Genomic DNA, 135,560 nt, shown 5'->3' with positions numbered 1-135,560 from the left:
AGTTTTTTTGAAAATATACGTACATATATATTTTCCTTCAGATGTAATCATGGATTTAATGAGTTAATATAATATTAAACTCATTTGATTTACGGTTGTAACGAGAATGAATAATCTCCAAAACCTTAGAGATTTTATAATTGTCGAGAAATATTTCGCTAATGAAGTTATGAATCAATACATTCGTCGTTACACTTGATTTATTATGAAATGGAGTTTATTGTGTTGAACTAACAATTGTTAAGTCATTAACGAAGGGTGTACATCATAGCATATTAGTAATATGAATTAACCAAGTAGTACTTACTAGTTAAGATTCACACGTAATAGCTTAGTACGACAAGATTTATTATTATTCCAAATCATATATATATATATATATATATATATATATATATATATATATACGTAGTAAAGTATACATATATAATTCTTCACGAAGAATGAGTCAATACATCTTAACTCATTATTGCTAATATTCCTTGGTATCTTTGGGCGTATGATGTTGATGTTTGAGGTACTGAGTGTGATGTTGAGGTGTGGGATGCGGATGTTGTTGTTGATGAAACTGATGCTGTTGGTGGTGATGTTGATGGTACTGATGGTACTGGTGGTGATACTGGTTATGCTGCTGGTGCTGCTACTGGAGTTCGTAGGTTTCGCACCATATTCTCCAGAGCCACCACTCGAGCACGAAGCTCGTTGACTTCTTCTATTATTCCGGGATGATTGGCGGTTGGAACAAGGGGATGAATAAGATCTAGAATCTTTGATATTATATAATCATGATGGGATACCCTGGAAAGAAGAGAGAAAATGGTGTTCCGAACTGGTTCGCCGGTAAGCGCTTCAGGTTCTTCGCCAAGAGGTGAATTCGATTGGTGGAACGGATCACCTTCTTCACTTCTCTATTGATTTAGTCGACTACGAACCCATCCCCAATTCATCCAAAATAGATGATGGCTGATTGGTTCGTTTGTTCCGGTTACACTGCCATTAGAGCTTGAAGAGTTCGAGGAATCCATATTATGTGTTTGGAGTAAGGTTTGATATGAAATGAGTGTTGGATGCTGAATGATATATTCGTCTCCTTGAGTACGTATATATAGTAAAAAGATTTCCGTAATTTACGGAGAAAATTTAGGAATAGTGTTTAGATAAAGTCTATTGGAATAGATATGATAAGATATGATAAGATATGACAAGATATGATGTATCTATACTCCATTTATGCAATAATGGCAGTATGACGTGTCGAGATTTAAAAATGATAAGTATGTAATCAGATAAACTTTTGATTATAGACTTTCAATTCGCAATGGCCTATTCAGGTCTCGGGGCTTGAGCTATAGGATCCTTTAAATCGGTAATCCAAACCCTTCCATTCTAGAGTTTCGTAGACGCCATCCGTCAAGAAAGTTCAGTGAAAAATAATGAAAAAGCAAAGATGTTGAAAGTAATGAATATGAATAGTAGAGATTTCAAGAATCATGGATAACATTTCATGTAATACATATGTAATACACAAAACCATGATAGATGACAGAGGAATGTCGAGAACGGTGTCGCATTTAAATGTGGTGGCGGAATTGGATAGTACTTAGGAGAGTGAACAAAATTCTTAGGTTGGCTCGGCATTCTAAGAAAGATTAAAGAATTTAATAAGCATCGTTTCTAAGGTATAGTGTAGCATTTAGCAAGTAAATGCAACAATTAAAGGCACTATGGTCAAGGAAAGTTGTAGTCCTACATTGCTAAGGTACCTAATTGTATAAGGCACACATAAAATGCAATCCTGGTTCTCTACAACAAACTGCTCTGATACCAATCTTTGACACCCCCAAATAGGGCCTGGGGTATTTGTGTCTAATTATATCAAATCACAGTTGTATAAACGAGAACGACTCTACATGAGACATTTTGTTGAGTTTTGCAGCGGAAGATAAATATGTCTTTAATTGATATGATATGTAACGAAGACTCCAAGCATAGCAAGCAATCATCATCAAAGCAGTAGATATACAGCACAAGCAATATTTAAGTACCTGAGAATAAACATGCTTAAAAAGTCAACACGAGGTTGAGTGAGTTCATAGGTTTGTCTTAAATAATGATTTCAGTAATAGTGTTAGACCACAAGATTTAGTTTGTAAAGTAGATCTCGCAAGATCCAAAAGTTGATCTCCCGCAGGATCAAAAAGTTATGCCAGTGCGTGATATTTAGACTAAACTTTGCTTGCCCCGTGACAAGTTGTTTTGTCCTTGTCGTTTAATTTCATTTTCAAGTAATACAAAGACTTAGTCAAATGTATCGAGGACGTTACTCCCGATAGGCCTATCCCCAATAATTAAGAATGCCGCAGCAATTAAAAATATCACTGTAGGGACTTAGTCGGACATAGTCGGGTATAGCATAGTTTTAACAGTTGGTGCTGATATTTAGACTAGACTTTCAAGTTTGCCCCGTAACAAGTTATCGTTTATACTTATCGGTTGGGGACTTGCTGGTCATAGCCCAACATAACACAGTTTAATAGTTGGTACTTGTATTAAGACTAGACTTTCAAGTTTGCTCCGTAACAAGTTATCGTTTATACTTGTCGGTTGGGGACTTGCTGGTCATAGCCCAACATATCATAGTTTAATAGTTGATACGTGTAAAACAGTTATAAAAGTTGCGCATGTATTCTCAGCCCAAAAATGTAAAGAGTAAAAGGGATCATATGAAACTCACATTAAATAGCAGTTGAAGTATTCCACGCAAGTAGGAAAGTAAAGCAAGTAAGTGATCTGGATATCAACCTTGAGGTATAACGTTGGATTAGTTAGTGTCTAACTTGACATAAAGTATGTTTATTAATATAGCAACTATATTGACAGTGACGGTTTTCGAGAAAAGTTCCTATTTCTCAAAAGTTTCTATTTTTGGAAACCTACTATTTATGAAAAACTTCCACTTATAGTAAGCTTCTAGTTTAAGAATGTCCGGGTTATAATTCTTAACAAAGATGTTGTACAATCTAGCCCAAACTTCATCGCTAACATGCAAGTCACTCGAATGATCTATTGTTACCGAGCGGCCCAGGATCTCTTGACCAGAATCTAAGTCTTGGCATTCAAGATCCACAAGCGTCCCATAATGTAACAAGGATCACCCTAGGCCACAAGTAGCGGCGATGTTTGTAGTCTTTGTACGCTATCTTTAATTATAACCTTCACGTTAGGTGCGTATATACATATATATTCATTAATTCGATTTTAATTATAACTCCTATATATTAATTCATAAAAATACTTTTATAATTTTTAGTAACATATATTACTAATTATAACATGTTATTTATTTTAATTTTAATTGCATATAATTTATAACATTATTTATATGTTTCGGTAAAAAAATAATAAACCGAAGTAAAAAGTAAAAAGTAAAAAAGTAAAAAGTAAAAAAGTAAAAAGTAAAAAGTAAGAAAAGAATACTTACTAGTAGTAATTCTTCAAAGAGAGAATGAGAGAAATTTTTTGTGTGAGTTTGAATGAGAAATGAGGGGTATTTATACTTGAAAAAAATTAGGTAAAAAGAATAAAATAATTAAAAGAAAAAGAAATATTTTAATTTTTAATGGGATTTTAAAATTCAAAAGTATTAAATGTTAGGTCATGGGATAATGCACAAAATAAAATAATAAAAGTAGTTTTCCATTACAATTTTTAATTAAAAAGTAATTTATTTCTTTTATTAAAAAATCATTTATTTTAAGGATTTTTTTTATATATATTTTTTTAAAATAAACAAATTGATTTACTACTTTTCCAAGAATATTTGTCAATATTTTTTTATTCATAATAATAATACTGATAATAAAGATATTAATTATTGATATCTTGTTTAAAAAGGATATTAATAATAATATTAATATATCAAATTAATACGTAATTATTTACAAATAATTGTTCGTGAATCGTCGGAATTAGTCGAGGTTAAATGAAATCATATAAATATTTTTGTTTAAATTTTGCCGGTAATTTACGGGTTGTCACAAATAATGAGACTAAAGAATCTTAAACAATTACATCCTTATGTTGACTAAAAATATAAAATAAAATATATATATATATATATATATATATATATATATATATATATATATATATATATATATATATATATATATATATATATTATATAAACTAGTACCACCTATTGTTGACTAAAAATTATAAAATAAAATAAAATCATTAATTAGAACATCCTTATGTTGACTAACACTCTAATACTTGCACTATATAAACACCCCTAGACTCCTAGTTTCTCATTCACAAATCACACCAAAATTCTCTCTAAAAAACAATCTCTCCCTCTCCCTCTCTTGTGGTATTCGGATCTTCAAGCTTGTTCTTCGTGTTCATCAAGATTTTCAAGCGTGTTCTTCATTATTTGGGTTATTTGATCTTCATCACCAAGTTTTCTTCTTGTTTCTTGTTAATCTTCATCATCATTAACAAGGTATGATCCAAAATCTTAAAACTTTTAAATCTTTCTTTCAATTCATGTTTATATTCATAATCATATTCGTGCATGATCTTAACATTCATATTATTTAGATCCTCAAAACGCTAAACCCTAATCATTTAAAATACTACTTTAATTAACTAACCCTAATTAATGAAACCCTAATACTACTTATATAATTAATTAACATGTATACACTATTACTATTACTAACACCTATAACCTACTACTTATATTATAACACATAAAAATATTTTGGGATATGTATTAGAGATGTATAGATCTTCGAACTTTCTTGACGAATGGTTTCTACGAAACTCTAGGCGGAAGGGTTTGGATTTCCGATTTAAAGGATCCTATAGCTCAAGCCCCTAGACCTGAAATGGCTATTCGAAGGGAAAGGGGTGATTGGAAGCTTATCTAATACGGCAAGTACCCTAAAATGGAAAACACTCTTAAAGTAGAAACTTTCTAGTTATAGAAACTTACTAAGATAAGAAATCTACTAAAAGTGGAAACTTTCTAAAAATAGAAACTTACTAGGAAAGGAAACTTAGTAAAACGAACTATACTTACAACACTATCATACTTAAACATCTACTTAGACTTGGGCAAAAACACTTACTACTCTTAAATGTCAATAGGTTGACTTTTCTGCTCACTCATCCAACTTTCTATTCCGAGGAATAACTCTCTCTCTCTCTCTACTTACTAAGGTGAATTCTTAGCCCCACTCTTTATTGCTAGCAAACTTATTTACTTTTATTGGGGTGACACATGCTACTTTTACTATTTACAATTTAGACACCAGTGCCAACTGTTAAAACTATGCTATACCCGGCTATGTCCGACTAAGTCCCTACAGTGATATTTTTAATTGGAACGTTTAGTCTAAATATCACGCACTAGCATAACTCTTTGATCTGCGAGATCAACTTTATAAACTAAATCTTGTGGTCTAAAACAACGGTCAAACTTATTTGTTAAACCTGTGATTTCACTCAACCTTTTTTGGTTGACACTTTAGCATGTTTTGTCTCATGTACTGTTTGATTCAAGCTTTCTTTCTTACTGCTTATGTGATGCTACTTGGACATAGGATCAAGAGATATCGCATTATTTACTTTTGCATTTGAACACTTACATTATTGTTACTTCCATCATTGTAACGACATTTCATTTTCCGTTGCGTACTCTCAATAAAGATAATTTTATCATTTAGTATTGTTCTCGTTTATTATAATATGTTCGTTTGTTTGATATTAAGTCACATTTCGCCCAGGCCCTAACTGGGAGTGTGATAGATTGGTATCAGAGCATAACCAGGCTGTTATAGAGAACCAGGATTGCATCTTTATGTGTGCCTTACTTGCTAGCTAGGGTGCCTTAGTAATCTAGGAAACTATAACATTTCCTACCTTAGACTTAAAGCACTTAGGATTACCTTATAATCTTAACACCTATGCTTTACTAAACTTGACTTAAAGATTCTGATCAAAGTCTCTTTCATAATGTTAGGATGTCAAGCTCAAGCGTTAATAAGCCAAATAAAGCAACTCTGAACCCTACCACCGAAGTAGGTGTTGGACACTCTTCAACTTCAAGACCAGTCCGAAGCCCTCTCTACAGTCCTACCTCACCACCGCTGAATTTCAGCCCAAATACTAATCTTGATTCACATGGGTCTCCTCAATACTACCCAACTCTAAGAACCCAAGATAAAGGAAAACGTCATGAAGAAGTTGGTCCATCAAGGAAGAGAGCCCGATCTCCTTTTTATGATGGTGCTAAGTATGAAATCATGAGCCTGCGAAATGATACCGAGAGGAACATTGGAGGTTTACTTCACCACGTGGCGAGAGTGGAACTTCGAATGGAGAAACTTATGGAAGAGAACGTCAAGCTAAGAAAGGATTTAATGATGCTAAGGTGCGAGGAAGAACGCAACACCCGTTGGGGGAAGCAGTCCCTTGCTTATCTCAAAGAGGATGTTGACTTCCGAATGAAAATGGAGAGAAGTAGAGTCAACAAACAGCTTGTTCTATGTCGTACCCCGTCCAAATTTTCTTGAACGAATACAATAACATCTGGCATCATTGCGATGAACGGACCTCTATATGCCATGAACGACTCCATGTAATATGAGCAAATGCACAGCGGAAGGTTTCTTTCATACCTGAGAATAAACATGCTATCAAGTGTCAACCAAAAGGTTGGTGAGTTCATTAGTTTAACATAAACAATCATTTCATAATTTTTAATAGACCACAAGATTTCATATTTCCATTTCTCATAAACATACGTCCCATGCATAGAGACAAAAATATCATTCATATGGATTGAACACCTGGTAACCGACATTCACAATATGTATATAAGAATATCCCCATCATTCCGGGATCCTCCTTCGGACATAATATAAATTTCGAAGTACTAAAGCATCCGGTACTTTGGATGGGGCTTGTTGGGCCCGATAGATCTATCTTTAGAGTTCGCGTCAATTAGGGTGTCTGTTCCCTAATTCTTAGATTACCAGACTTAATAAAAAGGGGCATATTCGATTTTGATCATTCAACCATATAATGTAGTTTCGATTACTTGTGTCTATTTCATAAAACTTTTATAAAAGTAGCGCATGTATTCTCAGCCCAAAAATATAAAGGGTAAAAAGGTAAATGAAACTCACGATACAATATTTTGTAGTAAAAATATTCATACGACGAAACTGAACAATGCAAGGTTGGCATCGGATTCATGAACCTATATCATTTATATATATGTTAACACATATAATGGAAATCGAACAACTTTATATGTATTTAGTTATGTATTAAGATTATTATTTATATATAATTTTATTAATACTTATAATATTTTATAATGCTTATTTGATATATGATTTAATTAACGTTATATCAATATAAATAATATTATATTAGTTAAAACATAATATTATGTAATATTTGTATACATAAATATATTTTAATATAAATATCTTCTGTTTTCAAATATTAATAATTGTAATAATACTAAGTTAAGGATAATAATAATAATGATAGTAATAATAGTAATAATAATACTAAAAATAATGATAGTTTTAATAAAAAAAATGATAGTTTTTAATGATAAAAAAATAATAATTTTAATAGGAATGATACCTTTAATAACAATAGTAGTTTTAAATAAAAAGATAAGTTTAATAATAATGATAATGAAAATGATAATTTTTATAATAATACTTAATAATAATAATAATAATAATAATAATAATAATAATAATAATAATAATAATAATTTAACTATAATCTTAATAATAATAATAATACATAATAATTAATAAATATATTAGTAATAAAAATATAATAATTGTAATAATTGTAATAATTGTAAAATGATAATAGCGATAATAATAATAATAATAATAACAATAACAATAATAATAATAATGGAAATAGTAATACTACCTCAAAGAAGTATCCCTTAAAAAAAATGCCCAAGTCCGGGTTTGAACCCGCAACCTCCCGCTAACCCAATAACACCCTTAACCAATACTCTGTCTGTTCCACTTCTGATTTTCAACACCGACTAAAATATATAGCCCGAAATATTCTTTTTTCCATTTTCCTAATTTCTATTATTATCAATACCGTATACACCTTTCTTCAACTCATCATCATTATATGCTTATTATCATCATAATCATAACATATGATCATCATAATCATAATCGTATCATCTTATCATAATCATGACCATAGTCATAATCATAACATAATCACGATCATATCATATTCATATCATAATTTTATCATAATCATATCATAACCGTGACCATCATCTTTATCATCCACTACACGTGATCTATTATCATATCATCAAATCATACATCATTAAATCCTAATCTAATTATCGTCAATCCATCACCAATATCATTATCTTAAACGTTGTTATTACTATCATAAATCATCAGGTTCCTTCGTTATTTTAGCCCAACAAAAAAGAAAGATGGATCACGGCCCAATAATAGAACATGGTGGCCTATCTTAATAGCCCAAGTCTAATAACAGTCCTCGGCCTAACTATAAAACTAAGTTTACAGCCCCAATTCGATTAATAGGAAGAATAATGGGTGGGGTTAATTGTTTGGTGTGTGTCTGCCATAAAGAAAAAGAAGAAAACACGCAAAAGCAAATGACTAGTAACAGCGTATAGCAACAACAAAAGGTTTTAATGGTGATGATGATCGAGCAGTTTAAGATGATAAAACAAAATCTTACTACAGCAGTAGCTATCGAACCTCAACGATTCAGTTTCTTGTTTAAGTGAGTTTACGAATAACAAAAGAGAGATGGCAAAAAAAATGGTGGTTTGGCGGTTGAAGGTGACCGATGGTTATTGCAGAAGGTGAACAGAAACGCTGTTTAGCAGCCGTCGGTTTAATAGATGTGTTTAAGAGAAAGGAATTCAGTATCTCATAAAGAAACAACACCAATAAGTGTCTGTTCAATAGAAAAAGGAACGAGGTGGCCCATCAATAGGTATTGTCAGTACCAATTTCTTTTTCTTGATTAATATGTTTTCTAAAAGCAAACAGTTCATGGTCTTCCATCATCATTACCGTAATCATTAATCACTTTGAATATGAACAGAATAAAAGAGAACCGCAGTAGTAACAAGCTGTAACCGAATAGGAAAGTAATTAATCGGATTAGCAGCAGTTTGACAGAAGCCAGGAGTATAAATACAAGACAGAAGTGGCTGTAGGATAGAGGAATATAAACAGGTTGAGTTGTATTCAGTTTGTAACAGAAATAAGAGGAGAATGGTAATTGATGGTGATTCAACGAAAGAGAGAGAGAAAGGAGAGAGAAGGGGAGAAAGAAGAATTGTGGTCGCGGTTGTGATCATGCATGTGTGTGTGTTTTGCTATTTTTAATTATGGGTCTTAGTCTCATAGTAACAGAAATGAATCAGTAGTTTACGATGGTGTTCTCGGACAGAAGTAGCAAAATAGGAGTGATCTACTAGTATTTGTTGAAGACTATTTTGGGTGATCTTGTGCTGGGTTTTCTCGCACAGGAACAATTAGTAACAACGAAACTAATAGCTAGAAGTAGGTTTGTGCTTCGATTTGTAACAAAAAGCGAAAGCAAACAATAAATAATGATGATGGTGATCGAACAATATTTGATGAAGATGGTGAGTTGATTGGTTTTCGTTGGTAACAGAAGACATAGCTACAACCCTGGTTTGCTCGAACATGAACAAGAACAAAGAATACAATAATTTGTTTGTGTGTTGTTTTAGTGTGGTGATGGGTTTTGTTTTTGTCCGTGTCTTGAATATGCACAAGCAAATTGTATCTTTATATAATATTACATAGTGTAAGTTTATGAATCCCAAAACTTTAAAACGTGTTTTACAGCTCAACATGAATAACATATAATATAATATAATATTAGTTCTTAAAATCATGAATTGAAATGAAAACAACAATAGTAAAGCCATCGCTTACTATTTGGTCGACATAAGATTTAGGGTATTATTTCGTAGTCCGTTGTTAACTTAGGGGCGAAATAAAGTCTTCGAAAAATTCTCATATTGTTAAATTAAATGTCTTTATTTATTTTGGTCATTATGGTATAAAATTCGATACTTAATTTGTTAAATAAAAATTACATCAACTGTCCCTCTCGATTATGGGTAAAATATCAAAAGTACTAAAATTAAATAACTAGATCCTAAATACATTTTTAGTAAGCCTAAAATTTATAGAACTCGTTTTCGGATCACCGTTTATCACATAAGTTCGAATTAAACTTCTCTAGATAATAATCGAAACGTCCAACGAGTATTACAATCATTTAATATTTATTATTTTTTATTTATTTATTTTATTTATATATAGTTAAGTTTTAAATAATAATTATAATAATATCATATTGTATTTTATTAAATTCTAATAATTGAATCATATAACATTTCAAATTAATATATGTATATATTTAAATATGTACATATCCATTCACAAATAGATGTTCGTGAATCGTCGGAATTGGTCGAAGGTCAAATGATTTCATAAACTAGTTCAAAAATTTTGAAATTCAATTTAATAATCTTTGCTTATCATGTCGAAACTATATAAAGATTAAGTTTAAATTTGGTCGGAAATTTCCGGGTCGTCACAGTACCTACCCGTTAAAGAAATTTCATCCCTAAATTTGAGAGAGGTGGTCATGGCTAACAATAAAAATGTTTTCATGACAAATATGAGTTGATAAATAGAGTTTTATCATTATTGAATAATAGGGATAAAACAATTCGATTATTCGAAGAGTACGAATGAAGCTATCACAAAAGAATGAAATGAATAAATGCAGGTTTGTCCTACCTGGTGACGTAGTCACAGCTGATTTCATGAATTTAAGGGATTTAGAGAAAATCTTTGAAATCTGAATAAGATCTGATTTTCTCGGAGTTAAGGAAATCAGGATCTCTCTAATTAAAGGCAGAAATCTGCCTTAATTTCTTAATCAGTTATTTCACTATAAATTAACTTCTTCCGTTCCATTATTTTTACCACTCCTATACTCAATTCCCAAATTCAAAAGATTGTAAAAAATGCTTAATCCAGTTCTGATTCTTGTCCTTATCCTTACTATCGCAATAATCATTCTCCTTTTCCAAATTCCACCAGAGGAATCTGTTTTCTTCTACATCGCCCTTGGGGTGATACTATTCTTAATTATACCGTGTCTTATATTGCTATTCGTATTAATATCCACGGTTTGTAACTTCCGTGTTGTTATTGGGCTTTATATTTTCTCTTATATATTGGAGCTCTTTGCCTTTTTATTATCTTCTCGACCTCAATTAAAGCGAGTAAAGGTCCAGAATTCGTAAGTATGGAGTTTCGAATGAACTTAATGTTCTAAACAAGAAAGAACGTAATAGCACGATTTGATTTGTGAAGTTACCAGAATATCCAGAAAAGACCGAATCATCAAGAAATATTTTCTTGATATTGTCGAGGTTAAATAGAATACAAGAGTCGTGTAACATGGCACATGATGACGTTAGGATCCGTGAACCATCACGTTTCATTAGAAACTTTGCATGACTTACTGTAATATAATCACGTTGATCAAGTGTCATTATATTATACTAACTCATGCATCAATTTCCAACACTACTTCAAAATCATTCATAATTTAAACTCAAATTTTAAAGGAATTTAGAAACTATGGTAGTTTCCTTTATGATGTAATATAGATAGCACGAAGAGATAAATAATTTCGGACGAGAATATTTATGAAAATATCTTCAGAATTATCGAAGATATTTATGATGATATTTTAGAATTTCTAAGTTCGATGGTTGATGAAGAAAGATTTTCCGCAAGATTTTAACATGAGTACGGAGCAAGATATTCGTTGAAGGTTTCATCGGATTCAGAATTACCTAGATTCTTTGAATATAGGGTTTGGTCCTTGTATTTGTCCTTGGTCTCCTTCATGGGTAGCTCAATCTGTTTTTCAATACCCAATTTTCTATCGAGCGTTCCTAACACTCCTTTCTTTATCATCAAACTTTTGGCCGTTTAGACCATCTACCATTTTTCTGTTTCCTCTGCATTTAATGCTATGATATCTGAATCATCGGTTATTAATCCGAGGTGGTTTCAGAAGAATTATGTTTTTAGATGATTAAACGCTGATGGTAATATGGTGGAATATGAAAGGTTCCCTGGTAATAATAAAAGAGCACACGTATATATCAACGTTATAATAAGGTTGTTTCGTACAAAAAGTCGAAGTTGTCTTGCTGGAGCTGTGACAAAATTGGCTATTTTGAAAGGAATTGTAAAGTTATTTTCGGTAGTAATAACGTCAAAGGAGCTAGCACAGATATGTGTTAAATGTTTGCTCAGGTTTCGAGTGTTTTCAGTGCATAACTATATGTATCAATCTTTTCTTCCGTAGATTCAGTGCGGTTGGTTCATCCTCTCAATTGAGGTGTTTTCAAGAATCATGAAAGGTTTGAACGCAGATTGTAATTGTTACGATACAAATGAGGTTTAAGATGAAAATTAAGTGGCAAACTTGAAGATTTGTTTAGTTTCATATGTTATAATCAATATTTTAATTCATTTTAATTGTCCACTGTTGGTAGTCCTCAGTTGATTAGTCAACAGTTAGCTAGGATTTTGTTAGCGTAGATTCTTATCAAAATTTCTCATAGTTAATTTGTTTGTTTCTAACAATTTTATTTCCGTCAAATGTTTTCTTCATTATGCCACTTGTTGGATTCTGATAGGTCAAAATCCAATTATGAAAGTTGAATGGAAATGGTTATTCTGTGGTGATCGAATTCATATATTTGTGGATGTAAGTAGGATAGGAAATGACTGTTGAAACAGATTCGAAGAATGTACAATGTAACTTATTAATGTGAAATTTAAATATTCCTCGGTTATTACCTACCCGTTAAAATATTTTCACCATTAACAGTTTGTACAAGAGAATTTTAATTACAATCTTTATGAAAACATATATACATATATATTTTCTTCAGATGTATTCATGGATTTAATGAGTTAATATGATATTAAACTCATTTGCTTTTCGGTTGGAACTAGAATAAATAATCTCTAAAACTTTAGAGATTACATATTCGCCATGTCGAACGAAGCTAAATGAGGTAGGACGATACGTAGAACGAAGATCATACTCAAAGTACAGATGATGATATTGAAGCATGGATTGTGGGTGGTACTGGTGCTGTTATTGATGGTACTGTTGGTGTCGGTGATGTTGTTGAAGATGGTACATTTTGCACCATATTCTCCGAATTGATTATTCGAGCGCGAAGTTCGTTGACTTATTACTCCAGGATGATTGTCGGTCGGAACGAGCGGATGAATAAGGATCAGAATTGTGGATAGAATATAATCTCGTCGAGTTACCCTGGAATGAGACTGAAAATGGTGTCTCGAACAGGTTCGCCGGTAAACGCTTCAGGTTCATTGTCAAGAGGTGAATTCAGTTAGTTGAAGGGAATGCCTTCTGTGCGTTTCCATTAATTAAGTCGACTACGAACCCATCAAATGAATTGATAACGGCTGATTGGTTGATTCATGCTAATAACGCTGTTTTCGGAGCTTAGGTGAACATCTATGTCGGAATAGCTGTCGGAATAACTATCGAAATAGCTATCGGAATCTGAGGGACTCGAACTGGTTGCAGGATTCATCTCAAACGATCAGATGAAGGATTTTCGATAAGAAATAGATTATAGGATGTAGATTAGTACCCTGCAATACATAATTTACATATGCATATATAATACTAAAATCCCAGAAGTTACGGAGGAATCTACAGAAGTTGTCAGGCAAAGTTACAGTAACAGATACGCTAAGATATGAAGTAGCAGATACGCTAAGATATGAATTTTGTCTATACACTATTCATGCAGTCAATGCAGTAAAACGTGTCTAGACTAAGAATGATAAACAAGTGATTCTCTAAGAATGATAAGCAGGTAATTTTTGACACAAAATGATAAGCAAAACTTTTGACATGCAGACACGGTCGAAGTCCAGACTCACTAATGCATCCTAACGACTATCAGTTAGGCACGCTAATGCAAGACCTGATTCGCTAAGACCACCGCTCTGATACCAACTGTCGTACCCCGTCCAAATTTTCTTGAACGAATACAATAACATCTGGCATCATTGTGATGAACGGACCTCTATATGCCATGAACGACTCCATGTAATATGAGCAAATGCACAGTGGAAGGTTTCTTTCATACCTGAGAATAAACATGCTGTCAAGAGTCAACCAAAAGGTTGGTGAGTTCATTAGTTTAACATAAACAATCATTTCATAATTTTTAATAGACCACAAGATTTCATATTTCCATTTCTCATAAACATACGTCCCATGCATAGAGACAAAAATATCATTCATATGGATTGAACACCTGGTAACCGACATTCACAATATGTATATAAGAATATCCCCATCATTCCGGGATCCTCCTTCGGACATGATATAAATTTCGAAGTACTAAAGCATTCGGTACTTTGGATGGGGCTTGTTGGGCCCGATAGATCTATCTTTAGAGTTCGCGTCAATTAGGGTGTCTGTTCCCTAATTCTTAGATTACCAGACTTAATAAAAAGGGGCATATTCAATTTCGATCATTCAACCATATAATGTAGTTTCGATTACTTGTGTCTATTTCGTAAAACTTTTATAAAAGTAGCGCATGTATTCTCAGCCCAAAAATATAAAGGGTAAAAAGGTAAATGAAACTCACGATACAATATTTTGTAGTAAAAATATTCATACGACGAAACTGAACAATGCAAGGTTGGCCTCGGATTCATGAACCTATATCATTTATATATATGTTAACACATATAATGGAAATCGAACAACTTTATATGTATTTAGTTATGTATTAAGATTATTATTTATATATAATTTTATTAATACTTTTAATATTTTATAATGCTTATTTGATATATGATTTAATTAACGTTATATCAATATAAATAATATTATATTAGTTAAAACATAATATTATGTAATATTTGTATACATAAATATATTTTAATATAAATATCTTCTGTTTTCAAATATTAATAATTGTAATAATACTAAGTTAAGGATAATAATAATAATGATAGTAATAATAGTAATAATAATACTAAAAATGTTACTTTTTAATAATGATAGTTTTAATAAAAAATGATAGTTTTTAATGATAAAAAAATAATAATTTTAATAGGAATGATACCTTTAATAACAATAGTAGTTTTAAATAAAAAGATAAGTTTAATAATAATGATAATGAAAATGATAATTTTTATAATAATACTTAATAATAATAATAATAATAATAATAATAATAATAATAATAATAATAATAATAATAATAATAATAATAATAATAATAATAATAATTTAACTATAATCTTAATAATAATAATAATAATACATAATAATTAATAAATATATTAGTAATAAAAATATAATAATTGTAATAATTGTAATAATTGTAAAATGATAATAGCGATAATAATAATAATAATAATAATAATAATAATAACAATAACAATAATAATAATAATGGTAATAGTAATACTACCTCAAAGAAGTATCCCTTAAAAACAATGCCCAAGTCCGGGTTTGAACCCGCGACCTCCCGCTAACCCAATAACACCCTTAACCAATACTCTGTCTGTTCCATTTCTGATTTTCAACACCGACTAAAATATATAGCCCGAAATATTCTATTTTCCATTTTCCTAATTTCTATTATTATCAATACCGTATACACCTTTCTTCAACTCATCATCATTATATGCTTATTATCATCATAATCATAACATATGATCATCATAATCATAATCGTATCATCTTATCATAATCATGACCATAGTCATAATCATAACATAATCACGATCATATCATATTCATATCATAATTTTATCATAATCATATCATAACCGTGACCATCATCTTTATCATCCACTACACGTGATCTATTATCATATCATCAAATCATACATCATCAAATCCTAATCTAATTATCGTCAATCCATCACCAATATCATTATCTTAAACGTTGTTATTACTATCATAAATCATCAGGTTCCTTCGTTATTTTAGCCCAACAGAAAAGAAAGATGGATCACGGCCCAATAATAGAACATGGTGGCCTATCTTAATAGCCCAAGTCTAATAACAGTCCTCGGCCTAACTATAAAACTAAGTTTACAGCCTCAATTCGATTAATAGGAAGAATAATGGGCGGGGTTAATTGTTTGGTGTGTGTCTGCCATAAAGAAAAAGAAGAAAACACGCAAAAGCAAATGACTAGTAACAGCGTATAGCAACAACAAAAGGTTTTAATGGTGATGATGATCGAGCAGTTTAAGATGATAAAACAAAATCTTACTATAGCAGTAGCTATCGAACCTCAACGATTCAGTTTCTTGTTTAAGTGAGTTTACGAATAACAAAAGAGAGATGGCAAAAAAATGGTGGTTTGGCGGTTGAAGGTGACCGATGGTTATTACAGAAGGTGAACAGAAACGCTGTTTAGCAGCCGTCGGTTTAATAGATGTGTTTAAGAGAAAGGAATTCGGTATCTCATAAAGAAACAACACCAATAAGTGTCTGTTCAATAGAAAAAGGAACGAGGTGGCCCATCAATAGGTATTGTCAGTACCAATTTCTTTTTCTTGATTAATATGTTTTCTAAAAGCAAACAGTTCATGGTCTTCCATCATCATTACCGTAATCATTAATCACTTTGAATATGAACAGAATAAAAGAGAACTGCAGTAGTAACAAGCTGTAACTGAATAGGAAAGTAATTAATCGGATTAGCAGCAGTTTGACAGAAGCCAGGAGTATAAATACAAGATAGAAGTGGCTGTAGGATAGAGGAATATAAACAGGTCGAGTTGTATTCAGTTTGTAACAGAAACAAGAGGAGAATGGTAATTGATGGTGATTCAACGAAAGAGAGAGAGAAAGGAGAGAGAAGGGGAGAAAGAAGAATTGTGGTCGCGGTTGTGATCATGTATGTGTGTGTGTTTTGCTGTTTTTAATTATGGGTCTTAGTCTCATAGTAACAGAAATGAATCAGTAGTTTACGATGGTGTTCTCGGACAGAAGTAGCAAAATAGGAGTGATCTACTAGTATTTGTTGAAGACTGTTTTGGGTGATCTTGTGCTGGGTTTTCTCGCACAGGAACAATTAGTAACAACGAAACTAATAGCTAGAAGTAGGTTTGTGCTTCGATTTGTAACAAAAAGCGAAAGCAAACAATAAATAATGATGATGGTGATCGAACAATATTTGATGAAGATGGTGAGTTGATTGGTTTTCGTTGGTAACAGAAGACATAGCTACAACCCTGGTTTGCTCGAACATGAACAAGAACAAAGAATACAATAATTTGTTTGTGTGTTGTTTTAGTGTGGTGATGGGTTTTGTTTTTGTCCGTGTCTTGAATATGCACAAGCAAATTGTATCTTTATATAATATTACATAGTGTAAGTTTATGAATCCCAAAACTTTAAAACGTGTTTTACAGCTCAACATGAATAACATATAATACAATATAATATTAGTTCTTAAAATCATGAATTGAAATGAAAACAACAATAGTAAAGCCATCGCTTACTATTTGGTCGACATGAGATTTAGGGTATTATTTCGTAGTCCGTTGTTAACTTAGGGGCGAAATAAAGTCTTCGAAAAATTCTCATATTTTTAAATTAAATGTCTTTATTTATTTTGGTCATTATGGTATAAAATTCGATACTTAATTTGTTAAATAAAAATTACATCAACTGTCCCTCTCGATTATGAGTAAAATATCAAAAGTACTAAAATTAAATAACTAGATCCTAAATACATTTTTAGTAAGCCTAAAATTTATAGAACTCGTTTTCGGATCATCGTTTATCACATAAGTTCGAATTAAACTTCTCTAGATAATAATCGAAACGTCCAACGAGTATTACAATCATTTAATATTTATTATTTTTTATTTATTTATTTTATTTATATATAGTTAAGTTTTAAATAATAATTATAATAATATCATATTGTATTTTATTAAATTCTAATAATTGAATCATATAACATTTCAAATTAATATATATGTATATATTTAAATATGTACATATCTATTCACAAATAGATGTTCGTGAATCGTCGGAATTGGTCGAAGGTCAAATGATTTCATAAACTAGTTCAAAAATTTTGAAATTCAATTTAATAATCTTTGCTTATCATGTCGAAACTATATAAAGATTAAGTTTAAATTTGGTCGGAAATTTCCGGGTCGTCACATTCTAAGGGAATACGACACCAATACCATCGACAGCCATGTCACTAATCTCTACGACAACCTCGAGTATCTCTACGAAAAGCAAAAAGAAAAGAACGAGAGATATGAGAAGTTTATGAAGGAGGCGGAGAAAAAGAAATAAACCGCCATTTATTCTTTTTTTGTTTTGATTCTTTAATTTCCTAAATATGTAAAGGCTATGCCTTAAACTATTTCTATTTCCGAATCGTGTATTAAAAGGCTTATTTAACGCCTCGTTCCTTAATAATATAAAGTGTTTTATTTATATCATGTGATATCAATACTTTATCTTATTCATACTTGTAATTGCTCAAACCTATAACTTGTTAACTTATCCAACTTATGTTCACTTCTATGTAGCGACATCATGGTTCGTCCAGCTGCACCTACTGTTAACAACATCGTGTTGACCACCGAGCAATTCCAACAGTTACTCACTGCCGCACAAGGCAACATTCAAGCTAATAATGTTAATCCTCAACCGAAACCTTGTTCATACAAGGACTTCACAAACTGCAATCCTCCCGCATTCAAGGGAAATGAAGAAGCTGTCGAACTAATTCACTGGTTCGAGAAGATGGAGTCCATATTCTGCATTTGCAACTGTGGGGATAACGATCGAGTCAAATATGCCACTAGCTCATTAGGTGGCAATGCTTTGACTTGGTGGACTGCTCATGCCAAGTTCATGGGGATTGACAATGCTAATGCAATTCCATGGGACAAACTCAAAAGCATGATAGTTAATAAATTCTGTCCGAGAAGTCAAGTTCAGAAACTTAAAGCCGAGTTCTGGGAGCTCAAGGTGAAGGGTACTGATATTGAAAACTACACCAACCATTTTCTTGAGCTTACTACTTTGTGTCTCGAGATGTTTCCTACCGAAGCTAGAAGGATTGAAAGATATATTGAAGGTCTCCCCGAGGATGTTCAGGGGAATGTTATTGCTGCCGAGAAGGTTACTCTTGATGCTGTGATTCTCATGGCATAAAATCTGATGTTGGCCAAGAGAAGAAGAGCGTCGGCTAGTAAGCAGATTGATACTAAGAGTAATGAAGGTAAAAGGAAGTTTGAGCCATCTCAAGGTTCAACTCAGAATGTTAGTAACAAGCTTATGGATAGTACAAGGACGAATTATAAGGGCACTTATCCATTTTGTGTTCGTTGTGAAAGGCATCACCCGGGGCAGTGCACTGCCACTTGTTCGTTGTGTAAGAAAGTAGGATACGTAGCTAAGACGTGTAAGACTCCTCCAAAGAATAAAGCTATTGTTCCTGCCAAATCTCCTCCTACTTGTTATACTTGTGGGGAAAAGGGACACATTAGTCCAAATTGCCCTAAGAAGAAGGATAATCCCGCCCCTGGAACTAATACTACTGCTGCAAAGGGTCGCGCATTTGTTATCACTGCTGCTGAAGCTCGAGACGAGGATGAGGTCATCACGGATACGTATCTTGACAATAATTATTACGTAACTATTTTATTCGATACTACTACCGACCGAAGTTACGTGTCTAATGAATTTTGTACCCTATTTACTGAAAAGCCTCAACCCTTAGAAACTAAATGATTAGTAGAAGTAGCCAATGGAAAGATCATGAAAGTCGATAAAATCTATAAAAACTGCAACCTAATCTTAGCCAACAAAGAAATTAAGATCGACCTTTTGCCGGTCGAGCTAGGAAGTTTCGATGTCGTAGTTGGAATGGATTGGTTACGTCCATTAAGAGCTGCAATCATGTGTTACGATAAAACCGTTCATGTTCCATTGGGAAATGGAGAGACTCTTATTATCCAAGGTGAAAAGAGTGGTTCAAATCTCAACATTATCTCCTGTATTAAGACCCGCAAATACCTTATGAAAGGTTATCCAGCTATTCTAGCCCACGTTAAGATGATTGAATCGAAAGAGAAGTGTATTGAAGATGTACCAGTGGTTAAAGATTTTCCCGATGTGTTTCCCAAAGATCTTCCTGGTCTTCCACCTCCTCGACAAGTTGAATTCCAAATTGATTTAGCTCCCGGTGTTGCTCTTGTTGCTAAAGCATCATACCGTTTAGCACCTTCCGAAATGAAGGAACTTTCCAATCAGCTCCAAGAACTATTGGATATAGGTTTCATTCGTCCAAGCTCGTCCCCATGGAGAGCTCCTATTTTGTTTGTTAAAAAGAAGGATGGTACGTTAAGAATGTGCATGGATTACCGCGAACTTAACAAGCTTACTATCAAGAACCGTTATCCGTTGCCACATATTGATGATCTATTTGACCAACTTCAAGGGTCAAGTGTTTATTCAAAGATTGATTTAAGGTCCGGTTATCACCAACTTACAGTCAAGGAATCCGATATTCCTAAGACTGCTTTTCGCACTCGTTATGGGCACTATGAATTCTGTGTCATACCTTTTGGTTTAACTAATTCTCTTGCCGTGTTCATGGATCTCATGAATCGTGTTTGTAAACCGTATCTTGACAAATTTGTCATCGTGTTCATTGACGACATCTTTATCTATTCGAATAGTGAGAAATAGCATGAGCAACATTTGCGCATGATTCTTGAACTCTTACGAAAGGAACAACTTTATGCTAAATTTTCTAAGTGCGAGTTTTGGCTCAAAACCGTACAATTTCTTGGACATGTTGTTGATAGAAACGGAATACATGTCAATCCAGCTAAGATTTCTGCTATTCAGAATTGGGAGATACCAAAGACTGCGAAGCATATTCGTCAATTTTTGGGACTTGCTGGTTACTATCGAAGGTTCATAAAAGATTTTTCTCTCATTGCTAAACCTCTTATAAAGCTGACTCAAAAAGGGAAGAAATTTGAGTGGTCCGAAGAACAGGAATCTGCTTTCAAAATTCTGAAGGAGAAGTTGACCACAGCCCCGATTCTATCTTTACCTGAAGGTATTGACGACTTCGTTGTTTACTGCGATGCCTCAAAGCAAGGCTTTGGTTGTGTTTTAATGCAACGTGAAAAGGTTATTGCCTACGCATCTAAACAGTTGAAGAAACATGAAGAGAACTATACCACACATGACCTTGAGTTAGGTGCCGTGGTATTTGCATTGAAGATATGGAGACATTATCTATATGGTACTCACTTTACGGTGTACACTGACCATAAAAGTCTTCGACACATCTTTGATCAAAAACAACTGAATATGAGGCAAAGCTGATGGCTCGAGTTACTGAACGATTATCACTGTGAGCTAAAATATCATCCCGGCAAGGCAAATGTAGTTGTCGATGCTCTTAGTCGAAAAGATGATGTTAAACACGTTTGTGCTCTAAATCTGAAAATCAAATCGAATCTTATATCACGAATCTGTGAAGCTCAATTGAAAGCTATTAAACCGACACTTATCGAAGGTGAAGGACCTATAGGTTTTGAGAACCAACTTCTAGTGAAAGCTAATGGTACACGGTACTTTGGCAGCAGAACGCGGAGATTTAGTCTTGGATGAAGCACATTAGACTAGGTACTCTATTCATCCCGGTTCCAGTAAGATGTATCACGATGTGAAGCAATTCTACTGATGGCCTAATATGAAAGCCGACATTGCTACCTATGTTAGCAAGTGTCTCACTTGTTTGAAAGTCAAGGCTAAACATCAAAAGCCTTCTGGTCTATTGACACAACCTGGTATTCCGCAGTGGAAGTGGGAGTGCATCACTATGGACTTCGTTACTAAGTTACCTAAGACTTCGAACGGTAACGATACTATTTGGGTCGTAGTTGATCGTCTTACTAAATCTGCACATTTCATACCAATCAAGGGAACCGACAAGATGGAGAAATTATCACAGCTTTATATTAAAGAAATTGTCTCACGTCATGGAGTTCCTATCTCGATTATTTCTGATCGCGACAGTCGATTCGTTTCAAGATTCTGGAAAAACTTTACAATCTACTCTTGGAACTCAACTCGACATGAGTACAGCCTATCATCCGCAAACTGATGGTCAGAGTGAATGAACTATCCAAACCATGGAGGATATGCTACGTGCTTGTGCAATCGATTTCGACAAAGGTTGGGATAGACATCTACCTTTGGTCGAATTTTCTTACAACAACAGTTATCACTCCAGCATTAAAGCTGCACCTTTTGAAGCTTTATATGGATGGAAATATAGATCCCCTTTGTGTTGGGACGAACTCGAGGATAGACATTTAACTGGTCCCGAAATCATTCATGAAACTACCGAAAAGATCGCTCAGATTAAGCAACGATTAGAAACTGCCCGTAGCCGACAAAAGAGCTATGCCGATAAGAAACTAAAGGATATAGAATACCAAGTTGGAGATAAAGTCATGTTGAAAGTATCCCCTTGGAAAGGTGTTATCCGTTTCGGTAAACGAAGCAAACTCAGTCCACGATATGTTGGACCTTTCATGATTACTCAAAGAGTCGATTCCGTGGCGTACCGATTAGAACTACCAACTGAACTTAGCCAAGTACATGATGTGTTTCATGTCTCGAATATTAAAAGGTATCTTGCTGATGACACACTTGTTATTCCTTTGGATGATATCCGCATTGATGAACAAATGCACTTCGTTGAAGAACCTATAGAAATCATGGAAGGAGAGGTCAAACAAACGCGTAAAAGCAACATACCTATCATTAAAGTTCGTTGGAATTCGCGTAGAGGCCCCGAATATACCTGGGAACGCAAAGACCAAATGATACGGAAATATCCTCATATCTTCTCAACTGCTGATGCAAACGATAAATCTACTTAAAACTTCGGGATGAACTTTCTAATAACAGGGAGGTACTATAACGACCCTCATTTTTCCATTCTATATTTTTCCAATATTAAATGCCCAAACAATATAATTAAAACTTAATGATTAAACTTTAATCAATAATTGTTAAGTGTTAAGAGTTATAAAACATATTAATTAACTTTGTGCAATAATTGACAAGTTAATAAAAGATGAAAATAATAAACTGTTAGTCGACACTCACTGCTAATTAAAATTTATGCATTTATGTAATATTATAACTAATAACCTATAAGTAATAAATAAAAAGTGACATTTATATAAATAATAAAACAATTGGGAATTAATAAAAAAAATATATACAAGTCATGAATTATTAAAAAGAAAATAATACTTATCATGTAGTAAATGTAAAAATAATAATAATAATAATAATAATAATAATAATAATAATAATAATAATAATAATAATAATAATGAGACTAAAGAATCGTAAACAATTACATCCTTATGTTGACTAAAAAATAAAATAAAATAAATTATATATATATAAAATATATATATATATATATATATATATATATATATATATATATATATATATATATATATATATATAAACTAGTACCACCTATTGTTGACTAAAAATTATAAAATAAAATAAAATCATTAATTAAAACATCTTTATGTTGACTAACACTCAAATACTTGCACTATATAAACACCCCTAGACTCCTAGTTTCTCATTCACAAATCACACCAAAATCCTCTCTCAAAAACAATCTCTCCCTCTCCCTCTCTTGTGGTATTCGGATCTTCAAGCTTGTTCTTCGTGTTCATCAAGATTTTCAAGCGTGTTCTTCATTATTTGGGTTATTTGATCTTCATCACCAAGTTTTCTTCTTGTTTCTTGTTAATCTTCATCATCATTAATAAGGTATGATCCAAAATCTTAAAACTTTTAAATCTTTCTTTCAATTCATGTTTATATTCATAATCATATTCGTGCATGATCTTAACATTCATATTATTTAGATCCTTAAAACCCTAAACCCTAATCATTTAAAATACTACTTTAATTAACTAACCCTAATTAATGAAACCCTAATACTACTTATACTATTAATTAACATGTATACACTATTACTATTACTAACACCTATAACCTGCTACTTATATTATAACACATAAAAATATTTTGGGATATGTATTAGAGATGTATAGATCTTCGAACTTTCTTGACGAATGGTTTCTACGAAACTCTAGGCGGAAGGGTTTAGACTTCTGATGTGTCAAGACGTAACCTTTAAAATGTAAACTGTGATGACCCGGAAAATTTCGACTAATTTAAACCAATTCTCTATACGATTTATTATTTTGGCACGTTAAACAAAGTCTGTTAGATTGAGTCTCAAAATTTTAGAACTGTTTCATATATACAATTACCTTTGACTACTCTCGATGATTCATGAACAATTATATGTATGTACATATATATATGTACAAGTAAAAACGACTTTCCTACAGTAAAACCCTATGAGCTACAGTAAATCGAAAAGTAATATAAATATGCCAGTTTTCTCGACGAACAACACACATCTTTTTTTCTTCTTCTTCTGTAACATATTTATATTTATATTATAAATATAATTTTAATTTTAAATTTAAGTTTAATAATAATAAGGTATATACGAGGGTGTTTTTAATTTGGGTTTCAAACCGCTTTAAGCTAAGGAAATATTGGGTAATTATTCGGGGTATTGTTCTTGAATCCAAGGCCAACCATACAGTCGTCTACCATCATTACGTCTACGCAATTTGCCAACAATATTGAGTCTCAATATTGAACTGTGAGTTTATAGTCTCCCTTTTTAAATACTTTAAATATTTTTGGGCTGAGAATACATGCAATTTATTTTAAACGCGAAAAGACACAAGTACATACTAAATTCTACACTGAGTTAAACTGAAAATCCCTTAGCTTTGGTAACTAGTAGCTACCAGTACATAAGATATGGACTGGTGGGCGCGAATAATTGTATATAGATCCATAGGGCTTGACATCCCCGTCCGAGCTAGAGGGCTAGCCTTTTAACGGACGTATGTTATTTGAGTTTAAGACACGTTGGTTTGCGTGTATTAAAACGAATGGGGTAATTATCACTATAGCGTTAAGTTTAGTTACCAGGGTGCTCTGTTACGTAGAATCTATTGATAAACTTTTGATGAAATCTTGTGGTCTATCTTTATATATGTTTATGACTCGAGCAATTAAACGTATAACTCACCAATATTCGTGTTGACTTTTTAGCATGTTTTATTCTCAGGTCCTTAGAATGCTTCCGCTGTGATGTGTTTGTTACCTGCATGGAGTCTCTCATGCTTTGTACAAAGTTTATTGCATTCAAAATAAAACTGCGTTGTGTAATAAATAATTGGACTGTGATGTCAACCTGTAAATTAAAAACTTATGTATTTTAGGGTTTTGCTTATACCTAAGCACTCGCCCATATGTTTATAACTTTCTATATTTAGAAATTCACTTATTTTAATGAATGCAATATTTTATCAAAACGTATCATATAGAGGTCAAAACCTCACTGTGGAATCAATGATTAACGTGCCGCGTCAATAGCAATTTTGACGGGTCGTTACAGTTGGTATCCGAGCTTGAGGTCATAGGGAACTAGAAATTACATTAGTGTGTTTAACTGGTAATTGTTAGGATGCATTAGTGAGTCTGGACTATGACCATATTTGTTTTTACTGATTTTTGCTTATCATTTGGTCAAAAACATTATATGTGATATATTTATATGCTAACGTAATTGTTGTTTCAATTATGTGATAGATGACTTCTTCTAATCCTATCATTTTGTACGACTCAGAATCGGACACTGAATCTATTCTATCCACAACTGAAAAGGGCGTTCCAATACCTATTAAAGAAGAAATTGTGTTAGCCGGGGAATCTCAACTCCCGGTAAACCCAGAGGAGGTTCCAGCTCCACCCAACTCTAGTTTTTCGGAGCCACAGTATCGTTGGCATGGACCCATGATCCCTGGAGTAAACGAGGATCGTCCATTTCTAAACATATATGGACATTGGTCCAGATATACCGCCGACGGGCGGGTTGTGCTGATTACGCCTGGCAGATTTCGGTTCATGACCACCAGTACATATTCTCGCAGTTCGTCATCATATTCTCCTACACATGACTCAGACAGTTCGTCATCAGACGAAATCAGTAAGGAGGAGGATTTCGCTAATGAAATAAAAGAGGTCACTAAGGAGAAATTCCAACTTGCTATAGATAATAAAAACAACCACAATAATAAAAAGTCCTTAATTATTAAAAAGGAACATGACCATTCGATCCATAACCACCCTTATTGTATTAAACCCACTGAGGCAACGGGTACCTCAAAACCCCAACCAAAAATAAAATACACTGCCAGAATGTCTGTCGGACCATGTGCACACAAACAATTGGCAGAGAGAACCAAATGGGAAGAAGTTTCTGATAGTTCTGAATAAACGACCTCGCAACCATAAATCTTTCATGCGCTATTCTATTGCTTATGTGTGCTACTCTATCTTGTTATGTAGAATAATCATATGTAAAATATCGGTATTGTATGGTATTGTATTATTTTGGTTTATTAATAATAAATGCATGGAATGATTATTTGTATTATTACTACTTCTTATTATTATTATTACATAATAGCGTAGTAACTCGCTATAATTTTTCATAGTGGAATATTATTAGGATTTTAGTAGTTAATTCCTTGTACTAGCTATTATGTATGAACTTAACGGGTAGGTAATACCCTAGAAATAATTATAAAATGCTAATAAGAAGAAAAGGCTTTTATAATAATCGGTTCATATTATTAATATGCTACGATTAACTATTGACAACTCATTTTACCTATAATATTCTATATGATTAAATTATATCTGTTATGTTTATTGAAGAAACATGTCTCAAATGTCGGATGCTGAGTTTGAGCAGCTAGTCGAGAAACGTGTGAATGAAAGAATTGCTGCAGCCGAGGCAGCAAAAGCAACAGCCGAAGCAGCAGCCAAAGCAGTAGCCGTAAACACAAACTCACGAAACGGATGCTCATACAAAACTTTTCAAGGATGCAAACCACAGACGTTTAGTGGAACCGAGGGACCAGTCGGTCTAACCCGATGGTTTGAAAAGATGGAGTCCGTTTTCAAAATCAGTAATTGTGCAAACGGAGACAAGTCAAAGTATGCTTCATGCACGTTGCAAGATGGTGCACTTACTTGGTGGAACAATTATGCTAAAGCAGAAGGAATAGATACGGCATATGATATCTCTTAGGAAGAACTGAAAAAGATGCTAATCGAGGAGTACTATCCTCGAAACGAGATTAGAAAAATGGAATCTGAGTTACGTAATCTGAAGATTATCGGCGCGAATCTCAATAACTATGAAAAGCGTTTCATGGAACTAGCCTTGTTGTGTCCCGAATTGGTGCCAAACGAGAAACGAAAGATAGAAATGTATATTGACGGTTTATCGATCAATATCAAAGGAAATGTTACATCGTCCAAACCAAATACGATGCAGGAAGCCATGACAATGGCACACCAACTCATGGACCAGATCACAGAGAGTTCGATTAAGGCACCAATTACCGAAGTCAAGACAACTGAAGGAAAGAGGAAATGGGAAGACTATAAGGGCAAAAGTACTCACCTGAAGAAACAAGAAACTTTTAATGGTAAACAAGATGGGGCAACTGCAAGTCCAAACTATAAGGGACCCCATCCGTTCTGCAAAAGATGTTACACACATCATGCAGGTTATTGCCAAGTGGTCTGTGATAAGTGCAACAAGAAAGGACATGTGGCGAAAGATTGTTATGCCACCGTTTTTGAAGTAAAGACAAAATCGACCGATGTCAAGAAATGTTTTGGATGCGGGAAGTCTGGTCACTTTATAAATCAATGCCCTGATAAGGAGAAGAACAAAGAACCCGCACGTGGGAGGGCATTTAATGTTAGTACCAGTGAAGCACGTGAGGATCCTAATCTTGTCACGGGTACGTTTACCGTTAATAATCAACTAGCTTCTATTATGTTTGATACGGGTGCTGATAGAAGTTATATGTGTAAAGACTTTAGTTCTAAACTAAAATGTGCATCATTACCTCTAGACGATAAATATACTATTGAATTAGCTAATGGTAAACTGATAAAAGCCGATAAAATTTGCCATGGTTGCGAAATAAATCTCGCTGGTGAAACCTTCAAAATCGATTTGATACCTGTAGAATTAGGAAGTTTTGACATAATCGTTGGCATGGACTGGATGTCCAAAACAAGAGCGGAAATTGTTTGCACTGAGAAAGCAATCCGCATCCCTCGTAAGGATGAAATGTCATTAATGATTTATGGGGAGAAGAGCAACTCAAAGCTGAACTTTATCAGCTGTATGAAGGCCCAGAAACTTATAAGAAAAGGTTGTTATGCTATTCTGGCACACATAAAGAAGATCAATACTGAAGAAAGAAGCATTAATGACATGCCGATTGTAAGAGAATATCCCGGAGTATTTCCAGAAGAATTACCGGGGCTACCTCCACACAGATGTGTAGAATTCCAGATTGATCTCATACCAGGAGCCGCACCTGTAGCCCGATCCCCATATAGACTTGCACCTTCAGAAATGCAAGAATTACAAGACCAGTTGCAAGAATTATCGGACCGTGGATTTATTCGTCCCAGTTTTTCACCTTGGGGTGCTCCTATTCTGTTCGTCAAGAAGAAGGATGGATCTATGAGAATGTGCATAGATTACCGAGAATTAAACAAATTAACGATCAAGAATCTGTACCCATTACCGAGGATTGATGATTTGTTTGATCAATTGCAAGGATCAAGTGTTTATTCCAAGATTGATCTACGCTCCGAATATCATCAGCTGAGAGTGAAGGAAGAAGATGTTCCTAAAACCGCGTTCAGAACCCGTTACGATCACTATGAGTTTCTAGTCATGCCTTTTAGATTAACTAATGCTCCAGCAGTATTCATGGATCTAATGAATCGCATCTGTAGACCGTATTTAGACAAATTTGTCATTGTTTTTATCGATGACATATTGATTTACTCGAAGAACAAGGAAGAACATGCGCAACACTTAAGACTGGTACTAGAGATACTCAAGAAAGAAGAATTGTACGCAAAATTTTCGAAGTGTGATTTCTGGTTACAAGAAGTACAATTTTTGGGCCATGTTGTCAGTAAACATGGAATTAAAGTTGACCCTGCCAAGATCGAAGCCATTAGTAAATGGGAAACACCGAAGACTCCAACATAAATCCGTCAATTCTTAGGTCTTGCTGGTTACTACCGAAGATTCATTCAAGATTTCTCTAGAATCGCCAAACCCTTAACTGCATTGACTCAAAAGGGAAAGAAGTATGATTGGTCCACGGAACAGGAATCCTCATTCCAGTTATTAAAGAAGAAGTTAACGTCTGCACCCATTTTGTCATTACCAGAAGGAAATGATGATTTCGTGATCTATTGTGACGCTTCGCGCCAAGGTTTAGGATGTGTATTAATGCAACGCACAAAAGTTATCGCATATGCCTCACGACAACTAAAAATTCATGAAAAGAACTATACGACGCACGATTTGGAATTTGGAGCAGTAGTTTTTGCACTCAAAATATGGAGACACTATCTATATGGCACCAAGTGTACAGTGTACACCGACCATAAGAGTCTTCAGCATATTTTTGATCAAAAACAACTCAATATGAGGCAACGTCGCTGGGTAGAGTTGTTAAACAATTATGATTGTGAAATCCGTTACCACCCCGGAAAGGCTAATGTTGTAGCTGATGCCCTAAGTCGGAAAGAAAGAGTAAAACCTCTTAGGGTCCGAGCTTTGAATATTACAATTCGTTCTGATCTCACAAATAAAATTCAAGCAGCACAGTTAGAGGCTTTAAAAGAAGAAAATGAAAAAGGCGAAATGAGCAGAGGGTTAGAAAAACAGCTTGAAGTAAAAGCCGATGGAACCCTGTATTTTGCTGACAGGATATGGGTACCAAAACATGGTAATCTAAGGCAACTAGTACTGGATGAAGCACACAAAACGAGGTACTCAATTCACCCAGGAAATGGGAAAATGTACCACGATCTCAAGAAGTTTTATTGGTGGCCTAATATGAAGACAGAAATTGCTACTTATGTAAGCAAATGTTTGACGTGTGCAAAGGTCAAAGCTGAGCACCAAAAGCCATCAGGATTACTGCAACAACCAGAAATTCCGCAGTGGAAATGGGAAAGAATAACCATGGATTTCATTACGAAATTGCCAAGGACTGCAAGTAGTCATGATACTATTTGGGTGATAGTTGATCGTCTAACTAAATCAGCTCACTTCCTACCAATAAAGGAGACAGACAGTATGGAGAAATTAGCACGCCTATATTTGAAGGAAGTAGTTTCCAGGCATGGTGTACCCATCTCCATCATATCTGATCGCGACACCCGATTCACATCACGTTTTTGGCAATCATTACAAAAAGCATTGGGAACTCGATTAGATATGAGTACCGCTTATCACCCACGGACAGATGGTAAAAGTGAAAGAACAATACAAACATTGGAAGACATGTTACGAGCATGCGTGATTGACTTTGGAACCAGTTGGGATCGACACTTAACGTTGGCATAATTTTCATACAATAACAGCTATCATACGAGCATCAACGCAGCGCCATTTGAAGCACTTTACGGTAGAAAGTGCAGATCTCCTATCTGTTGGAGTGAAGTAGGAGAAAGACAACTTACTGGACCAGAAATTATTCATGAAACCACCGACAAGATCATTCAAATACAACAGCGATTGAAAACGGCCATGAGTCGCCAAAAGAGTTATGCTGATGTAAGAAGAAAACCGCTAGAATTTCAAGTGGGCGACAAAGTCATGTTGAAAGTGTCACCCTGGAAAGGCGTTGTACGATTCGGTAAACGAGGAAAGCTAAGTCCTAGGTACGTAGGACCCTTTGAAATCACCGAAAGAATTGGAGCAGTTTCTTATCGATTAAAGCTACCGTAAGAACTTAGTTGTGTTCACGACACATTTCACGTGTCAAATTTGAAGAAATGTTTAGCTGAAGAGGATGTCGTAATTCCTCTTGACGAAATACGAATGTAACATCCCAACCCAATACACGACAAAAACCATTGTAAATTCGTGGCAAAAAAAAAAATTTTGCTGACTGACCATCTGCGCGCCGCGCAAATGCCCTTGCGCGCCGCGCAAAAGCTGGCTGTCCCCGGTGCGCTTTAATGCGAAAAAGATGAGGTGCTTCCCGACACATTTGACCGAAACGCTTTTAACCGTACGTTAATATATGTAAAACTAGCACATAACTAAGGTATGAACGAGTTTTACAAAGTGGGGCCCACACGTGCCCAAAATGCCATTAAGTGTAAAAATACAAGTTTAATACAAATGAGAGTTTCGACCACAAAAGTTTAATTGCCAAACGACTCAACGAGCATGGTGTTTGGGGTTAAACTACCCAAGTCTCGGTCAAACTCCAAGCCATAACCAAAAGCGCTTCCTAATCATCAAAGCGGGAAACTCAATCCAAGGTAATGCCCTTACCCTTATCCACACACGAACCTATAAAAAGGTAAACAACGAGAGGGTAAGCAAAGCTTAGTGAGCACAATAATTATACATACACATATATAATCTACTTACTTGCATCACTTACACAACATCATACTCGGTTTAACAATTCAACAATCATGCAACAATATTATGCATATACCATAAACCGCAAATCCACAAGTAGCTAATAATACAAAAGCATACGATTCATAAATAATACTTTCAATACATAACTCACGCAACCTTGGTTAACCAATTCGAACAAGGGAAACGGTACATACAAGACCGTTGGAGTTCATAACATCCGTTAGTGCTACTTAATCAACGCGTAGTCACTAATCCCCCGGGTGATGTCTTAAACAACGCGACTCACTCACCCTTTTACAATGTGGCGTCTTAAACAACGCGACGATTCCACATGCCATTCAATACGATGGATGGTGTCTTAAACAACGCGACATCCCCTCCATTACATTGTGGTGTCTTAAACAACGCGACATCCACTTCTTTACCATGTGGTGTCTTAAACAACGCGACAATGCCACATTCATACGACACAAATAAATACATTATATACACATACGCATAATTATTCCACTCACCTTATGCCTTCGGTGATTATTAAACCAAGCTTGAGTTCCGAGGTAACGTACCTATTTTCACAAGCATATAATAAATCAACTTGGTCTAATCTTACAACCCACACCCTCCTAGGTCATCTTGACCCATTTGGACACTTAACCCTAAATTGGGTCATTTTCACCAAAAACCCTAACGCTTGGCACTCAAGGCCTTCCTACACATTAGATTACTAGGTTTTATCACAAAACACAACCATTTACCAACCTTGGTCCAATTTTGACCCATTTGACTCAATAAAAGTCAATACACCCATTTTGGGTCATTTATACCCAAATCACACCCATTTTCTCTTCCTTAAGGTGTTCTAACAAATTATTAGCCAATTAGGGTTTCATGACAACAATTAATACTTTTAAAACCCTAGCTAACCCATTATTGAGCCTACATGACCCAATTTACCCAAGAACACCCAATTTACCCAAAAATGGGTCTTAATGTTCATCTTCACACAAACCCTAACCCATACACGAAATCAAAACAAGAATTGAAAGTTAAGGCATACCACAACTATCAAAATGTAGCAAATGACGAGATGAACAACTTTAGAACTTGGACTTTAGCAAGAAACCCTCTTCTTCCTCTTCAAAGTGAGCTTTCCCTCTCTAAAACTCACTCTCTCACTAAAATAAATTGGGAGGTGATAAGGTTGGTGAACAAGGGAGTAAATGAGCTCCCAAACTACTGAACCAAGCATTAAACTCGGCCTTGATGTGAATTTACCAAAATACCCACGTTTAAATCTAAATAAAACAAAGAATAGCTGGCAGCCGTTTTGCGCGGCGCGCGCCTCATCTGCGCGGCGCGCAAACCCCAGTTCAGCAATGATTTTCCCCTTTAAATGTATGAAACATGAACTCCACAACTCTAGTCATATAATTACACATACAAACATTATGTACAATAATTACACGGGTCTTACAACTCTCCCCCACTTATTCGGATTGCGTCCTCGCAATCCATGCCGCATGACAAGCGGGAAGATAAACCAACACAAACTCTTCAGGTTCCCAAGTGAACTCGGAACCCTTATTCCGTCGCCATTGAACTTTGTAGGTCCTAACCTCCTTATGTCTCAATCGTTTGACCTTCTCATCAAGTATGGCAATCGGCTCTTCAATATACTCCAACTTATTGTTTAGTTCGATCTCATCTAAAGGCATCCATGAGGAATCGTCCGCAAGACACTTACGGAGGTGAGAAACATGAAACGTGTTATGGATCCCCGCAAGCTCTTCGGGCAATTCCAATCGATATGCAACTTCACCAACACGAGCCAAAACTTTAAACGGTCCAATAAACCGAGGACCTAACTTTCCCCGTTTTCGAAATCGAATAATACCCTTCCATGGCGAGACCTTAAGCATAACCATGTCGCCCTCTTGGAATTCGATCGTTCGTCTACGTTTATCGGCATACGACTTTTGCCTATCTTGAGCCCTTTTCAAATGCTCCCGGATAATATCAATCTTGTTATTCATCTCTAAAACCAAATCGGTACTTCCGATTTCTCTTTGACCCACTTCTCCCCAACAAATGGGAGTTCGACACCTTCGGCCATAAAGCATCTCGTAAGGTGGCATCCCGATACTAGTATGAAAACTATTATTGTATGAGAATTCTACCAAAGGTAAATGCTCATCCCAATTACCACCAAAATCAATGATGCACGCCCGTAGCATATCTTCCAAAGTTTGATTCGTACGCTCGGTTTGACCGTCCGTTTGAGGATGATACGCCGTGCTCAGCTTTAATTGTGTACCCATATCTTCGTGAAACTTTTCCCAAAATCGAGATGTAAAACGGGTATCTCGATCCGAAATAATAGATATAGGAACGCCATGTCGCGAGACCACTTCCTTGATAAACAACTTAGCCAAGGCCTCCGACGATATTGCTTCTTTAATGGGAAGAAACAAAGCACTTTTCGTCAACCGATCCACTATAACCCAAATCGAATCGTATTGAGTTCTCGCCGTCTTAGGTAATTTAGTGATGAAATCCATGGTAATGTGCTCCCATTTCCATTTCGGGATCTCTAACGGTTGCAACTTACCATACGGCTTTTGATGTTCGGCTTTAACTTGCAAACAAGTAACACATCGTTCAACGTATTTTACAACGTCGCGTTTCATGCCCGGCCACCAATAATCTTTCTTCAAGTCATGATACATTTTCGTCGCGCCCGGATGAATGGAATATTTCGACTTATGTGCTTCATCGAGTAACACCCGTCGGTAATCACCCGTCTTAGGCACCCACACCCTTCCTTGAAACGACAATAAACCCCGCGGGCCCATTGTAATGAACTCCGATTGGCCCACAATTCGTTCCGCGTGCTTATCGTGAACATAAGCCTCTATTTGGTCTTCACCCATCTTTTCAAGAAAGTCATTAGTGATAATCAAACGTAACGATGCTACACGTATCGCCGGATGTTGAGTCTTTCGACTTAACGCATCCGCGACCACATTCGCCTTACCCGGATGGTAAAGTATCTCACAATCATAATCCTTCACCACATCCATCCATCTACGTTGACGATAATTCAAATCTCTTTGAGTAAAAAGATGTTTCAAATTCTTATGATCCGAATATATCGTACACTTGACACCATACAAGTAATGGCGCCAAATTTTCAACGCATGCACAACCGCCGCCATTTCAAGATCATGAGTCGGGTACCTCGTTTCGTGTTCCTTTAATTGTCGAGAGGCATAAGCAATGACTTTAACCCTTTGCATAAGAACGCACCCGAGCCCATTTAAGGAAGCATCACAATAAACCACCATGTCTTCGACGCCTTCCGGTAACACTAACACCGGAGCTTGACACAACTTCTCTTTCAATAATTGAAAAGCAATTTCTTGCTCGTTTTCCCAATTGAACTTAGCACTCTTCCTCGTCAACTTTGTTAATGGAGAAGCAATCTTAGAAAAGTCTTGGATAAACCGACGATAATAACCGGCCAATCCGAGAAAACTTCGGATCTCCGTGGGCGTAGTCGGTCGTCCCCAACTCTTCACCGTCTCAATCTTCCCCGGATCCACTTGGATACCGCTTTCGTTCACAATGTGACCAAGGAATTGAACCTCCCTTAGCCAAAATTCACATTTAGAGAACTTTGCATACAACTTCTCTTTTCTTAGCGTCTTCAAAACTTCACGCAAGTGACGTTCATGTTCGTGCATACTTTTCGAATAGACTAGTATGTCGTCAATGAATACAATAACCGACTTGTCCAACATAGGTTGGCACACCCGGTTCATAAGATCCATGAATGCCGCCGGTGCATTCGTAAGACCGAAGGGCATAACCACAAATTCATAATGCCCGTAACGCGTTCGGAAAGCCGTTTTCTCAATATCTTCCTCACGGACCCGCATTTGGTGATAGCCGGACCGTAAGTCGATCTTAGAGAAATACGTTGCGCCTTGAAGTTGATCAAACAAATTGTCGATCCTAGGTAACGGATAACGATTCTTGATCGTCACTTTATTCAACTCACGGTAATCGATGCACATACGCATACTACCGTCTTTCTTCTTCACAAATAAGACCGGAGCGCCCCATGGCGAAGCACTCGGTCGGATAAAACCCTTCTCGAGCAATTCTTGAATTTGATTCAATAACTCTTGCATCTCCGTTGGTGCTAAACGATAAGGAGTTTTAGCAATGGGGGTAGCCCCCGGAACCAACTCGATGCGAAATTCGACTTGTCTTTCCGCCGGGACACCCGGTAACTCATCCGGAAAGACATCTTCAAACTCATTAACTACCGGAATTTCACGAATTGGTGGTGACTCATTACGAGTGTCGACAACATGGGCAAGGAAAGCTATACCACCGGTAACAACGTGACGTCGTGCCCGAGCAAAAGTGCATATCGGCACCGATCTCCTTCGTTTGTCACCATGAATAATCATCTCTCCCCCACTTGGTGTCTTTACACGAATAAACTTGTCGTGGCATGCAATATCGGCTCTATAACGATCGAGCCAATCCATACCAACGACAACATCAAAATCACCCAAAGTCATCGGAATAAGATCAATTTCGAAACTTTCGGCGCCAAACACAACATTGCAATTTTTACACACATCAACCACTAGCGCCGTCTTGCCATCCGCTATTTCAACCTCTACCGGACGACTCAACTTTACTAGCGGTTTATTTAACTTAGGCACAAATCTTGGAGATACGAAAGACAAATTAGCACCACTATCAAAAAGTATCCGAGCCGGATTAGAATTAACCATGAAAGTACCTGAAACGACTTCATTGGATTGTTTAGCTTCTTCATTAGACATCAAGTAGTTACGACCCCTAGCCGTACCCGCCGCCTTCTCTATCCGCTTAGCATTATCATTACGCAACTCGGGACACTCGGGCCGTTTGTGCCCTTCTTTACCGCAATTGAAACAAGTAAACTTGGGTGTAGTAGAGGGATTGGTGCAATCACGGGCCATATGTCCCTTTCGCCCACAATTATGGCAAGTATAACGAAACTCTCCCGGCGCACTCTTCTTGACACTTCCGACACTCTCGGTTGCACCCTTCTTTGAAAAGTTTGACTTCTTGCTTGAAAAATTTGAATGACTAGAACCTTCAAACTTTCTCTTCCTTAACACAATCGCTTCAAACCCTTTCGCCATATTAAACAACTCATCGAAGCTCTTTACCACATTTACGCTAATCTTTTCTTGATAACTATCATTCAAGGTTCGATAGAAATCTTCTTTCAACATTTTATCATTCCCGACATACTCCGGGCAAAATTGCGTCTTGGACAAGAACACGGATTTGAGAGTGTTCAAGTCCATCGACCCTTGCCTCAAGGTACGTAGCTCGTCCTTAAGTCTTGTAAGATCGGCCGAAGTTCGGTATTCATCGAAGAACTCCGCTTTAAATTCATCCCAAGTGAAGTCCATACATTGTTCTTCACCATAAAGTTGGATCTTAGCATCCCACCACAATTTCGCGTCGCCCCTTAACATGCTACAACCGTACCTAGTCTTCTTATCGGGTGGACACTCACAAGTACGGAAGGCCCCCTCCATATCGGAGATGAATCGGGCACTCTTGAGTGGGTCCCGATCGCCCTCAAAAGTAGGAGGTTGAGCATCCCTAAAGTTCTTGAAGAAAAAGTCACGCCTTCCCCCATTTTCTTCTTGAAGAGCAATCTTAATTTGCTCCTTAACCAAAGTGACGACTTGTTCGTCAATCGTCTCTAAAAACATCTTCTTAACATCCTCGCGAAACTCCGCCTTTTGGCGTTCAAAGATGGCCTCAACCTTGGCCGTGAACTCGGGGTCCTCGCTCGTGCCCCCATTATCAAGTTCGGTGTCGTGTCCGTTTCGCGTCCTCATTCTATAAAACGGAATAGATTAAATAACGAAACGAAAGACATGACAATACTCATCTAGCTCGACGATCATCGTACATCGCTTGTTTGACACGATTTGCACCCGTAGTAAGGGTAGCTAATCATTACTACGCGAGCACGTCGCGCTAACGCGCTAGTACAATGTCCGTTTCGCTCGATGATTACTATACAACACAACCAATAATGCATGATTAGTTCACATAAACCTATGTACTAACCAAGACCCGGTCCGACCCAAAGTCCTACAAGTCCCGCACAATACGCACACAAAAGTCTAAGTCTAGGCGCCTATCTCAAGTCACCTAAATCCCTTAGACCATGCTCTGATACCACTTGTAACATCCCAACCCAATACACGACAAAAACCATTGTAAATTCGTGGCAAAAAAAAAAATTTTGCTGACTGACCATCTGCGCGCCGCGCAAATGCCCTTGCGCGCCGCGCAAAAGCTGGCTGTCCCCGGTGCGCTTTAATGCGAAAAAGATGAGGTGCTTCCCGACACATTTGACCGAAACGCTTTTAACCGTACGTTAATATATGTAAAACTAGCACATAACTAAGGTATGAACGAGTTTTACAAAGTGGGGCCCACACGTGCCCAAAATGCCATTAAGTGTAAAAATACAAGTTTAATACAAATGAGAGTTTCGACCACAAAAGTTTAATTGCCAAACGACTCAACGAGCATGGTGTTTGGGGTTAAACTACCCAAGTCTCGGTCAAACTCCAAGCCATAACCAAAAGCGCTTCCTAATCATCAAAGCGGGAAACTCAATCCAAGGTAATGCCCTTACCCTTATCCACACACGAACCTATAAAAAGGTAAACAACGAGAGGGTAAGCAAAGCTTAGTGAGCACAATAATTATACATACACATATATAATCTACTTACTTGCATCACTTACACAACATCATACTCGGTTTAACAATTCAACAATCATGCAACAATATTATGCATATACCATAAACCGCAAATCCACAAGTAGCTAATAATACAAAAGCATACGATTCATAAATAATACTTTCAATACATAACTCACGCAACCTTGGTTAACCAATTTGAACAAGGGAAACGGTACATACAAGACCGTTGGAGTTCATAACATCCGTTAGTGCTACTTAATCAACGCGTAGTCACTAATCCCCCGGGTGATGTCTTAAACAACGCGACTCACTCACCCTTTTACAATGTGGCGTCTTAAACATCGCGACGATTCCACATGCCATTCAATACGATGGATGGTGTCTTAAACAACGCGACATCCCCTCCATTACATTGTGGTGTCTTAAACAACGCGACATCCACTTCTTTACCATGTGGTGTCTTAAACAACGCGACAATGCCACATTCATACGACACAAATAAATACATTATATACACATACGCATAATTATTCCACTCACCTTATGCCTTCGGTGATTATTAAACCAAGCTTGAGTTCCGAGGTAACGTACCTATTTTCACAAGCATATAATAAATCAACTTGGTCTAATCTTACAACCCACACCCTCCTAGGTCATCTTGACCCATTTGGACACTTAACCCTAAATTGGGTCATTTTCACCAAAAACCCTAACGCTTGGCACTCAAGGCCTTCCTACACATTAGATTACTAGGTTTTATCACAAAACACAACCATTTACCAACCTTGGTCCAATTTTGACCCATTTGACTCAATAAAAGTCAATACACCCATTTTGGGTCATTTATACCCAAATCACACCCATTTTCTCTTCCTTAAGGTGTTCTAACAAATTATTAGCCAATTAGGGTTTCATGACAACAATTAATACTTTTAAAACCCTAGCTAACCCATTATTGAGCCTACATGACCCAATTTACCCAAGAACACCCAATTTACCCAAAAATGGGTCTTAATGTTCATCTTCACACAAACCCTAACCCATACACGAAATCAAAACAAGAATTGAAAGTTAAGGCATACCACAACTATCAAAATGTAGCAAATGACGAGATGAACAACTTTAGAACTTGGACTTTAGCAAGAAACCCTCTTCTTCCTCTTCAAAGTGAGCTTTCCCTCTCTAAAACTCACTCTCTCACTAAAATAAATTGGGAGGTGATAAGGTTGGTGAACAAGGGAGTAAATGAGCTCCCAAACTACTGAACCAAGCATTAAACTCGGCCTTGATGTGAATTTACCAAAATACCCACGTTTAAATCTAAATAAAACAAAGAATAGCTGGCAGCCGTTTTGCGCGGCGCGCGCCTCATCTGCGCGGCGCGCAGACCCCAGTTCAGCAATGATTTTCCCCTTTAAATGTATGAAACATGAACTCCACAACTCTAGTCATATAATTACACATACAAACATTATGTACAATAATTACACGGGTCTTACAACGAATTAATGATAAACTCCATTTTGTCGAAGAACCTGTTGAAATCATGGACTGTGAGGTCAAACAATTAAAACAAAGCAAAATACCGATACTTAGAGTTCGTTGGAACGCAAGATAAGGACCCGAGTTTACTTGGGAACGTGAAGATCAAATGAAGCAAAGTATCCACATTTGTTCACTGATATCGCTCATGAAATAGGTACTACTCAAAAATTTCGGGACGAAATTTTCTTTAACGGGGAGGTACTGTGATGACCCGGAAAATTTCGACTAATTTAAACCAATTCTCTATACGATTTATTATTTTGGCACGTTAAACAAAGTCTGTTAGATTGAGTCTCAAAATTTTAGAACTGTTTCATATATACAATTACCTTTGACTACTCTCGATGATTCATGAACAATTATATGTATGTATATATATATATATATATATATATATATATATATGTACAAGTAAAAACGACTTTCCTACAGTAAAACCCTATGAGCTACAGTAAATCGAAAAGTAATATAAATATGCCAGTTTTCTTGACGAACAACACACATCTTTTTTTTTTCTTCTTCTGTAACATATTTATATTTATATTATAAATATAATTTTAAATTTAAATTTAAGTTTAATAATAATAAGGTATATACGAGAGTGTTTTTAATTCGGGTTTCAAACCGCTTTAAGCTAAGGAAATATTGGGTAATTATTCGGGGTATTGTTCTTGAATCCAAGGCCAACCATACAGTCGTCTACCTTCATTACGTCTACGCAATTTGCCAACAATATTGAGTCTCAATATTGAACTGTGAGTGTATAGTCTCCCTTTTTAAATACTTTAAATATTTTTGGGCTGAGAATACATGCAATTTATTTTAAACGCGATAAGACACAAGTACATACTAAATTCTACACTGAGTTAAACCGAAAATCCCTTAGCGTTGGTAACTAGTAGCTGCCAGTACATAGGATATGGACTGGTGGGCGCGAATAATCGGATATGGATCCATAGGGCTTGACATCCCCGTCCGAGCTAGAGCGCTAGCCTTTTAACGGACGTATGTTATTTGAGTTTAAGACACGTTGGTTTGCATGTATTAAAACGAATGGGGTAATTATCACTATAGCGTTAAGTTTAGTTACCAGGGTGCTCTGTTACGTAGAATCTATTGATAAACTTTTGATGAAATCTTGTAGTCTATCTTTATATATGTTTATGACTCGAGCAATTAAACCTATAACTCACCAATATTCGTGTTGACTTTTTAGCATGTTTTATTCTCAAGTCCTTAGAATACTTCCGCTGTGATGTGTTTGTTACCTGCATGGAGTCTCTCATGCTTTGTACAAAGTTTATTGCATTCAAAATAAAACTGCGTTGTGTAATAAATAATTGGACTGTGATGTCAACCTGTAAATTAAAGACTTATGTATTTTGGGGTTTTGCTTATACCTAAGCACTCGCCCATATGTTTATAACTTTCTATGTTTAGAAATTCACTTATTTTAATGAATGAAATATTTTATCAAAACGTATCATATAGAGGTCAAAACCTCACTGTGGAATCAATGATTAACGTGCCGCGTCAATAGCGATTTTGACGGGTCGTTACATAAACAATATGCTTAATAATTAACACATAATACAGGCAACTGAAACCCGATCATGCAGTAACTAGCAAGTAAATTGACCAGTTCGATCCACAGTGAGAAGTTTGTTTTAAGGATTTTACAACGATTAATTATTCTAAAGGGGGGTTTGTGTTTGAAGTTGTATTTTCGTTTAACGAAACAGTAAATAAATATAATGAATAACAAGAATGAGAATACGGTGTTTACTTCTATGCTTGATAAATGACAGGGATTGTTCTTTTATAATTAGAACCGTTATGTGATAGTTACAATAGAGCAGTTTATATCAATTTCACAATTTCTATAAACTTAAGAGCTATGTTTAATCAACAAGATTCTTTCGTGGTTGAATTCACATAAAACCTATTTTACTAAGATCACTCTAAGTAAACTACATGATTGTATATCCTAAATATCGTTCAATTAACATCCTATACTCACATATAGATGGATAGATCACTAGGTGTTGAAGTATAAGCTATAGTCTTTGATAAACTCACATAAACCAAGTCATAACTTACATAATTGAACTAGGATACAAGGATGATTACAACAATGGATCTTTTGAAAGAACATGGTGATTTAGATTGATTAACTAACTAGATCCAACCCGGTTAAACTCACGTGAAACCTAAATTACAACAATCACTTGAGGTAATTTCATAACTATGTTGCTTTGGAACTTATTCAATTACCGAATTAAACACATAACAAAATCACTTAAATTTATCCATCTAATCATCTAGATTACTAGGTGTATTGAAGTATAGATTATTTTCCTAGTTAACTCACATTAATAGGTTTGCAATCTATATAATTGAAGTAATGAACTAAGCAAGCATAACAATGGTTCTTACAATTGAACTAGATAATTTAATCAATCAAACATATATATAACTAGCATAACATCAAAGTATAGAACAATCCCAAGCCATAAATCTTACATTGAAGCAAACACACAAGGCTTTTAGCCTAACATAATCATAATAGAACTAATGGAACAGTAAATACAAGTTGAATTCATGTTTAAAAGATATAGAACAATAATACCAAAAGTGATGAATGATCCTAGCTTAATCGTGATGTTGAAAGAGTGGAGATTGACTTGTAGCCTTCCTTGAACCTTGAAAATCGTACTAGAACTGAGGGAAAATGTAATAGTGAAGGTGTATGAAGTATGTAAACAAAGGCTCCATTAAATAGGCTCAAAAGTTAGGTATTTTGGTCAGAAAGTGACCAGATGCGCCGCATCTCTTTGGGATGCGCCGTATCTCTTTACGTTCAGTAGATTCCAGCTAGGTTCTGCACTCAGGACTGTCAGCAGGTGACCAGATGCGCCACATCTGGGACAGATGCACCGCATCTGTCTTGGATGCGCCGTATCCCTCTCAGATGCGCCGCATCTGATGCTGTTTTGGTCCAGAAATTCTAATGCCCCGGATCTGAAACTGTCGGGAGTTATTTGGTGTAGAGATGTGCCGCATCTTAGGTAGATGCGCCGCATTTGGACCTGTATCGGCATTTTCAGGCTGTTTTGCGCGTTCAATCTTCGTTTTAACTTTGTTTTCGCTGTTGGTCTTCACTTATCCATTCACAATGGACTTTTACAAATATTCATAAATTACAATACATATGTACAATAATTATATACAAATGGAACAACTTTGGATCAAAATAACGGCAATAAACATGTATAATTTTGGCATTATCAAAATCCCCACACTTAAACCTTGCTTGTCCTCAAGCAAGAGTTACAAGAAATCGAAATTTACTACAGTAAACACACTTATTTAATTGAGAACACAAAAATGGGAATCACACTCACTCGATATAATACACAAGACACACAAGTTATTTTGGAACACAATAACTCATGCTATATGGAACACACACTTGGATCACAATATATACACACTCACACTTTTTATTTCACACACGAATCAAACTCGCGCGTTTTGAGTATACACACACCTTTGGAGTACACACGCTTTTATTTATTTCACAATGTTATACACACACTTTAAGTACATACATGAAATGAAATCACACCAAAGTCGAAATGTGGGTTTTAAAGTCCACATTTCTTAAAAATTTGGATCCTTAGGGAAATTAGGACCTTTGCGAAAAACCTTTTATATTTTGAAAATTAGACATGTTAGTTTTTTACACTAAAAAGTTTTCCGGTTTTAACCTCAAAGTCCGGTTGAGGGTAACTGAAAACCGAAGCCTCAGTCAGCGCTTAGCAAGCTACTCGCCCCCATGATTGAAGTATCATGGAACTTGATACCGGATGTCCTAAAAATGGTTTTACACAATATAGTTCATAAAATAGCATAAGTTTTTAGAAGAAACTATATCATGTCCAAATATCATCGGTGAACTATGAGTTTGCACACCTCAATTTGTTATGGCATATGTATGTTGGCCGCAGTCAACATAGATGCGGTTGATCTTTACGGAGATCATCCATCTGGGGATTAGATTCATTAGTCTTAAAAGCTAATTTGCAATGTGCCCCCCATTGTACGAGACAGATCTATCTCATGGTTAGGATAAGTCTGACCACCAAAAACCCTGTTTGATGCTGAGGTGAGGTGGATTTCCAGCCGATGATAGAGATAACTTTTCAAGATTTTTCGTCAACCTACAGCTGTTCTGGACTACATCTTCTAACATAAGTTAGCAAGTGTGTCATATTGGAAGACTTGACTTCCTTCACAATCATTACATAGATGAGCATTGGATTAGATTGTTAGAACAACAAATTACTTGATGATTCTTTTCATTCAGAATGTGGTATAGCATGATGATTATATCTTTTATATGACTACTAGTTTTATGATTTTTAACAAAATAAACTCAATCATTTGGTTGTTTCTTAATTTGTTTTGTGATAATAATTTTGGTGTATACACCTAGTTTTAAAATCTACAAATTTTAAACAAAATTTGAATTTATGAAGATAAAAGTTAAAAAAATTTCACCATATTAAGCCTTTTTAACCAAAATCAAAAACCCGAAAGAATGTATTACTTTCTCCCCACACTTGAGTTCATGTATCGCCCTCGTTACATGAAATCAGAAAAATTTAAATTCGAGAGGGTTAAAGAGTGTAAGAGAGTTTATTACTTTCAAGGTCTAAAACCGAAGTTCACGGGATGATGGCGCTGAACTGAATGCCAGCATAAGAACATCATCCACTTCTTGCAACCCCAAAACAATCACCAATCAAGTATGTGCTGAACTTACTGTCAGTCTTAAAAAATGCAGCATATTGCACAATGCTCACCTGTATCAATTCAAACAAAGCAAACATTTCATAGAAACAATGGGGTTGTACTCTGTGTACCGAAAACCCCACACCTAATTAACAAAGTTATTCAAATTACAAACGTCCAACATACTATTAAGTTATTACACACCAAACATGAAATTAAATTGTTTTTCAAACAAACCAACATCATTCAAACCTTTCACACACTTCACGAATAATCACGTCAACTTCAGAAGAATCCCCAAAAAGAGTTACTTGGGCCAGCTCCACCTTCATTTTGGTTTGCCGTGTCGTCGTCCTGAAATATTGATGGGTTGTACTCCTGATAGGTTGCTTGAGCAGGGACGACAGTAGTGTCTTCATTAGGCGGGTTAGGGGGTATGCAGGAGGAGGATAAAGTGCAGGATATGGATCACCCATTCGAACCCATGGTTCGTATGCAGGCCAAGAAGAGGGGGTATAGTTAGCGGGATCTGCAGCGTATGACACGGTCTGTTCATGTATCCAGTTAAGCTGATTTTATTGCCCTGCTTGAATGTACCACGTTCTATCATTCCCTACATCAATGTAATGTTGCATCTCCCTGTTACCTGTATCGTAGTGATCAATTACCTTTTGAGTGTTTCGATCATTATGGAGTCGTAAATCTGAAAATTGTCGCGCCATGTAAGCCTCCCAATCATTTCCCGGACCCGAACTACTTCCAACATTCGGCTGTGGATCTGGCTGCGGTTGTGGTTGTGGTTGTTGCGGTTGCCTGTTCTCGGGATCCACATACCTAGTTAGAAGGTCGTTCGACCCCCTCATCAAAATGTTTGCCCTTGAATAACTTACTCTATCAAAGGCAATCATATGTTTCTCCTCTAACCCACTTGTATTGATACGAAAATGTTGGGCAATCCTGGTTACAAAATGGCTGCCCATGATTGGTGTAATCTTTTTCCTTTCTTCGAGAAGGAAAGTGAGAATCATTCGTGGAATATGAACATGGGTGTGATCCATTATCGCGTGAATGTACCAGATATCCAAGTTGGTAACTTTTTCGCTACTGTCTTTTCGACAGTTTATGGTACTTGAAATGAATCTTTGGACGCATCGATGCTGGTAAGTACGTAGCTTACTACAAGTCTGCTTGCTTGCACTATATGCGCTATTGCTCATGTCCACCCATGCTTCTGAATGATTAAAAGAGGAAACATAGACTATACATTGATTAAAGTAATTTTGCATCAATTGGTGTGGCAACCCTTCATAGATATCCAACGCCTTTACAAATTGTAGCAGTGTTAATGTCCGGTCTTATCCTCCAAGACGAAATCTCATAAAGGTACCTGATGTTGGTGACGTGTAATCAACCCTAAGTGAACCAACGAATTCTTTGACTAAAAGTGGGTACACTCTTTCTTGCATTCTGAACAGGTTTTCCCATGCATATATTCGATGGCTTTGATACGATACTCGGAAAAGGTTACGAAAATTTTGATATTCACCAGCTTCTTCTAATGGTGTCCAATCGATATATTTACCCGGGTATACGTCTTTGTGCAAAAGTGTCTTCATCCATTCATGATATTTCGGATGCCTCAAAACCACGTTGATCCATGGATCCGGAGTGGTTAATCCACGGACATTTAATTGCTGGTTGCCAATATCTATTTCTTCTTCTTCAACAGCATTTTCTTCCTCACTTGTTTCCGGGTCTATAATTGCCGGGCCTTTTCGCTTCTTTGATCTTGATGATGATGCTCTAGTCTACATAAAAACACAACAAAACCAAACAAACAAAACAAAACGACAAACCAAGTTGATTAGCGTTAAAGAAATTCAAAACATCTTTCATATAGCACAAGCCAAAACCATGTAGAACATGTTATATAGTACGCATTACACAAACTCTCATGTCAAACATAATTCTATCATGGATGTACTTATCTCACTTTTAACAAACATGTACTAGTATGACTCATAATCTTTATCACTTCATAAGTTCAATCATATCTAGCATAATTAGTTTTACCAAAACAAGTATATGAAACCATTAGCATTCATCAATAAGCATGTCAAACAATATGCAATCAATGGTTATCATACATTTAGACACTAAAGTCGACTCAAGTATACAATTTCATCAAAAAGCCTAAGCATACAATCCTTAACTTCCGTAAATAAAACTTTTCAATTCGAACAAACACTAAGTTAAGGCATTTATGAGTTTAGCATAATCAATGAATTTCTTTAATTCCACTTAGATCACTTACTAGTCAACAAAAGTTAAAATCCCCAATTTAAGAACCCTAAAATTCAATAATTTGTGTAATCGTGTAATTCAACTAAGGTTCATGCGGATTTGCTAATGTATACTAGTAATTGAACTCTAAAACATCCCAATTTAAACAAGTAATGGTCATTCTTTCGAAATCCCCAAATTCATGAAGAACCCTAATTTCTAAAGTAAATTTTTGGGCAATTAATCATGAAATTCGAGCATGAATAAGGATTAGTAACAACAATACAAGCATATAATGACCAAAACATGAAGATTTAAACATCTCCATACTTAGAACAAGCTAAATCCGAATTTGAGAATGAAGAACACAAGAACCATGAAGAAATGAAGATTAATCTTACCTTTCTCATGTTGATAGACGGATTAGATGCTCAAAGATGGGTTTAATTGGTTGATTTAGTGTTTAGAGATGGAATCCTTGAGAGAAAATGAGATGAAGTTCGGAGTTGTAGGTGAAAAAATGAGTAAAATTGATAAACTCCCGTATTTGTGCAAAAAAATAGGCAGACTCCCACATTCAGACACAGATGCGGCGCATCTGGAGCAGATGCGGCGCATCTGGCTCAGATGCGGCGCATCTGGTGGCCCAAAAGTGGAGCATGACCAATTCTAGGCGCATTTAAAACTGTCGGGATTTTTCTTGTCTTCAGATGTGGCGCATCCCTTACAGATGCGGCGCATCCCTTACAGATGCGGCGCATCTGGCCCTGTTGCACCAGTTTTTGATGTTTTTTTCGCATATTAAACATTGCGGAAGGTCCCTAAACAACTTGGTTCGTACTAAAACTCGAAAAATCACTCAAAACAATCATTCCTAAGGAATAAGACACACGAATGGAACTATTTACAATTTGTGAAGTTTATTAGCGAGTCGTTCACGCGACTCCTTCCCAAGCTAATTAGTGTTGGGGGAGAAAGTGATGTCATCTTGAACCGTGGTATCAACTCCATTAAAATAGAGTTTTAATCGATGACCATTCACTTTAAAAGTATTTCCGTTTTCAAACAACTCAACATATCCCGATGAAAATGCTTGTTTCACCAAATAAGGTCCCATCCATCGGGACTTCAACTTTCCGGGAGAAAATTTAAACCGTGAGTTAAAAACCAAAACCTTATCACCGATTTTAAACTCTTTCACTTCTTTCAATTGGGCATCATGCCACCTTTTTGTTTTCTCTTTATACGAGCTCGAATTCTCGTACGCTTCTAACCTCAACTCTTCCAATTCATGCATTTGCATGAATCGGTTTTCACCAGCCTTTTCCATGTCTAAATTACAAAGCTTCAATGCCCAGTATGCTCTATGTTCCACTTCAACCAGAAGATGGCACGCTTTACCATATACAAGTCTAAATGGTGTGGTATTGATTGGTGTTTTAAAAGCAGTCCTAAAGGCCCACAACGCATCATCTAACTTGCGTTGCCAAATCTTAGGGTTGTTATCAACCGTCTTCTCAAGTATGCATTTCAAGGCACGATTTGTGTTCACCACTTGACCACTCGTTTGCGGGTGGTACGGAGTAGAGAAACGATGAGTTACGCCATACTTCTTCAACACCTTTTCAAGAAGGTTGTTGGCAAAATGTGTTCCTCGATCGGATGTGAGCGCCTTTGGGATTCCAAAGCGTGAGAAGAGATTTTTCAAGAAGTTTACCACCACCCTAGCATCATTCGTAGGTAAAGCTTTCGCTTCAGCCCACTTAGATACATAGTCAATGGCTACTAGGATGTACTTGCACTTATGGGAACTTGGAAATGGTCCCATGAAATCGATTCCCCAAGTATCAAAGATTTCACAAACTTGGATTCCGGTTTGAGGCATCTCATCCTTTTTCGTAATGTTACCCGTTCGTTGGCATGCATTACAAGTCCGAACGAAATTATGGGCATCTTTAAAGATCATGGGCCAATAAAAGAACGAGTCAAGGATTTTTCTTGCGGTGTGGTTTGGTCCGAAATGACCGCCGGTGGGCCCTTGATGGCAATGCTCAAGAATTTGTTGAGCCTCTTTTCCGTACACACAAAGGCGAATCACTTGATCCGCACCAACACGAAATAGGTCGGGGTGTTCCTGGGAATAGGACTTCAAATCCGCAAAGAATTTCTTCTTTTGTAGATAAGAAAGTCCTTTTTGAAGAATGCCTGAAGCAAGATAGTTTGCAAAATGGGCAAACCATGGGATTTCAGATTCCTTGTCAACCCTCATTAGAGATTCGTTAGGAAATGTGTCCTTGATGATTGTATCATCGAGTTTTTCTAATTCGGGGTTTTCAAGTCGGGATAAATGGTCGACGGCTAGATTCTCGGCTCCTTTCTTGTCACGTATCTCAATGTCAAACTCTTGAAGTAAAAGAACTCAACGTATGAGACGATGCTTTGCATCTATTTTCGAGAATAAGTACCTAAGGGCCGAATGGTCCGTGTAAACAATGGTCTTGGACAACACCAAATATGACCAAAATTTATCAAACGCATAAACAACCGCCAGGAGCTCCTTTTCTGTGGTGGTATAATTAATTTGAGCTCCCGTTAGAGTTTTGCTCGCATAATAAATTGGGCGAAAATGATTATCGGGACGTTGTCCTAAAACAGCACCTAAGGCATAGTCGCTCGCGTCGCACATTAGCTCAAATGGCATACTCCAATCCGGAGATACGATAATGGGAGCTTGTGTGAGTTTTGACTTTAGAATAGAGAATGCGTTCTCGCAATTAGAATAAAAGTCAAATGGAGCATCCTTTTCAAGAAGTTTGGTCATTGGGCGGGCGATTTTAGAAAAATCTTTGATAAATCGTCTGTAGAATCCCGCGTGACCAAGAAAGCTTCTAATGGACTTGACATTCGTTGGTATAGGTAGCATAGAGATAACCTCAATTTTAGCTTTATCTACCTCTATTCACGCACGAGATATCTTGTGACCAAGTACAATGCCCTCCTTCACCATGAAGTGACATTTTTCCCAATTTAGGACCAAGTTTGCTTTCTCACATCGGATAAGCATACGTTCAAGGTTAAAAAGACACGATTCAAAGGAGTCTCCAAACACGGAAAAGTCATCCATGAAGACTTCCATACAATCCTCTACCATATCATCAAAAATTGCCATCATGTACCTTTGAAAGGTTCCGGGTGCATTGCATAAACCAAATGGCATGCGACGATAGGCAAACCGAAAGGATAAGTGAATGTGGTCTTTTCTTGGTCATTGGGATCAATTGGAATTTGGAAGTAACAAGAGAAACCATCTAGAAAGCAATAATATTCTTTCCCCTCTAATCGTTCAATCATTTGATCAATAAAAGGCAACGGGAAATGATCCTTTCTAGTGTCATCATTGAGACGTCTGTAATCAATACAGACTCTCCAGTCGGTAACCGTTCTAGTTGGAACGAGTTCGTCCTTTTCATTTACAATAACGGTTGTACCCCCCTTTTTGGGTACTACTTGTACTGGACTAACCCAAGGACTATCGGAGATGGGGTAGATTAACCCGGCGTCAAGAAGCTTGACTACCTCCTTTTTAACAACCTCTTTCATGTTGGGATTTAGCCTACATTGTCTTTGTACTAATGGTTTGAAGTCATTCTCAAGGAGAATTTTATGTGTACAATAAGACGGGTTTATCCCTGGAATGTCAGTCGTTTTCCAGGCTATAGCCTTTTTATGGGTTTTCAAAACAGAGATTAACCTATCCTTCTCGTTACCGGAAAGATGTGAAGCAATAATTACCGGTAATTGAGATGGACCTTCGAGATAAGCATACTCCAAGTGTTTGGGTAGCTCCTTAAGCTCTAGTACGGGTGGTTCTTCCAAGGAATTCTTTATTCGGAATCTATCTTTATTTCCGATATCTTCAAATGATTCCTCTTCCTTGGGAATTTCTTCTTCTATGGTCTCATCATCCGTGACCACCTTCATCAACTCATCAAAATCCACATCAATATTGAAGTATTCACTTTCACTTATCGGGGTTAACCCCGAGGTATCAATTTCAAGTAGCTCCTGCAATTCATTCTCAACACAAAGGTCTATAATATCAATTTGAAAACAAGAGTCATCGGTGGAAGTGGTTCGTTTCATGGCTTTGTCAATGTGACAAATTATTCTATCTTTTCCCACACCTAGACTTAATTGTTCTTTTTGGACATTAATGATAGCATCTGCGGTGTTAAGGAAAGGACGTCCTAAAATAATAGGAACTTTTGTGTCCTCTTGCATTTCTAGAATAACAAAGTCGACGGGAAAGATAAGTGAGCCAACTTTTACAAGAATATCCTCGGCTATACCTATGGGAGTATCAAATGATTGATTTGCTAATCGAATACCCATCTGGGTTGGTTTTAAGTCTCCTAAGTCAAGTTTCAAATATAACGAGTAAGGCATTAGGTTAACACTTACACCTAGGTCGGCTAGTGCATCGTACACTACCGAATCACCCATCATACATGGGATGATAAAACTACCCGGATCTCCCAATTTTGGAGGTACATTTTGCTTTTTCAAGATGGACGAACACTCCTCATGGAGAAATGTGGCAGAAACTTCGTGGTATTTACCCTTCGAGGATATGAGATCTTTCAAAAACTTTCGGTAATGGGGCATACCCTTAAGAACCTCCGCGAGTGGCATGTTAATGCTGATTTGCTTGATCATATCTGCAAATTTTTGATATTGGCTCGCGAGTCTGTCTTTCTTCAATGCTTTTGGGTATGGAATAGGTGCCTTGTACACCTTCACTGGTGGTTCTTCGCTTTTCTTCGATATGACCTCTGGTGGATCATCTTTCTCTTGTTCTTTTTCAACATGCTCATCTACATCAACAGGTACCTGCAAAACAGAAGGAGACAAAGGAACTTTCGGGGACTTAAGGGTCTCCGGGTTAGTGGTTAAACCACTTCTAGTAGTTATAGCATTTACATGCTCATTCCTTGTTTGATTGTTACTAGGATTCATTTGAGTATTTGAGGGGAGAGCACCAGGTGGTCTCTCTGCTAGTAACTGTGAGATCCTTCCAACATCCCTTTCTAAATTCTGAATCATAGCTTGTTGATTTCAAATTTGCTGAGTTTGAAGTTCCGCATTTTGCTTGTGCTTAACCATAAAATCTCTCAAAAGATCTTCTAAACCGGATTTCTTCTCGGGTTGTGGTTGTATAAGTGCTTGTGGTTATGGTTGTGATTGATTGTGTTGGAAATTATTTTGGTAATTTCGTGGAGGTTGATTACGATTGTTTAGATGATTGTAACCCGGTGGTGCATTTCTTTGATTTTGATTTGGGAAATTCCGGTTATTTTGGTAACCTGAATTTCCTCCGTGGTAATTGTTGTTTGAACTTGAAGGTCCTCCTATTTGATAACTGTTGACAGGAGGATATTTCCGGTTCATTGCTTCAACCGCCGAAAAGTCGTCAAAATTCATTTCACCTTTACGCAAATAACCTAAAAAATTTGCTTGCTCTTCCATTGTCGTTTGGTCGCAATCTTTAGTGAGATGAGGACCTTGGCACAATTCACACCCTACCCTGATTGCGTGCATTTCTTTGGTTACCTTCTCAATTTTCCTTGCTTGATTTGCCAATTGAACTTTTAATGCAGCGATTTCATCGTTGCTTTAAACATTAGCAACCGTTGATGTTCTAGAGAACTCCATCTCTTGATGCCAATTATGAGAATGGACTGCTATATCGGCAATGATTGTGTGAGCTTCTTCGGGCCTTTTTTCATGATTGATCCTCCTGCTGCAACATCAATATCCTTTCGAGTAGCCACATTGACTCCTTTATAGAATATTTGGACCTTTTGGAATGTATTCAACCCGTGTTGAGGACATACCCTAAGCATTTTATTGAATCGGGTCCAAGCTTCATAAAGAGTCTCATTAGACTTTTGCTTGAAGTGATTTATATCACTTTGCAACTTTGCTGCTTTTGAAGCAGAGAAGAATTCTGACAAAAACTTGTCCATCATATCATTCCAATCTTCAATATAACGTTCCGGTAATGAGTCTAGCCAATTTCTTGCATCATCCTTTAGGGACCATGGAAAGATTTTTAAACATGTGACCTCGTCGGTGACATCTTTGATTTTGAAAAGCTTGCAAATGCTTACAAACTTACGAAGATGCTCGTTAGCATCCTCATTTGGGGCTCCACTAAATTAGCATGTATTAGTCACCATGTGGAGAAATTGATCCTTTATTTCAAAACCATCAGTCATCGTGGGTTGAATAATTGTGTGGCCTTGACCTGTTCGTGTTGCCTTCATTAATGCATTCATCGTTTGATTTGTAGCAGCCATCTCTTCCTCTTCTTTAATAACTGGCTCTATGATTGGTTGAACAATTGGTTAAGAGTTAGAATCTAATGAAAGTGATTCTAAACCCTGAGCAAGAGATTCTACTTCTTGAGCTCTTAAGCGTTCGTGAAGTTCTCTTTCAGGTTCAGGATATGAAGGAATTAAATTAGAGTTGGAAGAACGTTGATTCATGCATTAATACCTATCCTGCAATCACAATACCACAAACAAACCAATTGTAAAAACACAAGCTTACAATAAAAAGTAACTTTTCTAGGAATTGAATTCCTACAAAAAGATCGAATAATTCAAAGTTTATTAAAATCTTTTAACAAAACCGCTTCCCCGGCAGCGGCGCCAAAAAGTTGATGTGTCAACACGTAACCTTTAAAATGTAGACAATATGCTTAATAATTAACACATAATACAGGCAACTAAAACTCGATCATGCAGTAACTAGCAAGTAAATTGACCAGTTCGATCCACATGGAGAAGTTTGTTTTAAGGATTTTACAACGATTAATTTTTCTAAAGGGGGGGGGGGGGGGGGTTTGTGTTTGAAGTTGTATTTTCGTTTAATGAAACAGTAAATAAATATAATGAATAACAAGAATGAGAATGTGGTGTTTACTTCTATGCTTGATAAATGACAGGGATTGTTCTTTTATAATTAGAACTGTTATGTGATAGTTACAATAGAGCAGTTTATATCAATTTCACAATTTCTATAAACTTAAGAGCTATGTTTAATCAACAAGATTCTTTCGTGGTTGAATTCACATAAAACCTAGTTTACTAAGATCACTCTAAGTAAACTACATGATTGTATATCCTAAATATCATTCAATTAACATCCTATACTCACATATAGATGGCTAGATCACTAGGTGTTGAAGTATAAGCTATAGTCTTTGATAAACTCACATAAAGCAAGTCATAACTTACATAATTGAACTAGGATACAAGGATGATTACAACAATGGATCTTTTGAAAGAACATGGTGATTTATATTAATTAACTAACTAGATCCAACCTGGTTAAACTCACATGAAACCTAAATTACAACAATCACTTGAGGTAATTTCATAACTATGTTGCTTTGGAACTTATTCAATTACCGAATTAAACACATAACAAAATCACTTAAATTTATGCATCTAATCGTCTAGATTACTAGGTGTATTGAAGTATAGATTGTTTTCCTAGTTAACTCACATTAATAGGTTTGCAATCTATATAATTGAAGTAATGAACTAAGCAAGCATAACAATGGTTCTTACAGTTGAACTAGATAATTTAATCAATCAAACATATATATAACTAGCATAACATCAAAGTATAGAACAATCCCAAGCCATAAATCTTACATTGAAGCAAACACACAAGGGTTTTAGCCTAACATAATCATAATAGAACTAATGGAATAGTAAATACAAGTTGAATTCATGTTTAAAAGATATAGAACAATAATACCAAAAGTGATGAATGATCCTAGCTTAATCTTGATGTTGAAAGAGTGGAGATTGACTTGTAGCCTTCCTTGAACCTTGAAAATTGTACTAGAACTGTGGGAAAACATAATAGTGAAGGTGTATGAAGTATGTAACCAAAGGCTCCATTAAATAGGCTCAAAAGTTAGGTATTTTGGCCAGAAAGTGACCAGATGCGCCGCATCTCTTTAGGATGCGCCGCATCTCTTTACGTTCAGTAGATTCCAGCTAGGTTCTGCACTCAGGACTGTCGGCAGGGGACCAGATGCGCCGCATCTGGGACAGATGCGCCGCATCTGGGACAGATGCGCCGCATCTGTCTTGGATGCGCTGCATCCCTCTCAGATGCGCCGCATCTGATGCTGTTTTGGTCCAGAAATCCAAATGCCCCGCATCTGAAACTGTCGGGAGTAATTTGGTGCGGAGGTGTGCCGCATCTTAGGTAGATGCGCCGCATTTGGACATGTATCAGCATTTTCAGGCTGTTTTGTGCGTTCAATCTTCGTTTTAACTTTGTTTTCGCTGTTGGTCTTCACTTATTCATTCACAATGGACTTTTAAAAATATGCATAAATTACAATACATAAGTACAATAATTACATACAAACGGAATAACTTTGGATTGAAATAACGGTAATAAACATGTATGATTTTGGCGTTATCAATTTCCGATTTAAAGGATCCTATAGCGTCCCTAGACCTGAAATGGCCATTCAAAGGGAAAGGGGTGATTGGAAGCTTATCTAATACGGCAAGTATCCTAAAATGGAAACACTCTTAAAGTAGAAACTTTCTAGTTATAGAAACTTACTAAGATAAGAAATCTACTAAAAGTGGAAACTTTCTAAAAATAGAAACTTACTAGGAAAGGAAACTTAGTAAAACGAACTATACTTACAACACTATCATACTTAAACATCTACTTAGACTTGGGCAAAAACACTTACTACTCTTAAATGTCAATAGGTTGACTTTTCTGCTCACTCATCCAACTTTCTATTCCGAGGAATAACTCTCTCTCTCTCTCTACTTACTAAGGTGAATTCATAGCCCCACTCTTTATTGCTAGCAAACTTATTTACTTTTATTGGGGTGAGACACATGCTACTTTTACTATTTACAATTTAGACACAAGTGCCAACTGTTAAAACTATGCTATACCCGGCTGTGTCCGACTAAGTCCCTACAGTGATATTTTTAATTGGAACGTTTAGTCTAAATATCACGCACTGGCATAACTCTTTGATCTGCGAGATCAACTTTATAAACTAAATCTTGTGGTCTAAAACAACGGTCAAACTTATTTGTTAAACCTATGATTTCACTCAACCTTTTTTGGTTGACACTTTAGCATGTTTTGTCTCAGGTGCTGTTTGATTCAAGCTTTCTTTCTTACTGCTTATGTGATGCTACTTGGACATAGGATCAAGAGATATCGCATTATTTACTTTTGCATTTGAACACTTACATTATTGTTACTTTCATCATTGTAATGACATTTCATTTTCCGCTGCGTAATCTCAATAAAGATAATTTTATCATTTAGTATTGTTCTCGTTTATTATAATATGTTGGTTTGTTTGATATTAAGTCACATTTCGCCTAGGCCTTAACTGGGGGTGTGATAGCTAAGACATGAATCTGTCTATACACTATCTATGCAATAAATGCAGTAAGACGTGCCTAGACTTAGGAATGAAAAGCAGGTAATTTTCCACTAGGAATAATAAACAAAACTTATAATATGCAGCTAAGGTCGAAGTCCAGAATCGCTAATGCATCATAACAACTATCAGTTAGACACACTAATGCAAGACCTGGTTGGCTAAGACCACCGCTCTGATACCACCTGTAAAGGCCCGTCCTAATCCACCTGGACGAAGTCTTCAACATTTGATCCCATTGCGAGGTACTGACCTAAATATGCAATGAACGACTCCATGTAATATCTTTAAAATGAGCAAATGCACAGCGAAAGATTTCTTTAATACCCGAGAATAAACATTCTTAAAAGTGTCAACCAAAAGGTTGGTGAGTTCATAGGTTTATCATAAACATTGATTTCAATAATTTTAATAGACCACAAGATTTCATTTATTCATAAACATCATACAGGCATTTCGCAATCTGCATAAAAAGCGTTCATATGGTGAACACCTGGTAACCGACCTTAACAAGATGCATATAGAATATCCCCACTATTCCGGGACTCTTATTGGATATGATAAATCGAAGTACTAAAGCATCCATAACCTGGATGGGGCTTGTTGGGCCCAATAGATCTATCTTTAGGATTCGCGTCAATTAGGGGTCATTTCCCTAATTCTTAGGCTACCAAGCTAAAAGGGGCGATATTCGGTTTAAGAATCCAACCATAGAATGTAGTTTTGAGTACTTGTGTCTATTTCGTCAAACATTTATAAAAGCAGCGCATGTATTCTCAGTCCCAAAAATATATATTGCAAAAGCATTTAAAAAGGGATCAAATGAAACTCACGATACGATATTTTGTAGTAAAAATATGCATACGACGAAACTGAACAATGCAGGGTTGGCCTTGGATTCACGAACCTATATCATTTATATATATATATATATATATTAATACATATAATTGTAATCGAACAAATATATATATATATATATATATATATATATATATATATATATATATATATATATATATATATATATATATATATATTAGTGATAACATTTTTATTAATAACTTATATATTTCATTATTTAATTGAATATATTCATTTTATATATTTTAAATAAATAACAATATTAATATAGTTAAGTTATGTGTATTAAATATATTTTTATATAAATATCATTTGTTTGTTAAATTAATAATTATGACAATACTAAAATAATGATAATAATACAAATAATTAGATTTAATAATGATGTTGAAAATAATAATTTTGATAATAACATTAGTCACTTTATTTGTAGTAATAATGATAATGATAATAATAATAATATAAATAATAATAATAATGTTAATTTTAAATAAAAATGATAATTTTAATAAAAATGATAACAATAGTATTAATGATAATAATAATAATAATAATGGTAATAATGATAACTAGAAAGAATTCAGACCACGCGTTGCTGCAGTTATATCTGAATATACGTTGTTTGCTACCTAGTATACCTAATGACCCGCACGTTGCAGTCTAACATTTTAACATCTTTTATAAAACTAATGTTGAGCGATAATAGAGAAAAAAATTGTGAACAAAAGGGTTCAAAGGACCATAACTCATGTGATATAATTAGTTTAGTTTGTTTATTATATATGTAATATATTTAATTAATCCAAAATATTTTATAATTTTATGGAAAAACTCCGTTTTGAATATAATTAGTTGCGTTTTGTTCGTAAAATTATTTCGAGTTGAACGGTAATGACGGAGAAATCTAACTCACGGGGAGAAAAAAGATAAATTCCGTTAAAAAATTGGGTGAGTTTTATTTAATAATTAGTATATTAAATTAAAGAGTTACATTTGAAACCCCAAAGTTACCTTTTATAACCATTTTTATCCCTAAATAGTTACAACTATAACCCCTCAACTATAACTCATTTAACACTTTTCTTCCTTGGCCAAAACTACAATTAGGTGTACACACAAATTGGCCTAAACGACCAAAATTTTGGTAGGGTTTAGTAGATATGGAAATAATAATAATAATAATAATAATAATAATAATAATAATAATAATAATAATAATAATAATAATAATAATAATAATAATAATAATATAATGATATTAATAATAATAATAATATTTCATTTTAAATCGTTACTTAATTATAAGTTTAATCATCTTTATAATCATATTTGTATTTATAATATATATATATATATATATATATATATATATATATATATATATATATAATCATAACCTTAACTAATAATTATTTTTACTTATTCATAACCATAATCATAATCATAACAATAATAATAATAATAATAATAATAATAATAATAATAATAATAATAATAATAATAATAATAATAATAATAATAATAATAATAATAATAATAATAATAATAATAATAATAATATAACTACCTCAAAGAATAGGCTTTTAAAAAAAAAATACGACACTGCCCGGGCTCGAACCCACGACCTCATGCTAACCAGACAACACACCAAACCACTCCTCCAGTCCTCCGTTTCCTCTTTTCTGTTTTAATACACAAACCTAAATTCCTATAAACTATTTTCTATGTACTTCTCCTTCTTCAACAATAAATCAATAACATCTTCATCATTAAGTTATCATCTACATCATGTATCATTCGTCACTGTATAGCCATCACCATTTCGTGATTATTTAAACAGGAACAGACGAGGCAATAGCATCCTTCGAATAGATCACTGTTCATCTTCTTCTTCATGTGGGTCTCGTGATATTGGGCTGTAAAACAGAAAGAAACAGTAGTGGTTGTTTCTCGGCTAAACAGTAATCAGATAGCAGGTGATGGTTTAATGGGTTTAAGTGGTGATTTGCGATGGTGAAAATGGCGAAACAGAAACAGTAAAAATTGTTGTAGCTTGTGGGTTTCATTGGTGGCATTTAAATGGTGATAGGTTGTGACAACGATCGAAAAACAGATACACAATGGGATATGTGACGACCCGGAAATTTCCGACCAAATTTAAACTTAATCTTTATATAATTCCGACTTGATAAGCAATGAATTTTAATAAATCTTGAACCTCCAAAAATAGTTTTACACAAGCTTATGGTCACCCTTTTATTCCGACGATTCACGAACGTCATAACTTGATTTAATTGTTTAATTGTTTAATTATTGTGTATATATATGGATTTATATATATTTAACTTGAAAATATGATAATTAAATATCTCATTAAGTATATTAACAAAGTATTTTATATATATATATATATATATATATATATATATATATATATATATATATATATATTTTCATACTACTAATTTAAAGAGTTTTCAAACAATATATATATATTACTATTTAAATGACGTAATTAACTTATGTTAAAATGTATTTACATATAATGTATTACGAGTGTAAATACATCCTTACAAGTATTGAATACACTTTATAATATACCAATACATATAAAGGGTATATATACTCGTATTTCCGTTTAATTTTCTCAAAGAATTCTACTCGCATTCATACGGTATTTTTACCCGTATTATACACAGCTTCTAGAAGTATTTACTCTTGGTATATACCAATAGAAATCTGCAATTATTTGTGTAATATGTCATCCATGACCTAATCAATCTAATATTTCATGCATGACTTAATACAATTTAACTTATCTTAGATATTTTTACTAAAAGCCAAAATTATAAGCTTATAAATAAGGACCATTTTAACTCATTTTTACTTCACATTTTCTTAAAATAAAAATACACACTTGAATGCTCTCATATCATACTTTAATCTCAGAAACTTTCCTCTTCATAATGAAGGTAAAATACTTCTCAAAATCCTTATTCAATTCCTTGTATAGTTGCTATCTTATTATACTTATAAAACTTGTAAAAACTAGAACTTGTTTTGGTGAACACCAAGCTTGTTTGAAAAACTAATCTAATCTTTCTAACTTAACTCTAATAACACTTATTTATATGTATTATGATGTTATATTAAGTTAATATAAGAACTTATAACTTGTACATATGAAGAACACCTTGAAACTTAACATATATCCTTTAATCTCCATTCGGTAAAAAGCCGGCTGTTTTGGGTTGGGAATTAAAAAACTATCTTAGACTTTGAGTTCGAGGCTAAAACTTTGGAAATATGTTAATATTTGTAAATAAGACTTCCAGTATTTTTTCATGATTTTAGACAAAGTGGAAGTATTTTATCAAAAATCATATATTGGGTGGATGTTGGAATTTTTCCAAATCTGTCCACCGACATAAAAAGAGGGTAAAGCTCTAAAAATTACTACTTGGGATGAACTTTTCAAATTGGTTTTGTAAAATTTACTTCTTATTGAATCCATAGCAATTTGATTCACTTTAAACGGAGTTGTAATGAATATTTGGCGAGCAAAACAAAATATGCTAAAATTAACATTGTATGGACAAAATTTGTATTATAAAAACTATATTAACCATATCCTTGTTAACTTTTCCTATATCCTATATATATTTGGACATGTTATCAGTAGTATAACAAAATATTATAATCTTGGTTAATTCTGTGATTGTATATATGTATAATAATATTCTTGGTACGTCCTAACACAATAAGTATACAATATATTTTGATAAATCCTAAGACAATACGTACACAATACGTCTTAGTTAATTCTAAGATAATACATATACAATACGTCTCTGGGTTGATGCAAAGACAATACATATACAATATGTCGTGGGGTAATTCTAAGATTATATATATATATATATATATATATATATATATATATATATATATATATATACCGATTATTGGACTGTTGGACTTTTCTGACTATTTTGGACTACTAACAAAGGACTACTAACAATGGACTACTAACATAAAATGTTAAAAATTATTATATAAGTATTCTATGAACTTGCTTTATTTTATTCATATGTCGTATTATTATCTGAAACGTTATTATTGTTATAGGTTCGTGAATCCAAGGACGACGGTCATATTTTTAATAAGTTAAAAACTTATTATTAATATACTTTTACTACTGTGAGTATATAGTCCCATTTTTAAACTCTAAAAATATTTTGGGATGAGAATACATGCATTTAATGTTTTACGCCATGGACACAAGTACTTAAAATATATTCTACGTTGAGTTGTACCACCTTGCATATCTTCCCTAATAGCTTGGTAACTAATATTTACATGTTGTAAGAACATGTAAGCGCGAATCCTATTGATAGATCTATCGGGTTTGACAACCCCAACCGGGCTAGTCGCTCTAGTATCGTAAACGGTTGCATAGTACTTCATTTTTTACTACACTTGGTACAGTATAGGGAGATTTCATAATAAAGGGAATATGCCACATTAATGGTTAAGTATGGTTACCGAAGCGCTCAACAACTTATAGAATACTTTTATACACTTGCGAGTGTACATATATTTATAACTATGAAATCTTGTGGTCTATATTTATATCGATGATAAACCTATATATCTCACCAACCTTTGTGTTGACTGTTTACGCATGGTTATTCTCAGGTCCTTAAGAAAGTCTTCCGCTGTTGCATTATCTGAGCAAGCTGTGCATGGAGTCTCATACTTTTATTTAAATAAAGTGTTGCATTCAATAAAATCTTTGTCATGTATTATATTCGACTGTTACGTCACGTGTGTAGTATTTGGAAACCGATGTATTTTGGGAATTATTTCTTAAATAATTGTCCACTTGTTTAAAACATGCATTATGTATAATAATGATGTGCTTTTTATGAAGCAAATGCAATATTTTCTAAAACGTATCATATAGAGGTCAAATACCTCGCTATGGGACCAATGAGAACGTACTACGTTTATAGTAATATGGATGGGTCGTTTCAGTTTGTATCAGAGAGGTGGTCTTAGCGAACCATATCTTGCATTAGTGTGTCTAACAGATAGTTATTAAGATGCATTAGTGAGTCTGGACTTCGACCTTAACTGCATGTCAAAAGTTTTGCTTATCATTTCTAGTCAGAAATCAACGGCCTATCACCCTTAGAAAATTACATGCTTATCATTCTTAGTCTAGACACATCTTACTGCATTGATTGCATAAATAGTGTATAGACAAAGTTCATATTTTAGCGTATATGCTAATTCATATCTTAGTGTTTCTGTTACTGTAAACTTTGCCTAATATATTCCGTAAATTCCTCCGTAATCTATGAAATCTTTTGCTCTATATATATAGATATTCTATGTAATTAGAATACCATCCGATAGCCGAAAATCATTTCATATCGAAAAATCCTTTATTCAATCGTACCAAATTGAACTCTCCACTAGTTTAAGTCCCTCGAATTCCGATATGGAATTTCACTCGAGCTCCGAAAGCAGTGTGACCGGAATGGATCAACCAATTAGCCATCATCTATTTTGGATGAATTGGGGATGGGTTCGTAGTCTACTTAATCATTGGAGACAAGAAGAAGGTGATCCCTTCCATCCACCACATTGCCCTCTTGGTTAAGAACATGAGGCACTTACCGGCGAACCCGTTCGTAACACCATTTTCTCTCTCCTTTCCAGGATATGCAGCAACGAGTATAATATTACTAATATTATTGAGGCTATCCGACCTTTACTCCGTATCTTGCATGGTGAATTATTTAGTAAAAAAAAAATTACTGTCATGAAAAGCAAAACTTCATTAGCAAGTGCATCCTACATCATTTCATTCCATTTATAAAGCTCTTGACCTCTCTTTTTATTCAAGAAACTTTAAACATCTTCTTTCACAATACAAAACAAAACAAATTCTCATCATCTATACTCACATCAAACCACTACCTGCACCAGCAGCAGCATTACCAATAACAAATCAAGCCTCAACATCGCAAGCCGCATTACGAGCATCATAATCATACGCACCGCAGGCACTGAGGGATAACAACAATAATGAGTGATGAAGTATTAATTCATTATTTCATTTACGTTGAAGAAATATTCCGCGGTGATTATGTAATCTCTAAAGTTTTAGGGATTATTCATTTCTAGTTCCAACCGTAAACCAAATAAGATTAATATAATATTAACTCATTAAATCCATATTACATCTGAAGAAAATATACACACAAATATTTTCATAAAGACTGTAATAAAAATTCTTTTGTACAAAATATTACTTGTGAAATTTTATTTTAACGGGTAGGTAATACCCGAGAAATACTTAAGTTCACATTAATATGTTACACTGTACATTTTCAATGATGTTTCGACAATCGTTAATTATACTCTATCCTTTCATAGCAATATACATCATTTCACAAAATTCAAGACAACCATTTTCCATACCAATTCAATTACATATTCTGATTTTGACAGATCAAAATCAAAGTCAAGATTTAAGAAGTGCCATCAATCTTAAATTCCTACATCCTTCAAAATCATACTTTAAATTCAAACTATACTAGAACATCACTTTCATTCACAGAACTCATAAAGATATTCGTATCATTCAAGATTCACAACGAATTCATTACACGGATATTGACGATGACAACCTGCATCTAAACCCTTCAAAATTCTTGAAAACATCTCAACTAAGGAACAATCGAGAGAATGAAACAATCACACGATACATACGAAGAATATATGCATATAGATATGCATTCAGAGGACACTTGAACCTAAGCAAAGGTTCAACACGTATCCGTGTCAGATTCTTTAGCATTATTATTACCTAAAATAACTTTACAATCCCTTTTTAAAATAGCGAATTTTATCACAGCTCCAAAAAGACAACTTCGACTTTTCATCCGGAGTAGCCTTATTATAACCTTGATATATACGTTGTCTTTTTGCCATCATTACTGGGGAACCTTTTATATTCCACCACATTAGTAGTAAGCTTACCAGCAACTTTATTGCTCTTTGACTTAAATCTCTCTGAAAGATCACTATAAAACCTTGTCATGCACCCATCTACATCTTGTAACAATAATTGTCATACCAAACCCCAGGAAGCATCAATAATTATTCTTGAATCTCACATCATTTCTGCATATACATATAACATTATTTCCTGGAATTATAATTCTGAAATTCGGAATAGCACTTCAGCCTACGAATCAGTACTATGAAGTTTTGAAAAAGCTGAATGAAGCAGCAGAAACTGTAGACAACCGTAACAGTCAAAAGTTGATGATAAAGAATATTGTGTTAGCAATGCACAGAAAAAGAGAAGGTTTGGAACTGAAAAACAGATTGAGCAAACCCTGAAGAAGGCTGTGGACAAATCACAAGGACGAAATCTACCTTCAAAGAATCCAAATGATTCGGTGTCTGCTAAAATCCTTAGCAAATACCTTGCTCCTTACTCTAAAACCCTTGCGGACAATATTCTTCATCATTCTCTTATCTTAAATATTCTAAGGTATCATCGTATCTTCCATTATAAATATCCTTCATATTTCTGAAGATATTTTCATAACCATTCTTATCTGAAATCATTTATTCCTTCGCGTTATCTGTATCACATCATAAAGAAAACTGTTTTAGTTTCTAAATATCTGAAACCTCTGAGTGTAAAGTATGAATATTTTTGAAGTAATGTTGAGAACTGAAGCATGAGTTAGTATAATATAATGACACTTGATCAACGTGATTATATTAAAGTAAGTCATGCTGAGTTTCTAAATGGAACGTAATGATTCAAAGAACATAACGTCATCATGTGCCATGTTACATGACTCTTACATTCAATCTAATCTCTAAACATATCAAGAACATATTCTATTGATAGTTCTATCTTTTCCTTTGGATTCTGATAATTTCACAAGTCAAATTGTGCTATTACAATTTCTCTCTTAGAGCATTAGCTATGTTCATTCCGAATTTCATATCTATGAATTCTAGACCATTATTCGCTTGACTTGAAGTCGAGAAAAGAAGACGGAAGCATGAAACTCCAAAATATAAGGAAAAATATAAGCACGAAGACAACGCAGAAATTACAAACCGTGTATATCGATGCGTATAGCAATATAAAGACACGGAAAAACTAAGAATACTATAAACCCAAGAGCATAGTAGAAATTAACGGATTCCTCCGGTGGAAGATGAAAAAGAAGAATGACAGATGTGATAGTCAAGAATATATCAAGAATTAAAACTGGATGGAGCATATTGACGAATGTTTTGGAAGTACGAAGAAAGTAAGAAAGTATAAAAGATGGGAGATGTGGAAATAAGGAAACGTAGGAGGTTGATTTATAGTAAAATATCCGACAGAGAAATCGAGACAGATTATTGCATTAAATCGAAGAGGATCATAATTTCCTTAATCGCCGAAGAATCAAATCTTATATAGATTACCAAGATTTTCTTTAATTTCGGAGATCAACCGTGATGACGTCAAAAGATAAGACGAATCCCTATTTTCTCATTTCACTCTTTTACGATAGCTTCACTCATACGTTTCGAGTAATCGAATTATTTTATCCATATTTCTCAATCATGATAAAACCCTATGAATCAACTTATATTCGTCATAATAATATTCTTATTGTTAGCCATGTCGACCTCGATCAAATTTCGGGACGAAATTTCTTTAACGGGTAGGTACTGTGATGACCCGGAAATTTCCGACCAAATTTAAACTTAATCTTTATATAATTTCAACTTGATAAGCAGTGAATTTTAATAAATCTTGAACCTCCGAAAAGAGTTTTACACAAGCTTTTGGTCACCCTTTTATTCCGACGATTCACGAACTTCATAACTTGATTTAATTGTTTAATTATTGTGTATATATATGGATTTATATATATTTAACTTGAAAATATGATAATTAAATATCTCATTAAGTATATTAACAAAGTATTATATATATATATATATATATATATATATATATATATATATTTTCATACTACTAATTTAAAGAGTTTTCAAACAATATATATATATATATATATATATATATATATATATATTACTATTTAAACGACGTAATTGACTTATGTTAAAATGTATTTACATATAATGTATTACGAGTGTTGATACATCCTTACAATTATTGAATACACTTTATAATATACCAATACATATAAAGGATAGCTATACTCGTATTTTCGTTCAATTTTCTCAAAGAATTCTACTCGCATTTATACGGTATTTTTACCCGTATTATACACAGCTTCTAGAAGTATTTACTATTGGTATATACCAATAGAAATCTGAAATTATTTGTGTAATATGTCATCCATGACCTAATCAATCTAATATGTCATGCATGACTTAATACAATTTAACTTATCTTAGATATTTTTACTAAAAGCTAAAATTATAAGCTTATAAATAAAGACCATTTTAACTCATTTTTACTCCACATTTTCTTAAACTAAAAACACACACTTGAATGCTCTTATATCATACTTTAATCTCATAAACTTTCCTATTCATAATTAAGGTAAAATACTTTCTCAAAATCCTTGTTCAATTCCTTGTATAGTTTCTATCTTATTATACTTATAAAACTTGTAAAAACTAGAACTTGTTTTGGTGAACACCAAGCTTGTTTGAAAAAACTAATCTAATCTTTCTAACTTAACTCTAATAACACTTATTTATATGTATTATGATGTTATATTAAGTTAATATAAGAACTTATAACTTGTACATATGAAGAACACCTTGAAACTTAACATATATCCTTTAATCTCCATTCGGTAAAAAGCCGGCTGTTTTGGGTTGAGAATTAAAAAACTATCTTAGACTTTGAGTTCGAGGCTAAGACTTTGGAAATATGTTAATATATGTAAATAAGACTTCCAGTATTTTTTTCATGATTTTAGACGAAGTGGAAGTATTTTATCAAAAATTATATATTGGGTGGATGCCGGAATTTTTCTAAATCTGTCCACCGACACAAAAAGAGGGTAAAGCTCTAAAAATTACTACTTGGGATGAACTTTCGAATTGGTTTTGTAAAATTTACTTCTTAATGAATCCATAGCAATTTGATTCACTTTAAACGGAGTTGTAATGAATATTTGACGAGCAAAACAAAATCTGCTAAAATTAACATTGTATGGACGAAATTTATATTATAAAAACTATATTAACCATATCCTTGTTAACTTTTAATATATCCTATATATATTTGGACATGTTACCAGTAGTATAACAAAATATTATAATCTTGGTTAATTCTGTGATTATATATATGTATAATAATATTCTTGGTACGTCTTAACACAATAAGTATACAATACGTTTTGATAAATCCTAAGACAATACGTACACAATACGTCTTAGTTTATTCTAAGACAATATGTATACAATACATCTCTGGGTTGATGCAGAGACAATACGTATACAATACGTCGTGGGGTAATTCTAAGATTATATATATATATATATATATATATATATATATATATATATATATATATATACCGATTATTGGACTGTTGGACTTTTCGGACTATTTTGGACTACTAACAAAGGACTACTAACAATGGACTACTAATATAAAATGTTAAAAATTATTATATAAGTATTCTATGAACTTGCTTTATTTTATTCATATGTCGTATTATTATCTGAATGATTATTATTGTTATAGGTTCGTGAATCCAAGGACGACGGTCATATTTTTAATAAGTTGAAAACTTATTATTAATATACTTTTACTACTGTGAGTATATAGTCCCATTTTTAAACTCTAAAAATATTTTGGGATGAGAATACATGCATTTTATGTTTTACGCCATGGACACAAGTACTTAAAATATATTCTACGTTGAGTTGTACCACCTTGCATATCTTCCCTAATAGCTTGGTAACTAATATTTACATATTGTAAGAACATGTAAGCGCGAATCCTATTGATAGATCTATCAGGTTTGACAACCCCAACCGGGCTAGTCGCTCTAGTATCGTAAATGGTTGCATAGTACTTCGTTTTTTACTACACTTGGTACAGTGTAGGGAGATTTCATAATAAAGGGAATATGCCACATTAATGGTTAAGTATGGTTAGCGAAGCGCTCAACAACTTATAGAATACTTTTATACACTTGCGAGTGTACATATATTTATAACTATAAAATCTTGTGGTCTATATTTATATCGATGAAAAACCTATATATCTCACCAACCTTTGTGTTGACTGTTTACGCATGTTTATTCTCAAGTCCTTAAGAAAGTCTTCTGCTGTTGCATTATCTGAGCAAGCTGTGCATGGAGTCTCATACTTTTATTTAAATAAAGTGTTGCATTCAATAAAATCTTTGTCATGTATTATATTCGACTGTTACGTCACGTGTGTAGTATTTGGAAATCGATGTATTTTGGGGATTATTTCTTAAATAATCGCCCACTTGTTTAAAACATGCATTATGTATAATAATGATGTGCTTTTTATGAAACGAATGCAATATTTTCTAAAACGTATCATATAGAGGTCAAATACCTCGCTATGGGACCAATGAGAACGTACTGCATTTATAGTAATATGGACGGGTCGTTTCAGGATAATTACAAGGTGATGGGTTAATGGTGGTGGTCGAGTTTAATAAACAGAAAAACAGATTGAAACAAAAAAATATAGTGATTCATAGGGGGAGAGAGAGATTGATAGAGAGGGACACGGTGGTTATGGACACTCGGTCAGGAACAAAAAGAATAGTAGGCTGTTTTCGTTGGTGGAAGAAGAAGATGAAGCTGTAACAGTAGCAGACAGGTCATTCGAAGGTTTTGATGGCTGTGGTGATCGTAACAATTCATGGTGGTTGGGTTTTGGGTGGGTCATTCTTGTATAGAAATAGGAAACAAGTTTCAATGGTTTTATGATGTTTGTTTATACTACACTGTTTAGCATGGTGATGGTTATTGAACTAAAATGGAAACGAGAAGTGAAGGTGATCCGGATAGGCGGTAGTTCATGGTGGTTGTCAAGGGTGTTGTAGGGTTGCGATTTTAGTTCTTGGGTTGGTAACCGAAAACAGAAACATAAAGATTGTAGCCGGTTGATGGTGTTGGTGGGTGGCGGTTTATAGAGGATGGTAGTCGATTACTCTTGATGGTGGTGAGCTTTAATGGCGGTTAGTAATGGTGGTTATAGGTGGTTATGAGACTGGTGTATGGTGTCGGTTGTGGCCGGTGATAGAAGGAGTATAGGAGAACATACGATGGTGTGGTGAGGTAGTGATAGTTGATCAAGCAACTTAAGGGTTTTTGGTTATGTATGTTTATATAACTATATAAGATGTAGTTAATGGCAAACACAAAAACAAAAACAGTGAATTTACAATTCATAAATTCAATATCACGGATGTAATCTTATAAGTGTGAGAAGACAAACATTAAATAGTAACATATAATAATAATAACAATAAGACACTGTGTTAATAGTAGTTAAAAGAAATTTTTCGTGAACCTTCTTTGTTTTGTTTGGTGACTCAAAAGCAAAGAGAAAGAAAATATAATATGAGTGTGTGTTGGCATGAAATCACGGGTAAACTAAAATATAGAAAAATAATATATCAGATTGTGATATGTACCCGAATTTGTTATCTGTCTCTTTAATTGATAATTAATAATTATATTATATTAATACTATTAATAATAATAAATAATAATAATCATAATAATAATCATAATAATAACTAAAATCAAAATTATAATAATGATAAAATAATTTTTTAATGATAATAATAATATTAGTAATAACAATAATAATAATAATATAACAAATTACATGTATCAAATTTCATATCTATACATTATATTATATATATATATATATATATATATATATATATATATATATATATATATATACACGCATATTTATTTACAAACAATTGTTCGTGAATCGTCGAAAATGGTCGAAGGTTAATTGAATTCATGAAAATAGTTCAAAATTTTTGAGACTCAACTTAACAGACTTTTCTTATCGTGTCAAAAATATTAAATCGTATTGAGAGTTTGATTTGAAATTAGTCAAAATTTTTCGGGTCGTCACAACGAAGAAGAAGACGAAGACGCGGACGAGGACGAAGACGGGGAGTAGTTTGCTTTTGTAATGTTTTTATTTTTATTTTTTAGGACTTTGTAATCTTTTTTATTTTATTTTAGGACTTTGTAATGTTTTTTTTTTATTTTTAGGAATTTGTAATGTTTTTTTTTGTATTTTTAGGAATTTGTAATATATTTTTTTATTAATAAAATGTTTATTTTTAAGATTTTAAATGTTATATATAAGTTAATAAAATAAAAGTTTAATATAAAAAAATAGACGTGAGACTAAGTGATGGGTACGTCATGAATGTTAGCAGTTAGTGGTTGGTTAGTGATGAGAAGAAGGTGCTGATGTCATAGTTAAGAATGGTCTAACTTTCTTTAATTTCAGTCAAAATTATATGATAATATAACTAATCTTCCAGTAACATATTGAAATAAATGTTGGTCTAGCTGGTTATCATTCGGGTTAACATCGTAGGTTACCTATGTGTTCGAATCTTGCTTCCCTTTTTAAAAAAAAAAAAATGGTTATGTCAACTTTTTTTTCCTCCAACTTTTTCTTACTTTAAGTTATTTTTTATTTCTTTTACTAAAATTTCCTTTTTATTTTTATATTACTCTTTCTCATTTTCTTCCTAACTTTTAATCTTTAATTTTATAACTTTTGTGACTGCAAAACTAAAAGTTGTCTTAACAAAAAACCACACACCCCTAAATTACTTGTACACTGAAAATAGTTAACCACTTACTTAACATGACATGATTCAATCAAATTAGTGTACCACTGTTTTATGCATTGATTTAACTCTTAATGATTGTCTTACGGGTTGTCATTTAATAAATTCTTAGTTTTTGTTATAATTTAGGAGTTTATAACTACCTTTGATGGCTTGGTTCTTGACAATAGACTACAAATATTAAAGAAGATAGAAGTAGAGAGCAAAACATAATTTTGTTCAAAATGATGGGGTGATAAATATGGTAGTTTACACCCATATTTATAGCAAATAAGTTATAGTACATGGTAGGTGATACAGTAATAAAATATATAATATTGTCAGCCACAATTGACTTTACAACACTCCCCCTTGGATGAAAATTTTAGTTCATTATAGAGCAACTAGTACTGCCTCATTAAAAACCTTGCTAAAGAAAAACCCAGTGGGATAAAAACTTTAGTCAAGGGAAAAAGAGTGCAGTATAGAGTTGACTCCCCCTCAAGTAGATATCGCTTCAGCTGTTACATCTTTTGAACATGTCTCATGCAAATGTTATGAACGTGTGTTCTGAAAATAGCAGTTGGAAGTGCTTTGGTGAAAAGATCAGCAGAGTTTTTGTTGGATTGTATATATCTCATTTCAATCTGGTTATCCTTAATGAGATTTTGAATGTATGAGAAGAATCTAGGAGGTATGTGTTTTGATCGGTCACTTTTGATATACCCTTCTTTCATTTGTGCTATGCAAGCCGCATTATCTTCATAGATAGTTGTTGGACTTTTATCGCATTCTAGTCCACAAGAATCAGTAATGAGTTGTGTCATTGATGTCAACCAAAAACATTCCCGAGTAGCTTCATGTAATGCAATCACTTCGCCATGATTTAATGATGTTGCAACAAGTGTTTGTTTTTGAGAACGCCATGATATTGCAGTACCTCCATTTAGGAATACATATCTATTTTGAGATTTAGCTTTATGTGGATCAGATAAATAACCTGCATCTGCATAACCAACCAAATCTTGTTTTGATTCATTAGAATAAAATAATCCTAAATCAGTAGTTCCTCGAAGGTATCGAAATATGTGTTTGATCCCATTCGAGTGTCTTTTGGTAGGGCTGTGAGCTGAACATTGCTAACAAATAAACTACAAAATAAATGTCAGTTCTTGTACAATTTGTAAGATATATAAGAGCCCCAATTTCACTAAGATATGGAACTTCTAATCCAAGAAGATCTTCACGGGGACGAAATTGATCTGTGTCAATATTTAGTGATCTAACAACCATATGAGTACTTAATGATTTTGTCTTGTCCATATTAAAATGTTTTAAAATCTTTTCTGTATAAGTTGTTTGATATACAAGTAGGTCATTAGACATATGCTCAATTTGCAAACCAACGTAATACTTGGCTTTTCCAAGATTTTTCATTTCAAACTCTTTCTTTAGAAGTTGAATGAATTCATAGATTTCTTTATTTAAGATAATTGACATAAATAACTACCATCACATATCCGAACATTTTTTTTTTTAAAAACACATGTTCAAATAAGATTATTTGTATACTCTTTTTCTTATCAAGTAATCACTTAATCAGTTATACTATTATATCAACCCATATAAAAATCTTTGTGATTCAATGGAATACATTTCTTTGGGTTTTACATTAGATGTTTCTGATACCTTAAACCTTTCATGGATATTCATGTATATATCACTATCAAGTGATTCATTTAAATAAGTAGTAATAACATCCATGAGATACATTTCTAAATTTTAGAAACTGTTAGGCTGATTAAGTATCTAAAAGCAATTGCATCCATAACAGGAGAATAAGTTTTCTTCATAATCCATTCATGGTCTCTAAGAGAAATCTTGAGTTACAAGTCTAGCTTTATCATGTAACTTCATTTTTTCTCATTTCTTTTTCTGATAAAAATTTATTTGTATCCCATACGTTTCAAATCTTTAAAAGTGATAACTATTGATCCGAAAACTTTTCTTTTATTGAGCGATTCAAATTTAGCTCGTATTGCTCTTTTCCAATGATCCCAATCATGTCTATTTTTCATGATAGATTTTGGTTCTGGATCATCATGATCATTCATGATGTCATATGCAACATTATATGAAAATATCTCATCAAGATTTTTCATGTCATTTCGGTTCCATAATATTTTTTGAATGTGCATAATTGATTGCAATTTCCGTATTGAAATCATCAATCTCCTCTGCAGAAGGAGTATTGATTTGTGGTTCTTCTTGAACACTTTCTTTTACCTCATTATCAGCTGATTTTCTTTTTCGAGAATTTTTTTTAATCTTTGGAACCAATTGGTCTCCCACGTTTCTGGCGTGGCAAAGACTCATGAGTGACATTATTGTCAGCTTTTAGAATTTCAATTCTAGCTGAAGCATTTACTGCTAGTATATATGATTTAGTCACTACTTTTTGTATCTGTAAATACATCGGGTAATTTATTTGCAAGTTCTTGCATATGTATTATTTTTTAACTTTCTTTTCGAATTCTTTTGTGCGATGATCAAGATACATTAATTTATGTTCACATCATGAAACATCTTTTTCTTTATTTTTCATTTCTCCCCCTAATATAGGGAACAATTTTTCATTATAATGACAATCAGCAAAATGTGCTGTAAAAATATCACCGTCATGGGTTCAATATATCTTATAATTGAATATGTTTCATATCCAACATATATTCTCATCCTCCTTTGAGGACCCATTTTAGAGCGTTGTGATTGTGCAACTAGAACATACACTGCACAATCAAATGTCTTAATGGTGTGAAATATTTGGCTCTTGGCCAAGATCAAGTTGTAGAGGAGAATATTTATGAGTCGCACTTTGTTTAATGTGAAATAAAGTCGCAGCATGTAAATTTGCATGTCCTCATATAAATTCCGAGAGTTATGTACTCATTTTTAATGGTTTAGCTATTAGTTGCATGCTTTTAATTATTGATTCAGCTATACCAATTTTTTTTTTTTATGCACATGAGCAACTGGATGTTCAATAACAATCCCTATAGACATATAATAATCATAAAATGCTTGAGATGTTGACTCACCAACATTATCAAGTCTCACCCTTTTAATGGTGTAATCGATAAATGTGCTCTCAATTTAATAATTTGTGCAAGAAACTTTGCAAATGCCATATTACGGCTTGATAACACACAAACATGAGACCATCCGCTAGATGTGTCTATTAGAACCATGAAATATCAAAATGGTCCACATGATGGATGAATTGGTCCATATATATAACCTTGAATTCTTTCAAGAAACATTGGTGATTCTTTCTCAATATTTTTTTCATTAATCACCATATGTGCTTTTCATTAATCACCATATGTGCTTTTTCATTAATCACCATATGCGCTTTTCATCATATATCCTTTTCACCATATGTGCTTTTAATCATATGCGCTGCGCTTTTCATCATATGCACTTTTCATCATATGCGTTTTTAATCATATGCGCTGTGCTTTTAATCATATGCGCTGCGCTTTTCATCATATGCGCTTTTCATAATATGGGCCTTTTTATCATATGCGCTTTTTAATTATATGTGTTGCGCTTTTTATCATATGCGCTTTTTACCATATCCATTATGATATATATCAGTGAAACTTAACAAATTTCTCTTTGATTTTGGGAGAAAACAAAGCATTTTTTATCAGAAAATTCGTACCATTTGGTAATATGAATTTTTTTTCCTTTTCCGTTCATTATCCATAATATCATTTTCCATCGATCTATCCTCATTCTTGTTACCATTTACCATATCATCATCATTAAATCTTGTTATCATTTAAGCACTAATACAATCCAATATTATTTGCATCATCTATGACCCACCATTATTTATAAATCATCGAAATAATAATTAAAAAATTATCGATTGACTATGTTGCATTTCAATTGCAAAAGATGGATTTATTTCTTTTTCCTTACCCCACTTAAAAAAGTTGACAACCTCTCCACTTGAAGTGATAACTAAAATACAGAGCAATAATATGAATCAAGAAACAAATTTGAACCTCAAGTTTCAATATTTTTATTTTGCAATCACAAGTGTACCATGAACCAAAAGTAGAAGTAACAAAAACAAACGATAAAATGATATTCCTTCATTTGATTTAAATCAATGAAATATTTCTTATATTTGATCATAGTGTGTATGCTACCATTATCTACAATACATAGGTCTTTACACTTTACCCTATATTATATGCAAAAGAAATTGAGAGTGGAATTAATCAAGGACTTGTGGGTCTAACTTTAATCAATGATACGGAGTATATTATGAGGACAAAGGCTACTGCGAAGAGGGATCGATCAACCACACACGAAGCAAAAATACTTTGCTTATATGTTTTTTTTTTATTGTTGAAAAATGTATGGTTAAATGGATTTATGTGTTTCAAGTTTTATCAATATTTTATTTTGGGATTTTTTTTTATTTGGATAGCCCTTCTTAAATATTATACGAAAGTCAAAACAAATTGTGACATGATTTTGACCGCTTCTTTTCCAGTTGCTTTAATTAATTATACACTTCTTTTACGTGTTTTCGTTTGATATCCTGTCAATTATTGATGTCAAACTCACTAGTCAATAATTCAATATGAACATCGTCTTTTTTCTATATTTATATTTAAATGGCTATTTTCAAGATCTGAGATATATATATATATATATATATATATATATATATATATATATATATATATATATATATATATATATATATATATATATATATATTAGTGTATATATATATAGTTAGTATATATATTTAGTATATGCAGCATAATAAATTTAAAAGTTATGTGTACAAATTAATATTTACTCTCCCAATAAATTGATGGTGTTTGTGATTATCGAGATAAAAGACGATAGATGATTGAGTGTAAATCTAGACAAACTAATTTAATTATTTGTTGGTCTAACAACTCAAACCCAATAGTAATCCTTGTGTATCCCTTTTCTCAATTGACGATTCAGTTTGTTTTCATATTTTAATTACATCAATAAACCAAAAATTATCTCATAGCTACAACTATTCTCTACTCCTCCCTTCTTGTATCTATTGAAGTGTTAGATGTATTATCTTCCCACAAAAATTCCTTTAAAAGATTGATAATGGTGATTAACTGATTTATTTGAATTTTTAACAACTATTGTAAAAGAAATTCATGGTGATGAACTGACTTCTTCGACTTTTAAAATTTGATAGTTTAACTTTTTTTTTTTTTTTTTGTACAAACGATAATATGCATCTTCAGACTTTTAACAAGGTAATTTGTTCCATTTCAATATTCCATTTATATCTACTATTTTTTTTTTAAACTAGTAATCTTCTTTAGCAAACATCATGTTCCCTTCTTCAAATTATTTAACGAGCTCGAACTTTGTTTTACGAGCCGAACAAAATTTAGTTTAGATAATTAACGAGCTTATAACTAGTTATAATTCAGGCAGTATAACCGATCGTATATAACTTAAATAACATAAATATAAATGTTAGTGAAGTTAATAAAAGTTAGATTACAGAAATATAATTCAGGCGGTATAACCGACCATATATAACTTAAATAACATAAATATAAATGTTAGTGAAGTTAATAAAAGTTAGATTACAGAAATATAATTCAGGCGGTATAACCGACCATATATAACTTAAATAACATAAATATAAATGTTAGTGAAGTTAATAAAAGTTAGATTACATAAATATAATTCAGGTGGTATAACCAACCATATATAACTTAAATAACATAAATATAAATGTTAGTGAAGTTAATAAAAGTTAGATTACAGAAATATAATTTTACTTATGATGATAATAATATTTACCTTACTAATAAATAATAAAAGATATCGTTAAAGAATTTCTTACCTTGATTAGTGACTTGTGCTTGCTTAGATAAACCTTGATTATACGGAGCACTTCGTGCTGATAACGTGTTATAATTTAGGAGTTTATAACTACCTTTGATGGCTTGGTTCTTGACAATAGACTACAAATATTAAAGAAGATAGAAGTAGAGAGCAAAACATAATTTTGTTCAAAATGATGGGGTGATAAATATGGTAGTTTACACCCATATTTATAGCAAATAAGTTATAGTACATGGTAGGTGATACAGTAATAAAATATATAATATTGTCAGCCACAATTGACTTTACAACAGTTTTATCATTTAAATTTTCCTTTTTGTACTGATTTGTGTTTTTTACAGGGGCGAAACTAAGTGGGGCAGAAGGCGTTCTCCTTCAGTGGATTTTTTTCAGTGTAAAAATTGAATTTTTCGATTTTGCCCCAGTGAATTTTTTTTTACCCCAAAATCTACATAATTTGCCTTAAAACCTACATATTCTGTCAAAAAACCTTCAAATTTTGCCTAAAATTTTCCAACTTTTGCCCAAAACCCTTCAAATTTTACCCAAAAACTTTCAACTTCTACCCAAAAACCTTCATAATTTTCTAAAAACCTCAAATTTTTGCCCCAAACCTTCATATTTTGTTCAAAAAAATTGCTACGGTTTTACTTTTTTTTGCTCTCGGTGAAAAAAATCCTAGTTGCGCCACTGATGATTTTTATGTATTTGAATTACAAGTTATGAGAAAATTACGCATTACGCATAGCGAATGATACACTTTTAAATTTAATTATTGCTGAGTTCAAACGTGTATGCACTAATAATAAATTCGTAAAAACATTTTACCACAAATAAAATAAGGTCTGCAGCAATGTACAGCTAACCCCCAAATTTTGTTTTAGCTAATTAATATTAATATTAATTAATTTTAATATTAAATTAATATTAATATTAATATTATTAATATCTATACTTCTATCTATATCTATATCTATACTTCTATATCTATACTTCTATCTATCTATCTATATCTATATCTATACTATATATAATAACAAAATTGAAAATAGATCATTTTAAATTGCTTCAACTAATCTTAGTCCTAGCCATTCATTAATTAATGATAACTAATCTAGATCATCCATTTTTTACTAATATTCATTACGACCTAATCAAGTACCTGATTTATTTGATTAACAAATTACCCTTTTGTTAAAAAAAATTGTGCGGCCTCTCATTCTAATTTTAGGGGTTTCGGGTTCAGCATTCTTCATTCACATTCACGACATCCATATGAAAAAACCCTAGCTCTCTCCCTAAAATTGTCAAAAACAAATTCAAACAAATTTTGAATCGATTGCGTTCGAATATGCAAAACCCTATTTCCTCTAAAAAAAAATACGACTCTCAAAAAACCCTAATGTGAAGCTAAACGATCATGATAATCTCCGTTTCAATCCAGTCCCAAATTTAATCATCAAATCGTTCGTATTACTTTGATAGTAAATTATGGTAAGTAAGAATTCATCTTCTATATCAAAATAGTTTTTTTTTTTTTTTTTTTTTGCTTTTTAAATTAACGTTTTTTTTTTTTTTTTTTTTGTTGTTGTTGAATCGTTTAATGGAACAAGTAGTATGATTGGATATGATAGTTAATTTTATTTCTTTGAAATTTTAGATACATGATTGGATCACTATTTTTTGTTTTTTTTTTCTTTTTTTTTTTGTAGAAAATTTGGATATGACAGAATTAAAGGCTTAATATGCAAAATATCATATGTTTAGGATTTTGGTTTTGGCCTTTCGTATAAATCTATATCAGTTATCGTGTAACACTTCTAGAATAGTATAATAAAGTGGTTTGAATTGAATCATTTTTTAATGTTCATAAGTTTTTTATGAAAGTGAATAAGGTTATGATTTATAGTTGTATTAAATTGTAATCTGTTGTTCATTCCTATTTTTCATTCTTAAAATCATATTAGTTGTTTTCAGGAAGAATACTGATTTATAGTATGCATCTACGACATATGATAAATTTAATCTAATACTTTGTTTGTGTTAATAGTAGGTTTTATTTATTGTTTTCATATTTGCACAATAAGATTTTTTGTTGATAACTATTCTTGATAAATTTTATATTCTTATTATATATAAAAAGTTTGCCCTGTAAAATGTTTCTATTCAATCTGTTTTCGACCTAGCCTCTTACTACAAATATTTCATGTCACTAGGTATGCTAAATGATGCAAGTTTTGATATAAAGTTGCACTTGATATAAAACCAAATTGATGCAGTTTTGGTGACTTATATTTTGTTTCCAACACGAAATGTTTCATATAAATGTTTTTATTACATTTATTGTACAACTACATACATAACTATAACTAGTTATTCTATAGTTACACTATATATACCCCTCCACATAGTATATATGCACCTGTATCTATTTATATGTATTTAGGCTATATACATGTACCGTTGCATATGTGTGTATCTATATATGTATCTATGTATCTAAGTAACATGTATTGGTGTTTGTATGATTGTCTGTCTTGTTTCTGTACCTAGGTATATATATCTACGAATTTATCTATATGTATATATGTTTAAGCATGGGTTTTTATCCATGCTTATGAGTTATGTGTGGTGCGTGTATATATATATATATATATATATATATATATATATATATATATATATATATATATATATTTATTTATTTTGTTTGTCTGTATGTCTACTTGATTTTAAATGGTTTTGTGCTCTATATGATTCATGCTATTTGCCCTACTGTTGTGCAATACTGCTATTTGTGTTCCCTTTTTGGTTACTGTGTTTGGTTGCATCTTGCTAGGCGCACATAACCCTTACAGGTACGTATCTTTTGCCCTATCTATTTCGTTTTTATGAGCACATCTGGCCGGAGGTCCTTTTTGGAAGCAATCTCTTTTGCTCTAGAGTAGAGGGAGGGACGACCTTATCTAGGCGCGGGTTCTATACTCGCGGGTGGAGTAGCGACTTCCTTCTAATCTAGGGTACGAGGAATGATTGTCTACACCCACCTCTCCCATACCCCACTTTTGTGGGATTGGGTATTGTTGTTGTTGTTGCTGTTATGACTAGAATGATACAACTTATTTTTGGAGTTTTAGTCTGATTTTACCCATTGTGTATGATAATATGGTTATTATTGTATATTTAATTAAATCTCAATACATGCTCTGTTTCAGCTGGATCACTATCTCTCAATGCAGGTGTTCTTTGGCTAAGTATTATGGGCCTTTATTGTGATTTTGAAAGACAAAAATAAGCCAAGGTATTTGGATTTATATTCACAATATATCATAAAATGTATATGGTTATAATAGTGATCTGACCATTTATGATTAAAATATTGCATTTTATTTTAGAGTAATAGTGAAGGTCAATCATCGCAGGCAACAATCGAGTCACTGTTACATTATTGGTTTGCTGATGTTGGTTGGTCACTTGGCTTAACTGATTTCTTATTGCCAAGACCCGGGGACGATGTGGAACAAGAAAAATGGAACTCAAGATACAGTAGGGCAGGATAGGCTACCTGCTCGATTAGGAGTATAAGATCGCGCGTTTGTTGTATTTATGGATCCGGAGATATGAATATGAGAAGAGGCTAATACAAGTATTTCAAGCGGAAAAAAATTCCAACTAAGTTACTTTATCTACATGGAGTTTGACTCAACTTTTAACTCAAAATCATGTCATTTGATTAATTTATTCGCTAATAATAGGCTAATTTCTATTTCTGAACTATTATGTATCATGAATCACAATAATGTATATGATATACAGATCCAACCAAACAAGCGTTACTAGACTGGTCAATGCACTATAAAATAATGATGCAACCATGCAACAACCATGCATATAAGAATCTGATGTATTGAGTTTTGATATTTACAGTTTTGTTTTGATCTTGGAGAGCTTGTGACCATGCAGCAACCGTGGAATTGACTCAGTCCTTCTCGGGTTAGTCTGTTTAATAATAATTGATTCTGACATAGATGGCGCAAGATGGGTGGGTAGGGAGTACTCTGTAATGGGTAAACCCAAGGTTTTTTGTTCAATTTAGAAAGAGTACTCATGGATTGACTTAATTATAACTAATTCGTTCAAAATCACCGACAATAGAAAATTAAATATGTTTCATGGTGATTGAGATCATATAATAAAGATTAGTGTGATGACCCGGAAATTTTTGATCAAATTTAAACTTAATCTTTGTATGATTAACATTTCCGACACGATAAGCAAAGTCTGTAATATTGATTCTCAAAATTTTTGAACTAATGTTATATATTCAGTTAACCTTTGACTATTGACTAACGATTCATGAACATCTATTTGAAAATATATATATATGTATATATATATATATATATATATATATATTGGAATATTAATTATTCATAAATAACTTGCAATGTGTATTTAAAAACTGATTTATGTATATTAAAAAGATATATACATATATATAATTTCAAGTTATTTAGTAAACGATAGTAACATTCGTTTATTGATTCGATTGATATTTAGATAAATTAACTAAAGCATTTAAGATGAACCAGTAAAACACTAATTTGCTACAGTATTTTCAAATTGCTACAGTACCCAAAATACTTTCGAAAATCACTATTTGCTACAGTGAAATTGACTTTGATACAGTGAATTGCTACAGTAAAACACTATTTCAAAATGAAAATGTATGTATTATATAATAACAAATAGCGAGACGATGATTTATAGAAGTAAATGACCAAAACACTCAAATGTATAAGTTATACCTCGACTGGTATAGCTTATGGATGATTTAAGACTATATTTTGACAAAGGTACGATTCACGAAACGAAAAGTACTAGTTTTCTCAGCGTACGAAAGGGCATTCGAAAAACCGAAACCGGGACATAAGTCGAGTGACAACGTACGACTTATCGGAACAAAAATTACAAGTCAACGATGCATGTGAATTTAATATAATATATAATTAATTATATAAATTAAATATATTATATATATTATATTATATTAAATTATGTCGACGAGCTAAATTACAAAAATTTGTGAGCTGGAAAAACGGGCCATGCGATCGCATGGCAAATGGCCTTCAGAACCATGCGATCGCATGGGGTCTGAATTCAGGCCACACCTATAAAAGCTCGAGCATATCTGTTTCTGATTCATTCCATTACTCCGTATTTATTTACTTATTATATTATTATTATTATTATTATTATTATTATTAAGAATATTATTAATATTAAATCTTATTATTATTAATATTATTCTTATTATTAGTAGTACACATAAAATACTACGACGAGGTTTTGCTCGAATAAATTCAAAACAAGTTTTCGAGCGAGTTAAAACTAAGGAAATTATGGGTTATTGCCAAGGAGGTTATGGGTAATGTTCGGGGGTATATTTGTGAATCAAACCTAGTGTTTATCATCTTCGTTACTTCTACGTACTATCCTACAATATTGAATCTCAATATTGATACGTTGAGATCTACGGTTATTTGGTAATCCGTGTTTCGGTCACATTTTGGTGAACGACTTTATATGCTGCTAAGGTGAGTTTCATATGATCCCTTTTACTCAATATATTTTTGGGCTGGGAATACATGCGACTGTTTATAAATACTAGATTTATATGCGTGAGTTTCATATGATCCCTTTTACTCAATATATTTTTGGGCTGAGAATACATGCGACTGTTTATAAATACTGAAAATACTAGATTTATATGCGTGAGTTTCATTTGCTCCCTTTTTAAATGCTTTTGCAATATATATTTTTGGGCTGAGAATACATGCACTTTATTTTAAACAATGGACACAAGTACATACTAAATTCTATACTGAGTTTGAACCGAAAATCCCTTAGCTTTGGTAACTAGTAACTGCCGGTTATAAGAACTGGTGGGCGTGAGTAGTAGTATATGGATCCATAGGGCTTGATATCCCCGTCCGAGCTAGAGCACTAGCCTTTTAACGGACGTATGCTATTTGAGAAGCGTACACGTTGGTTTGCGTGTATTATTAAGATGATTATACAAAGGGTACAAATTATATATACGTTAAGTTTAGTTACCAGGGTGCTCAATTTCGTAGAATATTTTGATAAACGTTTCTGGATTGAACAACTGAAATCTTGTTATCCACCTTTATATACAGATTATGCGCAACATTAAAACTATGAACTCACCAACCTTTGTGTTGACACTTGTTAGCATGTTTATTCTCAGGTTTCCTAGAAGTCTTCCGCTGTTTGCTTAGATGTTAGACAAGCTATGTGCATGGAGTCTTACATGACATATTTTTCAAGGAAACGTTGCATTCACCAAATCATCACCATGTATCTTATTTTGACTGCATTGTCAACGGAAATACTGTTGTAAACTATTATTTATGGTGATTGTCTATATGTAGAAATCATCAGATGTCGAAAACCTTTGATTTAAATATTCATTTAAGGTGTGTCTTTTCAAAGAATGCAATGCTTACAAAACGTATCATATAGAGGTCAAATACCTCGCAATGAAATCAATGAATGACGTGTTCGTCCATATGGATTTGGAGCGATCGTCACAATTAGTCTGTTGTATTCAATTATGATTGACAACTCAGTTTATATGATTTCCAACTTCTACAGTGAGCCAACAAAAAAATGGCAACAAACAATCTCCAACACAACATCACTTATATTCGAAAGACAAACAAGATCTAATCATCTGCCAGCTATTAAATACCCCAACACTCAACAACGCTTAAACTTCAACACTTTGGCTAACAACCAAGCAAACACGTAATAACATACATCTTTTGCAGTCACGTAATAACCATTCAATTTATATAAGTTCCACATATAGCAGAAACTAAACTCGGAACCAGGAAAGCACAGGCAATTCACAGACCACGACAAAGAGGTTGCTACTCCTCGGAACCGAGGCAAGGACACTAGAAAAGGGTATAGAAACAACCTACATGAACCTATTAATACCTATATATAATGGTTGTATGTATATGTATATGTACTGTTACTAAACCTGGAAAATGGGTCGGGTTGGGTCGAGACCAAATGGGTTTGGGTCAAAACAGGTCATAGGTCGAACGGGTCTCAAAATTCAAACGGGTTGAACGGGTCGGGTCCAAATGGACTGGTCGGGCTGAGACTCATTTTTCCTTATTAATTGTTTACCTAAAAAGTAACTTATTTAAAAAAAAAAAAAAAAAAAATTTATTTATATTACTTTTTTTAGAAAGAGTTTACATTTTCTGAAATGTCGCCAAAGCAAGCTGCCAGGAGAAGTATGTTTGTGGGGACTCTCTCTTTTTACCTAAAAGTACGTATGTCTTTGTGCCTGCTGCTACTTATGAAACACCAGCAGCACCTTCTAGCAAAGAATTCTCGGTACTAGAAAATTGGCCTATAACAGGAGGTATATTTTTTGTTACGATGCGTTAGTTACTTGAATTATTTTAGTCTGGTGAACCTTTTTTTCTTTTTCTACATTAATTCTGTGTTAATATTGACAATTATAGGTACAGATTTTTGTGTTCCATTTCATGAATTTATACACCAGTCATCTTTCGATAAAGTCGAATCACGAATGTCATCCATCATCACACGATAAAGTGTACTATGCAATCAGGTCTGCTCTTGCAACCTATTTAAAAGTATACACGCCTATGCTCCTCCTGTTACTTTTCAAAGACCTGTTGATAAACACATGTTGCTACAGTCCTTCTGAGCCATTTTGAGCAGATATTGCACCAGTACTTATCTTGCCATTCTGTAGTTAAGCAAACTGGTGGTCATGGAAAGTGATTTTTAATTTAATTTATGGCGATATCTTGCCATTCTAAATAACATCGTTGTTATATTTAGACCGTAATGTAATGGGTATTATATTTAGAACGTAATGTAATAAGTGTTATATTTAGAACATAGTGTAATGGGTACTACTATAATTTGGTGCATATACCCAAAGACTTAGGTGAGGACGTCGGCTTTGAAAAGATACTTCATTTAAAAGGAAAAAAAAAAAATCATGTTTTCACTTTTTGTATTTGGCATATGTGGAGAACGGTTCATTACCATTTTTCTTTTAATAAATGCAAACTTTTTTGATATAGTAATAACCTAACAAAAACTACATAAAATTTAATTAGTCCAACAATTCAATTTTTAATTTGTTCATAAAAAAACCCGCGAATTCGCGGGTCTTAAGCTAGTTAATATTAATATTAATATTAATATTAATATTAATATTAATATTAATACTTACATACTAAATATGATGAGAATGTTTGTAGTTTCATTATATGATGAGAATGTTTGTAGTTTCATTTATATCGGATTGTAGTTTCGAGTTTGCGTTCACACATACTAAATATGATGAGAATGTTTATAGTTTCATTTATATCGGATTGTAGTTTTGAGTTTGCGTTCACATTACAACTGGCCCCTTAACGGCTATATTTACACAACGACCCCCTCAAGTTTACACTTTTTCAGGGATTAAAAGTGTAAATATATAATTTTATTAAAATAAAAGAATTTAATTCCACCCGAATTTATAACAGGCCCTATCTTCTCGTTCGGTGCGGCTTAAATTTTTCCGAGACCACTGTTCAAATATGATGAGAATGTTTGTAGTTTCATTTATATCGGATTGTAGTTTCGAGTTTGCGTTCACACATACTAAATATGATGAGAATGCTTATAGTTTCATTTATATCGGATTGTAGTTTTGAGTTTGCGTTCACATTACAACTGGTCCCTTAACGGCTATATTTACACAACGACCCCCTCAAGTTTACACTTTTTCAGGGATTAAAAGTGTAAATATATAATTTTATTAAAATAAAAGAATTTAATTCCACCCGAATTTATAACAGGCCCTATCTTCTCGTTCGGTGCGGCTTAAATTTTTCCGAGACCACTGTTCAAATCGGAAAAATCTTATGAACCCAACGGGACTAACTATACGCGAAACGGATAATTTTAAAAAACACTAAACACAACGATAACCCGTATCTTCCTGTTCGCCACGAGTTAAATTTTTTCGACGGCAGCGTCAGACTCGAAATAATTTTATGAACAAAATGAAACTAACCACGTTCGAAACGGACACTTTTTAAAAAAATGCTAAACACAACGACAGCCCGTATCTTTCTGCTCGCCGCGAGTTACATTTTTCCGACAGCACCGTTACACTCGAAAAATTTTATTGAACAAAACAAAACTAACTACGTTCGAAACGGATACTTTTTAAAAAATGCTTAACACAACGACATCTAAAACGGCGCTTAACACATGGGCCGCGTTCTCCTCTGTAAATACACAACGCTACGTTAAATATGAATACGCAGCCCGAAAGCTCCCGCCGCAACGCGCGGGCCGGTTCGGACTAGTTATTATATTATATTATATTATATTATATTATATTATATTATATTATATTATACCTATAGACTAAAAACCCCTCAAATTTTTGTAGTTTCAGCTTTATCGAATTGTCGGTTTGCTTTTGCGTTCACACTACAAACGGTCCCTCAAATTCGGCTCAATTTACACAACAGCCCCTCAAATTTACACTTTTGCAAGGGTTAAATGCGTAAATATATAACTTTATTAAAATAAAAGAAACTAATTCCACCCGAATTTTTAACGGGTCCTATCTTCTCGCTCGGTGCGAGTTAAATTTTTCCGAGACCACCGTTCAACTTGAAAAAATCTGATGAGCACAACGCGACTAACTATACGCGGAACGGACATCGTTAAAAAACACTAAATAACGGGCCATATATTCTCGCTCGGTGCGAGTTAAAATTTTTTCGAGACCACCGTTCAAGTCGAAATAATTTTACGAACACAACGCGACTAACTATACGCGAAACGGACATCGTTTAAAAACACTAAATATTTCGGGCTATATTTCATACATAGACATACACGTCCAACAAACAAACCAATCTACTAGATTTATTAGGTACCAAACAACGTATATCCAAATTCGATCACGCGTTGAATACAACCGCAGCAACACGCAGTCGAATTTTTTTCTAGTTTAGATAATTTTACTTGATCTATTTATTTTTTATTTTTATTTTTTTAGATAATTTTTCTATAATTTTACTTGATCTATTTATTTTTTATTTTTATTTTTTTTAGATAATTTTTCTAGTTTAGATAATTTTACTTTCATCTATTTATTTATTACTGTAGACTGTAGAAATATCAATTCTCATGTAAAAAGTCGTTAAATAATCAAAATTCCGTCTACTTTCGTCCTCCTTCCTGCAATTATTACATCGTCTGGCCGACGGCACGGTCAAGAACCCTAGTTCCCAAAATTAACCCCAAACCCACATGTAACAAAAACACCATTAATAAGTTTTCAATTTCTTCTGTCCTTTTGTATATATACATACAAAGAATATTCAATATATCTTTCTTAATTGACGGTGGTGGTGGTTAGGGGATTAAAAGTTAATTAAAACATAAAAATGCTGGAAAACCCTACCGATTCATCATCTGCGGTCAACATTGCCACCGTCAAACGCTACGCACCTCCTAATCAACGGTATGCATCTTCTTTCCACACCAGAATTACTATTTTTTTTTTATATATAAAATATCTTTTTTTTTTTTAATTTATAAATTTGTGTGTGTAGGAATCGATCTATGGGAAGGAGGAAATCTGGTGGAGGTAAATCTAATTATTTTGTTGTTATTGTTGTTTTTTTAACTGTGATGTTACAAGCTGAAAATTAATTGCAAAGGCACTAGGCTAGGGTTTGGTTTGTGATTCGGATTTTAAAATTTTAAGCTCAGTTAATTGTGAACTTGATGCTAAGTTAGGATTATAGATGATAGGGATCTACAATCGAAGAACGAATGTTTGTTTGTTCCAGAAAGTAATGATCAGATATGGCAATTGACTAATTTTATTAGTTTACATGTTACTAGAATTGCAAATAGAAATTTTTTCATTTGGATTAGGGATTCGGGAACTTAGGATTATTGAACTTTAAGACAGGATGTAGATTTGAGTTGAATATAGCATGCATCGATTGACTTGTCAATCTTATCTGATCTGCAGCACTTTTGTTTCTTTTGATGTGTATATTAGGAATATTAGTATTTTTAATCGAAAATGTATGGTTGATGTCCTTGTCTCAAGATATGAGGTTTAGTGTAGCTTTAAATGTCTCATAGGATATATGAATGCTTTGAATTTAGATAGAAGAAATGCTAATTTTAGAATTTAGCAGAGATAGATCTACCTTGTGAAGATAAAATCTTTAACTCTTTAAGAAATTAATGATGTACAAGAGATACAAGTGTTTATCTCTTATCTGATTAGGGATTTAGGAAAGAAATATCGTATGATTCTTGAATTATAGCCATATATAGTGGCGTTAACAGCCTCTTATTAGTTATTACACTTTTGATCTCAACTAGTAATAACTGATAACTGACACCTATATAGCGCCTTGTTATTCATTTCTATAATTGTGATCTTGTAAATATACACATGTCAATTTCTGCAAAAGGTGCTACCTTTTACCACCAAATTGGCAGGTTATTTGAAAAGAACACAATACCTACCTGGGATTTAAAGTCAACTAATAAAAAAAGTTGAATCCGTCTATTCTACTTAGATTGATTAGTGGATACTCCTATAAAACTATGGATATCTTTGTAAGCTGACTGGTCCATATCTGCAGATAGATTGGAACGTGCACCTAGTTATGGGAACGATGGGGATAAAAATCAATCTGCTGCTTTGAGAAATGTTCCTATCATGGATCATGCAGATCCAATACGCTTAATTGGCTTGCAAGGATGTTGTGACAGTGAAGCTTATCAACTTTTGAACAACCGTATGTATTTCAAATTAACTATTTTCTGTTTATAAAGTTTAAAACTTTATATGATGTATATGCCATATATGACTACAGGCAGATGGATCATACCTAAATTGCTTCAAAATGTATCTTCTTTGTTGTCTTATGGAAGGGTAATATATAATCTTGAAGTAGTAATGTTAATATGTGAACTCTATAATGCAGGTTGGGCTGCTGCAATGAATGCATATGAAAATCCCTCAACTGATTTAGCTGGTGAGTAATACAATCTTATTATTGGTTCATGATTTCATCTACATGTAATCACATGTAATGTAATGATTGAAGTGGTTAACAGATAGAATCTCATATATATCTCTTTTTGTGTTTTACAGAGCGGCCAGTTATGTATTCAGGAAGCACTGCATCAGCATGGGGACAATTTCGACTTCCTCATCAGGTAAAAGATATAGCCTAAAAGTAGATAAATTATAATTGGCACCTTTATTAAAACAAATATATCTTTTGCAACTGTTGTCAGATGATTTCCCCGTCAGCTGGAGTTGGGCCTTCTGGGCCAAAAATTGATTTCTTAAGTGAACTAAGGCAAGCTATGCATAATTCAAATGCCCAGTTCTGACAAGTTACTATGAACTCTGGAACTGAGTTGGGGCTTCTGGTTCATGCTGATTATGATCAGAGACTGTTGTATGTGTTCTTTAACTTATGGTAATGCTGAATTTCATGTGTAAGGATTATTTGTGCTTCGTTTGTTGTAAAAGCATTCATGCATTAATTCGATGGTACTTCATATAAATGTATGCTATTTGTCAATGAGTTTGCACTTTGCAACTTTTTGTATGGTTGTTGCAACTTGAAGTAACATTAATCAGTTTCTAGTGTTCGGATAAACAGGTTCTGCTTGCTATCATTTGATTATAAAAGGGACAATCATCTTATTTTTGGGTTATTGGTGCATTTACTTAATTAAATTTTTTTTTTTTTTTTTTTTTTGAACGGCGGTTAGGATTCATTGATGGGGGGCTGAACGCGATGTTTGAACCCACTAACCCGATCACTTTTTTGGTTGAACTATTACAGTCCTACCGCCCCACGACGAATCTGTGTAGGCATCGCGTGTGGTAAACCCCCCTCGGATGAGGTTTGAATGCAAGACGTCTGCAACCTTCGAGGCTCATGGAATGAGCGGGTAACAATAAAGGAAATTTTGCAGCGAGTAAGTAATTGATTATTCTGAGAGTTTAATAACATTACCTATTTCCCTTGTTTCAACCAATTTTCATAGCACTTCACATGTACGTCAATGTCTTGGAGTGTTGTTAATGTTTGTCGTCTCGGTCGACTAGTCGGTTTGGTGAGTAGCCCATCGTGTTTCGCCTAAAAACGTCTAATTAGTGGGTCAACGTTAAAAACGTCTAATTAGTGGGTCTACGTCTACGCGACCTTTTCAATCTTGATGTATCGTTTCTGACTTACAGCAGAAGCAGATACAAGCGTTATTTTTGACAACCACGGTTGATAACATGATTTGTTATTAGTCAGTATCAGGTAATTACTTTCAAAACTTGAATAATCATTCAAGAACTATTACTATCAAATAACTCAAAGCATAGGTGAATGAATGCTATTAGATATGTATAAACATTGTGCTTAGAGCATCAAGAACCGAAAAAACTTGTACATTTGATGATGCTGTATGATGATATTTGAGAGTTGAAATAGTTTCTTGTTAGAAACATGTTTTGATCAATCTGTCCAGACTGGAATTATTCCTTGTGCAGCTAAACGTTTTTCAACCCAGAATACAAGTAGTTTTGCTGTGACTTTTTTCTCGTCTACAAGAAAAGGTTCGACATTGCTTGCAGTTGACCCGTATGAAGATAGCGAAAAGCCTTTTGGACCTATTGGAATTAAGATGATTATCAAATGGTAATTATAAGAAAATGGTAATTAAACAGGGAAGAAGAGAACTTACCATTAATACCATCTGGGAACAATGCCCAGAATGAATGTGGAATATCCTTCTTTAAAAAAGAGCCTTCTAGCTGTGCATGCAAACAAAAACATAATAATGAGTATATACCAGATCAGAAGAGGTTGTTATTGTTAGTTGGGGTGTTCATCGGTTTGGTTTTGAATTCAATTTTCGGTTAAATCGAATTTGTAAAAGTAAAACTGAAAAAAACAACACTCAATCCCACATGTGTGGGGTATGGGGAGGTGAGACGTAGACAATCCTTCCCCTATTCTAGAATAAAGAGAAGTCATTTCTTCACCCCGAGTGAAACACCCCAAAGAGTAGAGAAAGTTTTCCCTCTCTCTGTTCGACAGCTAAAGAGATTGCTTCCAAGAGGACCTCCGGCCAAAAAATATTAAAAAATAATAATAATAATAATAAAAAATAAAAAAATTAAATAAATAATAAATAAATAAAATAATAATAGTAGTAATAAATATTAATAAAATAATAAAATAAAATAAAACATATATAAATAAAAATAAAATAAAATAAAACATATATAAATAAAAATAAAAATAAAAATAAAATTAACGCCATAAAACTGGTCGAATCAGATTTTCGTGGGTTTTAAATCGTGCCTGGAGTTCAATTTAGGCTCTAAGTGGCAGTCAAGTCATCAATAAATCGACGTTTGGTGTTGACTTGCTTAATAGAGCCGTATAAAATAAATAAATAAATAAATAAATAAATAGAATGCTAATAATAATAATAATAAATAATATATAATACTAATAATATATAAAAGTAAACTGAAAACCAACTAAAACAGAACCGAAACCCGAATTCCAAATCAGTTTGGTTTTTTTCCGTTTTGTATTCGATTCGGTTTTAGGATTAGTCGGTTTGAAAACACCCTATTATTGCGTAGGATGGTTATCGAACCAAAATCGAGTCTGCATGACCTGTTAAAAAGAAACAGGCATGAGCAAATTCTCGAAAACCGATAATGAACCGGTACCGAATATCGAACCGATGGGTTTTTGGTTTCGGTTCCTGATTTGGGACGAGTTCGGTATCGGTACCGATAAACCAACCGAAAGTGGATACCCGAATGTGGCTTGACACGTGGCCGTCCAGTGTCCACGAATGTCAAGCTTGAGTTTGGTTTCTGTAGGCTCAGGGATAAAATCGAAACCCAGTATCACAAACAAGAGGGATCTAGACACATGTGAAGCTAAACACCAACTGCTTTAACAGTTTTCCTTAAAAAACCTTAACTTCAAATAGATAAGAGTAATCATATGCTGATTAAATTAGAATAAGATAAATATAATGAAATGTTATGACTTACCTTGTTATCCTCGAAAAACAACTCGAGTTCAGAGATATCTTCTTGTGTTTCAAGAATTGATCTTAGAGAGGGAATCACATCCTCTTCCATCATCTCCGGTAATGGCTTCACTGGTGCCTTTGCTGGCGGCTTTGGCTTCGGTTTCTCCGGAGCAGCAGCGGCATCTTCTTTGGCGGCTTCCACCTCTGTCGACTCTCCCTCTTTTGCTTCAGCAGCAACTATAATAGAGACTCATATGTATGTTAGTCATGCAGGGTTTTTTTTTTTTTTTTTTTTTTTTTTTTAATGCAGCAGAAGATGATTTTGCATAGCTAATTTTAAGCTGAAAATTACCAGTAGAAGCAGAAGAAGATGATTCTGCATAGCAAACTGTGTTCCTATGCGAAATACCTGCAATCTGTTCATATATACAAACCAAAATTCATCAATAATTTACTCTCGTCTTACAGAAGTTCAAGTGTTTGCGAGTTAAGTAATCGATATCATTTTTTTTTGTACCAAATGGAGTGAACTCGATTTATTATCCAACGAGCTGCAAAATGGAGAAGAGGGAAAATTCAAATTCAAATTCAAATTTGGCAACGTAATAAAGCCTCTTGTGGTTGCCAATTTAATCGCCATCATCGTGCTGGTATGAATTTTAGATACTAACTAATATGCTGTATGTGAACTAATTTTGTTAGTATTTGAATTGCACAATATGAGAAGACTGAAGGGTGCATACTGCATAGACAGTTGGGGGTAAGTTTGTTAATGTCATCCACAAAATGTTTTTGAGGATTTGGTACCACAGAGTTATCTTCATATTTTATTGTTTGTATATGTATGTGTAACTAACATGTCCTAACTCCTAAGGGTAAAAAATTCAGAAAATAAGTTGTTAACTTGTTATATACTACTCCCACCGTCACATTATAAATGTCTCCCAACAAACTTTTTTTAGTACTCCTATTTAAGATAGGTTTGAAAAATGTCATTTTTACCCTTATATCAGAGTTCCATCTAGACTCATCTTTAGTCCATTAATATATTAGATCTAGACCCGTAGAAACCCATTTCCAATTCATTTTAATATGAAAAAATGAAAAAAAAAACTTAAAAAATGAAAAAAAATCAAATAAAAAATTAGAATAATTATAAAAAATTAAACAAAACAAAAAATAATATATATATATATATATATATATATATATATATATATATATATATATATATATATATATATATATATATATATATATATATATATATATATATATATATATATATATATATATATATATATGATCAAGAGGGAAGTAACCAATCGGGGGAAGCAAAATCTTTTTTTTCTTCGTTTTTTGAAAAAACTTTGTTCACGAACATTATAGGTTGGATGAAAATATGAACATTTAATAAAGACACTTTGTGATAAATGTTTTTATTTTGGCGGGAAAACGCTCGAAGAACTAATATATAACAATTATCGTATTTTTCGAGGGTATGTTGAGTTTTAGATATTAGGGTTTAGATATTAGGGTTTATAGGGTTTAGATATTAGGGTTTGGAAATTTAGGGTTTAGGGTTTAGATTTAGGATTTAGATTGAGTTTTTAACACGAACGATTTAGAGTTTAGGGGTTAGGGTCTAGGGTTTAGGGTTTGGTGTTTTGAGTTTATGGAATAAACCCAAAACACCAAACCCTAAACCCTAAACTCTTTTTTTTTTTTTTTTTTTTTTTTTTTGAACGGCAAGCTTGCATCAGTCCGGACCGAAGCCTAGTCATCATTTGCAGATACACACGCGTTCGGGCAGGAAACCCGAACCATATTACAGGGATCCGAACCTTAAACCATCCTGAGGGGCAGGCGGGTCGGATCTGGGTCCTGAATAGGTCGGTAAAACCTTCCCAGGGGCAACCCGGCTTATGGTAAGTAAGCCTACCACGGGTATTTTTAAAGAGTGAGATTCGAACTTGAATCCACTGCTACCCCTTGCCCTAAACCCTAAACTCTAAATCGGACTGAATTTTACTTCGCAAAACATGAAGAAGAAAAAAAACGTTAACATTTTTCACGAACAATATTATCTTGAATGTTATTTTTATCGATCGTTTTCCCGCCTAAATAATAACATTCATCACGAAGTGTCTTTTCTAAATGTTCATATTTTCGTGTGATCTTGATGTCTGGAAAAAAAATTCCAAAGAAAAACGAAAAAAAAGAAGTTTTTTGCTTCCCTCCGATTGGTTACGGCAGGATCAATGGAGAAGTAACCAATCGGGGGGAAGTGGGGGGAAGCAAAAAACTTTTTTTTTTTCGTTTTTTTGGAATTTTTTTTCCAGGCATCAAGATCACACGAAAGTATGAACATTTAGAAAAGACATTTTGTGATGAATGCTATTATTTAGGCGGGAAAACGATCTACAAAAATAACATTCAAGATAATATTGTTCGTGAAGAATGTGAACGTTTTTTTCCCCCATGTTTTGTGAAGTAAATTCAGCCCGATTTAGAGTTTAGGGTTTAGGGTTTAGGGTTTGGCCCTAAACCCTAAACCCTAAACCCTAAACTCTAAACCGTTCGTGTTAAAAACTCAATTTAAATCCTAAATCTAAACCATAAATCTATACCCTAAACCCTAAATTTCTAAACCCTAATATCTAAACCCTAATATCTAAACCCTAAACCATAAATTTCTAAACCCTAATATCTAAACCCTAATAGCTAAAACCTCAACATACGCTCGAAAAACACGATAATTGTTATATATTACTTCTTCGAGCGTTTTCCCGCCAAAATAAAAACATTTATCACAAAGTGTCTTTATTAAATGTTCATATTTTCACCCCAACTATAATGTTCGTGAACAAAGTTTTTTCAAAAAACGAAAAAAAAAAAGTTTTTGCTTCCCCCCGATTAGTTACTTCCCTCTTGATCCTTCCATTATATATATATATGGGCAGGATCAATGGGGAAGTAACCAATCGGGGGGAAGCGGGGGAAAGCCAAAAAAAAAAATTTTGTTTTTTTTTGAATTTTTTTTCCCGGCATCAAGATCACACGAAAATATGAACATTTAGAAGAAACACTTCGTGATGAATGTTATTATTTAGGCGGGAAAACGATCGACAAAAATAACATTCAAGATAGTATTGTTCGTGAAGAATATGAACGTTTTTTTTTTCATGTGTTGTGAAGCAAAATTTAGCCCGATTTAGAGTTTAGGGTTTAGGGTTTAGGGTTTGGTGTTTTGGGTTTATTCCATAAACCCAAAACATTAAACCCTAAACCCTAAACCCTAAACTCTAAACCGTTCATGATAAAAACTCAATCTAAATCCTAAATCTAAACCCTAAACCCTAAATTTCTAAACCCTAATATCTAAACCCTATAAACCCTAATATCTAAACCCCAATAGCTAAAACTTCAAAATACGCTCGAAAAACACGATAATTGTTATATATTATTTCTTCGAGCGTTTTCCCGCCAAAATAAAAACATTTATCGCAAAGTGTCTCTACTAAATATTTATATTTTCATCTCATCTATAATGTTCGTGAACAAAGTTTTTTCAAAAAACGAAAAAAAAAAAAGTTTTTGCTTCCCTCCGCTTCCCTCCGAATGGTTACTTCCCTCTTGATCCTACCAATATATATATATATATATATATATATATATATATATATATATATATAACAAAATTAAAATATAATTATTATTTTTTAAAAGTAATAAAAATTAAAGAAATTAAACAATTGAATAATTAAAAATATAAAAAAAAATGAGAATGAAAATAAAAATTAAAAAAATAAAAAAATAAAAAAGTATAATAGTTAAAATTTTATAAGAAAAATGGGTCTCGGCCCGATCCAACCTGTTTGGACCTGCCCTGTTCAGCCTGTTTGAAAATTGAGATCCATTCGACCCATGACCCGTTTTGACCCAAACTCTGGACCCAACACGACCCGTTTGCCAGGCATAATACCTTGTTGCATCTAATCATTCACTGAGTTTATCAGTTTCCAATCTATGAATACTCAAACTAATAGTTATTCACTTTGAAGTTTCATAATTTTCAATTTGATTGCTCCTTTTTACTTGATCCCTACATTAAAAAGATATCATGTCAAATGGATGAAAGTTTTAATCGAGTTATTAACCTTTCTTTTGATGGAAAATCGTGTGTACTTTTACCAAAACAGATTAACGCAGCGGATAGTTAAAATAATAATCTTTTATTATTTTATGAACAAAATTTAACAAGATTAAATTTTCACTTATTTAATGAAACATGCACATGATTAACGATTCCAAAGATCCAGTTACACCACTAATAATTGTCAAAATATGTAATTCACAAAGTGAGTAAACGATATACCTTTCACGATCAAAAATATGACCGTCTCTTAGGATAGTCCACACTACACTTCAAACAACGTCAATGGATGCTAGTCCAAACCCAAGTAATAATTAATCAACATTTGATTAATATTATGAACCCAAAATAATACTCTGTATGAAACATTGTTATTTCATTTCTTACTTTCTCTCTTTCTATATGTATCGACCAAAAAATTTAATAATCTAATTCACACTTGCAAAAGAGAGTAATATATATTACCTTTTAGAAACACCCGTGAACCTTATATTACTCCGTGAATTTTTTTCTTTTTGAAAGAATCCAAAATAGGATATTGTATTCGATTTATGTAATATCATAAAGTTGTATTTCTCAAATACTTCAGGGGTATGTTATGTAACTTATAATTAATAATTTCTATCATGTCGCTTTCATGTGAATAGTAAATTAATTAATTTCGATTTATTTACTATTCATCTATATATCTATAAATTTTGACTCCAAGTGTCATAAATAAGTCCATTAACCCACTTCATTTACTATTGTTTTTTTTATCCACTATAACCACTTAACCATATGGTAAAAGTTTTTAATATTTTATTATTCTATATCTAATCTATATTTATATCTATATCTATCTTTTTATATTGAGTCATAGATCAGTAAATGAAGCTAATAAATTATGGTAGTCTAAAGAACACACAATATGTCAATCAAATACGTGATCAATAAAGGGAGTCTAAAAGTTGTAAGGAAGCACAAGAGACTCGAATTCCTCTTAGATTATATAAACCAATTTTTTCTTTTCATTTTGTTTTAGCTTTTATTTCTCTATGTAACGTAATATGTAATATCTTATTATACAAATACGATCATATTTCTTATCTTGAAAAGCAACCACCATAATGAGATACCATAGTTGTGCATGAACTTGCTGGTAGCCTGGTACTTCGTATCGTTTTGTAATTTTCGTTGCGTACATATTTTCTCTGTTCAGTTTAAAAATTATATTATTTCAGTTAGATTGCATAGTCAACCATCGCAAAATGTGTTATGCTTTTGTTTACTAATTATACGTCTGCAAAAATATTTTTGATCAAGACAAGCTGAAAAATATTTTCAGGGAAAGCGATAGTCTCAAAAATATTTTTGATCAAGACAAGCTGAAAAGAATGTTGAAGCAGGGGATTCAATGTCTGATGGAACAGTTCAGGTTATTGGCTAGAGGCCTCTCTTTTACATTTCATTTAATTTGTAGGTTCCTGTTAATGAACATTTTCAAATCATCAATTATTTTCTTCAAACAATTACATATTATTTTGGTCCGTTTGCAATAGCAAATTTTAGTTTTTAATTATTACTACTCTGCATTTATAGCAACATTCATAACAAGATTTTGTAGTGGTGGTGGAATTGGAAAATTATAGTATATCTTTCATATGTTGTTTGATAGTAATAATTATCGAAATAACTGAGCTAGCACAAATGGTTATAAAGTAGAGGATGCTGAGGCATATTACATCTGTTATCTGCATTGCATCGTGTTAAGTTTTATATTTGAGTTTTATAAATGTTTGTTTTATTAGTCATATACCATGTCAATTCTTTTATTTGAGTTCCGTAATCATTAAATGATATTGGGTTCTCTTAAACATTTATTGATTTCATTGACGTTGAACTATGTAACTAACGTTTTATTATCAGCTATATCTCTAAGAAGCTTCATCATTAATGTTTGGGTTTACTTAATAATTCACTAATCTCATTAACAGAATCTTCGTTGTAATGTTTTTGACCCCTCACTAATCATCTAAGTGTGATAATGTTTAACCATGTAATCATTACATAGTTTTCGTTACCTTCAACAAATCATCAAATACAAACACGGTAGGTTTTCCAAATGGGTAAACATACGACATGGGGTAAGGGATTAAATTAGTGTTAAAAGTTGCATTTCGGCCCATTTCTCCCATGTTAGAGATATAGCATGTCTGTCACATGAGGGTTCATTTGTTACGGATGTTTTCATTTGAAATTCATATATTCTCATTATGTCAACTAAGTCGGCCATCATGACATCATAACCACAGGTGTCTTAGATACAGGTTAGCTAGCCTCTTTGTAATTATATTTTGAAAAGGCCGTGATACTTTCTTTTTTGTAATGATTTTATTTTAACCCACTTTTTATGACTCTATGAACTATATGCATGGTGGCAACCGCACTCTTAAAGCCCAAATGAACGACTAGGGTTTAACTTCAAATCTTCAATCGTTGTCTTACACTATGTTATACTCCATATGTATTTATCGTCATTGTCTATTTATCTTACAGTTTTGGTTCAATGTTCGGTTATTGAGCATAGGCATATAGCCACTCCTACCAACACGACGATATAACTACAACAACAACAACATGGTTTCACAACGCTCCTTTGACAACATGTAACAAAATATCCAAATCTTTAATCTACAATTAGATTATTAAAACGTGAGACAAATCGTGCAACGCACGGGCATTGACCACTAGTATGAATAGTTAATGAATTAATTTCGATTTACTATTTTGTTACTTGAGTAATATATATACATCATATATATATTTTATTTGACGTCTCGGTGTATATGTGTGTGACCCCGAAGGCTCAAATGATGTTGGCCATATAGTTATATGTTGTACCTTGCACATTAATCCTACAGACTCCCACTTATGCATGGCACAATATCAAGTAACTATACAAACAATGGTAAGCGTCTAGCAACACGTCATTGTCCCCAAATTCATGTGAGGGTAGTTTCTCGAAACTGTTTATGGTAAGTGTTAAATGTCATTCGTCCTTTTGTTTCAGATAACTTTAGTTAAACTTGAGATATGGATCATCGGTCATTCTCATTTGTTTAACAATTTTGTTTCTCGATCTTAGAACTGAATTAGATCACCAAATTAATTAAGTATCATCTTAATTACATCTGGGTGCGGCCACACAAATATCTTATTCATTCATCGAGGAGCTCAAAAGTATCTAACTCCAAACATTTCGGAGGAACAAATCCTATATTGCATACACGTGTCTATCACGAGCTTTACATTATACCCAATAATGGCCTTTATAACAGCCTTATTCAGGACAGCATTTAACCATATCAAAGTACAATGCTACACTCATCAAGATGGGCGTGCATCTCAAGTCTAAGGACACAAAGACATAATTACTAAAAGATTCACTACTGACTACGATCCATGTAGTGACATCTCATGGTTGGGTCATTTCAATATTCATCATCAATGAATACATATGAAATTTGGTCTCAACAAGTTAACTATTTATCATCAATAAATATAACCAAAACTTCATATTAATCTTAATTCATGTTATTCCCATAACATGATTGATTATGGAGATTTTAAATAATCAACAATTACTCATGGATTAAACATGCTAATATAGAACACAATGATATATATGAAAACGATCATACCATCAATATATCAATTCATTATGATAAAACTGTTTAATGTTCCAAAAATATCCAAATACTAAATTACAAATTAAAAATATCAGCAGCATAACGAAGTCCAATACTACTAGCATGATCATCATGCTTGTTGTGTGTCATGGGCTTCGTGAACGGGTCAGCCACATTATCATCTGTATGAACCTTAAGAATACTAATATCATTCCTCTCAACGACTTCTTGAATGTAGTCAAACTTTCGAAGAATGTGTCTGCTACCTTTACGTACACGTGATTCTTTCGCAAGTATAATAGCACTTGAATTATCACAGTACATTTCCATAGGGGATTCAATGCTGGGAACTACTCCGAGTTCAGCAATAAACTTCCTTATCCAGACAGCTTCTTGAGCAGCTTCTGAGGCAGCAATGTATTCTGCTTCCATTGTAGACTGTGCAACTGTGCTCTGCTTTTAGCTTCTCCAATCAACTGCCCCGCCATTCATGACAAAGACATACCCTGACTGGGATCGAGAATCATCTCGATCAGTTTGGAAACTAGCATCTGTATAACATCTAATACTCAACTCTTCTTCCAAACCACCGTAAACCAAGAACATATCTTTAGTTCTCCGCAAATATTTAAGAATGCTCTTAACAGCAATCCAATGTTCTTCACCTGGATTCTATTGATAACGACTCATCAAACTCAAAGCTAACGAGACATCAGGTCTAGTACATAACATGGCATACATAATGGATCCTATAGCCGAAGCATACGGAACATATTTCATTCGTCTTATCTCATCAGGTGTGATAGGACTTTGAGACTTGCTCACGGTTATGCCCTTTTGCATGGGTAATGCTCCGCGCTTGGAGTTTTGCATGTTAAATCTTCTCAAGATTTTGTCAATGTATGTACTTTGACTCAAACCAATAAGCCTTTTGAATCTATTTCTATAGATCCCGATTTCAAGAATATACTTAGCTTCTCCAAGATCTTTCATGGCAAAACATTTTTCAAGCCAAGATTTGACATCTTGCAAAGTTAGAATGTCATTTCCAATAAGTAGTATGTCATCAACATACAAGATCAAGAAGACAACTTTGCTCCCACTAGCTCTAATGTAAACACAGGGCTCATCTTGGTTTTGAGAAAAACCAAACTCTTTGATTTTCTGATCAAACTTAAGATTCCAGCTCCTGGATGCTTGCTTTAATCCATAAATAGATTTTAGAAGCTTGCATACTTTAGTAGGATACTTAGGATTCACAAACCCTTCCGGCTGAACCATATATACGTCCTCGCTTAGGTCGCCATTTAGGAAAGCAGTTTTGACATCCATTTGCCATATTTCATAATCATGAAAAGCAGCTATGGCAATAAGTATCCTAATTGATTTAATGCTCGCGACTGGTGAATAAGTTTCCTCATAATCAATTCCTTGAGTTTGAGTATAACCTTTTGCCACCAATCGAGCCTTAAAAGTGTTTACATTACCGTCCATGTCAGCCTTCTTCTTAAAGACCCATTTACTGCCCACTGTCTTGCAATTGGGTGGAAGATCAATCAAGTCCCATACTTGATTATCTTTCATGGACTGCATCTCTGCCTTCATAGCATCTCCCCATTTGTCAGATTGTGGATCTGACATGGCTTCATCATAGCTAGAGCGTTCATCATAATCCCCTAGATGAGGTACATCTGAATTAATCAGAAGATTTAACCTCTCAGGTTGATGAAGAGTTCTACTAGATCTACGAAGTATAGGTACAACACGTTCTGGCTCACCAACAGTGTGTCCAGCTTCAATGTGTGGTTGGCTAGTGCCTTCAGAAGGTATGTTACTTTGTGATTCTTGAATTTCCTCAAGATCTACTTTACTCCCACTGACTTCTTGTAAGAGAAAATCTCTTTCAAAGAATTCAGCAAACCGAGCAGTAAACACTTTGTTTTCAGCTTGGTAGTAAAAGTAGTAACCCATTGTTTCCTTTGGGTATCCCACAAAGTGACATTTGATACCTCTGGGTTCTAACTTGTTTGAAGTGTCACGTTTCACATACGCTTCACAACCCCAGACTTTCAAATAAGACAACTTAGGACTCTTTCCATGCCATAACTCATATGGTGTCTTATCTACCTTCTTAGTTGGAACCATATTGAGTATGCGTGCAGCAGACTCTAATGCATAACCCCAAAAAGACATTGGTAGAGTAGTTAGACTCATCATAGATCGAACCATATCAAGTAAAGTTCGATTCCTCCGCTCCGACACACCATTGTGCTGTGGTGTATAAGGTGGAGTGAATTGTGAGACAATCCCATAATTCTTCAGGTGGTCCAAAAACTCTTGACTCATATATTCCCCTCCCCGATCAGAACGAAGGGCTTTAATGGTCTTTCCAAGTTGATTCTCTACTTCATTTTGAAAGATTTTGAACGTTTCAAAAACTTCATGTTTATGTTTCAGTAAGTAAACATAACCATATCTACTATAATCATCAGTAAATGTAACGAAGTATGTTTCACCATTTCTAGACATAGTTCTAAAAGGGCCACATACATCAGTATGTATTAGTCCTAAAAGATCTTTAGCTCTTTCACCTAAACCGGAGAAAGGAGCCTTTGTCATTTTTCCACATAAACATGACTCGCATACATCAAATGACTCAGAGCCAGTTGATTCCAAAATCCCATCAGATTGGAGTTTTGAAATGCGTTGTTTGTTTATATGACCAAGACGACAATGCCATAGATAGGTATTATTCAAGTCTTTCTTGACTCGTTTGGCAGTACATGTATATTCAGAATTATTATTTGAAATTACACCATGCATATCAATTTCAAAAATACCATCACGTGGAATAGCATTAAAATAAAATACATTATTCTTAGAAACTGAAATACCAAAGTGCATAAATGTAAGTTCAAAACCAACATTTTTCAAAAGAGAAACTGAAATTACATTGCTCGTAATACTAGGAGCATAATGACATTGTTCCAACAAAACAATAAGACCACTAGGTAAAGTAAGCTCATAGGTGCCAATAGCTTCAACAGCAGCTCGAGCCCCATTGCCCACTCTTAAGTCTAGTGTGTCTTTCTTCAGTCTCTTATTTCTTCTCATTCCCTGCATATTGTTACAGATGTGAGTACCACAACCAGTATCAAAAATCCAGGAATCACTAGAAAAAGTATATAACTGTATATGAAATATACCTGATTTGCTGGTCTGGCCAGCTTTGCCTTTTCTCAACTCAGATAGGTAGGAAGGACAGTTCCTCCTCCAGTGGCCAGCCTTTCCACAGTGGAAACATTCTGCGTCTTTCGCTGGGTTTTCTTTCTTGGGAGGTGGTGGAATCTTTTTCTTAGCAATTGACTTGCCTTTTCCTTTTCCCCAAGTTTTCGGCTTATTCTTTTTCACTCTACCTTCCCTAATCATAAGGACACCTGGATTGGAAACCTTATATGGAATATCCTGTTCAGCAGTTTTGAGCATCGAGTGCACCTCTGCCAGAGATTTCTCCCAACCTTGCATATTGTAATTCATCACAAATTAGTGATACGATTTTGGTAGTGAAACCAAAACCGTGTTCACGGCCAAGTTAGGCGGCAAGGTAGTTCCAAGTTTTTCCAATAGGTCAATGTAGCTTTTCATTTTTAAGACATGAGAGCTCACTGATTGACCCTCCTCCATTTTGCATGTTTGAAGAAGCTTATAAGTTTCATATAACTCTTGACTAGCCTGTTTCTGAAACATATTTTTCAGCTCAGTCATCATATCATATGCTGTACGATCTTCCATTTCCTTTTGGAGGTCAGAAGTCATACTAGCAAGCATGATTAAAGCTATCTTCTCTTGCTCATCAAACAACTTCTGATAAGCATTCTTTTGAGCAGCAGTAGCTGTCTCAGGAGGAGCTTCGGGTAAGGGTTCTTCAATTTTGTTCAACTTCCCTTCAAATTTGAGAACAATTCTCAGGTTGCGGTGCCAATCGAGAAAGTTTGAACCATTGAGTTTTTCCTTCTCCAACAAAGAACGGAGGTTGATTTGGTTTACGTTTTGATTGTTTGACATCTACAAGAGAACAAGATTCAATTTTAGTATTTTCGATATTGTACTTTAATAAATTAATTACCCAAGTTTTAATATATTTAAAAACAATTAATTTACGAAAGCCTAAGATCCACATAGAGGTTTCATAACTACATCTGTTGATCAGCTAGCAGTTATAGAGTCTACTGGTAGGTAGCGAGTACCAATTGCATCACAGATGCAACTCTTAGATCTTTATGGGACCTTGAGATATGTGTAGTCTAACAAACCACTATTATCTATTGACATGTTTGTCCCATCCTTGCCTCGAACTCAGGTCTCACCGTGAATACGATTAAGTCGTCCAATTTGGAAACAGTGGAAATTCAGCCTAGTCTCACTCGTAACTGAAAATCCACCTCGTGGCTATAATTCAATTAGGTCTCACCGTAATCAAAAAATAACGAGGAGTGTTTGCAAGCTCATTGGATGACATGACTTAAATTTGACGGGTATTTTAAAAAAATGTTTGTGTTAACGAATAATGCATGCACACAAGATTCGCTACAATTTGTTAAAAAACATTTTAACCAATTTTATATATGTCGATCGTGTTTATGCGTCAAGTTTGTTATTTTATTTTATATATAAAAAATAACAAATACACACTGTGTATCATTTTAAAACATTTTTAAAAGATGTCGCTCATATATATTATTTGAGTTCCAAAAAAAAATATTTAACTTTAAACTCGTTAGAGTTTAACTTTTTAAAATCATCAATTTTAACCTTTGAAACTCGTTACTAGTTTTATTTGATGTTTTCATCAAAAACATTTAGCATATATTATAATCAACAATTAAATATAAATGCGTAAAAATAAAACACAACCATACCATGCATCACACACACATAGCCTAGCCCAAAAATCCTATGCTTGATCCCATGAGCTGACATGGGATCAAGAGGTCAAACTAAGGGTAATATCGTAGCTCCCACTTGATTCAAGAATCAAGTGAAAACTTGACAAACGCCATTGTTGTCAACTTGACATGTTCGCCATCTTCTAAGCCAAAAGCATGTTGTATTTTATCTTCAATCTTCATCTTGTTACATTTATTTAAATTTGAAAATACAACTAAACTAGTACTTTTACAAATTGAAATAAAGTTAAATACAATACTATGAAAATGGAAAATAAATATAATACAACTTTGGCTTCAAAATGGCCTTCCTAATAAATAATCAACATGACATAATATTGCCGTAATCAACAATCACAACAATCATACATAGGTCGGGGCATTATGGGCTATGTGTGCAATCACAATTTTAATAACTACATTATTAAAACTTAAATTTGGCTTGTCCATGGTTACAATGCATGTGTATAACCATGGAATAAAACAATCAATAATTATAATAAATATTCAAGCCATAACAATTAAATCTACAATTTAAAATAGTGATATTCTTTCAATTATATTTGTGCGTCATGAGGTTAAGTCTAGATCAACCGAGTTGACTTTAAAAACCAAAAAGGTTTCGACTTTCACCAATATACCACAAAGCTAAATCTAAAGAATAGTCACACGACAATTAAGATGGTGTAAAAGCGGCTCGGATACCACTGATGGAAAATCGTGTGTACTTTTACCAAAACAGATTAACGCAGCGGATAGTTAAAATAATAATCTTTTATTATTTTATGAACAAAATTTAACAAGATTAAATTTTCACTTATTTAATGAAACATGCACATGATTAACGATTCCAAAGATCCAGTTACACTACTAATAATTGTCAAAATATATAATTCACAAAGTGAGTAAACGATATACCTTTCTTGAAGAAACTGATTGAAGGAGAGAAACTGTGATGACCCAGAAATTTCGACTAAATTTAAACTTAATCTTTGTATGATTAACATTTCCGACATGATAAGCAAAGTCTGTAAAACTGAATCTCAAAATTTTTGAATTACTTTTATATATTTAAATACCCTTCGGTTGTTTTCGACGATTCGCGAACAATTATATGTAAATAGATACATATATACTATAACATGAAAAGGTAACAATGTATTAATTGTTTGATACCGTACATTAAACTTATTGCTTTAAATATCTATTTGAATGTATATGATAAGTTGAAATATTTATTATTAAAATTTATTTATAAATAACTTCCAATGTGTATTTAAAAACTGATTTATGTATATTAAAAAGATATATACATATATATAATAAACGATAGTAACATTCGTTTATTGATTCAATTGATATTTAGATAAGTTAACTAAAGCGTTTAAGATGAACCAGTTAAACACTAATTTGTTACAGTGTTTTCAAATTGCCACATTACTCAAAATGCTACAGTGTTTTCGAAAATCACTATTTGCTACAGTGAAATTGACTTTGCTACAGTAACTTTGCTACAGTAAAACGCTATTATAAAAATGTATTTTAACAAATAGCGAGATGATGATTTATAGAAGTAAATGACTAAAACACTCGAAAGTTTAAGATACACTTTGAGTGATATAATTAAGGGATAATTTAAGGCTATTGATAAGGCTAAAAAGGAACATATATTTCATAGCATTATCCCCCAAGAAAGACAGGATTTTAGTTGTAATTGTTCCATATTCAAGTAATATTCGTTTATATTTAATAAGTGCGAAGACAAAAGACGAAAACGAAGAATTGAAGACGGAAAGGTCCAAAATGCTCAAATGTACAAGATACAATTAAAAAGGTTCAAATTATTGATGAAGAACGTCTAAAAATGACAAGAGTACAAGTTGCGGAACGCAAAGTACACGATATAAAATAGTACGCAAGGACGTCTGAAAATCCGGAACCGGGACCCGAGTCAAGAAGAAACGCCCGACGCAACGGACCAAAAATATCTAGTCTACTATGCACAAGAATAAAATATAATATATAAATAATTATATTAATTATTTATATATTTATATTTATTTTATATTATGTCGACAAGCTAGGAGCCAAAACAATGTGAGCTGTCCCTGGTCCTCATGCGAGTCGCATGGCCAGAAGGCCATTTCCATGCGAGTCGCATGACTCCAGATTTCAGGCCAGGTTCTATAAATTGCAACATTTTCTGCCGAGTAAAGAAAAGAAAAAAAAAACACACACATACATATTACTCCGTATTTATTTTATTTATTATTTATATTATTATTATTATTATTATTATTATTATTATTATTAATAAGATTATTATTAATCTTATTATTTTTTTTATTATTAGTGTTATTATTTTTGCGATACAAAAATAATAATGTACATCAAATATTACGACGGAGTGCTGTCCAAGTAATTTTCAAAATGAGTTTTCGAGCAAGCTAGAGCTAAGGAAATTATGGGTTATTGCCAAGGAGGTTATGGGTAATGTTTGAGGGTATTTTTTTGTGAATCAAACCTCGTGTTTATCATCTCCGATGCGTCTACGTGCTTTCCTGCAATATTGTATATCAATATTAAACAGTGAGTTTCATATGATCCCTTTTACTCAATATATTTTTGGGCTGAGAATACATGCAACTGTTTATACATACTGAAAATACTAGATTTATATGCGTGAGTTTCATTGCTCCCTTTTTAATTGCTTTTGCAATATATATTTTTGGGCTGAGAATACATGCAATTTATTTTAAACGCAATGGATACAAGTACATACTAAATTCTACACTGAGTTTGAACCGAAAATCCCTTAGCTTTGGTAACTGTTAACTGCCAGTTATAAGAACTGGTGGGCGCGAGTAGTAGTATATGGATCCATAGGGCTTGACATCCCCGTCTGTTCCAGGTATAGAAAGAAACTCTAGCCTGAACTATAAAACAGACGTATGCTATTTGAAGTTAGTACACGTTGGATTGCGTGTATTGTACATGTTGGTTGCATGTTAAACGAGGGGTACTTATTATAAACGTTAAAGTTTAGTTACCAGGGTTCTCAACTTTGTAGAACCGATTGATAAACGTTTCGGATGAAACAACTGAAATCTTGTGATCCACCTTTTATTTAAAACATAATGATAAACGTTTTGAATAAAACAACTGAACTTTTGTAATCCACATTGATATACGGATTATGTGTAATATTAAAACTATGAACTCACCAACCTTTGTGTTGACACTTGAAGCATGTTTATTCTCAGGTTTCTAGAAGTCTTCCGCTGTTTGCTCATACGTGATACAAGTTATGTGCTTGGAGTCATACATGCTATATACAAGAAACTTGCATTCATCAAACCATTACCATGTATCTTATTTTGACTGTATTGTCAACAGATGTATTATTGTAAACCATTTAAATGGTGATTGTCTATACGTAGGAATCATCAGATGTAAAAAAACCTGGAATTTATATATTCATTTATGAAATACCTTTTCAAACGAATGCAATGTTACAAAACGTATCACATAGAGGTCAAATACCTCGCAATGAAATCAATGAATGACGTGTTCGTCCATATGGATTTGGAGCGATCGTCACAGAAACCTACGATCAAAAATATGACCGTCTCTTAGGATAGTCCACACTACACTTCAAACAACGTCAATGGATACTAGTCCAAACCCAAGTAATAATTAATCAACATTTAATTAATATTATGAACCCAAAATAATACTCCGTATGAAACATTGTTATTTCATTTCTTACTTTCTCTCTTTCTATATGTATCGACCAAAAAATTTAATAATCTAATTCATACTTGTAAAAGAGAGTAATATATATTACCTTTTAGAAACACCCGTGAACCTTATATTACTCCGTGAATTTTTTTCCTTTTTGAAAGAATCCAAAATAGGATATTGTAATCGATTTATGCAATATCATAAAGTTATATTTCTCAAATACTTCAGGGGTATGTTATGTAACTTATAATTAATAATTTCTATCATGTCGCTTTCATGTGAATAGTAAATTAATTAATTTCGATTTATTTACTATTCATATGAATAGTAAATGAATTAATTTCGATTTACTATTTTGTTACTTGAGTAATATATATACATCATATATATATTTTATTTGACGTCTCGGTGTATATGTGTGCGACCCCGAAGGCTCAAATGATGTTGGCCATATAGTTATATGTTGTACCTTCCACATTAATCCTACATCTTTCACTAACTGCAAATCACAAAAACTAAAAATACAATTTGCAGATTTTAGTTAACCATTCAACTTACTAGTTAAAGCCACATCATGATCATAATCACTCGATAATATTTCGATAACAGGTCATACATTAGGACATCATATCGTCCATAAAGCATGAATACGACCACTGATCGACATCATGTTACATTCTCACAGTGATCATTTTTTATAATCTGGGATTGTATCACAAGTTGGTTACAAAATGTGATATTTAGGCTTCACGAATTCGCAGACTGCAGTGAATCTCCAGCAATACTAATGCCTTGCAGCTCGGCACCACCACCACCACCACCACCGGGACCATCATGTTGGCCGCCACCACCACCAGGACCATCATGTGGGCCACCACCACCTGAGCCTTGTGGGTCTGAATTGTTGGTTTTAATGTTAAGAGGCTTCTTTTTCTTGGCTTTTATAGCCCAACTGATAAGACCTGCTTGTATATGCTCGTCAAATATCGACTTCTTGAAGTTACTACCCATCTGCACTTCACGCAATAAATTCCCAAAATAAAAAAAAATAAAAAAATAAAAAATTGGTGCTTTCAATAGTGCCAACTCAAATAAAAAAAATTCGACCTTGGAAGTTCAATAAATCAAACATGGAAATGAAAAACAATTACCTGAGTAACAAGCGCGTAAAGTGGTAGAGTACTATAGCTGCACATAACTTGTATAAACACCCTATATAATATAATGATATTATAATAATTAAAATTTTAAATTATTTAATAAGAAAAATAAACTAGAACTAAGTACCATTAAGAACCTAGCATATAAATTTTACATTTTAATCTCAAAAGCAGTTGAGTCAAGAAACCAACGGACATGTGGCCGTGTTTGGTTAGCTCATTTTTATAGCAAATGAAACAGGGTCTTAAACAATGGTATAGTAAATGTTGACTAATAATGCGAATAAGCTCATAAAGCGAGTCTTACCCAATAATGAGTCTTGAAACAATGTAAACCATTTTTCCCATTATGCACGAATCTGGACCAAATTGAACCTAATGATGGAACACACAGATGGTGTCAACGTCTTTCTATTTATAGGTATTAACTTGACATAAAATGTCAACAAAATTCACTAATATGACAATTGAGTAAATTTGGTTGTCTTATATGATAACAGAAAAACAGAACAGTTGACTGTCAAGAAAGTGGGTCAGATGCTTCAAACGGGTCAAACAGTCGAAAATTGTCTAATGAAGTTAAGTGTAATGCTTAATAATCTTGTACAATAGAAAATCTATATTTTTCATTTTCATAATATAGAAGATTAATAACTATATACAATACATTAACAATTAACTACTTATTATGTATAGAATAGGAAAAAGTAAAGTACACTAACATTTTTGACCCATTACTCAATCCTTTCAACGCTCTGTTTGCTGTTGGAAAATTTGATTGGAAAAGTGTATTCCACCAATTATTTGGACACAAATTAATATATAATAAAGTGATATATATTAATGACTATTTAGTGGGTTTTTGTAGCCACTAATGAGAGCTTTAAAACGAACTAAAGCGTGTCCAAAATGGGTTAATGGTGAATGAGATATCGCGTCTCAAAGTTGTTAGTTTAAGTGCGAAGTAGAAGCCTACGATGCATTTGACCCAACTGGAAATATAACAATTAAGTGGGACATCATTAGTTGTAATCCAGATGGATATGTAGTCATGTTTGGGCTATAAATACCAAACTTTGGTATTGAGAAAAGTGGCATCAAACTAATACCAAACACCTTGCTTCTCTTTGAGCTTCCTCTTCTACAACTTCGGTCACCCTGCTTCCGGTCTCTTTTTCAGGCAAGTGTTCAAGTCCGGCAGTACGCTGCTTCGGACCGGTGTACCCTGGGAACAGACGTCGAATCTGTTTAAGGGAATTGTGTCAAACACAAGCCCGGTTCAACCTCCAAATATCGGTTATATCGTTTCAACCTTTTCTTATTTTGATTATTTATTAGCAATCGGATTATTACGTTTGTGATAACATGTTTATGTATATCAGTTTCGTATATAATTTACTTACAATCTTAAACTGAATCGTATACGAAATTGCTATGTTTATAATCAAATCTGATCTATGATTAAAACGGATTTTAGTAAACAAGTTGTATGTGAGTGAAACAAACTGAGTGAATTCGTTTGTTTGTATTAATTGTTCATGTCTTGCTATAGATAATCATATTGTTGAACTTATATAATTTGACTTTGTTGCTGTACGTTTCTAAATTATATAAGAAGTGCCGGTCGTTGAAGTTATATTAAGTGTTGAATTGCTATGATATGATTACAAGGACTGTTGTGATATAGGGTGCTGTCATAATTTGGTTTGCATATATAAAAGTATAAAACTGATATACTGTGTTGTTTTATAGTAGCCGCTGCCATGATCAATGTTTTACGAAACCACTTGATAAGAACTTATTATGTTTATACTTTTGTTGCTATATCCATATGTGATTATGGGCAAACAGTTTCAATAACTCCGTTATACATACGAATGATGTGTTATCATAAATTGCATGATGATTAATCGTCTCACATAAATTGAATTATTTAATTGTTTTTGATAATCACCAGATTGTTTAAATTATTTAATCAAAATAATATGATAAAGTTGCCATTATCTATAAATCTCATTCGGTTTTATTATGGTTACTGATCTTCTGTCTAAACATAAATATGGTTTTGATTATATTCAGTATATATATAATTATATTTATATTTGTTATAAAATATATAGATTGTATTATAAAATATCTAGATTGGATGTTAATTTTATTATTATTATATTTCTTGCATAGTAATATTTTATACTATAAATAGACATGTATGGTAACCATTTAAGGTGTACCATTTCTCTTGAAATATCAATATCAATATTTCTTCTCTCTTTTTTCTCTCTTTGTTCTTATAACCATTAAAGGTAGTTATAAGCCTACTAAATTATAACACGTTATCAGCACGAAAAGCTTAGTGTAATTAAAAGATATCTCAAACGATCACGAATCACTAATCAAGGTATGAAATTATTAATAATTTTCAGACTCGAATATATCAAATTTTGGACTACTAACATTTATATTTATGTTATTTAAGTTATATATGGTCGGTTATACCACCTGAATTATATTTCTGTAATCTAACTTTTACTAACTTCACTAACATTTATATTTATGTTATTTAAGTTATATATGGTCGGTTATACCACCTGAATTATATTTTCTGTAATCTAACTCTTATTAACTTCACTAACATTTATATTTATGTTAATAAGACCTCATGATTGTACGCAACACGTCATTTGACAACACGGTACTTTATGTACGCAACACGTCATTTGACAACACGGTACCATGGGTCGAGATTAATTCCGATCAATACGAATACGACGGGGTCTTTATATGTTATCTAACATTTTGATTACTTATGCAATTAATCATTATTTATTTCATGCATACTAATGTTTATTCTTAATTCTTAAATTTATAATTTTAAAAGTTAAAATAAAAAAATAGTTTGTATTTTTATTAAAAGTAAATCTTAAAAGTTAAAATAAGAAAAAGTAGTTTGTACTTTTATTAAAAGTAAATCTTAAAAGTTAAAATACAAAAAGTAGTTTGTATTTTTATTAAAAGTAAATCTTAAAAGTTAAAATAAGAAAAAGTAGTTTGTATTTTTATTAAAAGTATATCTTAAAAGTTAAAGTAAGAAAAAAAAAAGGGATGATAAAATGGAATAGTTTTTTGTCAAAAATGAAGTATTGAAAATGAAGTGATCTCCTTCTATAACTAAAAAAAATATATACTTTTATCAAATGAATTTTTTTGTGGCCGACAATTTCAAACACGAGTCCGTGTTTAGTTTATCAAGAATATCTCTTGCTTTGGTGAAAGGTCACGATCACGATATCAGGTGTTGTGAAAGAATTAAAAAATTGATCAAGTGGCCTTTTAAAAACTAGAAAAAAAAATTAAACAAAAAGTTTTTTTTATATATTTATAATTTACGGGTAACGTAAAAAAAAAGGAAGTTTTTTTTAAAAAAAAAATAAAGAAAGTGTTTAAATGAGTTTTACAGAAAGGGGGAAAGCAAAGTAAAAAAAAAAAACTTTTTTTTCAAACAAAGGTAAATGAAAGTAGGACTTAATACAAGAAAAAAGTAAACATCTCCTAGACGTGATAAAATCTATCAATGATAAGTATTAGACTTGATGAGCTAAATGTGACAAAAATGTTTCAACATGTCTTATGTTAATTTTCTAAAATAAGTTAATATTATTCCGAGTTTAACACATATACATATGTTAATTAAAAACAACCTTTTTGTTCTTATGTAGTGTTGGGTTGCAATTTTGGTTGTATGCCATAATTCCATCCAGTAGAGTGACAATAGAAAACTTTTGATGATAATCAATAAAAAACTTTTTTCCAAACTTGTCAAATGTTTTGTTAAAAACGTGACCGTTGAAAAAAGGAGGTTGAATAATAAAACTTAAAAAATAAATTATTTTTTTAAGAGTGTGCATCAAAATGGCCCGTTTAATAATGGGGAGTAAAAATATAGTCAAATTGTTTCAACGAACAAGGGTTCAATTGGATGTCTCTTAAAAAAAATCCGCGGGTACGGGTGATGGATCCAATGGATCCGCATCCACGACCCGCGGGTGCTATCCCTAATTGTAACAAGTACAAATTAACTAAAAGTCTAAAAAATAAATGCTCTTATAGGGACCAAATGTTCACAATAATTGCCTAAGCTAGATATGAAACAAATAGTTCATAAAAAAAAAAAGGTCGTTGTGCGTTTTCGGGATGATAGCCGAAATACACTTACAAAAGTAGGTCAGCCGTCAATTCTTTATGGCCATATCAACGTAGATCAACAAAATCATTTATGGTTTTGATAAAAGATTAATTGAAAATTAATTGTTTTTTTAGTCTTGGATTCTCGGTAACAAAAGCAAAGGTTGTTTTTGGTTGCCACAACAAACAAGACAGAGGTTGTTGACCTTTGTTGTTAAACATGGCACAAGTGAACAATAACAATAGATTATTGTTTTTTTTTTGAAAAGAATAATGATGCGTTAATTTTATTGTATAAAATAAAATTAAAGAAAATGGTTTTCATTGATGACTATGAACAAACGCAAACAAAGTGTTTGTGGTATTTGGTGATTAAAAAAAAAGTGCATCTAAAGCTTCTACTGAAAATAATATGCATCTAAAGCTTCCACTGAAAATTAATGTGCAAGGTACAACGTATAACTATATGGTCAAATTCATTTAAGCCTTCGGAGTCACAAGTATATGATGTATATATATATTACTCAATTAACAAAATAGTAAATCTAAATTAATTCATATGAATAGTAAAACGAAATTAATTAATTTACTATTCACATAAAAAAGCGCATATGATAAAAAGCGCATCGCATATGATAAGCGCATATGATAAAAAACGAATATGATGAAAAGCACAACGCATATGATGAAAATCGCATATGATTAAAAGCGCATATGGTGAAAAACACAGCGCATATGATTAAAAGCGTATATGGTGAAAAGGATATATGATAAAAAAAAAACACATATGGTGATTTATAAAAAAAAAAAAACACATATGGTGATTAATGGAAAGCACATATGGTGATTAATGAAAAGTATATTGTGAAAAAGAAATGTTTCTTGAAAGAATTCAAGGTAAGATATATGAACCAATTCATCCATCATGTGAACCATTTTGATATTTCATGGTTCTAATAGACGCATCTAGAGGATGGTCTCATATTTGTATGTTATCAAGCCGTAATATGGCATTTGCAAAGTTTCTTCCACAAATTATTAAATTGAGAACACATTATTCTGATTACACCATTAAAAGGATGAGACTTGATAATGCTGGTGAGTTAACATCTCAAGCATTTAATGATCATTATATATCTACAGGGATTGTTGTTGAACATCCAGTTGCTCATGTGCATACACAAAATTGGTTTAGCTGAATCAATAGATAAACGCTTACAGCTAATAACTAGACAATTGATAATGAGTACAAATCTCTCAATATTTATATGTGGACATGTAAATTTACATGCTGCGACATTAATTCGCATTATACCATGTGGAAGTCGTAAATATTTTCACTTAATACTTGATTTTGGCCAAGAGCCAAATATTTTCCACCTTAGAACATTGGTTATGCAGTGTATGTTCCAATTGTATCACCACAATACAATAAAATGGTTCTTCAAAGAAAGATGGTAATATATTTTGGATATAAAACATCTTCAATCATAAGATATATTGAACCCATGATGGGTGATGTTTTTACAGCACGTTTTGCTGATTGTCATTTTAATAAAACATTGTTCCCTAGATTAGGGGGAGAAAAAAAAAAAAAAATGATGCTTCATGATGTGAACATCAATTAAGGTATATTGAACTCGCACAAAAGAATGTGAAACGAAAGTTCAAAAATAATGCATATGCAAGAACTTGCAAATTAATTACTTTATGCATTTACAGATATAAAAAAGTGACTAAATCATATATACCAGCGATAAATGCTCCAGCTCGAACTGAAATTCCAAAAGCTGGCAATAATGTCACTGTTGAGTCTTTGCCACGCATCAAACGTGGAAGATCAATTGGTTCTGAAGATAAAAATCCTCGAAAAAGAAAATCAGCTGATAATGAGGTAAGAGAAAGTGTTCAAGAAGAACCACAAATCAATATTCCTTCTGCAGGGGATATTGATAAATGTAAATACTAAAATTGCGATAAATTATGCAATATTATGGAACTGAAATGAAATTAAAATCTCTATGAGATATTTTCATATAATGTTACAATGACATCATGAATAAAGATGATGATCTGGAACTAAAATCTGTCATTGAATATACAAAATGGACATGATTGAGCTCAATGGAAAGGAGCAATACGAGCTGAATTAGAATCGCTCGATAAAAGAAAAGTTTTCGGATCAATCGTTATCACTTTTAAAGATGTGAAACGTATGGGATACAAATGAATTTTTATCCAAAAAGAAATGTGCAAATGAAGTTACAAGGCAAAACTAGACTTGTAACTCAATATTTTCCACAAAGACCAGAAATGAATTAGGAGGAAAACTTATCCTCCTGTAATGGATACAATTACTTATTAGATACTTAATCAACCTGGTAGTTATTTAAATGCATCTCATGAATGTTGTTACTACTTATCTGTATGGATCACTTAATAGTGATATATATGAATATACCTAAAGGGTTAAGGTATCATAAGCATCTAATGTAAAACCCAAGGGAATATATTCCATTAAATCACAAAGATTTCTAAGTGGGTTTATACAAACGGGACGTATGTGGTATAACCGATTAAATGACTACTTGATAAAAAAAAAGGGTATAAATATAAACTTATTTTGCACGTATGTTTTATAAAAACAATGTTCGGATATGAGATCGTAGTTGTTTATGTCAATGTTCTTAACATCATATGAACAAATAAAGAAATCTATGAAATCATTCAACTTCTAAAGAATTATTTTGAAATGAAAGATCTTAAAAAAAAACCAAGTATTACCTTGGATTGCAAATTCAGCATATGCCTAATGGTTTACTTGTACATCAAACAACTTATACCGAAAAGATTTTAAAACATTTTTTTAAAGACAAACTCATTGTTGTTAGATCACTCAATATTGACACTGATCTATTCCATCCCTGCGAAGATCATGAAAATCTTAACAGATCGGAAGTTCCATTTTTTTTAGTGCAATTGAGGTTCTTATGTATCTTATAGATTGTACAAGACCTGACATTTCTCTTGCAGTTAATTTGTTGGCAAGATTCAGCTCAAATGACAATGGAGCGGGATCAAACACATATTTTGATACCCTTGAGGAACTGCTTATTCATCAAATCCTCATAAAGATAAATCTCAAACTCGATATGTATTCCTAAATGGAGGTACCACAAAATCATGGCGTTCTTAAAATAAACACTTGTTGCAACATCATCAAATCATGACGAAGTGATTGTATTATATGAAACTACTCGAAAATGTGTTTGGTTGAGATCAATGACACAAATCATTAATGATTCTTGTGGACTAGAACGCTATAAAGACCAACAACTATCTTCACCAATAACTATATATGAAGATAATGCAGCTTGCATAATACAAATGAAAGAAGAGTATCAAAAGTGACAGAACAAAATATAAATGTTGATGAGGCGCCAAAACCATAGACGATCTTAACGGTCATAAGTTTGATGGAAAAGAATGGTATGTTGGTAAGGCTCAGAAAAGACTACAAGAGAATAGGAATTGAAACAAGGGTTTGAGCAAACCATGAAGGAGACTGTAGACAAATCACAGGGGCTAAACTTGTACATAAAAGATTTAGATGATACAGTTTCAGATGAAAACCTCAGATTCTTCTCATATACTCAAGATCTCGTAAAAGACAACCAGATTAAAATGAGATACGTTCAATCAACAACTCTGCTGATCTTTATACCAAAGCACTGCCAACTGCTATTTTCAGAACACACGTTCATAATATTGACATGGGGCATGTTCAGAAGATGTAACAACTCAGACGTTGCCTACTTGAGGGGGAGTCAACTCTATGCTGAACTCTTTTTCCCTTAGCTAAAGTTTTATCCCAATGGGTTTTCTTTAGCAAGGTTTTTAACGAGGCAGTACTAGTTATTCTCTAATAAAATTGTCATTCAAGGGGGAGTGTTATAAAATATATAGATTGTGTTATAAAATATCTAGATTGGATGTTAATTTTATTATTATTATATTTCTTGCATAGTAATATTTTATACTATAAATAGACATGTATGGTAACCATTTAAGGTGTACCATTTCTCTTGAAATATCAATATCAATATTTCTTCTCTCTTTCTTCTCTCTTTGTTCTTATAACCATTAAAGGTAGTTATAAGCCTACTAAATTATAACAATATTTATATATTAAACCTAGAGTGGAGTAGTTATGCTACATGTATATATAATTGGAGTGGTTGTACTATATATAGATTTAATATATAGATATCGTACTATATATAGATTTAATTTATAATATATATAGATATAGATTGCCTACAAATCGATTGTCATAATATTTTTGGTGCAAAACGTTTATATTTAAACTTTTGTAAATGTTACTAATTGATTTGTTAACGGATTATACTTGGGTATAATACTTCACGACATGAAGTTGTTTAACAGCACATATATAAATATACTATGTGGTGCTATTTACTTTATGTGAACCATCATTGAATGTTTTATAATATATATATAGTGTGATTATATTATATGGATCGGAATATAATATGACCACTTTGATTAAGTGGCGGAGCTTTGAAACATTATATAATATAATATGTCATCCATAATATAATATGCTTATATAATATGTGAACTAGTACTTTAAAGTAAAGATGTGAAATAGTAGTGACTACTTTACAGAAAAATCATTCGGTCCTGATTTTCACACTTACATGGTTGAAAATGAACCTACAACTTACCGTGAAGCGGTGTCTTCCTCTGAAGGACCTCAATGGAAGGAGGCCATTAAAAGTAAAATAGATTCTATTTTACAAAACCATACTTGGGAGTTAGTGGATCTTCCTCCGGGATGGGATGCAAGCCACTAGGTTATCGATGAATCTTCAAGAAGAAGTTAAAGCCAGATGGTACCATTGATAAGTATAAGGCAATGTTGGTGATCAAAGGTTATAGACAACGAGAAGGTCTAGATTACTTTGATACATATTCGCAGGTAACGCGAATAACCTCAATCAGGTTGGTACTTGCCATTGCCGCCATTAGAAACTTGGAAGTACATCAAATGGATGTGAAAACCGGTTTCCTAAACGGAAATCTCGAAGAAGAGATTTACATGGAACAACCCGCGGGGTTTAAAGCGCCTGGACAAGAAAGGAAAGTTTGTAAACTCGTTAAGTCCTTGTATGGACTAAAACAAGCTCCCAAACAATGGCACCAGAAGTTTGATCATGTCATGCTTGATTTAGGATTTAAGATCAATGAATGTGACAAGTGTGTTTATGTGAAAGACACACCAGATGGATATGTTATCCTTTGTCTATATGTAGATGATATGCTCATTGCTGGTAGTAATGAGAAGATGATTAAATCTACAAAAGACATGTTAAAATCGAAGTTTGACATGAAAGACATGGGTTTGGCAGATGTGATATTGGGGATAAAAATCACACGAACCCAAAGTGGACTTGTTCTAAGTCAAACCCATTATGTGGATAAAATTCTTGAGAAGTTCAATGCAAATGACTCTAATGTAGCTAGAACTCCCATTGACACTAGTCAACATCTAGCTAAGAACAGAGGAGAACTTGTTAACCAATTAGAGTACTCAAGAATTGTTGGCAGCTTAATGTATCTAATGAGTTGTACTCAACCCGACTTAGCATATGCTGTAAGCAAGCTAAGTAGATACACGAGTAATCCAAGTACGTCTCACTGGAGGTGTATGACAAGGTTACTTCGGTACTTAAGATACACTAGGGATTACGGGCTGCATTATAACAGATATCCTGTAGTGATCGAAGGTCATTGTAATGCAAACTGGATATCTGATACAAATGATTCCAGAGCGACAAGTGGATATGTATTCACACTTGGAGGTGCTGCTATATCGTGGAAATTGTCTAAACAAATGGTTATTGCTAGATCCACGATGGAATCAGAATTCATCGCTTTAGACAAAGCTGGTGAAGAGGCAGAATGGCTATGTCAGTTAGTTGAAGATATACCAAAATGGCCTAAGCCGGTGTCGGCCACAAGTATACATTGTGATAGCCAATCGGCAATTGGTAGAGCTCATAGCACAATGTATAATGGTAAGAATAGACATATACGACGTAGACATAATAAAGTACGACAACCAATCTCTAGAGAAATTATCACAATTGACTATGTAAAGTCAAATGATAATATTGCGGATCCGCTGACAAAAGGCTTAAGCAGAGAATTAGTGTGTAAGTCGTGTGTGGGAATGGGACTAAAGCCCATGAAAGGCTAAGTTTATATGAAGGAAAACCTAACTCAGTTAACTGGAGATCCCAAGATCTGAGTTCAATAGGACAACCTACTTGTATGAACTGGCGAAAGTCACTGTGGGGGAGTTAATTACTAAACTACTAGCAACCCCTACATTTTTTAAAGAGAGTTTACTAATTAAGAGTAGACTTCCTAGTCCATTCCAAAAAGTGACAAGTAAGAGGATAAGCCTATGGCTTTTAATGATTCAATTGAAATAACCATGCGTGTTTAATCAGTAGCCACGCTGTGGTGAATCACCTATGTGAGAGAGAAGTGGGGTCGCTTCGAAGGGTATTGTTGGGGCACAATACTTGATAAGCTCTCGCAGAACCAGGCTAATGTTCATGACCATAACGAACATAACTATGAGGACTTGACTTTGTCAGGGAGAGTCTTGTGTGAAGCGTATTGTCGCCTACACAAATGACAGACGAGTTCAAAGACATCGCCGTCTACTCAGAGCCAGTAGACTAAGTGCGTTTCATAAGCGAAAGTTCAAAGGGTAACACCTACTTATCGTATGCAAGATTCAACCGCTGAAATTTAATCGGAAGATAGTTGTTACTAAGAAGCGATCTCCATTCATATGGGGGATTGTTGGAAAATTTGGCTGGAAAAGTGTGTTCTACCAATTTTTTGGACACAAATTAATATATAATAAAGTGATATATATTAATGACTATTTAGTGGGTTTTTGTAGCCACTAATGAGAGCTTTAAAACGAACTAAAGCGTGTCCAAAACGAGTTAATGGTGAATGAGATATCGCGTCTCAAAGTTGTTAGTTTAAGTGCGAAGTAGAAGCCTACGATGCATTTGACCCAACTGGAAATATAACAATTAAGTGGGACATCATTAGTTGTAATCCAGATGGATATGTAGTCATGTTTGGACTATAAATACCAAACTTTGGTATTGAGAAAAGTGGCATCAAACTAATACCAAACACCTTAGCTTCTCTTTGAGCTTCCTCTTCTACAACTTCGGTCACCCTGCTTCCGGTCTCTTTTTCAGGCAAGTGTTCAAGTCCGGCAGTACGCTGCTTCGGACCGGTGTATCCTGGGAACATACGTCGAATCTGTTTAAGGGAATTGTGTCAAACACAAGCCTGGTTCAACCTCCAAATATCGGTTATATCGTTTCAACCTTTTCTTATTTTGATTATTTATTAGCAATCTGATTATTACGTTTGTGATAACATGTTTATGTATATCAGTTTCGTATATAATTTACTTACATTTGCCACCTCTAAAATTAAGTTACGATATTAAGAGAAAATATTTACCAAGATCCAAAAGAAGAACGCAATCTCGAATGCATTCTGGAAGAGGATAACATGTATAAGTAGACGAACAATCTTTGGTCGATGAAACCAAAAGTGCTCGTCCGAAGGTTTTACTACACGTTCACCATCTAAGGCTACTTGTTTATCGACAACCTCATGAGCCAACTGAACTATAATGTGCTCTAGTTTGGTTCCCAGAGCAAGTAGCAACTGAAAAAAAAATTCATAAACTTGTGTTTATAATAATAATAATAATAATAATAAGAATAAGAATTATAAAAAAAGGTGTTCTTAAGTATAAGAAGATGTACATAATATAGTTAGATAACTTACAAACAAAGGAAAAAACGATATCCAGAAATATGTATGCCAACCTGAATGTAAACCAAAGATACGAGAATCACTAATGAGTAATGACCCGAAGCTAGACTTTAAAATGCCTGATAATACTTGAATAGCTCGTTAAACCTGTATTCACTATACATAAGACTCGGCACATACCGATAAGATTAAATTTGCTTTATTTTTCTGACTTTTAGCCAACAACCCATTTAGACCCAATGACCCATTTATTAGTTGAACATAAAAATTGAAGTTTAGCTGAAAAATGATGATCAAATGGAGGAATAAGTCATCTATTTTGTACGACTAGACTTTTAGCTTCTTTTTCTTTTGAACATTAAACACACTCATTTTGTTCCCGACGGGACTCGAACTCACAACTTCAATATTGAAGGTTGTTAAGTTTTCTTGATACCGCTAGGCCAGTAGCCCTTTGGTACTAGACTTTTTGATTATAAAAAAGAAAATATTCAAATGTAACTTAAGAAAGAGTTCTGTACCGTTAATATTCAGCAACATGAATATGATCACACATATCCACAAATACCAACTACAACCGATAAAAGCATATATTAGCATAGCTGATTCTTAACTTTCACAAGTCAAAAAAATGTTACTTTTTAGTTTTTACCATTAATGCTAAAACATTTTAGGAGGACGGTGACATTGTAAAAGTTTCAACCTAGGAGAAAAATTGTAAATAAAAAATCAAGCTGTTTTTTGTTATAATTCAGTAGGCTTATAACTACCTTTAGTGGTTTGATTCTTGATGTTATAATTCAGTAGGCTTATAACTACCTTTAGTGGTTTGATTCTTGATGTTATAATTCAGTAGGCTTATAACTACCTTTAGTGATTTGATTCTTGATTTAGAATACTAATAATGAAGTGTAAGAACAAAGATGATAATGGAGAGAAAGAAAGAAACACTTTGTAAGTGTGAGAAATGGTGCAAGTTTAATGCTTGCATTCATGAGTATTTATAGCCTAAAATCTCAATATAAAAATACATACTTTGTGTACCAAAATTGACTATATGTATACACCAAAATTGACTATCCATATCTATATTATTATTATTATTATAACACTCCCCCTTGGATAGCAATTTTATTTTGTTGAAGATCAACTATAAATTACTGTCTCGTTAAAAACCTTGCTAAAGAAAACCCAGTGGGAAAAAACTTTAGCTAAGGGAAAAAGAGTGCAGCATGGAGTTGACTCCCCCTCAAGTAGACATCGCTTCAGCTGTTACATCTTTTGAACATGTCTCATGCCAATGTTATGAACGTGTGTTCTGAAAATAGCAGTTGGAAGTGCTTTCGTGAAAAGATCAGCAGAGTTTTTGCTAGATTGCACATATCTCATTTCAATCTGGTTGTCCTTAATGAGATTTTGAGTGTATGAGAAGAATCTAGGTGGTATGTGTTTTGTTCGGTCACTTTTGATATACCCTTCTTTCATCTGTGCTATGCAAGCTGCATTATCTTCATAGATAGTTGTTGGACTTTTATCGCGTTCTAGTCCACAAGAATCAGTAATGAGTTGTGTCATTGATCTCAACCAAAAACATTCTCGAGTAGCTTCATGTAATGCAATCACTTCGGCATGATTTGACGATGTAGCAACAAGTGTTTGTTTTTGAGAACGCCATGATATTGCAGTACCTCCATTTAGGAATACATATCCAGTTTGAGATTTAGCTTTATGTGGATCAGATAAATAACCTGCATCTGCATAACCAACCAAATCTTGTTTTGATTCGTTAGAATAAAATAATCCTAAATCAGTAGTTCCTCGAAGGTATCGAAATATGTGTTTGATCCCATTCCAGTGTCTTTTGGTAGGAGCAGAGCTGAACCTTGCCAACAAATTAACTGCAAAAGAAATGTCAGGTCTTGTACAATTTGTAAGATACATAAGAGCTCCAATTGCACTAAGATATGGTACTTCTGGTCCAAGAATGTCTTCTTGATCTTCACATGGACGAAATGGATCAGCTTCAACATTGAGTGATCTAACAACCATAGGAGTACTTAATGGTTTTGCCTTGTCCATATTGAAACGTTTCAAAATCTTTTCAGTATATGTTGTTTGATGTACAAGTAAACCATTAGGCATATGCTCAATTTGTAAACCAAGGCAATACTTGGTTTTTCCGAGATCTTTCATTTCAAATTCTTTCTTTAGAAGTTGAATGGCTTCATGGATCTCTTTATTTGTACCTATGATGTTAAGATCATCAACATAAACAGCTATGATCACATATCCGGATGTTGTTTTCTTAATGAAAACACAAGGGCAAGTAAGATTATTTGTATACCCTTTGCTTATCAAGTAATCACTTAATTGGTTATACCACATACGTCCCGATTGTTTTAACCCATATAAAGATCTTTGTAATTTAATCGAATACATTTCTTTGGGTTTTGCATTTGATGCTTCTGGTACCTTAAATCCTTCAGGTATCTTCATATATATATCACTATCAAGTGATCCATATAGATAAGCAGTCACAACATCCATGAGATGCATTTCTAAATTTTTAGAAACTGCCAGGCTGATTAAGTATCTAAAAGTAATTGCATCCATAACAGGGGAATAAGTTTCTTCATAATCAATTCCTGGTCTTTGAGAAAAACCTTGAGCTACAAGTCTAGCTTTATACCTTGTAACTTCATTTTTCTCATTTCTTTTTCGGACAAAAATCCATCTGTATCCTACAGGTTTCACATCTTTAGGAGTGAGAATGATGGATCCGAAAACCTTTCTTTTATTGAGTGATTCTAATTCAGCTCGTATTGCTTCTTTCCATTGAGCCCAATCATGTCTATTTTGACATTCAACCATAGATATTGGTTCTGGATCATCATCATTATTCATGATGTCATACGCAACATTAAATGAAAATTTCTCATCAAGATTTTTCATTTCATTTCGGTTCCATAATATTTTTGAATATGCATAATTGATTGCAATTTCTGTATTGACATCATCAATCTCCTCTGCAGTAGGAGTACTGATTTGTGGTTCTTCTTGAACACTTTCTTTTACTTCATTATCAGCTGATTTTCTTTTTCGAGGATTTTTATCCTTTGAACCAATTGGTCTTCCACGTTTCTGACGTGGCAAAGATTCATGAGTGACGTTATTGCCAGCTTTTGGAATTTCAATTCGAGCTGGAGTATTTACTGCTGGTATATATGATTTTGTCACCGTTTTTGTATCTGTAAATGCATCAGGCAATTGATTTGCAAGTTCTTGTATATGCATTATCTTTTGAACTTCTGTCTCGCATTCTTTTGTGCGAGGATCAAGATACTTTAATTGAGGTTCATACCATGAAACATCATTTTCTTTATTTTTCATTTCTCCCCCTAATCTAGGGAACAATGTTTCATTAAAATGACAATCAGCAAAACGTGCTGTAAAAACGTCACCTGTCATAGGTTCAATATACCTTAATATTGAAGATGTTTCATATCCAACATATATTCCCAACCTCCTTTGAGGACCCATTTTTGTACGTTGTGGTGTCACAATTGGAACATACACTGCACAACCAAATGTTCTAAGATGGGAAATATTTGGCTCTTGACCAAAAGCAAGTTGTAGGGGGGAATATTTATGACTTGCACTTGGTCTGATGCGAATCAATGCAGCAGCATGTAAAATTGCATGACCCCATATAGATACAGAGAGTTTTGTTCTCATTATCAATGGTCTAGCGATTAACTGTAAACGTTTAATCAATGACTCGGCTAAACCATTTTGTGTATGCACATGAGCAACAGAATGTTCAACAACAATTCCTATAGACATGCAATAGTCATTAAATGCTTGAGATGTAAATTCACCAGCATTATCAAGTCTCACCCTTTTAATGGTGTAATCAGGAAAATGAGCTCTCAATTTAATAATTTGGGCAAGAAATTTTGCAAATGCCACATTACGGCTTGATAACAGACAAACATGAGACCATCTGCTAGATGCGTCTATTAGAACCATGAAATATCTAAATGGTCCACATGGTGGATGAATTGGTCCACATATATCACCTTGAATTCTTTCAAGAAACATTGGTGATTCTTTCTCAACCTTAAGTGGTGAGGGTCTAGTTATCAATTTTCCAAGAGAGCAAGATGTACATGGAACCATTGTATCATGATGGATTTTTCTATCCTTTAGTGGATGTCCATGAGTACATTCAATAATCCTTTTCATCATTGTTGATCCTGGATGGCCTAATCTGTTATGCCATAAACTGAATACACCAGGATCAATATATTTTTCGTTAACTACCATATGTATTTCTGGTACATTTATATGTGTATAATGTAATCCAGAACTAAGTCTTGGCAGTTTTTCAACCACATGACTCTTGTCAGTGATACTTAAATATTTCTCATTTTCTGTTGTCACTGACTGATAATCATACCCGTTAAGGTATATGTCGGAGAAACTCAATAAATTTCTGCTTGACTTGGGAGAAAATAAGGCATCATTTATTAAAAATTTTGTACCATTTGGTAGTATGAAATTTGCCTTTCCTATCCCTTTTATCAAGTTAGCAGGTCCTGATATTGTATGTATAGTTCCTTCCGTTGGTTTTAGATCAATAAAATATTTCTCGGATTTAAGTATAGTGTGTGTAGTTCCACTGTCTGCTATACAGAGATCTCCACCACTTGATTGATGTTGTATTCCAGCAAAATTCATATTGAACTTCATATATAAGAAATAAATAGTGAGTACATTAATATTACACAATATTTTAAACGCAAATAGATAGTACTGAAACATTTAGCAAACATAATGACAAAGACAGACGATATTAAATCGTTTATTTTTCAAAAGACACACAACTTAAACATTCAAGAAATCTTCATATAAATCAGATGGTTTCTCAGTGACTGTTGGATCAATATTATCCACAAAATTTACTTCCTTTTCTTTACCTTTCAGCGAATCCTGATACATCTTAACAAGATGTTTAGATGTTCGGCAAGTATTAGCCCAGTGGCCCATTCTACCACATCTGTAGCAAGATTCTTCAGAATTTTTAGAAGAATTTTCTTCAACATCTTGTTTAATGGGCTTGTTTTGTGGTTGATATTTATATTTTCGTGGATTACTATTTCTTTGACCACCACGGCCACGACCACGACCACGTCCACGCCCATTACCATTACCATAAGGATGGTTTCTACCATAGTTATGGCTTTTGGCATGATGATGGTGATGGTTATTATAACCACGACCTTGCCCGCGTCCTTGTCCCTGTTTATAATTATTTGCAGTATTTGCTTCAGGGATTGCAAGTGTACCAGTAGGACGGGATTGCTGATTTTTCATTAATAGCTCATCATTTTGCTCTGCAACTAAGAGATATGAATTAAGTTCAGGATATGTTTTGAACTTTAGCATTCTCAAATTTCTTTGCACTGTGATGTTTGCAGCATTCATTGTGGAGAAAGTTTTCTCCATCATGTCTGCATCACTAATTTCATGTCCACAGAATTTAAGTTGTGAACATGTATTATACAGAGCTGAGCTGTATTCATTTACTTTCTTAAAGTCTTGGAACCTTAATGTTCTCCATTGTTCCATTGCAGCTGGAAGTAAAATTTCTCTTTGATTATTGAATCTGCTTTTGAGACCTTCCCATAAAACATGGGGATCTTCTACAGTCACATAATTATTTTGTAAGCATTCATCAATATGTTGATGAATAAAGCAACATGCCGTAGCTTGTTCTTTTTCACAACAAGTGTTGTTTTCATTTATGGTTTCAAGAATGCCCATTGATTTAAGATGCATTTTTACTTTTATAACCCATGGCATGTAGTTGTTTCCAGTTGATTCTAAAGGAGTAAATTTAAGCTTTTCCAGATTCGACATTTTCTATTATCAAAAATTAAAACAAACATCATGATAAATTAGAGTCAATTTATATTCATAAGTATATAAACATTAAACATAAATTTAATATAACATAAATGATAAGTAGGTGACAGTGTCGACCATGTGTAAGCAATCATAAATAAATGTTATATAACAAAAATATAAATATTAGTAAACATAAATGAAAATTTGGCGACAGTGTCGACCATATATTTTTCCAGGTGGTATAACCGACCTATATCATTCTGGTGGTATAACCGACCATATATCATTTTGGTGGTATAACCGACCATATATCATTTTGGTGGTATAACCGACCATATATCATTTTGGTGGCAGAGCCAACCATATTTAGTATTAAGATTATCGTGCTGATAACGTGTTATAATTCAGTAGGCTTATAACTACCTTTAGTGGTTTGATTCTTGATGTTATAATTCAGTAGGCTTATAACTACCTTTAGTGGTTTGATTCTTGATGTTATAATTCAGTAGGCTTATAACTACCTTTAGTGATTTGATTCTTGATTTAGAATACTAATAATGAAGTGTAAGAACAAAGATGATAATGGAGAGAAAGAAAGAAACACTTTGTAAGTGTGAGAAATGGTGCAAGTTTAATGCTTGCATTCATGAGTATTTATAGCCTAAAATCTCAATATAAAAATACATACTTTGTGTACCAAAATTGACTATATGTATACACCAAAATTGACTATCCATATCTATATTATTATTATTATTATAACATTTTTCATTTAATTAGTTTCGAAAGTACTAGGTATGTAACTGAACCACTTGCCTTATGCCCACAACTTTCCTACTATCGTCTTCAAGGGCCCGCATCATGTACTTGTGAAAATTAAATTTCTGATTTCCCCTGCAATGTTTCTACCATATCATGAAAATCATTTATGTACGTACTTAGTAAAAGAATAATGTAAATAAGACGGAGACGTTTAGATATAGTTACCATAATAAATCCCAATCGTAGAGCAAGGTAGTCTACTTGGGTGACTGATCCATAGAATTGCTTGAAGAAAGATTTCTTTAAATTTAATCCATCATGACATAAGAATTTAAGAAGAAAAAAAAAAAAAGAGTTATAAGAAATTTGATCGATCGTGTAATAAAAAATTACTTCAAATTCACAAACCAAGTTTTATAAATTGTAACTTAATTACCAGCCAACCTCGAGCATGTGAACGCTTGCCAAGACCCATGAAGCTTTTCTTGATGAAATCGTCTCCAACTTGTGTGACTGCTGTCTCATTAGCTGAAAATTATCACCGTACATATCAAAGAAGAGCTAATGTTAGGTAAGTGACCAAAAAAAACAAACTAGATCGTTAATAATAATTTATACTAATAAAGTAACAATTAGATTTACCTATTGAAGTGTCGCGGTTATCTTCTTTGATTATTGGTTCCCATTGCTTCCATTGTCTTATCTAATCTTTGAAAAGAATTTGTAAACACACAAACAAACCATCATATGCAAGTTAATAGATCATAACTGATGCACGAGAGCGTACGTTAACTAACCTTAGCCCCTCCAAATACAACTGTGAGAACAGAAAATGTGACGTGCACAATAGCAAGTACGAAAATAAAAATGTGAAGATGATGCAGCGCCTCTTGTGATAACAATGGGACCTTGTTCTGCTAGGAAGAAAAAAATGTCAACAAGAAATGAAAATATATTAAAACTTGATCCGGCTTCGTATGAGTTATTTAGGAAAAAAAAAAAAATTTAATTGAACAATAGTTCTAGTTGCAGAAAATGTATACTGAAGTGTGATCTATGGGTGGATCGAATTTCGCAACTCACATGAACTGCATAATTTGATTTCGACCCATTCTTTATCAAACAAGTCAAATTAGTAAGTATAACCAAAGGAGACTCAGGTTTAATACCCACTAGCTACACTTTGGGTCATGCACTCATGCCTTTAAAAAAATAAATAAACTAGTAAGTATAACCTATTAGCCCAATATCGTAACGACTATATCGGACCACATGTGTATATACTTAGTCATATTCTTCTCAGCTAACTCTCTTATATTGTAGCTCTAGACCTCTAGTTGTTGTATAGTACTCTATCGGTCGTAATTTGTAAAGTGTATAAGTACGCATACAATTTATTAATGAAGTTCATATTTTCTTTTCCATATATCATATTCTCTATATAACCAATCTAGTGAAAATGGAAATGGGCTAAAATTCATCCAAATTCATGTAATAAATATAACTTGTAATATGCAATCAAGATTTCACGGATGACAAATAGAAGGATTTATGAATGACAACAAGGGTAGATTGATTACCTTTAAAGCACAATAACCCACTGGTGCTTCTTCGGATTCAACCAACTCTTTGTCTTTTAACGAGCAAGGAAGAAAGTGTTGAATAATATCTTCGTTCACACAAATCTTGACAATTTTTGATTGACAAACAGATAATAGTAGCGAAACGAACCCCAACAACATCAACTCTGCAGCAAAAAGACAGTCAAACTAATTACAACATCACTACCATGTAATTCATATATTGTTACTTATGCTGCACTTTAATTGGCATTGAACAAAATAATAGCAAACAGGAATGGTGAAAGTTAACGTGTGTTTTCTTAAAACGAATAAAAGTTACAATAACATCCATACTCATGTCTAAAACTATAGACAATTACCTTCTTTGACTTTTTGCAAAGCTTGAGAGAGTGGTTTACGGCCATCCTTCCTCAATTTCTGCACAAATTAATCTGGAAACATGAACAATACATTCAACACAAATTTGTAAGTTAAAGTCCGCTTTCGGGTGCGATTACCTTATTTAAAATCAAACAAAAATGCGAGTACATTATTTTAACGGAGAAAGTCTCATGTTCAGACTACCTAGGAAGGGAAAGATTTTTAATCGAATGTAGGCGGCCTAACCTTGTTATCTCGTGACCCTTTTTACATTTTTCCGTCATTCCGTGATGAACGCAAGATATGTTGAGGTGTGGAGACATTTAAACAAAGTTGGAAATGTCGCCACAAAAGGCGAGTTAATGTGTTGCACGGATTTTGCAGATTTCGGGTTGCGTGAAACCTGAATTCAGAAAGTTCCAGGGAGTGATGCGGCGCATCACTCATGGATGCGGCGCATCCATGCATCATTTTGGCCCGAAGGTTTGTGATGCGGCGTGTTAAAGGGATATGGCGCATTTCTGGCAAGTGATGCGACACATCACTTGGAGATGCGGCGCATCTGGTACCTGGAAGTGAGCTGTCAGCATGTTGATCAACTTTTGCACATGGGATCCGTATTTGATTGTCCAAGTTGTCACTTTAGGTGCATGTGGGCTACTTTACACCTTGTTTTAGAGCTGTGATCATGCTAATACAAGGTTGTAAAGAGGATCAAGATGTCTAGTTGATGATTTCATGAAGCATGCTTAAATTTTCTTAAGTGTTCTTGGTTTCCTATAAATACTCCTAGTTAGAACTCATTGTATACTAACCACAACGAAATTAATACAAATAGAACACTCTTTTGTTGGCCGTGGACTAAAGCAATCATAAACGATTGCATATAACCACGTTAAATTCCCGTGTTATTTATCATTCTTGCTAGTCTTTAATTTTTTCACTATATTTCCGTTTGTTGGAAGTGGGTTGATAACTTAGGGTTATCTAGTCTTGTTTGGGCTCATCTAGTCGGGTTTCCTAACAAGTAGTATCAAGAGCTCTCGGGTTTACGAGTTTTCGGGAACAATGGCGGAAAAGAGTGATATGAAGATCGATCGGTTTGATGGAACTGACTTTAGTTTTTGGAAGATGCAAATGGAAGATATGCTATATCAAAAGAAGCTTTACCAACCCTTGAAGGGAGTTAAGCCGGAAGGAATGGATCAAGGCGAGTGGGAGTTGTTGGATAGGCAAGCCCTAAGGGTTGTTCGACTTTCTTTGGCCAAGAACGTCGCTTACAACATTGTGGGTGAAACCACAACTGCGGGATTGATTGCGGCTTTATCTAACATGTATGAAAAGTCATCCGCTTTGAACAAGGTTTTCCTAGTTAGGCAATTGGTGAACGCTAAGATGATGGAGGGATCCTCTGCGGCGGATCATGTAAACGAATTTAATTTGATTTTAACCCGGTTGAAATCGGTTGATATTAAATTTGATGATGAGCTAGAGGCGTTGTTTTTACTATCTTTATTGCCCGATAGTTGGTCCGGTTTAGTGACGGCGGTTAGTGGTTCATCCGGAACTACTAAACTCACTTTTGAAGGAATCCGTGATTTGATTCTTAGCGAAGATATTCGCAGGAAAGATTCAAATAGGAGTTCGGGTTCGGTTCTAAGTGTTGGTCGGGGAAGAGCTAAGTCGCGAAGTTCGTCAAAGGGCAAGAGTGTGGTGTGTTGGAATTGTCAACAAGTCGGTCACTATAAGTCTAAGTGCCCGAGTTTAATGTCAGGTGGGAGTTCAACGAATATGGTGATTGAAGATGCGTTGTTGTGCCAAGAAGATGTTCTTGACGAATCTTGGGTTTTAGATTCAGGTGCCTCGTGTCATGCTACCCCATACATGAACGAGATGGTGAATTTCAAGTCGTATTCCGATAAGGTTCGAGTCGCGAATGGGAGTAAACTTGATGTTGCTGGGATTGGTGATCTTGTGGTTAAACATACTTGGATCTTGAGGAACGTGAGGTTCATTCCAAAGCTCAAGAGTAGGTTAATCTCGGTTGGGCAATTGGATGATGATAAGTGTCATGTCCTATTTAGAGATTAAAGGTGGAAGGTGTTTAAGGGAGGTCATGTAGTTGCTCGCGGGTATAAGAGGGGAGCCAAGTATATGGTTGAAGAAGGGCTAGGTGATTTTGGTGGTGTTAAAATTCCTAGTATGCTAATGCTTTTTGGGTTTATTGAGGGATCTTGTTTGAGTGGGAGCTCAAGGGAAGTCGAAGCTAGTGAAGATTCAGGACGAATTGGTTATACTAGAGCTTTCATTACTTCAGGTAGATCTTCTCCAATGGAAACTTTGTTGCGATCGGCTGAAGAAGATGAACAAGAGATTTTCTTGAGAGTCACTGTTAAAGAAACATCCGTACATTGGGAGTTGGCTAGTGGTGGAAAATTGGGTTTGTCAAAAGACGTGCGCGCGTATGTAGTCGGTATTCCAATGGTGAAAGCTAAGGCGGTTATGTGGAAGATCAAGGGTGTGATTGCATTCTCACACGGTTGCCTTGATGGGATTGTCCACATGTTTAATCTACCGGCGGGTTTATTCTATGTTGGAAAGTTAAATCGGGTGGATGTTATAGTGTACGGGTGGGTCGCTTGGGCGATGGGGTTGATTGGGTCGGGGCGGACTCAAATGACCCGTTATCTCCTAGACTAAGGAGATAGGTGTCATAGCCAAAGAGTTGTTGTTTGTTTGTCGTTTTGTTTTCCCAAGCTAGTAACATGAAAGTTGTTATTGTGGGATGATGATGTTGTTAGGCGAGTTTAACGAAGGATGAGTTTGTTCAAAGTCTCCAAGTGGGAGATTTGTTGAGGTGTGGAGACATTTAAACAAAGTTGAAAATGTCGCCACAAAAGGTGAGTTAAAGTGTTGCACGGATTTTGCAGATTTCGGGTTGCGTGAAACCTGAATTCAGAAAGTTCCAGGGAGTGATGCGGCGCATCACTCATGGATGCGGCGCATCCATGCATCATTTTGGCCCGAAGGTTTGTGATGCGGCGTGTTAAAGGGATATGGCGCATTTCTGGCAAGTGATGCGGCGCATCACTTGGAGATGCGGCGCATCTGGTACCTGGAAGTGAGCTGTCAGCATGTTGATCAACTTTTGCACATGGGATCCGTATTTGATTGTCCATGTTGTCACTTTAGGTGCATGTGGGCTACTTTACACCTTGTTTTAGAGCTGTGATCATGCTAATACAAGGGTGTAAAGAGGATCAAGATGGCTAGTTGATGATTTCATGAAGCATGCTTAAATTTTCTTAAGTGTTCTTGGTTTCCTATAAATACTCCTAGTTAGAACTCATTGTATACTAACCACCACGAAATTAATATAAATAGAACACTCTTTGGTTGGCCGTGGACTAAAGCAATCATAAACGATTGCATATAACCACGTTAAATTCCCGTGTTATTTGTCATTCTTGCTAGTCTTTAATTTTTTCACTATATTTCCGTTTGTTGGAGGTGGATTGATAACTTAGGGTTATCTAGTCTTGTTTGGGCTCACCTAGTCGGGTTTCCTAACAAGATATGTTGCTAGTAAGATTTGAACAACGACTTGCTAACATGTATATTACAATAAAGTTACATTTTAAAATGTTGGTGTATTTTGCATTTTAAAATGTTGGTGTATGTTGCATTTAGATGCAAAATGCAAGTATACTATACATTACACTACACTTACATTGAATTTAATCAATTTAAACATAAATAGACATAGCATGAAACCATGTAACATCTTTTGCATGTTGGGCCAACGTACACGAATAAAAATAGACATAGGAATAAACAAACCTTTCCGGCATAGTGTAGTAGCCGCTCGACAGCTAGCGAAATACTAACCATAACAGTACAAACTGCTGCAACAACCCATGTTGGCGTAAACTCTAACGACGTCTGTTCTTCTTCAAATTCTGCCATTCTTTACAACGATCTACATCCACATTATAACCATAAACATGTCTTTATGCATCGGCTAATTTCGGCGATATATAAACCAGGTTTGTTGAGAGGATTTAATATGATGAACCACAATACATGCATATATATTAGTGTAATCAAATCTGAAAGAGATGTTAAAAAATTGGATTGGATTCAATTATAAGAATGTGAAGGCCAATGATATGAAATGTTCGATCCGGCGAATGATTGCCGTTAGAGACAATAGTCCTAAACTTTTGTTGTTGTTTTTATCTGTTACTCCATAATTTTGTTCGCGACAAACATGATATGTCCTTCAAAACGGTTTAATTTTTTATATTAATTCATGTGCTTCTAGATTTTTATTTCACAAAAATTTAGATTTAAAATTATATTTCGTTTCATTCTTCGTTCATTCGTTGCAAGTAAATACTCTGCCGTAACAAAGTATGCGTCATAAAAGCGTATGTGTCTTTGT

At 33.7% G+C, this 135,560-nt stretch overlaps 3 protein-coding genes and 1 long non-coding RNA gene across 4 annotated transcripts; 2 read left to right on the top strand and 2 right to left on the bottom strand.

Moving 5' to 3' along the window:
* Window positions 1-78,755: 78,755 nt before the first annotated feature.
* LOC139899114 (uncharacterized) lies at window positions 78,756-84,038 on the top strand. Its single transcript, XR_011777318.1, has 4 exons — window positions 78,756-79,033; window positions 80,755-80,840; window positions 80,935-81,532; window positions 83,811-84,038. It is a non-coding gene; the product is annotated as an uncharacterized lncRNA (long non-coding RNA).
* A 3,821-nt stretch (window positions 84,039-87,859) lies between these two features.
* On the top strand, window positions 87,860-90,313 carry LOC139899113 (uncharacterized). The gene is made up of 6 exons (XM_071881931.1): window positions 87,860-88,154; window positions 88,246-88,280; window positions 89,302-89,457; window positions 89,647-89,697; window positions 89,817-89,881; window positions 89,963-90,313. Exons 1-6 carry the CDS (start codon window positions 88,078-88,080, stop codon window positions 90,059-90,061), a joined length of 483 nt encoding a protein of 160 aa, XP_071738032.1. The 5' UTR covers window positions 87,860-88,077; the 3' UTR covers window positions 90,062-90,313.
* A 701-nt stretch (window positions 90,314-91,014) lies between these two features.
* Window positions 91,015-93,550, bottom strand: LOC139899112 (uncharacterized). Its single transcript, XM_071881930.1, has 5 exons — window positions 93,252-93,550; window positions 93,087-93,150; window positions 92,754-92,971; window positions 91,418-91,487; window positions 91,015-91,343 (listed from the first exon to the last, which is right to left on the bottom strand). Exons 1-5 carry the CDS (start codon window positions 93,375-93,377, stop codon window positions 91,189-91,191), a joined length of 633 nt encoding a protein of 210 aa, XP_071738031.1. The 5' UTR covers window positions 93,378-93,550; the 3' UTR covers window positions 91,015-91,188.
* A 16,448-nt stretch (window positions 93,551-109,998) lies between these two features.
* Window positions 109,999-135,082, bottom strand: LOC139899111 (MLO-like protein 1). Its single transcript, XM_071881929.1, has 14 exons — window positions 134,957-135,082; window positions 131,116-131,173; window positions 130,754-130,920; window positions 129,971-130,087; window positions 129,804-129,876; window positions 129,610-129,686; window positions 129,399-129,473; window positions 129,228-129,316; window positions 123,023-123,072; window positions 122,514-122,554; window positions 122,181-122,390; window positions 110,719-110,786; window positions 110,403-110,463; window positions 109,999-110,262 (listed from the first exon to the last, which is right to left on the bottom strand). Exons 1-14 carry the CDS (start codon window positions 135,080-135,082, stop codon window positions 109,999-110,001), a joined length of 1,476 nt encoding a protein of 491 aa, XP_071738030.1.
* Between the last annotated feature and the right edge of the window lie 478 nt (window positions 135,083-135,560).

Source organism: Rutidosis leptorrhynchoides, chromosome 3 (genome assembly GCF_046630445.1).
Source record: "Rutidosis leptorrhynchoides isolate AG116_Rl617_1_P2 chromosome 3, CSIRO_AGI_Rlap_v1, whole genome shotgun sequence".
Classification (NCBI taxonomy): Eukaryota; Viridiplantae; Streptophyta; class Magnoliopsida; order Asterales; family Asteraceae; genus Rutidosis; species Rutidosis leptorrhynchoides.
The sequence above is the reverse complement of the archived record's forward strand: the minus strand, read 5'-3'. Positions and strand labels throughout refer to the sequence as shown.

Excerpts from the sequence above, each read along its gene's own strand:
- LOC139899113 (XM_071881931.1), top strand. The coding sequence starts at position 88,078 with ATGCTGGAAAACCCTACCGATTCATCATCTGCGGTCAACATTGCCACC. Across the intron at positions 89,458-89,646 it reads TTATCAACTTTTGAACAACC|GTTGGGCTGCTGCAATGAAT; the intron begins GTATGTATTTCA and ends TCTATAATGCAG. Across the intron at positions 89,698-89,816 it reads TCCCTCAACTGATTTAGCTG|AGCGGCCAGTTATGTATTCA; the intron begins GTGAGTAATACA and ends TGTGTTTTACAG.
- LOC139899111 (XM_071881929.1), bottom strand. The coding sequence starts at position 135,082 with ATGGCAGAATTTGAAGAAGAACAGACGTCGTTAGAGTTTACGCCAACA. Across the intron at positions 129,317-129,398 it reads TACGATTGGGATTTATTATG|AAACATTGCAGGGGAAATCA; the intron begins GTAACTATATCT and ends ATGATATGGTAG. Across the intron at positions 110,787-122,180 it reads CGTTCTTCTTTTGGATCTTG|GTTCAATTTGGTCCAGATTC; the intron begins GTAAATATTTTC and ends TTCCATCATTAG.
- LOC139899112 (XM_071881930.1), bottom strand. The coding sequence starts at position 93,377 with ATGATGGCGATTAAATTGGCAACCACAAGAGGCTTTATTACGTTGCCA. Across the intron at positions 93,151-93,251 it reads AATCGAGTTCACTCCATTTG|ATTGCAGGTATTTCGCATAG; the intron begins GTACAAAAAAAA and ends ATATATGAACAG. Across the intron at positions 91,488-92,753 it reads TGTTTTTCGAGGATAACAAG|CTAGAAGGCTCTTTTTTAAA; the intron begins GTAAGTCATAAC and ends TTGCATGCACAG.